Source organism: Rhinolophus ferrumequinum, chromosome 7, assembly GCF_004115265.2.
Source record: "Rhinolophus ferrumequinum isolate MPI-CBG mRhiFer1 chromosome 7, mRhiFer1_v1.p, whole genome shotgun sequence".
Classification (NCBI taxonomy): Eukaryota; Metazoa; Chordata; class Mammalia; order Chiroptera; family Rhinolophidae; genus Rhinolophus; species Rhinolophus ferrumequinum.
This window is the reverse complement of record NC_046290.1, coordinates 41,100,206-41,243,036: the sequence shown is the minus strand read 5'-3', so window position 1 is coordinate 41,243,036 and position 142,831 is coordinate 41,100,206. Positions and strand designations below refer to the sequence as shown.

General features: G+C 38.8%; 1 protein-coding gene across 3 annotated transcripts; it reads right to left on the bottom strand.

Annotated features, from left to right (window-relative positions):
- Window positions 1-46,788: 46,788 nt before the first annotated feature.
- RGS7BP (regulator of G protein signaling 7 binding protein) lies at window positions 46,789-140,492 on the bottom strand. 3 transcript variants are annotated; one of them, XM_033110765.1, is made up of 6 exons: window positions 139,668-139,867; window positions 138,591-138,757; window positions 80,404-80,534; window positions 65,048-65,195; window positions 61,912-61,982; window positions 46,789-47,043 (listed from the first exon to the last, which is right to left on the bottom strand). In XM_033110765.1, exons 1-6 carry the CDS (start codon window positions 139,830-139,832, stop codon window positions 46,991-46,993), a joined length of 735 nt encoding a protein of 244 aa, XP_032966656.1. In that variant the 5' UTR covers window positions 139,833-139,867; the 3' UTR covers window positions 46,789-46,990. The 3 variants fall into 3 exon arrangements, with proteins under 3 accessions (XP_032966656.1, XP_032966655.1, XP_032966657.1); XM_033110764.1 differs by lacking the exon at window positions 46,789-47,043 and adding an exon at window positions 50,283-53,443 and having other exon boundaries at window positions 139,668-140,492; XM_033110766.1 differs by lacking the exon at window positions 46,789-47,043 and having other exon boundaries at window positions 61,908-61,980.
- Window positions 140,493-142,831: the final 2,339 nt, after the last annotated feature.

Below are 142,831 nucleotides of genomic sequence, written 5' to 3'. Positions count from 1 at the left end.
TGGTCCCGAATCACCCAGTCTCTAGGTCTCTGCTGCCAGGCAGGAGCTGTTCTGGCAGGGAGGGAGAGTGGGGCTGGGCCAACACCAAAAGAGAGCCATACATTCCATCTTTTATTTTCTTGTATCTTGCTGGTTCTCTACAAAGGTTGTACTCCCCTTCAGGGGATAGTCAGGGAACATTTGGGAAATAAGCGGACAACTTTGATTGCCATGATAATTGAGTACCCAACTGGCAAAGAGGGACGTGGTCAGGGATGCCAGACATCCTGACATCCTGCAACAGGTACAGAAAGAAGAAGAACTGGCTGTGATTTTGAAATGTTCCACAGGACATTCATGTAGATGAAAAACCAATTTATAATTATCTGTGCCTAGCACCTGTTCCTGTGACACAAATAAACACAACGTATTTCTTGAGTTTTCCAGGAATGTAACTACCATGTAAATTGAGGGAAAATTACTCTTTGTTTTCTCTGGCACTTTACCAAGAGTTTTTCACTCTTTCAGAAAATGATGTACCAATGGTAACGCTGTTTGAAATTTTGCATTGGAGTTGCCGATACCACCTGCCATCTGTGTTGGCCTGCGTTTGTACTGTCACTCCACAGTGATTTATAGCTAGTTGCATGCACGGTATTGTTGTAAATGTTATAGCTTTGGGGACAGTTGTGCTGTGGCATTTATAAATGGAAATACATATTTTATTGTAGATTATATTCCATTTATTTCTTCTTTACATTACAATAAAGTCATTATTTATAATTAGTGTACTAGTTGGCTGGGCTGTCATAACAAAGTACCACAGACTGGGAGGCTTAAACAAGAGAGATTTATTTTCTCACAATTATGGGAGCTAGAAGTCTGAGATCAAGATGTGAGCTCTTGAGGTTGTTTTTTTTCTGAGGGCCTTGAAGGAAGAATCTGTTTCAGGCCTCTCTTCTTGGCTTATAGTTGGCTGTCTCCTCCCTGTGCCTTCACACTCTCTTCCCTCCCTAAGTGCTTGTGTCCAAATTTCCTCTTCTTGTAAGGACAAGTCATAATGGATCAGGGCCCACCAATATGCCCTCATTTCACTAAATGACCTCTTTAAAGATCCTATCTCCAAATACAGCCACATTCTGAGGTACTGGGTGTTAGGGCTTCATTGTGTGAATTTGAGGGGGTACAATTCATCCCATATGATTCGGTATGTAGACCCATCATATTATATATAAATTTTATTTCAAGATAGTAAAAGAAGAATTATAGAAATACTTCTTATAAAATGGGGGAACATTGAGTCTGATAGCTTTGAGAACTACTGACATAACTTCTCAGTAGGACAATGGCAAATGGTGTGTCTCACAGGTGAGTGAGTGACGCTTCTTTCTTCTAATCACCAGCACAACAGGCTTCACCATGAGCTGGCACAATAGAATTAATGGAGAGAGGTTAGGAACAAGAATATCTGGCTATTGGATAAAAGCAAGATAAGGATTCAAACGAAGCTGATTCGACTGGAGAAATAATGAAGAGGCTAGATGAGTACTTAGCTCAAAAGCCTTCAATAGATCCTTATTTCCAAACCTTCTATAATCAGTGCCACTCCACTTTTCCAACCTTATTGGTCTCGCTCACGTGTAGCACGCTTCCTCCTGCCCCAGAAACATCTTTATGTTATGTTTCTCTATCCACGAAATACCACGACTTTCTTCTTTCTCTCCACATCTCTGCGAGTTTTCAAAGTCCAGCTGCAGGATGTTCCCACCTTGTAGCTCCCTGCAAATTCCCTGCAACTGATCAAATTGAGCAATTACTACCTAGGTAGAGGAGAACCTGAAAAGATATACCTGAAGAGACCATGAGGAAACAGGGGTCATAGGAAAGCTGAAATTGTGGCTTACAAGTTATAAGGCAGCAGAATATATACATAAACATATGGAAGACCAAAGGAGTGAAAAGATTTGTTGGCAATAAAAAGAGGTTAGATGCAGAGAGGAGAGTTACTGTGTGAACATAATGGTGGCAGTGGGCAGGGTGTCGGTGAGCTCTTGCTCCTGAAAGAGTTAATAACAAACCCTGTTGCTAGAGTTATGCTGTATCCCTCAGGTAGCAGTCTCTAGGAGAACTGGATATTCCTGGGTTCCTATGAATGCCCCATGGTTGGGATGGAAATTCTCCTTAATATGTTCCACACAACAGCTGTTATTTACTCTTTGAGAACACACAAGTAAGGTCAAAGAACCTCTAGATGCACCTCCCTCCGCAATTTCCAAACCACATCATGCCTATAATGGATATTTGTTGCTGCCTCCCTGTATCCATTCTTTCCTTCCTCCTTTCTAAGGTTATGCATGTATTAGTTTCTCCACACAACCCCTGAGCTTCAAAGGTGGTTGACCCTACCCGAGCACCAGGGACAGGCCCTGACTGACTGGCTGCAATCATTAGTTCAAGGATTGAACATAAGCCCTAAGCATGTCGAATCAGGGTGAGTTTCAAATTCTTGCTTGAAAGCTAGGAAAGCTGCCAGTCACCTCCTGGCTGTGGAGGAAAGCACAGGCCTCGATGCAGCTGGCAATCTGCCATCCTGGAACCATGATGGGAGTCTGCCTTGGGATGAATTGGACACTGCAGCTGGCAGGACTGAGGGGTAGAAAGAAACTGGGTCCTTTTCCCACATTAAGTCCCTGGATCAGCCAACCCTAGCAGGCTTTTGTTACAGGAGCCCATTCGTCACTTCTGTTGTTTAAACCTGTTTGAGTTGGGTTTTCTGTTACAACTGAAAGTTTCCTACCACGTTTTCCTGAAAATAAGACCGGGTCTTATAATAATTTTTCCTCCAAAAGACGTGTTAGGGCTTATGTTCAGGGGATGTCATCCTGAAAAATCATGCGAGGACTTATTTTCCGGTTAGGTTTTATTTTCGGGGAAACACGGTAAGAAACACTGTGCCCCTCCTGAAGAAGCTGCAAGATAAACTTAGAATTCAGAACCCAATGAAGAAAGAAGTGTCAGGTTTCATCCAAGACGGGCAGGTACCTGGTGAACATTCTGACCCATGAATAAGTTGAACGGGCTCCTGGCTCACAGCCAGTGGACGTGGCTGATTTACATCCTCTCGTGGGGGAAGAGCATCACCATATCAAGATGTTCAAAGAGTTTGTGCCCTCACACGAGAACATGACTGAACAGAGAGAGTTAGGGGACCCAGCCAGTGAGTTTGAAGACAAATAGCACTTCATCGGGATAACGAATGTGCCATCGAAAGCACGGCACACGGTGTAACACTCATGACTTGAACTGAGAAGAGCTTTTCCCAGCTCCAGGAGCCTCAGTCTTCCTTTTGTCCCTGAGGTGGGGCAGAAGTGAAACAAGGTTACTCTACCATAACACAAGCCAGCGACTGATTTCCGGCCTTCTTCTTTCCCTGGCACCTGAGGGATGTGGGGAGAGGAAAAAGAGTCTCTTCTTCATTTGAGGAGGCAGTTTGATTAGAGTTTCATTTTTCACTATGTTATTTTCTAATTTTTAAAAGGTTTTCTCTGAATGCGCTAACCTGCACTTAATCGTGATTAACCTACTTTTAATCGTCACTGTTCAAGCTGCCCTCCCCCCTCTAAAGAAACAGGCTCTGATTCATTTAGCATTTCCTATGAATCAGGTACTGTTATAAAGAGTAAGTCATCCTTGCTCCTTCTCCCAGATTAAAGTGAAACTTGTTTGTGTTCCTGGGGTCTGGTGTAAGCATGGCAGAGGCACTGTCCTAATCGAGGGTGTTAAGTATGATGAGAATGGGTGGTCCTGGCGCAGCTGGGTCCCAGAGAGCGGCAGAAGTGCGGTAGCCTAATACATCTAGATCTTTAGCTTTGGTCGATTGAAACAGTAGCAAAAATTAACAGTCAGTTTACCAAGATTCTGTTCGATACATATGACTGGAGAAACTAGTCTAAACCAGTATTTCCTCAGAGTCTGCTTTGTCTCTGCTAGATTACGTAGGCCTGGGGATCAAGGATGGGGATGGGCTCTGCTGGTCTGAAAGTTTGGATATCTTGGGGAGGAATGCTCCTACCAGGAAAAACGATCTGGATTTCTCTCCATTGGGGCCTGAGGCTGTCTCTTGGCCATCTCAGATTCTTCTTTCCTCCTAGGGAAAATTCTTTCCTTGTTCTACTCCTGTCCATATTCTTTGGACGTAATTTCAAGTACTGCTACCGATATTCAAATGTCTGTAGGCATCTCACAGGTCAAGTCTAAGCTGAGCCAAGCACTGGCTATGGCAACAGCAGTGACGCAACGGCTTTGTGGAGGTGACATGGGTGTGCTGCGGAACAGAGGATCATTGGAGCAGCACAGGTGGCCTTAGAAGCCTCCAAAGCTTTTGGGGGCAGTAGAGACCTCTGAGTTGATGAAGGAGAAGAGGGCTTCTTTGAAAAAATTAGCTACCTCTTGAATTCACCTATCAATAAATGCAGGTAACTGGGAGATGGAAAGTGACTGGAAGTGCTGAAATAGTGGGTGGAGCTGAAGCAAAGAAAGGCTTTTAATTACCATTCATACAACATCATTTTACTACGAGAATGGTGCAACCTGGAAAAACACAGGCTGAGTAATTTTCAAGCCTGGAACGCTTTTAATGACTACCACCTTGGAGAGGGAAAAGATAAACAATTTTTTTTACCATACCTATATAAAGTTTTATGGTAGAATTGTCTAGAAAAAATATTGTTACTAAGTTCCATGATTGATATATTTTATAAATTTTTGAAAATTTGGTCACCTTTTCCAATATTTTACCAGGAAAAAAACCCAAGAATGCTTAGATTTTTAATTTAGAAAAATCAAATGTTTAAGCATGTAATATATCCCTTATGTTAGTTATATTATGGCAATATTATTATATTATTATGACTGATACAAACTTACCTTATAACACTGGTGAAAATCATTTCTTAAAATCAAATGAAATCTGAGGCAAACCCCAGTCTAACTAGAGGGAAATTTAATCTCAGTTATATTTTAGGAAGTCTTTTCCTCCTCTCCTGGCAATGCAAATGTCTGGAGAGATTATGCAATTTCAAATAATTTGTGAGTACCAAGAGTGGGCTGGTGGGAACACTGTGCCCTAGGTACAGGCAACAGAATATGCATTTTTGCAGGTAATTAAGAACAATAATAATGCTGGTGAAAACGTTGCTCTGCTTTGTATTATCACCACGCACTGGCCATTTTAAACAGTGATAAACATTCCATTGTGAAAAGAAATTGGGGGTGATAAATTTTAAACAATTTCTGTGCATTTTAATAATATTTATGTAGACTTACAAGTTAGCACTTTTTATTATTTATCCTTCAGTAAATATTTTATTCTACATGGACTTCAATTAGAAGAACCTTCAGTTATGTAGTTCTTCCCGGCTCTGCCATCAGTTATATGCATTTATCTAGGTACACATTTCTAAATATAAGGAGTCATTTGCACGAATCGCCGTGTGCTACACATTCCTGCATTTAAACAGTAGATTCAATTCAAAAGAAGTAAATATAGTATACTCATCGTACAGATGAAGCAATAGAACTTCAGTCACTTCAATTCTCCCATCCTATATGTCAACTTGGAATGTTTATTCGTGTTTAAAATTTAAAACAGTGAATCAGAGTGCAAATGGCAGAGCATCATATTTTTGTTTGATAAGTGCCTTTTAATCCCTACATGAAATATTCTGTTGAGTGTGCACAATAACTTTTAAATTGAAAATTTATATTTTATAGTGTTAACTCTTTTGAAACTAAGAAATGAATCAAGAAAATAGTCTTTATTATGTGATTAATTCTTTTAAAAATTTGGCTGATGGAGGTAAGGGTGTCCTAAAAATGATCAGCGCCTGGTGTCAAATGTGCTAGTTATGCCCCTGCCCTGGTGTTCAGTCCATTGTGGGTGCCACTGCTCTGGCAGTAGGGTCTGTTTAAAGGTGACAGGTCTACCCACCACAGTCATGGGACAGTTGCTGTGGCTCCTGGGTGTTCCTGTCCTGTCCATCAATAAAATAGCCACTTGCTGCCTTGCTGTTGGGAACGTGGGGGCCATCAGGAACTGCCATCTACTCCTTATTCCAGTGTTGGGTCAGGCCACTCCCCTTTCTTTCCATCCTTAGTACCCTACCCTTTCTGGACTCTTCTGCTTGTTGCTTAGGTTTTTGAAAACAAAATTCTCATAACCCAGCCCTGATGCAGAGATGCACAACTGTCCTTTTTGTGTGTGTCATTAGAAGGAGATAGGGTAGGATGGGAACAGGGAATGTGGAGTAATACATCTCATCGTTCTGTCGTGAGAACTGTAGAAAAAAGAAAGTTAAATTTTCTCTTTGGTCATCTTGCCACTTTTGTGAAGTGTACCACAGAAGTACATTTAAAAAGCAATTCTTGTGAGTACTATCAATTTAGAGGAGTAAAACCGACTGCATTTGTAGTACTCGTAAATCATACAAGCTTAGAAATATTAAATTCCATTTGAGTCACTGAGTTTGTTAATTATAGTTTGGCTTTATATTTGTGGGACATGGCAGTGTTCTTCACTGATTATATTATTGTTCTGTAGTCTTGATAGTATAATGTGTTATTGCATATAATGTGGCTAATGGTGTTTCTTGGAAGTGGCAGAAAGATCACATTTTTGTAAGATAGAATTCATCAATTAAACCATGCATTTTTAACTGAGCACTCAGTTGTACATAATGTTATGCAAGGTGCTTCACTCACCCTACAGATTGCTGGGATTCTGTCTCAGGATGCTCTCTTCTCCTCAACACTGCCCTCTGTTTTCCTTTACAACACTGCAGCTACTCAACTAACGGTTAGCTTTTCTTATGTGCATGTAGAACACAAGTTACTAATCCTCAGAAATTATCCATGGAGATTCTGTGAGGTCTCCTACACTTGACAAGAGAAGAAAATCTCCCTCTAATGGTCGGACTGGGAGCCATGGGTGGATACTCCAAACAGCCAAAGTATGTCCTCAGGCTCTGACTCTAGATTTGTGCCCAATTAACCATCACAACCAAATTATTTCCCTAGACTATACCACCCATTCCTGAACCATCGTCTGGTTGCCTCTGCAACCTCTGCGTGATCTGCTGTATAGCACATAATAAACTCTCATGAAACGTTAGTTCTCTTCCTCTGTCTTTCCTTTTCCCTGTCACTGAATACATGAACAAATGAAATCTTTCTTGGGGCATGCCAGTTTTCTCTGTTTCATGGCCACATGGCAAAACATGCTGACATCTACACCCTCAAGTTTGCATTTTACATGCAGGAATACTTAGAGTACCTCAATTCTGCCAATCTTCAAATTCCTGGGAGGGTGAAAGGTCCATCATTTGTCTAATCTATTCGCTTCAGACAGAGTGACTGAATTACCCTAGTGGCCCCAGGCTGGGATGACAAGGCTATGCATAGGGATGGAGAGTAAGGAAGAATTTCTTCAAAGGAGGTTCTGGCAGAAATTCCCATAGGTTTTTTTTCCCACTCCTTATCTCTCTCTTCCTCAGTCTTGATCCTGTCCCAGGTTTGTCCTGTCCCAGATTTGATACAGCAAGTCTCCTGTCACCATCCTGCGTCGTGTTTGTTCACTGTCTCTCTACTTTACCAATGACATTGACGGCTCAGGCATGAGAATTCTCAAAAGGTAGTGTTTTCTCAACCTCCCGTTCTCCACCAGCTCTCCCCACTCCTCAGCTTCTGTAGCACTAAGGAGGTCAATTTGCTTCTTACCCTTCCATTCCTACTCCCACTGTAGTTAACTCTGTGTATTCCAACAGTGTATTTCTGGTTCCACTTACCCTTGTTAGAAACTAATCAAGTTCCCTTTTCAACTGCTGGAGCTCAGGGGCTTGATTTGCAGCTTAAAACCCAAATTCCATTTCTTCACAGAAATAGTTTTGTCAGAGCTGAAATAGTGCTTGAGTGCAGTACCTCTTATCTCTGGTGCATTTTTGTATCACGTAGGCTTTTTATAGGCTGACATAAGAGCCCAACTACAATTAAACATCAACTCGGAAATGTTTGTTCCTGTAGACTCAATTATTGTCTTAGGAATAGACTTTTCTGGGGAACAAAAACCATTTATAAATTAAAAACCCTTTGATATGTCATATATAGTCTGGACCATGTGCTCTAGCCTATGCCGAAAGCACAGCGTGGGTCTCCATGTTCAGAACAAAGGTTCAAAATAAGGACATCAAAGCAAGGCACAAATATAATAGATAGTAACATCATACCTCAGGGTTTATTAAAGAGACGTAGGCGCTGGAATTTGGGGTGGATGTGGGGAAAGGATTGCAATAGTGAGAGCTGGGGCCTGGTATTAGACCCTTCGAGTCAGGCAGGGCAAAAACTGGTGTGGGACTCAGGAAGGAGCTGGGCAACGGTCATGGTCAGTCACGGACCTGGGAGAACGTAGGAAGCCCCCAACAGGTGTCTGGCTCAGTGGTATTGAAGTTGGGGCAGGTGATGATAGCTAGAAGGTATAGTTGTCATTATCATGGCATCTATTCCAGAATGGGGTTAAGACTGGGAACCCAAGCAGAATCTTGAGAATGAAATGGGATCTCCAACTGGAAACAATGAGAAACTTGGTCCTTCGAACTAAAATGTATCAGGAGGGGAAAGGAGAACATATAGGGGGGAAGAGATGCTTTCTGGGCACAAAGGCCCATTATCAGAATGAGGCATTAGGGGAGAGAATGGTGATGAGCAAACTAGGGCCCCAGAGAGAGCCCAGATGCAAGTGCTGAGTCTCCGCATTCTGGGCCCATCCTGTACCTGCACATTAAACTGGTCCCCGGAGGACAAAGAATGATTGACAGGTCTTCTTTATTCTTAGTACACTGCCAAGACCCAAGTACAAGGCATTTTGCTTGCCTTTCTGTTGCCTAGCAACAGCCACCTCCTTGATTATCAGAGTTGTCATAGTTTTTCTGTAGCTATCTACTCTGAAACTGGGTACATGGGGTCTACAAGGAAGAAAGCAAAGGCCTGCTTATTCAACCAAATACAAGCTCCCTTAAAAGTACCAGCAAGTGTTCTCAGTACAAGCTCAGATTGGGAGCAGCAAGGCTGCTTCCACACTAACCCCAAATATGGAGCAGGAGAAAGGGAGAGGGAAGAAGGGAATCCTAATGATTCTATCAATCCCAGAATTATCAGAAATGGAATGAGGCAGAAAAATAAATAAAATATCAGATAAAGGTATTTTAAGTATATGTTTTAAATGTATATGAAAATACAATTTCTTCATCATTCTCTTTCTAGTATGAAGATTATTTAATTCTGTCAAACACTGAGAAAAGCATATACCTTGCCATTCCAAAAGGCTAAAACTTCCCAGATTAAAATGGTCACAAATGGTTCTTAAGAATTGCAGACATTAAATGTTACCATTTTCAACTATTGGGAAATTCTGTTCTCTGCAAGATAGAACAAGGACCAAGCTCATCAATTAGATACCATAGTGCCACAGACTGGTTTGAAAGTCAGGAGTGGAGATCTGGGGGTGGTAGAAGAGGGAAAAGGGGATCAAAAATAAAAATAATAATAATAATGATAAAATAAAAAAGAGGAGAGATCTAAGGTTCTATTCCCACTGGAAAGATCATCAGATGGAAAACATTCTACCTCCAGTGTTCAAGTTTGAATCTGGAGGTACCATGCTTAGGAAAAGAACAATGAGTTGAAAGAGTCTCTGTGTTTGTCCATTAAAGTCTTTAAACCATGTATTTATCAGTCTTAGACCATTGGAAAATATGCCTATGCATTTTTCTTATTTTAAATCAGGGATGTAGACTCTTTTATCGTTAGATATCGTGGAGGCTCCCACTCAAATCAATATTCTCAAGCAAGTAAAAAAATTGTACATAGTTCTTTTGCTCTTTGTGGGCTTTTAAAAAATGATTTTTGTTTAAACAGAGAATTTTTTTTACAATTTCACTCATCATTTATTTATTCAGTGAGGTATACCTAAAAAGAGAAATCTTCCAGGTCATTCTATGGCTAGTGCTGGTAAAAGTTGTAGCAGGGGAGAGGGGACTGGAGGAGAGAAAGGGAGGGGAAGGAAAGGAAGGCAAAAAAAGTGGAAGGGGGTGAGAAACTGGAGTGAAAGGGGCAGAGGTAACCTGGCTCCCACATTCTGTAGGCGATCAAGACCACAGGTATATGTCTGAGAAAATTATTATTATTACTACCCTTGGAAGTTTTTATTTCCTTCTTGTAGTAGAAATTAATGCCTGATTTCTTTTTTAAACATCAAAGTTTGTATTTTCAAGAAATTACTAAGATTTTCCCACCTGAGGGATAATGTCTGTATGTAACCAGTTTACTTAAAAATATTAGAAAGGTTGGTCAATTTACATAACAATCAGCCCAAAAGTTTTTGCTCTCTCCCTTTAAAAATTGTAATTCAGAAAACAAATCAAGCAATGCCAACTAAAATACTATACCTGGAATTTCTTCTTTTAAAGTCATTTTTCTTCTTCATCATCAAAGTAATGCATGTGGATGGGTAAAAATTCCAATGGTACTAAAAGGCTTATCATAAAAAACAGTAGTCCTTTAATGAGTTTCCTTCCTATCTGCCCCCTCCCCCACCCTAATACAATCTCAATTTCTGAAGGCAGTAACTTACAATTGACTTAGCTATTAATTTTGATACTTTTCCTCGTCTTTTAAAATAGCATATTTTCTATTTATTGATTTATCCATTTTGGACATTAGCTGTTGATTTACTTTATGGCATAGATGATTTAGCTTTTTTCAAATATATTCCTTCATTCCCTCTTCCCTTCCCAATATAGTCATATCTACCTATTTAGTCTGCTTTGACACTGTAATAATCATATTATATAGTAATTAATAATAATTATAATTGTTCACTACTGAGGTAAATCATCTAATATGCTTCCTTTCTTGTACAATGTTTTATTGAAGTTCTTTTGTTCTTCACTGTACATCTCTTTCATTTTCCACAAGTGCCAGGTGTGTGTGTGTGTGTGTGTGTGTGTGTGTGTGTGTGATACTGGCTGCTGCCATTTGGGGTAGTGGATTGGGTGAAGGAGGCTGCATGTCCCACCATCCAGTGTGCTTAATTACCCTGGTTTTAGATCCATGCTCCTCCTCCAGGTGGGGTGTACTTGAGTCCTGTGTCAGGCTCCTGAGTACCTATGCCTCCAAAGAGTGGCTGTGGTCTGAGGGGAGAGTGTTTTCATCATTTCTGGTTGGTAACCCCTCTGCAAACCTTAGGTTATAGCTTCTTCTTTAGCTTCTTTTCCAACCCTCAATGCACTTTCCATCAAAATGTTTCATGGGGAGTCCTACATAAGGATCATGAATGAAAAATGCAATCCAATGCCATTGAAATATGTGCTTTAAATGGGTGAATTGTATGGTATGTGAATTATATCTCCATAAAGCTGTAAAAAAATGATTCTTACATCAAAACACTGTGCAAAACAAGTGAGCACTACTTTTCTAATAAAATAAAATGGGTCGGTCTACATGTGTTTATAAAATAATTTTAATTTGCTTTTAATATTGGAGATGAAAAATAAAACAGTAAAAAGGCTACAGAGAACAATCAAATTGATTATCAATAAATAAAATAATGTAAATACTAGAAACTCAAATTTAAACTTACTTCTTAATATATAAAATATATGAAAGTCTGAGATATAATATGAACATATACAGCAATGAAAATCAGTTTCTATAAATGTTTCATTTTTCTATAGAAGTCACTGTCATAGGAATAATTCTCAAAGAAATTAAAGATCCAAACAAATAATACACCCCAAAATAGAAAAACATAAAAGTCAACTTCTATAATGAATGGTGTTTGTAACATACATACACACTGTAAATAAAAAACACTGCCACACTTACATTCCTGATTTAATAAACTGTGACTTTAAATAATTATAGAAAATACATTGTAATAATAAAACATGCATATAAAAATGTAATAAGAAATGAAATCTTGGATGCGGTATAATGAAAATTATAAGCATGGTTTGAAAAAAGTCCATCTCTCATAAATATACGATTCAAATAAAGTTTAGAAAAGTCTTCTATTTCATCCTACAAATAAAACCAGAAAATCAGTGACAGGGACTTTGCTTTTTAATTCTCAAAAACATTAATAAGGAGAACAGAAAGTTCCAAAAAGATAAATAGCTAAAGGATATTAAACTACGAGGAACTCATACATCTTAATGGACAAAACCACAGGATTTCATATATGAAATGATAATCTCAATGTGTATGCATTAAGGAGTTATTTATTGTTAGACTAATTGTAAATAATGACAATAGAAATGGTCAGTCTTACAATTTTAAGAATAGGCCGATGGAAACTTCTATTTTCTCATCTTGGGTCTTTCAGAGAGAATAGCTCTATCCCCTCCCATATCCTTAAGCATATCATCTTGATGCAAGGCAGATCAGGTTCCCCAACCTGATGATAAAGAGCTATATCAGTTTCTTGTGACTGCTGTAACAAATTACCACAAATTGGGCATCTTAATTCATAAAATTCTCTCATAACGTGCTGAATTCAAGGTGTCAGCAGACCAAATATTAGAGTAAGAGATGCCCCTAGTGTTCTTATCATTTAGAAAATTGTAAGGGTTTTAGGAGTTCTGTGCTAGGAACTGGGGCAGAGACCCATATATACCTTTTCTATTATTTCACATATACCAAAATAAATTTCAAGTCTAAAGGCATTTTGCTGGAAGAATTCCCTCTTCTTCTGAGGAAGTCAGTCTTTTTCTATTAAGGCTTCATTCAACTAATTGGGTGAGGCCCTCTCACATTACGGAAGGTAACATGTTTTACTCCAAGTTAGCTGATTTGAATGTTGATCTCATCTAAAAAATACCTTCACAGAACATCTAGAATAGTGTTTGGCCAAATATCCGGGTACTGTAGTCTAGCTAAATTGACAGCTAAAATTAACCATCACAGTGATCTTTCCTTTAGAACGCCCCGGTGGGTTGGCTGAGGTTGTTGAATCTGCACTGCAATCCAAGTCTTCCTCACAGTTCTGATTCTTCCCCCCTTTCCTTTCACAGACATCTGATCAGAATCGTGGTTCAAAAACTCTTCCTGCCCATTCCTGCTTCCTTCTCCTGTATTTTCCCAAGGTGGTGTTGCCCTGTCCCTCCCCCACCTGTTTTCCTGTTACACTCCTAACTCTGCCTCCCTGTGCTACCTGAAGGACTTACACACCATCAGGAAGGAATTTGGGAATAAACACTTGCAGGCCTCTTTTTTTCTTTTTTTTTTTTTAAGCCCTCCCTCCCACTATTGGCTCCTGCCTGTGGGAGAAAGTTGATGACGCGATTGATCAGCTCTGACATTGACTGGAGGTCAGCTCTGACATTTTTTACTAGAGGGTAAGGTCATTATTATATGCCACAGATTGGTGCTTAGGGATGACACTTTTCTGTGTGTTCTATTTTCTGGATCCATGCCACTGGCAATTAGGAGGATCAAGGCGTGTTTCCCTTGTGAGAAGTTGGGGTGAAGCCTGGCTGTTCTTTCTGTTTGCTCTCCTCCCACTTGCATCCTGGCTCCAGCCTAATGCCCCAGTCACAGGCCAGGGAGCCTGGTTGGGGTGGGGAGACCTGCTGGGGAGTGGCTTTTCTTCTCACTGTTGTGGCAATGTCCTAATTTTGGCTTTGTGAGGAACGGAAGGATAAAACAGCAAAGACAACAATGGGGGGAGAGGAAGAGAGAGGCCTCACAGAGGCCCCTTTACAAAGCCACATACCTCGCTTCAGTTACCGGAATGATCTGTTAAGTTAAGAGGGGCTTACCCAGCCATTAAATATTTTAAAAATGCTTTTGCAATCACATTTTTTCATATTTGACTATTTATATTACAAGGATTTTCCCTCAGTGAGAATACTGATGAAATATTTTGAACTCTTAATAATACTGAGAAAGTTACTCTGTCGGTCATTTAACATTTTTATGTTGAGCACCACACCTGGCACTGGCAATACAAAGTTGAATGAGATACAGCCTTTATCCTTAAGAAGTTCTTGGTCTCGTGAGGAGAAAGCCATGTCAGCAAACACTAGCAATACTCTAATAGAGACATATATACCATGGGGCTGGGGGTTCTAGCTCTACCTGGGTGGTAGAAGGTGGATGAGTGAGTGTCCGAGAGAAGATATCCCTTAGGTTGGACTTAGAAAAAGGAGTAGGAGTCTACAAGGTAAATGGGGGTGAGGGAAAGCATCCCAGGCGAAGGGAACTCTTTCCCTGGAGTGGAGTCTGGCAGATATTGGAAAGTAACTTCGTAAAAGGGACAAGGTAATCAAGTACCTCACAAGTCATCTAATATGGCAGCCTTTTTCTTTTCTTTCTTTCTTTCTTTTTTTTTTTTTTTTTTTTTCTTTTACAGAAACTGGTTGGTAGCAATGCTATATACAATTTAAGGATCTATCGTACGAGTATATTTAACTTACAGACCTTGTGTAGGAATTACATCCTCCATTGCTTTTACTGGTCGTCTGATTGTCGAGAACATTATTAACTTTTTTTGTTTTTTAAGGAAAACTTCTTTCTTACTAGAATGACTTCCACCCAAGGCAATTCCAATAAGAATTTACCAGTAGGTAAAGGAATGAGAGTAGCATGAACGAGGGAAAGAGTTATCAGAGGCTAATTGAATGAACTTCATAGCATACACGATTTCAGAACAGAAAGCAAACACACTAAGACCTCAGGTACATACTATAATGTTGAGTACTATTTAGAAAAAAGTCTCATATTCATTGTTCAACTTTTATAGTTTACGTGAGGATCCTGAGGAGTATGTTTCTAAAAAGAAAAAACGATTACTATCGAGCATGCCACAGCAATTTACCCTGTCAGTCTCTGACCTTCAGCTCCTTCATTCATTCTTTCATTTCTTCATTCAACAAGCATTTATCAAACACTAACAATGGGCCACTCACAGCCTGTAGCCCAAGATAGGAGAGGGAGAAATAAAGGAATGAATGAGGAAAAATGAAGAGGGCTAGGTCTTCTACTTGTACAAGTGAGTGAACCTGAAGTAATATGGAGGTCCACAGACAATCTGGTCCTTGGCTTACTGGCCTCTTCCATTTCTTCTTTGCATGGGTCTCTTATGCACGGAGCCTGATCATTTTTTAGGAACAATGCTTGAACTATGTGATTAAAGCTGTAGAAGTTTCTAGTATGAGTTCATCTAAACTAAAGCAAAACCATAGGATCGCTTCTACTGCCTGCTCCCATATATTTGGAACCATTTACCCTTTAAAACACTTTCATCCAAACTTGTATACAGTATTTTTTTATGATTACTAAATAAGTTAACTACTGAAGTATTTTGCTGGGACATATACAAAAAGAGACAAACTTCAGGCAATATTCTATTAACATGGTGACTGTGGATAATTGGTTCTGGCCTTGAAACATGTTTTCCAAGACAGATGGGCCCTGTGACGTGTAAACGCAAAGTGTCTCTAAAAATTTCTGATGAAGAGTTTGGTTGTTAGATAAGTGATAACTACAACCCTAAAAAACTCAACTGAATAGTAATACATACAAATTTGCAAACTTAAAAATGACTCCTACAGATCTGGAGCTCTTATGTACCCAATTTCAGGAGAATGTAAGGAACTTTAAATAAATAGAAATGAATTTAAATGAAAGTTCATAGGTGATACATTCTAGCTAAACTGTCAGAATGTGTGCAATTTTCTTAATGCTGATTGTGGTATCATAATCACCTTGCTAATAATGATCATCGTTCTCTTATCCCGTGTGAAACAGCTACTGGTACTTCATTCCATTATCACAAAACAAAATCTATTCCAGGAACCGTGGAGTAGAATGATAGCATTCTTTGTAATTTAACTTAGGTACACTTAGATATTTGGTTTTCTTTTTTCCTTAGGTTCAAATATCACTTTTTAATAATAGCATTTATCTTGATAAATCAGAGAATTCCCCACAAGGCTAACCAATTTAAGTATTCATGTTTTCATGTGGTATACTAGTTATTTATTACTGCATAACAAATGATCTCAAAGAAGTCTTAGTCGCTTAAGCAACGAACATTTATTGGGTCACTGTTTCTGTGGTCAGAATCTGGGTGCAGCATTAACTGAGCGTCTCTGCCTCGGGATCTCTGGAAAGGTTGCATTCAAGGTCTCATGTATGATTACAGTCATCGTGAGGCTCTCCCATGGCTTCCAAGGTACCTCACACAGCTCCTGGCAGGCGTTATTGGCTGTTGGATGAACACACTAGTTCTTTGTCACTTCTGCCTCTCACAACATGGCAACTTGCTTTCCCCAGACGTTTTGTGACTTAATCTCAGAAGTGATATCCCATGGCTTTTGCGATCTTTCATTTTTTAGAAAGGAGTCTGTGAGATCCAAGTAATAAGAAAATATACATATTGCTCTCTGCTCCCAGTGCCTGGCACACAGTGCCTAAAACCTGATAGGTCGGCCGGTAGAGGAACGCACGTGGTCAGGCAAGTTAAGAAAGTTCTTATTGTAAGAGACAAAAGTTTATCGGACTGAGCAAAGACCGCTACTGTCCAGGCTGCATGTTTAAAGGAGCCTTACGGCCTTGAAGGAGGGGGTGAGGAGGCTTTTCTAGGGGCTGTGCTGACAGGGTAGCATTGTTTGAACAGAAAATGTTGACTGCCTGCAAGCCAGTAGCTGTTTTGTGGCATCTTCTGTTATCGCAAGTTCGGCTCTGTCTGCAGGTGCAGGCCAACAGATATTTTGTTGTTTTCTTGCAGACATGGCTCTGTCTGGTCAAGGTCAAGGTCTCTGAGACCTAACATTCGGAGACCTAACGTTAAGTCAAGGTCTCTAACATTCAGAGACCTAACAAAACTCTTGCAATTTCCTAATATTTGGTGTTGGACCCTAGTTCCTGACACAGAGCTCCTAGATCCCTTGGGATTTCCTGGTTATAGGCACATCTTTTGTTCTAATGAGGCAATTCTGGGTGGGCTAACTGGATGGTCAGGACGGGGACTGGTCACCAGATTAGAAGTTTAGAACTTTCCACCCTTTCCTTTATCCTCTGGGAAGGGGAGAGGGACTGGAGTCTGAGTTAATGATCAATTATGCCTAGATGATGAAGCCTCCATAAAAATCCCCAAAATATAGGGTTCAGAGGGCTTCCAGGTTGGTGAACACATGGTGGTGCTGGGAGAAAGGTGTGTGCCTGGAGAGAGCATGGAAGTTCCTCACCCTTTCCCATACACCTTGCCCTATGTATCTCTTCATCTATCTGTTCATCTGTATCCTTCAGTATATTCTTTATAATAGATCAGCAAATGTGTTTCCCTGATTTCTGGGAGCCATTCTAGTAAATTATCAAACCCAAGGAGAGGTTGTGGGAACCCCAATTTATTGCTGATTGGTCAAAAGTACAGATGACAGCCTGGGATTTGCCATCGCCATCTGAAGTGGGGTCCGTTAAAGGATTGAGCTTTTGACTTGTGGGATCTGCACTAACTCCAGATAGATAGTGTCAGAATTTGATTGAATTATAGGACACCCAACTGGTGTTGCATAGAACTGTGTGATGTGTGGAAAACCGCACATCTGATATCAGAAGTACTGTAGGTGTGTGAGTAAAGAAACACACAGGAGTATTTTTCCTAGAGTCATCAGGCCCAGTCCACACTCAAGGAGAAGGAATTACACAGGGTGTAAATACCTGGAGGCAGGGATTACTGGGGACATTTTAGAGGCTGCCTACCATACGTGGTAAAGTAAGGCAGCTTTACTATTTCATGTTTTCAAATGGTAAGATAAGACTGCACAATATCATGATTGTGATAATGGTTTTTAAAATTGGGTTTTATGTTCCAACAATACTGATAAACATTTCTGCCCTAACCCCGGGGACACAGGGTGCTAGGTTTTTAGAGACATGGCATGGTGGGTCTTCCTTTTTTTCACATTTGACCTCCCCTCCCTACCCTGTCACGTTTATATGTTGCCACCTCACTCACTTTAGGCTTGGCCATGTGACTTGCTCTGACCAGTGGGACATGAGGTGAAGGAGCACCGCCAGTTCTGAACAGAAGCTTTAAGAGGTATTATGTGTTCCTACTCTCCCTCTTGTATGCCTGCCTGCCAGAATGAAAAACACAGAACGAGAGACAAAGACAAAGACCTCATCCAGAGTCAGGCCTAAGCCAGCTGAGCCACAATCGACCTGCCAACTTGAAAGTAAGAAATAGATATTCATTGTTGTAAGTTTCAAGGTTTTGGGGGTATATTGTTGCTGCAGCAAAAGCTGACTGATGCAAATGGGGACAGCAGTGATAGAGCAAAGTTCCCAAAGAGTATCTACTTCTGTCAGTGTTCTGTTTCCAAATCCCACTGAGACTGATTGACGCCCAGTCCCGTAGGAAGTTGTATTGGAGGATTCTGTGTTTCAAGAGCACTTAGTCCCCAATGCCTGCTGTATGACTTTGGAAAAAGTCTCAGTACCATCAGTAAAGTTTTTAGCAAAATAGGATTTTTTTTAAAAAACCATTCATGTCAAGCTATTGTGTTTTAAAACTTAGGAAGTGTTCAGCTTTCTAAAATTTCAGATATCATATTCTACCTCTGTCAAAAACTTTTCAGTTTATTTTACTTTATGATCGAGATGGCTGCCATTGAATCCAAATGGTGAAAAAGGAAACTTCTAAAATGAAATAGTGTGGTATTATTAACTCAGCAGGATAGCTGTTTAGATGGTTCTGCAATTGTGCTAGACCCCTGAACACAGACGAAAAATCCTGAAAGGGAATTGGTAAACAACATGTTGCCTTTAAGTATCTCTCGGAACAGTGATGTACATCAAGCAATTATATTTCTTATCTGGAGAAGAAACATTGAACAACGTAGGAGACACTCATTATAGAGGTTAATTTTTAAAAATTGTTTCATTTATTTATTTTTTAATCCTTTGCCTGCATATTCAAAGAAAAGCCAAGTATTTAAAAATTATTTAAAATACTACCAGGATCAGAAATCATCTTAAGTATAGCATTTGGGTTATTCAGGTATATCTTGTGTGTGTGTGTGTGTGTGTGTGTGTGTGTGTGTGTGTGTGTGTTCTAAATCTGCATATCTGGAGTGATTGCTCGTTCTTGCAAAATTCATTTATTGGTAGCTCAGCTTTCTGTTGTGTGACATAATAGTCTAATTGCTATATGATATGTAATTTAGAGACAGAAAAGGTGACATAATAGTCTAATTGCTATATGATATGTAATTTAGAGACAGAAAAGGTGAAATGTTCAAAGTTACATTAGAAAAAAAATTCAAATAGTTAATTAAAACCTGTGGTTAGCTTGTCAATGAATTAGTGTAATGGAGATCAATTTCCACATAATTTTCTATGTTCATGATGCTTTGTGAATCACCCCTCCTAATTCAATTATTCCTCTGTAAACTGTTTTCTTTAATTTTAGTATAAAGAGAATAATTTGAATCAAATACAATTAATTTAATCTTCCAGTCCTTTCCCTGCCCCTCCCCTGTCCTTTTCATTCTCTTTCTGTCTCACTGTTGTTGTCTAGTTACAACCTAGTTCCTACTGCACAGACTCCTACCCAGTCTTCGTGTTCCAGGCATGTTTCCCTTCAGCTCATCTAGTTCCCTAGTGAGGTACCTCCCTCACCCCAAGAACTTGAAAATGAAGGAATGTGAACAAGGCATGAGTAAGAGCAGAGACAGACACATGAGTTAAAAGCAGCACTGCTCCAAAACCTGTAGGAAATCTCTCCTCTGGAACCTCTTGGAATGAACGACCATATCCAAACATAATTAACATATTTATTGAACACATAAAAATAACCTAATTAGGATATTAATAAACATATCCCAAGAAAGAGTGTGGGGAACCAGACTGCGCGAAATTGACCAGGCTAGTTTTCTCTGGAGGCCTCATAGGCATCACGGAGGTTCCAGAGGCTACTGCAGAAGAGACCTCTCTTCCAAGGTCTTTGATTGGACCAGTCCGCAGGGTTAGCTCTGGGGAGCTCTTAGAAACTACCACTGTCAGACCAGTGCCCGGGCTCCACCCACAGCGATTCTGATTCAGTTCACCTGCGGTGGTGCCCAGCTTTGGTGGTTTTGAAGAGCTTTATTAAGATATGTTTGACATATAAAAATGGTATGTATTTAAAGTGTACAACTTGATGTTTTGATATATGTACACATTGTGAAAAGATCACCGCAATTGAGCTAATTAGCATATCCACAACCTCTACATAGTTGCCATTCATTGTGTGTGTGGGAGGGGTGAGGGGGTGGCGTTGTATCTTTTAAATGCTCTTCGGGAGATTATAATCCAGGCTTGAAAACCTCCGGTAGATGCTCAATTCCAATTTTAAGGCAGGCTTCGCAGGCTACCTGGGTTCATGTCTGCCATTAGCCCTAAGCCAGCTAATAATTCATCCTGATCCCTGTTTATTAAGCCATGCCCTGATTGCCGGGAGTTCAGCTATAGGAAGAGTTCACACTCATCAAGCAAACTAATCTTCAAGTGCTTGCACATTGTGAAAGAGCTTCTTGTAATGATTTTCCATGCCGCTCGTGGAAAGAATGAATGTGTTCAGTATTAACATGAGAATTTCCAGTTCGTATGACAGTTATATTTCTCACAGTAAATAAGCAAATTGGAATTCCTGTGTTCATTCTAGCCTCCTGTGGCATTTAATTATCATGGTTTTATCTTTCATCCCTCAGTGCAAACAGGGTCCTCGCCTGGGGCCTTCAAAGTAAAAAGGTGAGATTTAGCAGGCTTTGCTTACAGACCCTGGTCCCCTTTCACCTGCTCCCAGTGTCTACGCCCTGCAGCTAGCTACATTAATTCTCTCTGAGCTGCAGTTTGGGGCATGTTACAATTCTGCTTAAAAATCTTCCAGGACATTCCCCCACTGTTTTCTGGTCCCAATCTACTTTTCTTCTCTCAGTGTTTTCCTTGAGAACCCAACCCTATGCTCCAGGCAAATTGAATCATATAAATTTCACCTTTTCCTGCCTGTTAATTTTAAGCTTATTTTAAGTTCCTTCATTTGGCACACTCTCACTTCCACCCCTACCCATCCTTAACCATCTTACCTGTTTAATTCAATCTACTTTTAAATGTGATCTCAATCATGTGGCCTCCCCCCATCACCCTATAAATAAGCAAAGTATTCCTTCTGGACATGCCTTTATCATACCATCCCAACATGTGTTCTCAGTCTAGAACTCTCTCCTTGCCCTTTCCACCAGCTAGTTTCCCTTCATATTTTACTCAGGTCTGAATTTCAATCTTTTCCTTAGGGAGGCTTTTTCTCACTCCTAGGCCTCAATGAAATTCTCAAGATATATTGCCATAATGCTCTCTGCTCCTCTCTTACACCAATCATCACCTTGCAATTACTTGCTCAGTCTGTGATCGCTGCTGGTCTGTGAGTTCTGTGAACATAAGGACAAGTGTAGTTTATTCATTGCGGAATATTAAGCATTTAGCACAGTGCCTGGCCCATAATAGATGCTAAATATATATTTGCCATATGGATGTTGAATGAATTTGATTTCAATTCAACAAATTTTACTAAGTACTTACAACATTCCACATGGTTTTCTATGTACTTTAGGTGTATCAGTGAGTAAAGAAGATAAAGATCCCTTCCCTCATGGAGTTCAGATCCTGGCAAGGAGAAACAGACAACAGACATGTTAAATATGGAAATTATATGATATGTTAGAAAGTGATAAGTCTATGGAAAAATGATAAGGTAAAGTAAACTAAAAAGTAAAGTATGAATAAAAATGTGGGTATGCAATTTGCAGCATCAAATGAGATGGAGGGCAGGTTGGGTCCCATTGCAATTGTGGCGTTTGAGCAATTGAAGGAGCTGAGGGAAGTCATGATACAGACATCTAGGGGGAAGACTGTTTCAGGAGAGATGGCCAGTGAAAGGGCCCTGAGAATCCCTGGTGTGTTGGGGGAAATAGCAGGAGGCAGTGTGTCTGGAACAAATGAACAAGGAGTAGGAGAGGAGCTCATTGGGAATCCTTATGGCCATTTTAAAGGCTTTAGCTTTTATGCTGAGTGAAAAGGGAAGATATGGTGGGGTTTTGAACACCATTTGACTGATCTGATTTACATTTGACAAGAATTACTCTGGCAGCTAGATTAGTAATAGACTCCAGGGAGGAGGGCAAAGGTTGAAGTGGAGATCATTTCAAAGGGAAGAGAACTTGACAGGACCAGGTTGCTTGGACCAGAGTAGTAGCTTTGTAGATGATGAGAAATGATCAAATTTTGGAATTTTTTTTTTTAAAAAGGTAGAGCCAACAGGATTTTCTGCCAGTTTGCATACTAGATGTAAGAGAAAGAGAAGAAACACAGATGACTCCAAGGTTTTTAGCCTGAGCAAATGGAAGGATAGATTTGCCATAATCTGAGAATGGGAAAGATGTAGGTTAAGTAGGTTTTGGGGGGCTGGAGGGTGGAGATCAGGATTTTAGTTTGGAACAGGTTGAATATAAGATGTTTAGTAGACATTCAAGTGGGGGTGTCAAGAACCTAGTTGGATATATGAATTTCAAGGTCAGAAAGGATGTCTAGGTTGGAGATACAAATTTGAAAGTCATCAGCAAGAAGGTGGTATTTAGGCTCATAAGCCTAGAAGAGATCATTGAGGGGGTGAATGTAGACAGAGAAGAGAAGAGGACCAACAACCAAGTTCTGGGACACACTAACATAAAGACATCTAAGAGAAGTGGATGAACTAACAAAGGATTCAAAAAGAGGCAGGAGAGAGGGAAGATGAAAACCAAGAGAGTGTTCTAGAAGCCAAGGGAAGACAATATTTCAGGAAGAATGAGGAATTGTGATAAATGCTGCTAATAAGTCAGATAAAGACTGAGAACTCACCATTACATTTAGCATTTGGTCATTGGTGACTTTTATGAAAGCACTTTTGGAGGATTGATGGGGTAAGTACCTTTTTAGAGTGGATTTAAGAGAAAATGGGAGGAGAGGAATTCAAGATGAATGAATGCATGTCCTTTATCTCATTCTACCTTCTGTTAACATCATTATGTCTTCATCTTATCTCCTCTTCTAAATTATAAGCTTCTTGAAGACAGGAAGAAGCTGTCTGACAACGGCATCGCTGCGATGGAAGCTGGCCAGTGTCAGCATACAGCAGGCACGCAATAAATGTTGGTTGACTGACTGGCTAAATAAACATTAAGGGTGAAATTATCCTTATTTCTTACATTCCTTATCCTTTTTTGTCTTCTCCTGTTCTCTTTATAATTCTTCCTTCCCTCCCCCAGACAGATGCCTGGTGCTACTTTCTGACTGCCCCAGCTTTTCCCATCCTCCCTTTACCCCTCACCTGCTTCACAATTTACCCACATTAAATTTATTCCTTCAGAAACAGGATAGCTAATCTAATCCGAGAAGTCCAATTTGGGAACCTAGCATTTCTTAGTTGATTTTAATGGGTAAAATCTATGTAAGAAATGTATTCTAATGCTGGATAGTAAAGGTCAGTAGGAGCCAGATCTCACAATACAAAGAAGAAAAAGAAAGAGAAGCTGAAATATGGAAGTGTGGTTTTTTTCCTTCATTTAATCTGAATTATACACATTCAACAGGAATATTAATCAGCTTTTACTAATGGAATAAAACAGGCCAAAATAAATCAAAGTACCACAGAGCTGTTCATAATGGCCTTCTCATGGCATGAGCTTTTAAAGTTGTAAAATAGAATTAAATTTTTCAAGTGAAGCATGGACTTATCTGTCTAATGATTTAATGTACTTTCTTCAAATTAGTCACTGTAATGGGTTGATTTTAGGCTGTTATATAGTCTTTAGTTAATTCTGGAGTATAAAATTTGGATTACTGGATTTCATTCATTCATTTATTTTAGGGATACTTACATATGTTAGCTATTGTGGTTTTTAACAACAACAATTAAAAAATACATTTAAAGCAAAAGCCAGATAATATCACTTTAAAAATTAGCAGCCACTGTTCCTCATTAGGGTTGATAGGCTAAAACTAACCATGAGTTTCCTCGTTCCTTTTCTAACCTCTCCTTTGCAATTATGAAATGTCATTCAACTATCAGCCTCAAACATTTATACAAATATTTTGAATAATTGAATCCTCAATAGATAGGAGCTATGTGCTATTGAAAATGAAAACATTAAGGTACAAAGAAGGAATCAGACTTAATTCAAATTATTTGACAACCAATGTGAAAATGAGCTCGAGCAACAGAACTATCCAGGTGTGAAGTCTGAAAGCGGCTTGATAAATACTTTCCACCAGGTTGAAGGTAAGAACTGTATAAATTCAATAAACCAAATTATTTCCAGAGGGGGAAAGCACACAGGAAGGGTAATGAGTATGTTTCTGCCACCTAGGTATCTTATTTTTCCAGGCAATTAGCAAAAAGCGTCCACATGAGTTTTCCTTGGTTTAGAAAGACTGCCTAAAGCCAAGTTCAGCATCTGGGGTGAAGACAGGGCTCAGTAAGGTGAAAGGATCTGAGTGTGATCTGTAAAAGATAAAGGTCGTCAAAGAATAAAAGTGTATATTTTATAAATTCATTAAAATTTTAATCAAAGGAAAACAGAAAACAATGAAAAAGTGATTCATAGCTACTGAGTGTGTTCAGGAAATAAAAGGATTATCAGCTCAGCAAAGTGTAACAGTCATGGTTCAATTTATCCCTGAAACTCCATGTGGTCTAGGCTAGGCTGCACCAGCTGTAGCAATTCAAGCTTGCTTTTGTATTAGGCAATTTTGCAATAAGATAAAAGAATTAAAATCGGCTAGCCTTTTCCATTTCTCTTTCCAGCCCTTCCCCCCAACAATCAAGCTATCAGAACAACAAAATAAAACCAAAACAGTCTCTCAGAACATTTTATGAGTTTCTTCTCTATCATTATTCTATTTTGGATGAGCAATCTTTTTTGACAACAGTGTATTTATCTTCTTTGCAATGCCTGGATTCATGGTTTTCTGCCATCTATTGTAGTAAAATTTTAGCTGGATAAAAGGTAAAAAGAAAGTCCATTTTGAAAGTTAATTTGTAATTTTTGCATTTTAAACTATTTTTTTCTCACCCCACAAATCCATTTCATATGGATTTAAGAGATTGACTAGTAAAACACTAAAGTTCAGAAATTAGAATAAAGTATAATTTAACAGCTATGAAAATTGCAGAGATATTTTTGTAATTATAAGCTTAGAAACAGTATATAAAATAGTAAAGAAAATTTTGACAGTTTTGAGTGCATACAAACAATATTTTTGCAAAAAAACAAAAAAAACAAAAAGGAATTACAGTTTTTATTTCATAGAGAACACTTGGAGAGAATCCCATCTCTGTGATATCATCAGATCTATTATTGCTTTTATTATACCATAAAGACCTTTTATAATATACTTTAAAAAATCCTCAATGTTAGTCAAAATAAATCATAATAAATCATAAACCAAAATAAATCATAGAAGATGGAATAAATGAGAAAAGAACACTATCTTAAAGCCTTTAAAAGGTAAATGAGCAAATGCCATGAATAGTCAAATTCTCATGAGAAGAAATTCATGGACTCAATAAACATATTGTAAAAACTTTCAACTTCATTTTTAAACAAAGAAATGCAAACCAATCAATGAGATATATTCACCCCCACTGTGAACTAGAAAAATTATAAGTATACACATTGCTTGTGAGGGTACAAAATAGTGGGCACTATGGTACAGTCTAATGGCTGTATAAATTACTTCAATATTTTTAGACCCTATGTTGGGTCCAAAATATTGGATCCACTACAGATCAAGAGCTATAAATATGTCTAAGTTTCTGCTTCCTGCCAAGATGGCAGACTAGCCTGGGATGCAAGCTCCTACCCGCAAAAGCAACTCTGGAGTAACTGTAGAAGTGCGAGGGAGGCATGGATTCCAGGAACCAATACCACCGCCAATAATAATAATAATTGAAAACTCCACTGAGGATCCTTGTCTCAGACAATTATTACACTGAGAGTTGTAAAATGTTGATTTCCTCCTTCTATCATTTCATCAACATTTATTAGCTGCATTCTTTTGTAAAGAAGAACTTTCCTTCTTTCTTTTAAGTGTAACTATGGACTTTTGGAGGGTATAATGAGTTGTCATTATTATTCTTTTTAATGCTCAAATTGTTCCCAATTTAACCTATGAAAATCCCTATAAATCAGCTCCTATGTCCCTTTGACATGACCCAATTAGTTTTCAAGCATCTTTTTTTTTTTTTTTGTGAGACAATATGTCCCAGACTGATCTTCATCTTTCCCTGTCCCTGACCTGGAATCAGCCATTTTCCAAGACGGGCTATTCATTTTAGTGGGAAATGATACTTAGAAACTCATCTGGGAAGAGATGAATCTTTAATGATGAAATTTCAGGCTTTGCTATCGGTATTTTTGCAAGGGGACTTCAGAAGTAGTCACGTCCTTCTGAAATCTCCTGTCACACTGTGTATAACATTGTTCCTCCAAAACATAAGGCTGACCTGTGAGCCAGGAGCTTCAGGAAGGTGGATGAGACTGAGTAGGAGTGATTAGAGAAGAACCTACTATCTTAATTTCAACCTCAATGCCCTCAAACAAAAATGACTTTAGGAAAAAAATATGGGCTTCCCTCCCCTGCCTTGACTTTTCTACCTCATCTGGGTCATTGAAATAGAGAAACATAGTCCAAAGGTGAAACTTCTTCTGGATGTCTTCTTTATTTCCTGACATACTCTGCGCATAGAATTCACTCATTCTAAGGTGTATTGAGTAATAGGCTTATTTGTTCAAGGCCTTATTATTAGTCTCCAGGTCTTAGGCTACACCAGCATAAACTTTCCTCTGGTCTTAACAGGAAAATGTGGAGTACCCAGTTACAGAATGTGAATGTGTGTTGTTTGAGTAAATTCTGTGTAACATCAATACCAATGTATCTCTCATACCCAATCTAATTTTTTAGTGCAAACTTTCTTGCTATAGCCATGCTGAGTGGACATTCAGTGATCCTGTCCAAAGTTCATTGGTCTAGACATAGTCACCTCACTCAGATTCTTTTTCTCAAGGATTTGAACCAAGAGACCTAGAGGGAGGTTTCAGTCATTAGTGGTCTAGTGTGGAGTTGGGCTGATGGCTCTGTATAAGGTGAGGAAGTTAAAAAAGATGATTAAGAGGCCATGACAATTGGACTAGACTGTAGAGAATCAGGGATGAAGGAGACCACATCATCACTAAGACACAGAGAGCTTCTGATTCCAGCCCTCTGTGTCATTGTCTGTCCTTGGAGTGTCTAAAGTTTCTGTGTCCCTGAAATTAACTTCTTTCTTTAGTAGAATTAGTTTGATTGTTCTTTGCAACTGACAAATAAATATTGGCTTTAATACTATACTACATAATTGTGCACATCCTTTTTTCCCTTCTTTTTTGTTATAGGGAACAATTGTGCTCTGGGTTATTTTTATCTGTAGTTGTCAGATGAATAGGACATTGTCAAATATTTTCTTAGGAAAAAAACTGCTATATAAAATATTAAGTGAATACATCTGCTTCTTTTGCAAGAGCAATCAAATGTTTGTGAATCTGTGCCTCTCCAGCTAAGATTTGAATCAATCAATCTATTGTCCCTTGAACAACATGGGTTTGAATGGCTTGGGTCCGAATATAGGTGGATTTTTTTTCCTCTTGTAGATAGATGCCCTATGAGTAAACTTATGGTATCAATAAATACAGTACAGTACTGTAAATGTATTTTCTCTTATGATTTTCTTAATAACATTTTCTTCTCTCTAGTGTACTTTATTGTAAGAATACAGTACATAATGCATATAACATACAAATATATGTTAATTGATTGTTTATGTTACTGGTAAGGCTTCCAATCAATTGTAGACTATTGGTAATTAAATTTTTGTAGAGTCAAAAGTTATACGTAGGATTTCAACTATGCTGGGGTTGGTGCCTCTGACCCCCATGATGTTCAAGGGTCAACCAATCAGAAGGCAGCAATGCCTTGATCTTCTGTAAGTCTTTCACATGTCCAGTCATGCGATCAATCAGACTTTGGTAATTCACTGTAGTGGTGCCTATTATAGAACCAATCAATAGTCATGGGAATGTAAATGTTTATGATTAGTGAGTCATAATAAAATAAAAATATGAAATATAATAAAAATATGAGGGGGGGAGAAATTTTGAATTGAATTAGAGAAGAATAAAAGGCAACATAAAGTGAAAGGCAGAACGCAGTTTGGTGTATGTGTAATCTTCTTCTGGGTCTGGCCAACTCCAGAGCTGCCTCAGTTGGCTCCAGGCCTGGGCGTTACGACAGTAAGTTCTGCTGTGAGGTGTCGCTCCTTGTAGTAGATGCTGTTGTTGCCGCAGCCCCCGGCCCCTTCATCAGCCTGGTGCAAACATCCCCCAGCTGCTTTACATGTTAGTCAGCAGTAGCTCACAGACATACCTTTCTGTGAGAACAGAAACAGCCCGGGCCAACAAGAAATAGCTCACCTGGAAACGCTTTACACCTTCCCCTCAAGGACGGCCCACAGTCAATGTCTGACTGATATGTGGGTGCAACTGCCTGGGCCCTTGTTTCCAGTTAGAATAACTCTGTGGTGTTATTCTTGCTCCAGAATTCCCAATAGGATCAGGCTAGGGCTAGACTGAATGCACATCTTTACCTGGCTTTTCCCCAGGGCTTAAGTGAACGCACAACTTTACCTGGCTTTTCCCCAGATCCCATCCTGCTTTCCACGTTCCTCTACACGTTTCCGTAGGGCATTCTCTCAATGAAACACTTGCACAGTCATTTCCACCTCAGTTCTATTTCTAGGGACTCCAACTTAAGAAAGTCATCTAACGTTTAACCTGACTAAGCAAAGATGGTCTTCCACTTTGCTACTGCGTATAGATTAGCTAGGGCGTCCATGGAGGGATAACTGTCCAGGCTGATCCTTTCGTACTCAGTTACAGGCATACCTCATTTCATTGCACTTCACCGATGTTGCATTTTTTTTACGAACTGAAGGCAAGACCCTCCACCAACATAAAGATCATGACTTCCTCTGTTGCAATACTTGCTTTATTGCCATGGTCTGTAACCAAACCCACACTCTCTCTGAGGTCTGCCTGTATAGTTCTCCTTTGTCAGAATTCTTCTCCATCTCATCCTATATATTTACAATTTAGCACCTGGTGCCAGAATTGTCTTCAGAGTTTTCTTAGCATCTTTGTTTAGGAAAATGCCTTGATGAGCTATTTGAAGGTGGAAGGAGAGACCCTGAGGGCATGTTTTTAAAGAAGGTGATAAAATAAAAAGATAGATAAAATGGTCTGCATAATAATAAATACAGATTTTTATGCTGTGATGAATCTAGAAGTGTAGAGAATTCAGAGAGGAGAGAGATTTGGCAATAAGATGAAAGAAGAAAGAAAATTCCTAATAGTGGAGTAGCCAAAGACATTTAAGACTGAGGATATCTAATATGCAATTGTAAGTTGTATTGTTATGAAGTAAACTCCCTATATTCCTGAGTCTTCAGTATAAATTTAATTTGTTAGAACAGCCTTGTGGGCTGGTGATGGGAAAATAAAAAGTCAGTGCAGTGAAAATGCCAGCCCCATAGTCACCCTTTTGCTGACACTTAAAGTTGTTAGTGACATGCTTTCTTGGGGATAATAGGTCAAGTGTCCTGGGGACACTAACGAGACAGAGAGAAGCAGTTGTGGCATGAAACTGACTCAGAACAGGTATCTTCCGTATTCCTCCTTATTCACTCCTGAAGGAGTGACAAATCCTCCTTATTCCCCAAAACTAGGAGAAAACGACAGAAGAAGGGAGAGAAGAGCTGGAATCTGGAGTGCTCTCTCTCTCTCTCTCTCTCTCTCACTCTCACACACACACACACACACACACACACACACACACAAAATTGGAACCTAGCTATTGCAAACTCATAGTCTTTAGTGAAATTCTGGCAAAGTGAAACACAAAGAATTTAAATTTATGACATGGTTACATAACCGTTATTTTTCTCCACCCCCTCCCCCACTCCACTCCATCCCCAGAATAGATAACATCTGAGACTATTAGTGCTGTCCTTGAGAAGATTAAGTGCTTTTAGAAAGTGTACCCTGGAATAAACAAAACACAAGCACAAGCTGGGAACTAAAAATCATTTTCTAAGAGGAAAGAGTACCTTTCCTTTCTTCCTCCTCTATGTCCCACTGATTTTTTTCATGTCCTATTTCAAATACCCACTTTCATTAAGTGTCTTTTGACCTGTTCCCAATCAATGATGTCTTCCTGCTTTGAGCCCTCTGTAACTTACAGTTGGAAGAGTTCTTAAGTTAATATTAAATTTTGCTGTGTTTCATAGTGTTATATCCAATCAGGACTCATCTTGGGAAATACATCTTAAGACAGAAGCATTTACTGTGTAAAATGTCAAGAGTTTTACTGGCCACATGGAATTCTTCCCATCAAGAAAGCCAATCATGTGCCAGGCCAAGCCTATTTCAGAGAAAGGATTTCACAATGACTTTATAAACTCCAAAAATGCAAGAACAACAGTGAATACTTGTATAGCATGTCCTGTGTGCAAATTCTTTATGCATATTAACTCACCTAAATTTCACTGTGATCCTATAAGTACTGCTCTTATTTTAGGTAAGATAACTGCAAAACAGAGACGCTACATAGCTTCTCTAAGGAAGTAGCAGAGCCAAGATTGAACCCAAGCTGTCTGCCCTTAAACTGGTAAGTCATACTGCCTGTTGTATAATTTTAAAAATCCTGGTCTACAAATTCCATTCTCCCCACAACAAAGCACCATAACCACTCACATGACAAAGCTGAGGAAGGTAGACAAAAGGGAATAAGATCAGGAAATTGATATTCTTTTCCCGTCTTGGGAAATCTCTGATCCTGTAAATCCTTGAGTTCTTCGTATTTGCTGCTCTTTAACAACAACAGAAATATGATTCATAAATACTAAAGGATCTAGGTATTTGCTATACATCTTGTTGCCCCACATCAACCCTCAAAAGTCATAAATGTATATAAGAAAGTTCTGGAGTGAGTCTGAGGTCCAGAAATGTATATATTAAGGTAATTATTCTAGCCTAGTTATGACAAAAGATAAGGGAGCTATATGCCCACTCATTCACTCTCCTTTGAAGTGCTCCTTTGGTGATAAATGGGGACCAGAGCAAATTTGAAAGCTGTTTTCCCTCTCTGAGTTAACCAATTATTCTATTTTAATATATTATCTCTCTATGATGAATAAAATTGATCTGTATGTAGAATATATAATTATTTGTCTGTCTCTCATTTTCCTTTTGTACTGGATTGAACAACTGAAAGGCAAGACTGAATCTTCGCATGCCTTGTATTGCCTTGCACAAGGCTTTATACACTAAAAATCCATTGAATTGGACTAAGTATGTTAGGTATGTGTTGAACCTGTCAAGGTTTGAGCAGAAATAAGAGAGGATTCAAAAAGAAAAAGAATCAAATGAAAAATAGAAGAAATTTAAAGAAAGGACTATTTACAAAGGTGTGGGTTAATTTAAGGGAAGGTGGTAAAGCATGTAAGGGCCAGAAAAAGCCAGAAGCTGTCACGCTGAAAGGACCAAGAGAGGGTGTGGCTACTGGAATCTGGCGAGAGCTGAAGCTGTTGGAGAAAAGCTGCCTAGCAAGAGCTGTGAACTTGAGGGGGGCACACAGCCACTACCAAACTGTGACTTTGCAGAGAGAGAGAGAGGATGCGAGAACCAGATGGTGGAGCAAATACCTGGACCTCTTTCTTTTCCCATAACCAGATCTCCTGGAAGGGCCTCTTAACGTCTGAGCCAATTGGAAGCCAACAGACAGAGTGATACCGCTCAAGAGTAATCTGGAAGGGCAAAGGGAGAATATGAAGCAGATGTACGAGTATATTGCAAGGTTCATTCATTCATTCATTCAACACCTATTGATTACTTAGTATGTGAAAAGCACTGGACTCACTAATGTGAAGGAAATATGAAAATGGCACAATTCCTATGGGAAGTGGTTACTTAGATTTCGGAAATGATTCATAATGGATTGCAGCAAAAAAGCATTTACTTATTTTTTTTAAGTGCAAAGGGCCAGGTGGGGTGAAGAGTCAGGGCAGAGGAGCAGAGGGGTCACAGCTACAGGGCTGGGACTGCCACCACTCCATTACCTCCCTCTCTCCCTCTGTTGCTCAGAGCCCCCACAAGCGCAGACCAAGCTGTGAATCTCTTAAGTGTTCCCAATAGTATCTGAAAATGGTTAAAATGGGCTTGAAATGGAAAGTGACAATTTACTCTTCTGTCCTCCTTCTTAGAGGAAAAGTCTGTTTTATTCTAGTGATCCTCTCCATAGCTCTAAAAATATGCTTAAATATGAAAATTTGAGGATCAACTGTAGACATTATTAACTTACTTCAGAAAAATAGCCCCAGAGAAAATACCTCCAATGGTTCCCATGGTCCACCCAATGACCCTCACGGGAGGTCACCAGCTGAGAAGCTCCACCAGGGCTGTGGAGCCGCCATTCAGCTCCTCAACTTCTTACACATAATAACAAATTTAATTTAATTTTTTTCAAAGTAATACACGAATGGTTTCTAGAATCCATTCATATTGCACAGCTTATAATGAAAACAAAAAATTAGACCCTGTTCTCTATCCTATTCCATTTTACAGAGGTATTATTTTCAAATCTTTTAGCTCTTTCTTCTGGTATTTATCTCTATATTGCTAAATACATAGTGGTAACATTTTGACTTACATGTACATCAAAAATATTCATGGTAGTGATATGGATCAAATCATGCTTATAAAATCTTTAATCTCTGCTTTATTGTTTTAGTCTTTATTTCTCCACATCTCTGGATGAGGTTCCCAAGTGAAAATTCAATACCTTATAGATTAACTGATTGCAATAGGGCATAAAGAATGTATCTTAATGCCCTTAAGATAAGAATGTATCTTAAATACCCCCAGGTATTTAATAGATATATTCTTGAGATATGCATAACTACATTAACAAATGGATTTTAAGTTCATTTAAAGAAACTTTAAAAAACTTACAAAAGATAGACCTATGTATGAGCTCTTTGTCAAAAATTATTTTGTTTTTAAATCCCTGTTCATTAGTATTATATGTCTTATTCAGTCTACCTCAATGTCATATTCATTCTAACGTACCCTTATATTCAGTTTATGACCTATTGTGACATGAAGATAATTTCTTTCTCTATTTTATTTTCTTGCATTTTGTAAGGTTTTTCCCTATTAAGTGAATTACTGGGTTTTTTTCTCAATGATCTCATTTGGGTCCTAAATTTATTTTTCCCCCAGAAATGTCTATATGTGCTAGATGCGTATGCTTTGTTCAACAAATTTGTAAGAAGATTATTATGTTCCAAAGTTGTTTTTCAAAGAATCAATTCAATTCCATTTCTGAATACCATCTTGCCCTGTCATAAAAATCTTTCTGAAAGCATTCTTTCTACTAAATAATTTGATATAGTGTCCATTTGAAGTATATGAACAAGCAAAATTATTTCTAAATCAGAGCAAAGTGTTAACTTATGGCCGAAAATGCCATTCAATTCCGTAAGCCTTTATTAGAGGGGACCTGGATGTCCTCATCACAGCGCACGGCGCTGGAATATCAGATACAACACCTCAGTTCAAGAAGTTGATGGTGTCTGAAGTGACACATACACGAAGGAAGTAAAATATGAGTAGTATGACGTTTGAGAGCCAAAATGAGTGATGCAGGCAAGCAGTTATTATGTCTTCAAAGAATGGAGAGGTCAGCGTGGGTTGAGGTAGTTGATGGAAGGTTTTATGCTGTTGTTGAGATCAGAGAGCCTTGAAAAAGAGGGAATTGAACAGGGAGTAGGCAGGGTAGGATAATGGAGAACAGGAGACACTGCTGGGGCAGAAGTGACCTGTGGTCTCTGAGAGATACTGAAGACACTGACTTGTTTGTGTTGAGTCGGAGCAGAGAGAACTAGGAGCAATCGGGCAGGAGAGCTTTCCTTCCACATTGTGGAATGTGACATTGGGATGATTATTATTGTAAGAATATCTTACTACAGATTTGTTAGGGACTCTCAAGTCTCTACTTACGCAAAGTAGACCTTAGAAAAAAATGTTGCATAACATGCACCAACAAAGTTTAGCCATGAGAAAGAATTCTGTGTGGTGTGAAACTACAAAGTGGTTTGAAGTGGGGAAGATTATCTCAAAGTAAGATTATCTCAAAGTAAGCACAATGCATGCAAGTTCCTGCGGAGAAAGCATGATATTCTTTCTCTGGATTGTCTTGGTTTCAGTGCGGGTTACTTCAGGGTTATTTTTATCAGTCAACCTCTCCACCCTCCGCCCCCACCCCATTTTTCTCCTTTCCTCTTTTGCATTCTGATTATGCCTGGAAGGATTCTGGAAAGGCTAGAACTGTATTTGGAGAGCCGCTCACACCAGATTTGTGACCAGTCATGCACAGTTCTTGAGATTTTGTGTTTATGCCAAAATGCTGAAGCCGCAGGTGCTAATATGGAAAGAATATAAATGTATCTTAAAGTGTTTACAACTAGCGCAAACTTTAAGTTGCTAAGACTATATAAAGTCAAAATAAACATCATGTAAGTGGGGATTTTTTCTGTTTTCTTAACAGCAGGCTGAAACTGATCAATTCACTGAACAGCAGTTTATCAAAAGATAGTTTGCCCCAATAAATTAAAAAAAATTTTTTTAAAAATGTTTATAAATTGTAATAAATTTAGAAAATGCTTATATTAAAAAAAAGAGTTCAAATAAGTAGGAAACCCTTGATACATGCAAATGTGTTACAAAATATATTTAATTCTTAGCATAACATTTGATTAAAGTACTTTCCAAAATATTTCTTTGTAATTAATATCTGTTTTTATTCAAATAGACAATTTGCAGATTAGTAAAATTATTTCAGAAACCATTAAAAAAAAAGATAGTTTGTTAAAAAACCAATTTACTGAGTACTAGTTCCCAAAATCATAATTTCTGGACTAGCAATTAGCTGACTAATTCATTAAAAGACCTATTTGCTGAATTATCAATACAATGAAAACTTCATTCCATTAACTACTACAGCAGAATGCCATATTTACTCATTCCATCCACAAAAGTGCAAAGAAAATGTGGCTATTTTAATTTTCAACGATTAATCATCCTTATCAGCACTCCTCCCACCCCCAAACTCCTACCCTACTTGTTAGTGTTGGCCAGGGGAACTTAAATTAAGGATTTATCATTATATTCTGATTTTAAATGTCTCATTTTAGTCTATGCCTTTTCAGTAAATGTTTATTCTTTCACAGTTTTTCACTCTCCACTTTGTCCCTGACAAAGATGGCTTCTGGGGTTATGGCCCTACGTGTTCTTGTGGCAATGGCAGTGGGGGAGGGGAGAGTGCTCTGACCTGTGAGTAAATCCTTGTGCTTCTGTGGAAAGAATGTCACCTGTGCATCTTGCCCCTGATCCAACTCTGGCTCCTGTTGCTGAAGTCTGCTAAGGTTCCTGGAGAACTTGTGATCCAGTTTCTTTCAAAGTAGTCTAGCCAGACCCACCTCAGGTGTTGGTGATGCTGCATATTCCTCCTAACAAGCGGGGGGACTCCTAGGGGGATTCACAGAACTGTGAATGCTATTTGGTTCTCATCCTGGGTCATGGTCCTGGAGACATGGCTCTCACTGACCCCCATAAAGCTTACCAACTGGCAACATCCATGGGCCACCTGAAAGCTACTAGCAACTGCCCATACCACCAGCAGCTGGCAGATTTGGCAGCTTGGCAAGACTATGCAATCTCATAACCCTTCCAATTTTACTCTAAAGCAGCCACCTCAAGTTTTAAAGGGCTGCTCATATAGTTGTGTGGCACTGTGTGACATGAGGGTCCTTAGGTATCCCCGTGATCTCTGATTCTCTCTTCTCAGCCTATCTTCTCTGTGACATCCGTCCAGAATTTATAAATCAGACAGCAAACATCTCAAGTTTTGCTTTCTCTACTTCTGTCCTCTTCCCTTCTCCATAATCTCCTGGAGCCTGAAAGGGTCAAAATCACTACTTCTTCCTGGCTTGCTAGAACTTCCTTTCCATCATATCCTTCTTTCTGAGGGAGATTTCCCACTCCCTTCCTCCTTTCTTTGGGGGCTATCATGGCTTCCTGCCTAAGAACTTAATTTATTGGGGAGAAGAAAGAAAGCTTTAACTCCTGAGAGACTGGACTTGGTTTTTGTGTTCCCAGGGGCATGTTAATCTTCCACCGTTTAAGGGGTAATGAAAGACTGACCATTTGTGTATCACATGTTGGGGGTGTGAGTAGAAAAAACGGAAGGGATTAAGAAGTACAAATTGGTTGTTGCACAGTAGTCATGGGGATGTAGGGTATAGGATATGGAATATAGTCAATAATATTGTAATAACTATGGTGTCAGATGGGTACTAGTTTTGTTGGGGTGAAAGATAGGAGCGGGTTTGGGGGCAGGGTGAAAAAGGAGAAGGGATTAAGAAGTACAAATTGGTAGTTAGAAAACAGTCATGGGGATGTAAAGTAAAGCATAGGGAATATAGTCAATGAGATGATAATAACTGCATAGTGCCAGGTGGGTACTAGACTAGTCAGGGGGATCACTTCTTAAATTATACAAATGTCTAATCACTATGTTGTACACCTGAAATTAATTGAAAATAATATTGAATGTCAACTGTAATTGAAAAATTTTTTTTAAAAGGGAGGGATAGGTGAAGGGGAATAACAGGTCCAAATTTCCAGGTATAAAACAAATAAGTCATGGGGATGTAACATACAGCATGGGGAATATAATCAATAATATTGTGATAGCATAGTAAGTTGTCAGATGGTTGCTGGACTTACCATGGTGGTCACTTTTTAAGGTACATGAATGTTGAATAACTGGTGCACCCCTGAAACTAATATTGTATGTAAAGTGTATTTTTAATAAAAAAATTTTAAAAATATATTTGAAGTACAGTGGAACACAAAGTGTTATTGTACTGCCATCTTTGGGACATACTTTGAACTGCACCCTTGTGTATTTAAATAAATAGTTTTTCAAAAGCAGCGTAGTTACGTTTTAAATGTATATGCAGCAGTGATTGTGGTCACCGGTGCAGAGCCTGAAGGCTTTTTAGCTATTAGATCAATCATAAGGAAGTGAATCAGCAATGACTAACACCTGTCACAGAGCTATGACTAGGATAAAGCTGGTCTCCCGAAATGATTAGTTGTTAAAGTTGGAAGGAACATTAGAAGTCAGTCCTTGCAAATGGCTTCCTGACTGCTGCCCCTGAGCTCAACTTGGGGATTTAGCAACAGAAAGAGTAGATGATTTCAGTTCGGCGAGGTGTCCAGAAAGAGGGAATAGGCAAATCTCTGGCACAAGGGAGAGACAACAGACATCCATGCTCTATATGTGTGTATCGTCTATGTAACTATATACAAATGAATGAATTCACGAATGAATGAAACTCTTGTGTCAGGTCCTATTCCTTTCTGACTCTATCTGGGTTGAGGGTGGAAATCAGAATCAGCCTTAGAGTCTCTCATTATAGGAATATGAGTGGGGGCACGAGGGGAACTATGTGGGAGTGATGGGAATTTTTTTTTTATCTTGATCTAGTGGTGATCACATATTGGTCGTATAAATAGGCAAAGTTGTCAAGCAGTACACATTAAGGTTTGTATATTTTTACTTCATGTAAATTGTGGCTCAATAAGATACTGTTAAAATTTCCTTTCCTCTCCCTCAACCTTTCCACCAATTAGAATTCTATTTGGGTTTACTAGCTGCTTTTTTAAAATAACATTCTGGTGGGATAACAGTAGGGGTTAGATCAGCCTGGAGTGTCTTACTTTAGGAAGCAGGAAGGAGGTAGGAAATTTCCAAAGACAACTTGCCTCTACCCTGTAACTTTACTCAGGAGTCAAGTAGTTCCAACTGTTTCAAATGTCAAGAAAGAACATCTCCACCTACTTCTTGCCTGCACCCGGATGGATGGAGCTGTTGAAAAAAGTCAGCTGTGCTAATTTAGTCTCACATTACCTTTATCACCACAAATCTCAAGTCGGCTCTCTGCAAAGCCTTACAATCCTATTATATTTCACGAGTAGATTTGTTTTCCTACTTCCTAAAATTATTTCATACCCTAACCCTCTCTCTCTTTAAACTACCCAGACTTCTCAGCTCAGGCTTTGCTTTGTATTTCACTGAGAAAATAGAAGCAATCAGAGGAAAACTGTCTCACCATCCAGCCACCAATGCAATCAAATTACCTGTATTTGTACTCTCTCTCTTTGCTCCTGTCTCAATGCACCAGTGATTATCAAAGAGAGCTATATGTAGAATTTTAAAAATCCCACTCCTACAGATTCTGAATTATTTAATCTGGTGTGAGACACCTTCTTTCTTTTTAATTCTCAAGGGATTCTAATATGTGGGTGGAATTTAGAACCAAGAATTTAGAATGTCTGAGCTCCTATAAGTGGGCAACTCCTGTGCTTATAAAGTGGATCTGTCTTTCATCTCTTCAAAACCTCTTTCCTTCCCCTTTTTCCTACAGGATGAGTTTGTCTTTCTCTGCTAGAGAAGTCCCATCAGCATACAAATATGTCTGATACCTTCTGTCTTAGTAACAGCTGCTCCTTGGACTCCACCTTTTCCTCTTGCTGCCACCCATACAGCAAAACTCAGTAGGCTGTCTCCATTCTATAACCTTCAGTTTTTTTCATTAGTCTACTTTCGTCTCTATCATTCAACATTGAAAGCATCACCATCCTACACGTTGGCAAGGCCAATGATTTAATTTTCAGCTATGTCTTATTCTAATTTTCAGCAACATTTGGCACAATTGATGTTTCTTGAGCACCCTTTCACAAGGTGCTGGATCCCTCAGTCTTACATGGATCCTCCAACACCCGTCACTGTCATCTTCTTTCTTCCTTGCTGGTGCTTTTCCTCAGACTTCTTTGCTAGCTCCTCTTATCCCAGCTGCTGTTCCTGGCTCAGTCCCTGTACCTGAGCTTCAGCCATACCATTTCCCAGGGTCATCTCATCCAGTCCCATACGTGGGTGGCCCATACATATGTGTCTTGAACTCTTACCTCTTTCCTAAGAGTTGGCTCATACTCAATTGCCTCTTCAGCATCTCAACTTGGGTATCAAATAGACACACAAATTCTTTTTTAGCTACAACCACCCCAATCTGCAAAAACCCAGGCTCCTACATCTCAGTGAATGGCATCTGAGTTACCTAGACCCAAAATTTTAGCAGCATCCTCTATTGCTTTTTCCCTCATTGCATATCCAATTCATAAGCAAATTTAGATATTTTCAGAGTACCACCACTTATTCCCCATCTCCCGCTGTCATCAGCCTGATCCATGCCACCATTATCTCTGACCTCAGCTATTTTAATACTCTCGTAATTTGTCGCTGTTGCCACTCTTGCCCTATAGTCTTTTTTCACACAGCAGCCAATGAATCTTTAATATGTAAATCAGATCATTTTACTACTAAGCTCAACCACCCCCCCCCCCCCAATCCCAGGGCTTCCCATAAGACTCAGAATCATTCCACACTCCTTAACGTGACCTACGAAGTCTCAGGCAGCCTCCCATTCTGATCGTTCTCCCTTTCATTCACTCTGCTACAGCCACGTGGATTTATATCTATTCTTCAAAAGGCCAATCTTGTCATCAGACCTTAGAGTCATTACTCCTGTTTATCCCTCTGCCTGGAAAGTTCTTGCTGAAGATCTTTGCATGTCTGGATTTTTCACATGGTTCTGAACTCTGCCTCATCGTCATCTCCGCAAGGAAATCTTCCCTAATGCACAATGTGAGGACAGAGGGAGAGGATTTTTTTATGCTGTTCACGGCTGCATGGCCTAAAGCCCGACAAAGGAAGCTCTTGGTAAATATTCGGTGAAGGAATGAATGTTTTGTGCTGCCTTCAGCATGAGACCCTCAGTGTTCTGTATCAACTATAAGATATAGGCCATAAGGTCACTGTATATCTGTAGGAAACAGATGGTTGATTTGAAGAGAGTTGAATCAAAAGGACTTATAAAGTATGGATGGGATATAGGAAAACGACAAGAGGTAGTGTGGCACCCCAGGGCTGGTACCAGTGGGATGTTGTTGCCAGCACTGTAGAGAAGAATAAGAGAGCTGCTGGGAAAGGCTCATCTGCCAGGAGCCGAGACATTCAGGCCCACCTGCTGCTACATAGCAGGTGGAGCTAAGGTTGGAACCCAGAACTTTTGACTTACACTTGAGTGCTGTCTATTATAACATGCTACTTTTCTTAGGGGGTCGTGTCTGTGGGTTATGACAAGCCATCCTCAAGATTATATTTTGTAAAACAATGTAGGGAATGACTGCCTATTACTCATGAGCACTGTGTAGATGGTACAAGGAAATGAAAAGGTAAAGTCTCCTAGGGACTGAGAAATGAAGTTGCCCTCTAAGAATTAAATTATAGTATTAACTCATAATAAATTACAGCACAGAATGCCATGTCACTTTATGGAGGCAGAATTGTTCTCAGGTCTGCCAGACTCAATTATGACTCAATTGAAGGTATTAGCATTTATGAAGGAGGATGTATCAGCCACAGTGAGGTTGGCCATCTTTCTATGCTGAAGAAAACGAGTCCCAGCACTCAGGGTTGGTGGAGCCCAGGGACACCTGTCCTGGAGAAAGCATGCCTGAACCTACTCCTGAAATATTCTTTTCTCTGGATATGGGTAGACCAGGCTGTTTCAGCCTGATGTTTTCAGACGTTCAAGTTACAACTAACATTTCGTACTCTGATGCTATGCTCACAAGATAAATATCTGATTATAATTTTGTTTTCCATGAAGTATGATTACAGGCAGAGAACGATTTTACCAGAAAACATAAGTATCTATTAACATTGGCAATTCCATTTCTCATTACAAATTAATCAATTGGCATTCTGGTTTATGCATCAATTTTTGTGAACTTAACGTGATTCTTAGTGTGTTAGGGGGATTCTCTGGAGACTCTGCTGACAAATCAGGTTTTGAAGTTGTAAGACTGAGACTTAGAACCCCAGATTGAGGTAAATTCAGCAAAGAAACGAGTGACTTTTTAGAAGATTTTCTAAAGTTATACATATTGGGTGTAATATACCTACAGTAAAATACATTCTTTTTTTTAGTGAATATTCCTGAATTTTGATAAACCATAATCAGTCATGTAACTACCACAATCAGGATATAGCATATTTCCCTAGTCCCCCAAAGTCCCCTCATACCCTTAATAAGTCAGTTGCTTCCTCCCCGTCCCCCCACCAGTTTCCAGCAGCAGTGACCTTTTATTTGTCCTTATAATTTTGCCTTCTCCAGAATGTCATATAAATAGAATCATTCAGTATGTAGCCATTTGAATCTGGCTTCTTTCACTTTGCATAATGTATTTGAGATTCATCTGTTGCTGCATATATCAGTCTTTTTTTTTTTTTAATTATAAGACGCATTCAATTGTATGGATGCATGACGGTTTGTTATTTACCAGTTGATGGATATTTGAGTTATTGCCAGTTTTTGACAACTATAGAATAGAGACACTATAAGCATTCACATATGAGCTACTGAGTGGACCTGTGTTTACTTCTCTTGGGTAACTACTTCAGAATGGGATGATGAGGGGGTAAGTATATGGTTTAGCTTGAGAAGGAACTGCCACACTGTTCTCCAAAATGGCATGGAGTTCCAAGTATTTCGTATCCTGGGAGTTGTTTCTCCCCCTATCTCCTACGAGGTGTGTAGTGTTGTTTTTGTGGTTTTATTTGCATTTTCCCAATGACGAATGATTATGATATTGAGCATTTCTTTTTGTATGTTTATTAGCTATGTGTATATCTTCTTAGATCAAGTGTTTCTTTTATTTTTGCCTGCCTTTTTATGGGATTGTTTTCTTTTTGAATTTCAAGAGTTCTCTATATATTCTGGTTATCCACTTTTCATCAAATATGTATTTTACAAATTTTCTTCCAGTCTATTACTTGATTTTTATTTTTTTCAGTTTTTCAAAGAGCAGAGGTTTTTAATGTTGATGAAGTCCAATGTAGCAATGTTTGTTCCATAGTTTGTGCTTTCTGTGTCGTATCTAAGAAATCTTTGCCTAACCCAAATATTTTCTTTTATTTTTTTCTAAAAGTTTTAGATTTTACAGTTTTAGATTTTGCACTTGAGTTTCAAATTTCGAGTGAATTTTTGAGTATAGTGAAAGATATGGGTCAAAGTTCATTTTTTCGGAATATAAATGGCCAATTGTTCCAGCACCAGTTGGTGAAGACTATACCTTCGTCATTGCATTGTCTTGCATCAATTGACTCCGTGTGTGTGTGTGTGTCATTGTAAGAGTGGCAGAATTTCATAACAGGTTGAATTCTTAACACCAGAGATCTGGAAAGGGAACTTCTGAGTATTTTCACATGAGCGTACTGAATCCATAGATTGTCCTGAATCCTTTGGGCCTGCAGACATTCTACCCTGTGGGGGATAGAGTCCTCATCCGCACTTTGGAAGATAATATAGACACCTCAAATGAGATAGGGGCCTTATGAGAACATGCTAGTCTTCGTCGAGGTCTGCCTCCATTTAGTTTTCCGGCTAAAAATCAATCACTAGGGTCAGATGTACAATTGGTCAAGTGCTGGGCTTAGGAAGGGAGGTGAAGGATTATACACCAAAGGAGCTGACTCACGTGTACCAGCAGAAACTAGGAGAGCATGCCTACGAATGGATCCAAAGGCTACTGGATCAAGGGGTGACAGAATATAAAAGATGGATATGAAGACACTCTTCCATAAGACATTGTTTCAAACTTTGGTAAGGGCCCTGGAAGATGATTTTAATATGGTACTTGGAAGCTTAAAAAAATGATGGTTCATATTAAATAAAGTTGAGATGCCAGAACTCCCATGGAGAGTACAGAGGAAGAGATTTGCTAGAATGGATCCACTATGAGACTAGTAAACCCACTAGCTGACTCTGTTCCTGGGGAGAACCCAGAGGACACTTTATTTTTCCAGGGCAATAAGGGATGTACTAATGAGGAGAACAGCAGCATCGATAAAGAGCTGGGTGGTGTCCATCCTCTATAGGCCAGGGCTCATTGTAGACGCTATTATTGTATTGGGCTCCCAGTGGCAATGGGGATGATAGGGTCCTGGATTAGGAAAGGCCAGGAGAGAGCAACCTAACCATCAGAGGCAGGCTGGGCATAATTAGTGTAAAGGGTGGCAAGATGAGAGTGGAGCAGGAGAGGCTGACCTGCAGGGATATGGCTAATAATGGTATCGCTGATGGTATCGCTGGGGATAAGACAAGAGGGTAGGGGATTACTTAATACACAGATTTTGAAGAGATCCAGAATGGATGAACATAAGGCTGACATCAGGTCCCTCAAAGGAAAGTGACAATTTCTTATCCAGTTTCCACACTTGAGATGGTTATCTGAACATGAACTTGTTTACTGAAGGAGAAGCTGCATGGACATTAAGCTGGTCCCTGCGAGACTAAAACGTTTATACAGGAGTGAGTCCTCTAGTCCTTCCCCAGAGGGCCCTATGGCCATTTACCTAGGTAACCAAACAATGGGGAGAGGAGAATATCTAGATCTTTCTAGGGCTTTAGATATAGGATCTGAATTGACACTGACACCCAGGGACCCAACATCTCTTAGGGGTAGAACAAACAGAGAGGTCATAAATGGAGCCCTGGCCCATGTCTGCCTCACAGCAGGTCAGCTGTGGGACCCACATGGACCCACTTGGTAATCATTCCTCTAGTTCCCAAACATACGATTTTATGGACCTACTTAGCAACGGGCAGTGCCATCACATTGATTGCTTAACATGTAAAGGAGGAGATGTTGGAGGAGGACAGGCTACGTGGAAGTCCCTGAAATTTTCTTCCATCCTCACCAAGTCAGTTAATCAAAAACGTTATTACAAACCAAGGATAATGAAAGCCATTCAGAGGTGGTGGTTCTTATTACATACCCCATTTAATTCACCAGTTTGGCTCCTTCAGAAACTGGATGGATCGTGGCAGATGAAGTACACTGCCAGAAACTTATCCAAGAAGCCCCAATAATAGCTGCTGTGCTGAATGTGCTATTTTTACCAGAACAGATTAATACAGCCTCAGGTATGTGTCATAAGACTTCACCATAGTTCCAAAGATCTCTACGAGTAATTGTGCTTTATTAGACAGAAAAAAGATACAAGAAGTTTGAAGAGGATAAGGTTCTAGAGACGTTGTGGGTCCCTAATAACAGTTGCTACTTTTAGCTTCCTGGCAACAAATTCACTATCCTTAACTGTCCCCAGCAGATGTTTTACATGAGGCAGGTGGAGAGGAAGTCCCTAAAAGTGCGGTACGAGTTTTAGCCACCAGCAAGTGCCTGGGCACTATTACAAATTATGCCAGATTGTTACAGGCTTTTATCTAACAATGAGAACATAGAGAATGGAACTCTATGTACTCATCGTATAATATTATTATTTAGCAGCTGTGTACCTGGGGTATAGCCCAACTCCATGTCCTCAGATAACCTTTTGGAACCGGCCTTCTCTATCTCTAGTAGACCTCACACGTCTACAGCACTGTATGTTCTCATTGTATAATATGTGTTCTAATCATTGAGTGGTTGGGTGCCTGGGGTTTAGCATAACTCCATGTCCTCATATGACCTTTTGGGACTAAGCTTCTCTGTCCCTAGAAGACCTCACCATGCGTCACAACAGCACAGGCAGATCCTGTTGGCCTGAGCATTCTTTCTAGGGGACATCACACTTGTGCACTATGTAAATGACATCATGTTACCTGTAGTGAGGACTCTGCATGCCTTGGTAAGACACACCGACTCCAGAGGATGGGAGATACATCTTACAAAGATTAAGAGACCTGCTACATCAATGAAGTTTTTAGGACTCCCGTGGTCTGCCTCCTTCTTATAGGGATCCACTGAGGAATTTATGCTTCCTATCTAGGGGTCTAGAATCTGTGTGTCTGGAGGTCCTGGGTCATAGAGCAAAGAAAATAAGATCACCAGGAAACTTTAAGCTACCACTGCTATCTGGTCACTTTAGGTTCCTTATGCCAGAAATCTAGTAGGCAAATAAAAGAGGTACCATACTGAGAGAGGTTGTTGGGCCTGATCATCACGAGGAGGGAGAGCTACTGCAACATAACGAGGGCACAGAGGAGAATGTTTGGCACTCAGATGACCCACTGGGGCACCCCTAATTATGCTCATGCCCAGGTTTAACTGTAAATGGGCAAATACGGCAACCACAATCTACTAAAGGTATGATAACCAGGGTCTCAGACCACTCAGGGGTGAGGGTCTGGGTCATTGTACCAGTCAACTCAGAAGTGCCAGACTAGGATGGAGGGAATCTAGAATGGGTGGTAGAGAAGGGAAATGCCAAGTGTCAGCTATATAGTCTTGGGACCAGCTCCCTAAGTGGAGGCTGTGGCTTGTCCCAGGGTCCCTCTTTTTGTATATGTGAATTGTAATAACAGAATCCAGAAGAAGCTATACCTGGCTGGAGTAAATCAATGTGAGAAGCAAGTGGATCTGAGCATTGCTGGGAGTGAACTGCAGTAGGTGCTGTGGTGCTTGGCCAGATTTCTTTTACTGAGCCATAGCATCCATCTCTCAGCTGCTGTGAATGTTGGCTGCTAATGGCAGTGTGCATTCTTTCACACCTAGCTTCCGTTCATTCAACATTATTATGGTTTTATTCTTTCATCTGGTTGTATGTAGCCGTAATGGAGTTCATTTCTTTTTACTGCTCTATAGTATTCAATTTTATCAATAAAACACAATTTTCCATTCTTCTGTTGCTAGATCTTTGAACTGTTGATGGGTTTTGGCTATTACAAATAATTCCACTATGGATATTCTTTTACCTGTCTTTGAATACACACACATACCATATTTCCCTGAAAATAAGACCTAGCTGGACAATCAGGTCTAGTGTGTCTTTTGGAGCAAAAATTAATATAAGACCCGGTATTATAGTATGTCATATTATATCGACCCGGTCTTATTTTACTATAATATATTTTAGTAAATATTTTACTTATTTTTGCTCCAAAAGACGCATTAGAGCTGATTGTCCAGCTAGGTCTTATTTTCAGGGAAACATGGTACATTTTGGTTGGGTCTCCATCGAGCAGTGAAACTACACATATATTCTACAATAGTGTTAAACAGTTTTCAAAAGTGGTTTGCGTCCTGTAAATACTAACGCACAACTCTGTGTGTATGAAGATATTCTTCTTCTGTATTATCTTCTGGAAGATTTATTGTTTCACCATTTACATTAAGGTCAATAATCATCTTGGAATGAAGTAAAGGTGAAGTTGAATTTTTTTCCATATGCAAATCAATTGACCACTTGGTTTAAAAACACTATTTATTTAAAAGATTTTCCTTTTTCCACTGTTCTGTAACACAGTATCAAGCAACATTTAATTTATGTGATTTTTCTCATAAAAGAGCTTCGGTACTAGGAAAGTAATTGGACAGTTAGTTCATTGAACCTTTTGCGTGTTGATATTATTTTCTCCATTTTACTCGGAGGAACTTGAGGCTTACAGAAGTGAGTTAATTTAGTGAACAAGTTTTTCTATACAAAGATTCATGTTATTAATTCCTTTAATAAGATAGAAGTTAGTTGATTAATTAATTAGTTACGCTGATGACAGTATGGAGATAGGTGATCCAGGTCTGCTAAGGCATGTCTGTCATCTTCATGCTGGGTCCGAGACAGTTGTTTCAGCTCCCACCCTCATGCTCTTGCAGCCTAGTGAGAAGAGAGGAAAAGCATGGAAATTCATGCCCCTTATTTTAGGGGTGATACCTGAAAATTGCACGATTCCACTCATATCCTATTGGTTAACATTCAGTTATATAGCCTCGGATCAAGGGAGTCTGGGAAATGGAGTCTTTAGGTGGCCAGTGTCTTGCAGAAATTTGAGATCTCTGTTTCTAAAGGAATAAAAAGAGGGAATGGATATTGGAACTGTGAGCCATAGCTGTGTACTTGGTTGCAGAAGATCTGAGATTTCGACAACATCTGTACAACTCCAAGCTATACGGCACAGCCTTTGACAACTAGCTGGAACTCAAAGTTCTCCTTTTGAAAAACTTCTTGGGATAGATACATTCCTGTCAGATTTAATTTCTAGATGTTTCTCTAGACATGTATATAGTTTCCTTTTACTAGACAATAAAATTATTTAACTCAATGTGTTTTGTTGTTATAACTCTCAGAAAAATGAGCTAAATGTTGAGAACTTGTTAAGTATCGAGTCAAAAAGTTTCCAAATCCTGTTTTAATCCTTCTTCCACTGACTTCACTTTCACTTTTCTTTCTTACCTTTTTCCTTCCCTTCCTCCCTCTTTTCCTGACCTCCTTCATCCCTCTCTCTTTCCTCTTCACCCCTCTTTCTCTCTCAATCAATCAAATCTCTCTCCCTCCCTTTTCTTCTCCTTTCCCTCTTCCACTCCCTCCCCCTCCGCCTCTCCCTCCGCCTCTCCTTCGACCTCTCCCTCTCTCCTTTTTAAAAGTTATGGCACCCTGCTGTTTCCTCTCCCTATCTCCACTGTCTGCAGTGACAGGAATAAGTCAAGGGTGTGAGGGGCGGGGGATGGGGAGGATGAGGGCAAGTGGTGAGTCACAATGTCTCTCACTTTTTCATTATTTTTTTAACTTTTATTATTAGTTTTTATTACACAAGTAATACATATTCATTGTAGAAAAATTAGAAAACACACAAAAGCAAAAAGAAAAAAATAATCACCCATAATCCCACTACCCATAAATTACTACTATTAACATTTAATGTATGTCCTTCTAGCTTTCTTATGCATATATATACATACAGAGATATATTTATATATAATTTTCTTTTTTACAAATATTGTGTCATACTATACATACTGTTTTATAACGTGTTTTTTTATTTAATATATATTGTGAACATTGCTGTTTATTCCCTGAAAAATTATACAGATACTACATGCTCATTGTGGAAAATTCAGAAATTACAGATATGCAAAAAAAATATATAATTGTTTCAAATCTCACCTCCCAGAGATAAATGCTGTTAACATTTTAGCAAATATCCTTTCAGACCTTTTAATGCACACATGTATATGTATATTTTAAAAATGGAATTACACTATTGATTTCTTCTGTAAATTTTTTTTCAGTTGACAGTATAGCTTATTCATTTCCATAAATATACAGATGGTGCTTACTCTTAAGTGGTACACAGTATTCCATTGAAAGGTTATGCCATGTTTAACCAACCATATACTGTAGACTTATTTGCATTTTTCCAATCTTTCCAAATAATGCTGCTATAAGCATCATTTCTTGCATATATTTTTGAATAACAAATGAACATATCTTAGTTTGTTTTTTCTGATCTTTTTAAGGAGAATCTCCCCAAAGTGTAATTACTTGGCATATACATAAAATATATTGCCAAAATATTTTCCAGAAGGATTGACTCAGTTTACACTCTTGTTGATTCTGGAAGAGAATATTCATTTCCACACTTCCTTCTGTTCCTGGGCACTTTACTTCTTTATACCATTTGCTTTTCTGATACATAAAAAGGAATATATTGTAATAATTTGCATTTTTGATTGCTAGCATATAGAAATATTTTCATATTTATTATTAGTGCACTATTTAAATTTATGGTACATGTTAGTTTGTGTCCTTGGCTCAATTTTCTACTTGAAAGTTTGATTCTTTTTGAGTCATAAAATGTCATTCATGAATTCATTATTCGCCCATTCAATAAATATTTTTTCAGTATTTGCTTTGTGTCTAGCACTGTGTTAGGTGTTGAGGACATAACAGTAAGCAAAATAGACATGGTTGCTGCCTTCTTGAACTTCCAGTTTAGTGGATGTAGACAATTCACTAAGCAATAATGAAAACAGTGCAGTAAAAAAAGAAAATAATGAAATGGGAATATTTGGCTGGGCAGGGGGTTGCAGATCATAGAAACTTCACCAAGTAGTGGAGTTTAAGCTCTTGATATATATTAGAGGTCTATACTTTTGTCGCATGTATTTCAAATTTTGCTTTCTCTTAATTTGGTTTATTCTGACTGTGTTGGAGTTTTGCAGTTTTAATTGGTCAAATCCATCCATCTTTTCCTTTGTGGCTTCTTCCTTTAGGGTCATGCTTAGAAAGGCTTTTTTTCCCCTACATTAACATTACATAAATATTCATTAATATTGTCAGCTGGTCCTTTGATATGTTGATTTGTGTGCCTTAACATTTAAATCTTTACTGCACCTAGAATTGATTTTGATGGAAGTTATGAGGCATAGATCCAATATTTTCCCCAACAAATGGCTAATCCATTATCCCAATATAACTTGCTTAATCATCCAAACTTTCCTCATGGATTTGAAATGTCACCTTTATGATGTACTCAGATCTTCTATGTTTTGGGATTTATTTCTGAACTTTATATTTAATTCTCATGATTTATTTTGGGCCAATAGCATCACTGCTTTTCTTTTTTCTATCTATAGTTACCTGATAGTTGAGCGTTTTGCATTTGGTGATGTTTTAGAACACAGATGATAGACATTGCTTAGGTCTGTGTGATGGGAAGTTAGTCTAGATGATACCTTTAGTCATTTAAATTCTGAGACTTTCAGAGTCTTAAATTCCAAATGGGATTATTGTTAATCTGGTTTGTTTGTTTGCTGCCTAAAATAAATTAGATACTTGGAAACTCTGTATTTGTTGTCCCCTCTCACTCTAAAGCTCAGCTTTCAGTAGGTGGCAGTATTGCCAAACAGTAAGTATCCCAATGTTACAAGAAGCACCAAGGAACACAATGATCTGGCAGGATTTTATAATTTCCCCCAAGAGCTTTCATTAGAGGAGACATCAGGGCTGTGCTACTTCTAACGTCTTCTTTGTACCCTTGAACAATGGCACAACCAGATGGGTGCAGTGAATCTGTTCCTAGATGTGTGCACAACATTAGTTGTCAGATGTTTTTAAAGCGACACCTTGGCCTTGTGGGCATTTCTTTACAAACCTTACCCTAAAGTGCCTCTGGGCCCCACCACTGACTGATTTAAAGCCTGGAAATGTGGTTTTAAACAAAGTAATTGTGGTGGGAGTCAGGTGACTTTTATTTTCTTTATACTTGGTAGTATTTTTCAGATTTCCCACAAAGAACATGTATTGTCTCTGTAATCTGGAAAAAAAAAATCAACATGGGGTATTAAAAATATGGTGGTAACATGGATGATTGTGTGCCAGAAAAAGTTCACATCCTTTTCTCTTTCAAGCATGTGAGTACATGCAACAAAATGGGTTCAGTGTCTCTCCTTACCCCTAGAGATTAGCTCAGTGTTATTGCTAATCTAAAAGCAAAGTACTAGCAGAAAGCTGAGACAGTAGAACTCTTATCTCATGGAACTACACCTGAGAAAGTCCTTTGGTAGGTGAGAGGAGAGTAGCATCAACAGTGGCCTAATGGGAGATACTAAATTACCTACTGCAACTATGAGTCAGTGTAGGTTATCAAGACTTTGAGCACTAAATTTAATTTTAGGACCTACTAGTGAAAAAAAAGTCCATAAATCTTGGAGTGTGTCTACGGGAACTACAAAACTGATCAAAGGCTGGGAAACAGGCACTATGAATAAAAGATAAAGTGGCTGAATTTATTTATTTAGATATGGAAAGTCTAGTTGGGGAATTAGACAAATTCCCATCTCCACGAAATGCTGCTATAGTCCTCCCAAACATGGAGGTGAGACCTGAATTTATTAACAGTCTTCAATTGTACAAAGGACAATTGCACAGAAGGTAAGTGTCACTTTCAACGTTGAGACTAAGGCTAGAGTGAGCACAAATTAACCAAGCAGAAGTGATTTAGGCCAGGCATTTAGAAAAAAGTGCTGAACACCACGGTTAAACTTATCAGTTACTAACTCTGCGTGGATTAGTAGGAACTAGAATGAAGCTGTGGGTTTAATATGGTATGACAATGGGAGAGGGCAGAGACAGAACGCGCCAAATTGGGCTACCTCACAATTTCTAAAACAATGGACCTCAAGGTAATTAACCTCAGAAGATGAAAATGAACCGCATTCAGGAAAGGATATTAATCTTTAATCAAGCCTGATTTATGAAAATCAGGTAATCTGGCGTGGTTACCTGCTTTGCAGGGGAATATATACCCATGGAGTCTTTAAATAGCATATTCCCACAATGTTTTACAAGTATGTGACTTTGAAAATTGTGATTTTTCTCATATAATTTTGGAGGGTCCTTCTTTATATGAAGCCAGACAGACCTATAATAATCACACACCAATTACCAGTTGGAACACAACTTTGGACTCTAAGAATCAGGCCAACAACCAGCTGGTATGATCTAAATAGAGACCTGCATAGCCTTTTGAAATCTCTTCCAACCATTCAATCCTTTCACTTTCAGTCAAAAAAGATAGAAGGCAATTCAAAGGATAGTTTCCACAATGTCAGATATTAGTTTGAACTATATGAAATTGCTCATTTTTAGGTCAAAACGGGCAAATATCAGCAATTTCATAAAATTCAACCTAATACTATAATTATTCCAGTAATATGTCTGTACCTGTCTTCCTCTTCACTAAAGCTAAAGGCTTTAATATATTTAGTTTTCAGGTCAAAATATTGGTGGACATATAAACACCTGTGCACATAAGTACAGAGAAATTATAGGGTTGGGATTAAAGATACATCTTGGATAAGTCACTTATAGGCATCTAGCTCATCATTTTAAGAAACACTAGTGCCTCTTGTCAGACTTTAGAATTTTTCAGACAATGGAAAACAAGAAAAGTCCAAAGGCCTGATCTCTCAACCCATGGGGAATTCTGTCTGGGAAACGGGCCAAAGTAAGAACAGGGGGAAATACAACAAAATTTGTACCATGTTACAAGTTTAGTGGAGGAAGATCACAACGAAGCTGTGAGCAGAAAAAGAAAGCCTGGAAAACAAAGCACGTGGCTTCCTCCTTTCTAAAATATAGTATTGCTTCATGTGTCCTGCTTTCAAGATTCTAAGCATAAGATAAGACACCAAGTACACATTGGAAAAGTCATATCTGCATAGTCATCTAAAATGAGACAAGCTTAGCTTAACTAAAACGATTTTATTAACAATGTAAAATGTTAGATATTTTAACGATCTGAGCTAATTCCAGCATGCCCTAAAAGAGTTAACACTATGCTGATGTGCAGACATCATGCTTCAGATTTCAATCAGAACAAAATGTGATAATATTCAATGTTACATTTGAGGGTAATTGTATATGTTACTACACCATTTCCTAACTGGATTACTTCATTCTCCAAGAAGCTGAAAAAGACACCATTGGATCAAAAGGAAATTAGTTGCCTGTATGCGTTGTATGAAGGTTTTAGGATTATTGTGTATTTACAAAATTTAAATACTTTTCATATATGGTTTTTGTGCATTACAAATTAAGATATTTTTTCTGTTGAAGCTCTTAGATTCTGACAGAATGGAAGACTAAATGTAAATGAAAGCAGAGAAAGCAATAGTGAGGTGGTATGTTTGATTATAATATTATTTCTAATGATATTGATATATTGGATTTTTAACAGTTTTTCAGTTTTAAATAGATTTCTATGTTTAAAGACTTCTTCCATATATGATCAATTGTTAACATGAGATCAGCAAGAGCTATAGATATACTATTATACATGAAATAATGTTTTTCTGTATAATACATTAAAAAAACCTTTAAGTAATTTAAAAATCATAATTCTTACATCTGTCATGGTATGGTTTGAAGCAGACATGCACAATGTCAGATTTAAAAATCCTTTTAAAAACAGCCTGCTTTTTGATTCTGTGGTTTTTTTTTCCTTGACAGCAGCTACTTTCAAATGTAAAATCATTTAAAAGGGCAGGGGAGGCGGATAAAAGTAATGAAGAAGCATAGAAAACCTAGTCAAAACCAGTAACTGTGGTTCCGCTGTCTGGAGGTCCTTGGCTTCTGTGATTTTTTTTCAGGTCTCCCCAGTGGTGGGTTCCAGGTGAAATTGTCTAGCTTGAGACGAGACAACATAGCCCAAAGAACCTTCTCTTCCGTCTTCTAACCAAGGGGTAGGAAGTTAAATTTAGAAGGCTGCTGTCATCTGTGATGGGACAAAGTACATATGAGTAAAATACAGACAAAACCTTCTTTTTATGAATTGGCTTTAAAAATCCACCATCTTTTGAATCAAGGTTTCTTAACATCACCACTATTGATATTCTGGACCAGATAATTCTTTGTTGTGGGGGGCTATCCTGAACATTGTAGGATGTTTAGCAGCATCCCTGGCCTCTACTCACTAGATGCCAGTAGCACCCCCACCCCCACCAGTTGTGACAGCTAAAAACGTCCCCAGATATGAACAAATATTCCCTACAGGAGGGGCAAACAGCCCATAGCTGAGAAGCACTGTTTAGGATTAAAGTTTAACTGTGTAGAGGTAATCTATCAGTGGGGAGAAGTATAGCTTCTTAGAAAGAGCCCACGCTTTGGAGTAAGGTTGGCTTCTTTCCTAAACTTGCCTCTGCTGTTTTGCTTGTGACTTTGCTCTGTGACTTTGAATAAAAGTCACAGAAAATTGTCACTTTGAAAATTGACTTGCTCTGTGACTTTGAACACATAATTTAAGCTTACTAAGCTTCAGTTTTCCCATCTGTAAAATAGGGTTTAATAATAGATGAGGATTAAATGAAATAATCAATGAGAAACATTTAGCTTGGGTAGATACCTTGCTTGGTGCCTAGCATAGAGGAAGCACTCAGTAAACACAGCTGTTATTAACTATTTCCCTTTATGTAGGGCCATTGCCTTATTTCATTCGCTTACTCCATTCACTTACTTCATGCCTCAGGAAGACGTTTCCACTACTTCTTGTTGAGTCTTTCCCTAGTGCTTTCTATAGATTTCTGTAACAAGGGCATCCAGAGAAAATTGCCAGCTGTGGAACTCTGATGTTTTGATCTGAAAATTTTAGCATGATGACAAGTAGAGGAAGAAATAAGCCCGTAAACCAAATGTGGTTTAATGAGGTGGGTTTTTAGGAAATAGTACAGTCCAAAGAAAGGGTGAGTAGAAATACTGTGTTGGAGCAGAACTGGCCAGTGTGGGTCCCAGAGGCTAGAGAAGGACAACAAGGAAATAGCCTGGAATCTGCCAACTAGGGCAGTACTAGGACATAGTCAGACTGGACCTAGGGGCAACCACATGGCTAGTTGGTGTTGGCAACGGTTATGGATCTAAACTCTGCCAGGACTAGTTGCACTGCCCTTCCAGACCAGAGCTAAGGGGCTCTCTCCTTTCCTCATCCTAACCTGGAGCAGACGGGACCTTGAGAAAGAGCCCAGAATCAGGAGTTAGATGAAGACATGGACAAAGTGAAGAATGTATCCCACCTCAATAAAACTGGTTTGTAGATCAGGGTTGTTTTTTGTTGATCACTGAGCCTAGACATTCAGAAACTGTCAAGGACAGCAATGCGTCCTCGTTTTCTGGTCCTCTTACATAAATTGTGTCCAGCAAGTGCCCAAGCTTTTCCTCCCCTTCCCCAAAGGTTCTCAGGTGTCATACTTTTAAATAAATTAGCATCACCCACCAAGGTGACAGTGTTCCTTGGCGTGGAATACTACTTTGTATATTTAGATGGAACTGGAGTAGTAAATAGGAGATGGGGATGAAAATGGGCGCCCCAGCGGGGCACATCAAATTAATAAAAAACAATCCACTCTCCCAGTCCCCACAGGTTAAAATCCTCTCTTAAGATTCATATTCTGCTAGCATGCGGGCAGTGGGGAGAAGATTCTCTTTGTCCTTTACATAGTGAAATATAATTCATTATGATCTGGATGTCAACATTTTGAGAGCTAAAAATAGGACATCTCTCTTTCATAGTTAAACTTGCCCCAAATAGTTAAGACATTGAAAGCAATCTCAGATATTATATATAAGCCTGATTTCTCAGAATAATCTCTCAGAGATGAATCATGATATATTTGGAACAGAAAGATAACCTACTTTCTCACCATTTTAGGACTCTTACTTCTTTAACTACCAAATGAGCAATGAACTTAACCTAACTAGACATGGCAAAGACATAGGAGATTCTGAAGGGTAAAGTGTTTTACTTTTCAGTATCTCTTTGCGTACTGACTATACTTCCTGAAACTCAAGTTCATCTGGAATTCAATGCTCCCTTGGAACAGAATCAACCAAACTATGAAGATATTTATAGGGACGAAAAATCTTTGTATGTCTAGTTCTTTAAGACTTAGCAGATCTATTTCCTGAATTCCCATATATCTTTCCCTTTCTCCAAACATTTAAGAGATTTGGGGAGTGACCTAACTGGTATTTATAAATTATAAGAAGCAGTTCTGGTTTCCATTATATGAGGAAATGTCCACTATAATGTTATATTTACAAAGAAAGTGGGCGTGTGTGTGCTGTGATATCTGTCTGCTGTGGTGGTATGTTTGTTCCCATTCTCTCTTTTTTTATGTATTAAAAGCACACAGGTATTATAGACAGATATGAGATTTGTATCAAGACTGACCCTTGTATCTGTGCATTCATTACAGTGAATTAGAAACCTTTTGTACTATTGAAATTCTCCCCATTCAGTCTTCTTTTGTGTATACACGCACACACATAAGCATATATAGCACTCAAAAGCGAATCGGAATTGTTAGGATTGATAAGAAAGTGCCAGGATGTTAAGCAAAGAGCAGGCTGCCTATTAAGGACGGCTGCTGGTTTGGGGCATCTTTGTAGAGTATTTATGACAACTTTGCCCAGCTCAGAGCTTGTCACATCATCACCTAAGGCTGAGGTGACACAAAAGCTCAAAAGTTCTTGGCAGAAAGTCAGAGCAGCTTTCTACACCATAGGAAGCTGACACCTGCAGTAAATGCTGAAATTCACGGAGCAGTAAGTATGCCTGGAATAGTTTGAAGCGAATTCAACTCCAAGAAAAAATGTCTCTTCACATTGATTGAAATCCTGTCTCTGAAGTAAAGGGTTGCCAAAGGAATATGAGGTAAACGGACTGTTTCCCCACTCATTCTAAACTTTCTGGGCTAATTCACCTGACATTGTTGGGAAATTTTTGATTTTTATTGCGAATGTTTGAGACTTTTGTAGCATTTTTTTCTCCAAAGTACATAGTCTCAGACGACTGTGACTTTGGACAGTTTTAAATGTGAAAATAAAAAGTGAGAAAGGGAAAGGAAGGAAGGGAAGCATAGGAAAAAGTGAGAGAAAAGAAGAGTAGGAAATTCAGTCATCAGTAAGTTCAAACCTCGGTCATTCAGTGTTTCATCCTTGGATACTTCTAAAGCTAGGGACACCAGAGTCCCCTAAGGCACAATAACACAATGTGTCTATTGCTCAAATTTCTTTTGCTAATAAAAGGTGTCTTACTTAAGTGACATGCTAAAAAACAGAAGGACATAAAAATGAGTTTTCAAATAACAAACTGAGTGTTTGAATTTAAAGCTAAGCTCTTAGGTAAAGTCAAGAGAAGTACTTGTATTAGAACTGCAGTTGGCAAGTTTCCATTCCCCAAAAAAAAAGAGACCTTCAGCGAACCCAGTGGTTCTCAAACACAAGACGCATCGGTATCATCTGAGGGCTTGTTCAAGCACAGATCGCTGGCTTCTCCTCTAGAGGCAGCAGGTCTGTGGTGTGGCCAGAGAATTTGCATTTCTTACAAGTTCCCAGACCTGCTGATGCTATTGGTTCCTAAAGGACACTTTGAGAACCACTGCATTAACCGAAGACCTGGTTGGTTCTGGCTATGGGGGTCCAGATGGCAGTGGATCAGGAGTATGAGTCTGGGGCATTGTCCCCAGACCCAGTTTAGTCTGGAATAGGACTGCCTACAGGAGGGTACCCATTCTAGAACAGATCCAGTTCCTGGCGGATCCACTTTAGGGTGATCCTAATGTATCAACAACCAAATTCTAGGCAAGAATGAAGTGTGCCAACATACCCCACAGCATACATTAAGTTGGAATTTTAGAAAAGGTGAAACAGTCTTTCGGGTTTAATTTGTTTCTGCCATTTTTTGCTTGATTACAACATGCATTTGGAAGATGCTTGTCCTTCACTTTCCAATCTCCTTTTAGCTTTTGTCAGTAACCTTGCGGGCTCACCACAGGTGGTTCTATTTGTAATCCATTTGACACAGCAAGACTATCATAATTAATGAAGCGCCCTACAGCACTGCGGTGACCCAGAATGTAGGACAGGAGAGGTGCTGAAGCAGTGGATAGACTAGTGGGCTGGGAGCCAGGAGGTCTGGACAGTGTTGGGAGCAAACAAGGGCGGCTCGCTTTTCCTTTGTGCTCCTCGTTGTCTCCAATCTTCAGCTGGAAGGACGGGAAAGGACGTCTACAACGAAGGTATAATCACTAACCATTAAAATTCCTCCTCTTGTCTACCTTTATTTGCCACTGAAAATCAATTTAAAGCAAATACTTGTCAAGTTTTGCTTATGGGAGGAAGGGGGCAAGATCTGATTAAACCTTTAAATGCTAAAATAAATGTGGAACAGTTCCTTTTCGAGCACTAGGATGGAGCTTGGAGAACAGGGGTATCTGAGCATTTCCAGTGTAGGCTCTCCTAGCACTTGCCTGGCAGGATTTTCACATGGTCAGGGTTTGAGGAAGGAAAAAGAGGGACCAGAAGTCATATATTTTCCTCTTTCCCCCCCCCTCTGCTTCAAACACACACATAAATGGAATAAAAAGAGAAAGAAAACAAGAAGCCAGAAAGAAAACAGATGGCTTTCTAGAATGATTTTCATCCGGTTAGTATTGTGTTTTGTCAATTAGGTCCAACAGAAAAGAACTGGAATAAGTTTTTCTACATTTTACCCAATACCATTTCCTGCATATATTAACCTCGCTATACAGTAAACGAATCACCTGGAAAGACGTCAGGCAGGTCCTGGGGAAGTCCTTATGGTCTAGCTTGGTATATATATATAGTCAGACAGAGCAATCTGGCTGGTTTGTTCATTAAAACAGTGCCATGTGCATCTGCTAAAAAATATTCCCAGAGGGACTTAAGAGGCTTGTTCTCCTTCCTTCAGCTCTTCTCAGACCCTGCAGTCCAGACTCACATCCGCCCCTCTCCACAGGTCAGCTCACAGTGACATGATGCTGTGAGTACCCAGTAAACATGTAGAGAGCAGTGGTGTATCTTTACATGCTAAGGTCTCCCATTTCTCTCATAAATCAAGAAACCTGAATTCCCCACAAGACTTCACCTCAATTTAAAAAAAATTATTTTACAATTCTGCTGCATCACTCCCTCCTAAAGAAGTCCTGGCATCTCCTAGCTTTTTCCTTCTCGTTCCCCAAATGGATTCAGGGTTCAGGTCCTTGGGATCATTTATTTCAATGACTACTCCCTTTTCATTCATGTTGTTACTCACAGTATCAATCTTTAATTACTATTATATTTAAAAGGTATTTAAAATCAAATTATTTTTCTGTTTATAAAAGTACTACAACGTTACATAAAAATATTTCTATTATACTTTTTATGATGATAAAAATGTCTTAAGGAAATAAAATGAAATTTCTCTTTTTCCATTAATGCATGGCTCAAACACTGCTGGATGAATTTTCCCTAAATATAGAGGGAACGTTTCAGAGGGCTTGATTTAGAACAGAGGCTATGTGGCATACCCAAAATTCCGACTGCAGCACCCTGGGCAGTCACTCTCCTGGCAGCAGAATGTGAAGTACAGTGAGAGCCCATGAGCTGTTGATGGGGGTTGACTTGCCAAACATCATATTAGGAAACTGAGGATAGCTTCAGACATGAGCCCCAAATCCAAAGTCTCGGGGATCAGTGTTCTGAACCTCAGGCTGAAGATCAACTTTCATGGACTATGCTACCCACAGTTAGCTTCAGAGCAAGTGGTTCAGAGCAGAGATTGTTCTGTTTGATAATGATTTGGACTTTTCCTGAGCTGGGTTGGATGGGCCAGCTGGTAAATAATAGCAACAACAACAACAATAAAGCATGTGTTGAATGTTTGTTCTCTGAATGGTCAGTAGTAGATATATGGCATGGATTGTTTCACTTAATCCTCACAACAATTCTCTGAACTAAGTGATACTATTATCTCTTTTTCAGGAATGAGGAAATGGAAATTTCCAGAAGTTAAACAATTCGTTCCAGAGCATAAAGTTGGTAAGTTGCAGAGCCAGCATTCAATTGCAAAGCTAGCCTTAATCTAAAGTCCCTGGTCCCAACCCATGCTTATTTCTAGTAACAAACTTTCATGCTGGGGTCACATATAGTAAAACACTGCTTTCTTAAAACATGACAGGTCTCCAAGACGCTACACCCATGGTTCATGCCAGCTAGTCCAGGTCAGCAGGCCCTTCAGGGGGTGTTTCACTGATGCACTGCACCCCCTGCCTCTTATTTTCTGACGTGCTGCCTCCATCCATTCGAATCAGGCCACACCTTGGCATCTTCATCTGGTGTTCTCACTTCCACTTCTCCACCTTCTGCCACGCTGTTCCCTGAGCTGAGAGGCGCTCCATCTTTGCTGCCAAATCCTCTCCATCCTTGCTCAGAAGCAGGCATCACCCTGCTCCCCCATCCTCAGGCTTTGCTCAGTGGAAACAAAGGACTTTCTTTCTTGCTTCTAAAAACCTTTTTCCCACCCTCTGTGTACCACTCTCTGAAACTGATGCTTCACTTAAGGCTGCTCCGGCCACCTATGCTTAGTAAAAGTGCTTATTTTTAGTCCTTGGTACATAGTTTCAGACCCTGGGGCTGCAAAGTTGGGTCCAGATTTAACGAACATTTATTGTTCATGGTCCAGGAATCACTCTCGGTATTGGAGATACAATAGTTAACAGAAGCTTCGAGGCCCCTTCCCCAAAGAACTTACATTCTATGTAAGAGAAAGGGGAGAATATCCCCATTCTCTTTCTGTGTTAGGATGTATATCCCTATAGGATAGCTCTGGAGAGAGCCTGCCTGGGCTCACATCCAGCCTTTCTACTTACTGTCTGTGTGACCTTAGCCAAGTTAGTTAACCTCTCTGTGCCTCAGTTTCCTGTAAATTGGGAAACATTAATAGCAATTCTCTCAAAGGTGTTATTAGAATTAAATAAGTTAATAATCTACAGTATTAAGAATAGTGGCTGTGATATTGTGATTTATATAAGAAATAGATATTTGATCTTCCTCTTCCAGGTACAGACCTCCTAAAACTCTTGAAATTTCCTAAGTGACCAGAGCCCAAAAGGAGTCTTTTTTTATGTTACTGAGGCAACTTTTAGAAAACACCTAAGGATGGGGGCTGGTTGCCGGGAGAACCAGTTGGAGGGTTGGACCCTTCAGTCCTGTCCAGGGAAGGGAGAGGGAAGGGCAGGAGGTTGAGTTCAAGCTCCGACGGCCAATGATTTAATCCATCACGCCTGTGTACCTCCATAAAAATCCAAAAGGCTGGGGTTCCACCAGCTTCAAGGCTGGTGAGCATGGTGAGATTTGGGGAGAGTTGGTACACTTAGAGAGAGGTGTAAACTCTCATCCTTTCCCCATACCTGGCCTATGTATCTCTTCCACCTGGCTGTTCCTGAGTTATGCTTTTTTATAATAAACCAGTGATCTGGTAAGTAACATCTTTCTCTGAGTTCTGTGAGCGGCTCTAGCAAATTAAGGTGACAACTTGGGTTTGCAATTGGTGTTTGAAGTGTGTATGTGTGGGGGCAATCTTCTAGGACAAAGCCCTTAACCTGTGGGATCTGCTTTTATTTCCAGGTCGTGTCAGAATTCAGTTGAATTGTAGGACACCCAGCTGGCATCAGAGACTTGCCTGGGAGTATGGAAACCACGTGGGAATGGGCTGCATAATCACAGTGGCACCCTGTAAGTTCTCAATGTATGTTAATTATTACTATTATTTCTTTAGATAATTAAATGTGTAGATGTCAGGGAACTTCCTTTGGAAGTAGTCTTAAATCTCCTCCACTAGGCTATGAACTCCTTAGAGCAGGCGTGTCAAAACTGCGGCCCGCAATCCTTTGTTAATTGGCCCGCAGCAAATCCCAAAAATATATTTAGTTTACTTAAATAAACCAGGTGAGGCAATACGTACTGCACCTCCAGTGAGTGGCCCGGCTGTTTGTGTATTTTACCGCACATGGCCCTTGGTGAAAAACGTTGAAAAAAGTTTGGACACCCCTGCCTTAGAGGCAAGGACCAAGTCTTCCTTCGTTTTGTTTTTGCCACACCTGGTATAGTGCTTTCCACAGCATGGGCAATAAATCAATGCTCTTGACTGACAGGGCCAGTGGAGAAGGTGTCTGTTTTGAGGTCAGAGTATATCTCGGCTACCCTCAGGCAAAACTTGTTCACCTGAGGGACTCCACTCTCATTAGCACATTTTCTTGAGGAAAGACAAATGTATGCTCAGTGTTTTCTACTGTTTGTGTAAAAAAAAAACACAAAACAAAACTTGCTTTAATTCCTCTAGAAACAAGACCCAAGGTTATCATGTTAAAAACATCCTCTGCCTCAAAAAGCAATGGCAAGACTCACCTTGATTTTTCAGTGGTAAAGGCATAGTTTCCCTGAGTTTGCTTAAAAGGTTTTTCATTTCTCGCATGTCTCTGTAAAATTGATAAAAAGAAAAAATAATCAGCTGTAAATTTTTGAAATGCAATCTCATGCACGCTGTTCTATGAGACAACTAAAGGACAAAAGTTTGTGATTAAATTGCACTAGCTCTAGTTTCCAACACGCAAATATTGAATTTATTTTGCTTGTATAAGAAAAACATCTGAGATAGGTTGGCTCTGGAAGGGAAGAGAGTTACTCTGGCAAACATTTCCATAGGGCGTTCTGCTTACGAGCCCTCATCTCTGTCTTCCGTTGGACCTGGCTGAGATTAGAGAGGAGATTCTGATCATGAAGATAATACTTCAGATTTCCAAGGGGAGGCAAACGGAACACAACTAGAATAACAGAGGGAAGGGTTACCCTGGGCAAAGCTGAGGCTGGGTGATGGTGCTCTAAGGCTTTATGGTCAGACAGCTATTGTGGTTGTGTAGGTTCACTCGCTGTTGTCTAAATTTACCATGATTGGAATTCGGTGCAGCACAAGTATTAAGCATTTATAGGACCAACAGTTATTCAACTGACTTGGGATGATGGGAGAGTATGACAAATTCTAAAACTGTCAGCGCATGAAACAGAGAAACAGAGAGAGAGAGATGGAGAGAGAGGGGCACCTGGAACAGCTGGGCCTTCCTCTAGCCACTGACGTGTATGTGTGCCACTGCACACCTCCAACGTCCTCTCTCATCTCAGAGTATGCATGATCATAAAAACCGCAGAACTATAGAGTAGGACGCCATCTTAGGGGGCTGCTAGTCTGGGGTGGGGGGGCAAGTTGGACTTTTCAAATCCTTGGCACAGTGATTCCCCACATGTTGAGGTGGTCATCCAATGGAATCAGCACTCTTAAAATCCCGGGGGATAGTGGTAGATTTCATTGAAAAGAGCACATACATCGTTCAATTAATTCTAGAATAGGCAAGCAATAGCAAGCACCAAGAGTTTAAGAAACTTTGGGGGTAGGATGATCCTAAATCCGAGGAAAATCTATCTGTGAACAGATTTTTCTTCTGCCATTTGAGGAAAGAGAGTCACCGTTTAAAATTTAGAGGTTTAAAATTCCTCTGTCCATTTCATGAAACACAACTATTCTGTTGAGCATGGTTTGAGGACCACTTGTCTTAGGGAGACCAGAGACCCCATGGGGTCTCCTCCTTAAGTATAGACTAATAGGTGAAAAGGAAGAGTGGATTGGAAAAGGAGGGGGAAGCAGCTGTGGATCGGTAGAAATACACGTGTAACAATGTTCAGACTGCTTTCCCCCAGTTGTGAGGATGTGTCAATGGGGCACTGCATGCTGACAAGGCCCAAAGGGTGTTTCTAAAAGGAGAAGTAGGGAGGGGCGGCGGAGGGAGAAGGAGGACAGAAGTGCAAGGGACACAATCTATAACATTCCCCAGGATAGATGGGATGGTTGGGTTGTGGGAGGCACAAGGTGGGAAAGGGCTAGGACCGCAATATGTGAGATTGAGGCACGGTCTCCTGCAAAGCACGAATTCTCAGCCTTGGCTGCTACAGGCGAGAATTACTTTATGCTGAGGCCCCCCTCCCCCCCCTCCCCCCCCCCCCCCCCGCGCCCCGTGAGAGCCAGATTTGGTTGGTTTACAGTGGGACTCAGTCATCAACGTTTTTCAAAAGCCCTCTTTGCGATTTTAGTGTGCAGCTCAGTTTGAGAGCCACTGATCTCTTCTTAGGGCAGAGACACAGAGGAACTGAGGAAACCACCTTCCCAGACAGGTCTATGTGTCTCCGACTCTGTCATTCCGATCTCCTTGAACCTGAATCCAGGCTTTTAGGCAGAAGTGAAACACTGCCACTCTGTGGGCTATATTCTCCTATTCTGATTGCCAGCCGTAACTTGTTTTCTACAAGCGTACAGGGCCTGGATATAGCTTCTGTGCAAGGTTTCTGAAAAGGAAAAAAGCTTTGCGGATGGATTATGTCCTGACCATGGCAGTCTGGCAGATATTTCTTCCTGGGAATAGAGCAAAGCATTTTCTATTTTATAAATTAAGATAAATCACTCCCTCATCATTTGTCTATAGTTCTATCAAACCGTGCCAAACAGCTTTATTGTTTGAATTGTTGGATTTTCAAGCTTATGCAAAATCCAAGTTTTATTAATAGTACATAATTACCACATGCTTCAATTTTCTATAAACACAGAAATTTGGTAATTAGCTTTAGAATTATATTACAATCTGAAAGTAGAACCACAATGGCTATAAATGCCCTTGTGTGTTACATTTCTAAAAATAAGAAAAATAAAATGTTCATTATCTTGTCAATGACTCAACCCCACACGCACAGAGCACTTGGTGGAACTGCCCAGCGTTCATTCAGCTGCTTTGTGCTGACTCCCGGGGACATTAGCAGCAAAGGACAAGATATTAGTGTGAAGGCCAATAAACAAGGACCTCGTTCTTCTGCCTCATGGAATGGCATTTTTAGCATCTAGATGAGACATGACACTTACTGTATTATCATTGCCCCTTTTCCCCCAAGTGAAATAGAATCATTGTAGAATTTCTTCTTCCCAAGAAACTCCCTCTGATAGTGAGCAACTGTTTGTTAAGACAAATGCATTAACTCGCTTTGACCACTAAGGGGCCATCATCTACATTCCGGGAGAAGAAGAGAAGGGAGTCAGTCCTATGAAAAGCTGTTCAGGAAACTAGACAGAACGCTCCGCCCCTGACTGGCAGCTGCTAAGCAGGCCATTACATGCACCTGAAATCCGAGAATTTACAGCAGGCCTCTTTGCATAATTTGGGTACCTGGCCCAGTGAGAGAGCTGTGATGGTATGTAGATCCAACTTGCTCCCCTTCCAAGGAGGCACATTTTCATTTCCATGGAGACGCAATGGGGTGGAGTGGGTGAGCGCAGGGCTGGGAGTCCGCTCTCGTGCTACTATTCCGCGGCAGGATCTGGACCCGTTCCCTTCCCACAACTCAGTTTCCTGAGAGCTGTTTCTGAGAAAATCTTGACTCCTTGTAGCCCCGAAAAGTATTAAGTGGAGGAGGATTGGCAGTCTATTTAGGGTACCTTCCCACTTACCTTTCAGTGTTCTCAATGTCTGTGGAAACCTGCCAGCAATGTTGCTGAATATCTACGGGGGATGATGCGGAGTCCTCTAGAGCAGGTGTTTCAGCACTCTCTTCAATTTTGCTATCCAAGCTCTTGGTTCCCCCGCCAGGCTCCTTTCCTAAGGGGTGGGGGCGTTGGTAAAGAAAAGGGGATAAGAAATCATAAATGCAAGTTGCATACCCAAGATGTCGTTGCAAAGGTTGGCTATGCTTTGAGTCAAATACTCCATTAACACTAATAACTTTCCAAATACTAAAATAATTTATATATGTATATGTATATATGTGTGTGTATATATGTATACATATATATACACACACATATATACACACACACACACACACTATATATATATATATATATATATAGTGTGTGTGTGTGTGTGTGTGGCATGTTTTCACAACATTCTGGGAAAGATAGCTTGAGGTCAATGCAACCTGAAGATCAAAATAAAAGGAAGGGCCCTGTCTTTGATGGAATATTGGTGCTCTGTTACTCTTTCTTAGTGAGTTTGACCAGGTTAGCTTGGGGTGGGGGATGCAATCTGGGAAACCATGCTGCTTTTGGTCCTCAGGAGCAGGGACAGGTAAGAGGGCCAGGAGCAGGGACTCCAGCAGGAAGAATGGGAGCTCTTGCTGTTCTCTCTGACTCTGACACAGGCTCTCTTGTGGAAAGTGCAGAGACTGGACCTGCCGTCCATTGCTTCTTTTGTGTATCCTTCTATGAGGAAAGAGCCAGGACTCAAGATCTAGCCTTACTCTGCTGAGACCATGAAGTGCCATGTCCTGGGGAGCGGTCCATAGTAATGCACTGCGAACCCACTAAGACTTGTATTTACCAGGACTGATCTCAAGTGAATAAATCAACGTTTTTCTGGCAACAAATCTCCAAAGTTGTTCAGCCATAATTTGTATGAAATTAAATGACGTGGCTCAGGTGTCTTGTGTTAATGTCTTTTTCTGCTTTGAACCTTTGTGCATTCACACTCGGGTATCCTGGTACCAAGGGAATGGCCTGCGAGGCCTGAGAACTAGGGTTTAAACCTACCTTTGTCAGCCATTCATTCACTCACTCATTCAGTCACTCATGTACAAATATTTGTTGAATGTCAGCTAAGTACCAGGTATTGGTCTTGATGCTAGAGATATAGAGATGAAAGACAGACATAGTCTTTGTCTCATGGAGTGTAAAGAGCTGGATAGACGATTTAAAAAATTATACAAATAATACAACGCTGTTATATAAATTATGTAGCCTGGAAAAAAAGGATGGCTATACTGTTTCTTTTACTTGTTCATTCAGTTTTATTTGTATTATGTAGATACAGCTTTAGACTAGGTAAGAAATTGCTACAGCCCATGTCATTGAATATTCATGAGACAGCAATTACACCTGGTTACCTCTTAACTCAGTTTCCCTAATCCTGGTGGGATTGTTTTTGCATGTTTTTTTAGAAACAAAACAAATAAACAGAAAATGAAACAAACTTGTGAAGAGGATGGTTGTTCATAGTAAAATCTAACAGGAAGCTTTCCCCTTTGATTCCTAATCTGAAGGGAATTAGCAAAAATCTCATCCCTGTAATTGCTAACCCATATGGTAGCAACACAAGGAGAAAGAGACAAGCAATTAAGTGGTAATTAACTGTACACCATTCATCAGCCTATAGTAGATACGGACCTCTGAATATTCAGCCAAAGCACAAACACCAGTTTAACTGATGAGAGCTTTTAATCCTTTTGTGTGTATTTTATGCACATTGATCCTGAGTAATGGAATTGCTTTTCTAATATTATGGTATGCTGTTGGGTAGAAATTAATTAAGCACATAATTTAGCATATTACATTTCACAGTTGGAGGGCATTGACCTCTTAAAAGCATTTGTAGTATGCTTCCTGGTAGAGTACAGCAAATGCAGTCCATTTGCTACCCACCTCTGGGCAGGGTCAGCCTTTTGATGGGAGTCTGAGCCAGGGCTTCTGAGATCTGAGAGAGGGACAAAGAGGGGCTCTCCCCAAACAGCCTTCTGCTTTTCAAAATTCAGGAGGATAGGGCCATCTGAAAGCATATGTGGCTCATGTTACACTCCTGTGGGATTGAAATGCCTCGGAGAATGGAGTATGGTAGCAAAACAATTCACTCACAGATGGAATTCTCTGCTCTATGGGCTCTGAGGCCACAGTGGCCCCAGTTCTCTGGTCAGGACTATAGAGCCCAAAGCTTTTATTCCAATGAGAACAGTGGAGGAAACAAGCTGGTGTAATGTTTCTTCTTTGAGTCCTCTCTCTACCTTCTTCACATATACACCGTTTACAAGAAAGGCGTGAAGAGAATCCAATCCACAACCACTTTGTTTATACTTACTGCCTGCAATAACTCTACTTATATAAGACAAATACCATTCTATAACTTTTACAAAGTTAAACAACTATTCATGTATTCCTGAAACATGCCTATGAGCTTGTAATGGCCAGTAATATCCTCATTTTTAGTGACTAGATCTAGCTCTTCTAATGTGGATGAACACAAATGGAAACCTTGGATGTTGGACTTGCAGTTTAGTACTTTCTGTCACTTGACAAAATCTCTGCAGAATTTTGATCATATTGTATCTTCTCTGACTGAAACGTCTTCAAAGACAGAAGAGAGCAATATGAATGTAAAAGGTTTTTCAACCCAGAATATATATGGAGTCAAGATTTCTCTGCAAGTAGATAATTGCTGTCATTTATTGATAACACTTTTGTGCTGGGCATCCCTTCCCACTACAGAATTTATCACTATCAAAAATTATCTAACTAAATGTATTTGTTAAGTGGTTTATGGATGCCCTCCCTAACCCCACCCTCCTCTCCCATCTCCAAACGAGATATGTATAGTCTGTGAGGCTAGGAACTCCATGTTTTCTTCAATTCTAGAAGCCCACTGTGAAGAGCCAAGCCTTATACATAGTAGGATTTCAATAGAAATATAGCATTTAAAAAGTTAATTATACTACGTATGTTGTTGTACAAATTGCTTAGCCATGTTAGTATGGTTAGAGATACTTTCATGTGAGTGCGTGTTGATTGATTTCATGCTTTTAAATGGATCGAGTAGTATTCCGTAGTAAGGAATTTAGTTTGTAATTGTTCCCTTTCTCTACAATATGCCAGTATTATCATTGCCCCTTTCCCCCCAAGTGAAATAGAATCATTGTAGAATGATACTGTATAGGCCAGATCCTTTGAAATAGAAAACTGGACAAAGCGTATGTACTCACAGTTTGTATTTTATATATATTGACACACTGACCTCTAAAACGTTCATGCTAATTTACACTTCACTTTCCCCAACAGTAAATGAAACGACCCATTTCCCCACACCGTTGCCAGAACGTCATCATATTATCAATATTTAATTTTTGTAATCTGATGGAGGAAAATAGATCTTATTGCGGTTATATTTTTAATTTCCTTATTACTATTGAGATAAAATTTATTTTTGTATGTTAATTGGCCACTCATATTTCTCCTTTTTTACACTTCTATCCATATCATTTGCCCATTTAAACAATGGGATTATCTTTCTTGTTGATTTGTAAGGGTTCTTGTTTACAATAAATGATACAATATAATGGATACTGACCATGTTATATATACTGCTTATATCTCTTAACTTATCATATGTCTTAATTTTGTTTATAATGTATGTGTACATAAGTTAGTATTTTTATGATCAAAGCTGCTCATCTTTTTCCTTTATGTCTTTGGCTTTATGTTTTATCTATATTTTCTTCTAATACTTATACAGTTTTAAAATGCTCAGCTTTTAATTCATATGTAATTTATTTTTACTTATGGTATGATGTAGTGATCTAAATTTGTATTCCAAATAAAGAATCAATTGCTCCAAACCCATTTACTGACTTTACTATTGATGTTTCTGCTCTTTCTTATATGTTAAATTCCAGTATAAATGTGGGTCTTTTTCTGGACATACTCTTCTATTTCATATTTATTCATTTGTTTATCTTTATGCTAGCTCCATGACATTTTAATTATCATGGTTTTAGTATATGGTAGGTAAAGTTCTCCTTCATTGTTTTTTAAAATATTTTTTGAATCCACTGTAAGTGAAACTATAAGTTACTACCATCTGGGAGTTGGACCTTTAGTAAGGGATGAATCATTGATGACATTTTCAGTATTGTTTGGGTTTAATGGTTTATTCAAAATTTTTGCTTTTCTTGAGTTAATTTTATTAATTCATGTGCCTAGAAGATCATCCACTACATAACATTTTTAAGAGTATAAAGTTGAATATGGTTTTCTCTTATAATTGTTTCACATATGTTGTATATTTATGACTCTTAATTTCTTTGTATACCATTTATTGGGTTCCATATCTTCCACTTTCTTGGATTCAGTTTTTATTTTGTTGGAGCATATACTTGACTAATTATTTCAGAGGAGATCTGTGCAATGCAAAATTTCTTAGTCTTTATATGATTGAAAATACTTCCCCTGCCCCTCTCTCTCCTTCCCGCCCACCCCCCCCTTCATACTTAAATTTTAATTGGCTGGATATAGAAATCTATGTTTAAGCTAAGTTTCTCTCAGAACTTGGATGATACTGTTTTCTCATCTTCTATGTATATCCAGTGATGCATTATACGATGCATTTATGGCTCTCTGAAAAAATTTTAGGATGTAATCTTTAAATTTTTGAGTTATGAAATGGTTTTTAAATATGTCGAGGTATGTGTTCTTTTTATATTAATCTTTTTGGGCATTTGATTGGCATTTCCAATCAATTTCCTTCCATTTTAATTTTGAAAATTAGCAAACCTACAGAAAATTTGCAAGAATAATACAGTGGGTACCCAAATATTCTAGTTTCACCAATTGTTAATATTTAGCCATATTTTCTTTTCTCTTTCAGTCTCTCTCTCTGTCTTTTTTCTATGTCTTTCTTATATATATGTATGTGTGTGTTTATGTATATGTATATAGGTTTCATATATATTATGTTTCACATAGAAAATTATATATAATATATATTTTTTCATGAACCTTTTAAGAGTGAGTTGCAGACATGAATAACACTTTATTTTTATTACTTCAGCATATATTTCCTAGAGGACAAGGATGTTTTCCTACATAACATCTTAACAATTATCGCACCAAAAAAATTAACTTTGATTAAATAGGATTAAATGCAATTTGATGCAATATTATTATTTAATATACAGTCTATATTCAAATTTCCACAATTATTCCAATAATGCCCTTTATAGTTGTTTTTTAAACTCAACAGATCGAATTAAGGATTATACACTGCATTTAGTTGATCTGTTTATTTTCCTTTTATCTAGGACAGCATCCTCGTCTTTTTTTTTTTTTTGTCTTTCATGTCATTAATATTATTGAAGGAAGAGTCCAAACCAGTTGTTTTATAGAATGTCTTTTAACTTGGATTTGTCTGATTATTTCCACATGTCTAGATTCAGAATAAACATTTTTGGCAAAGATATTATAGATGCGATTTTGTATCCTTCTTAGTACATTGTGTCAGAAAGCACATGAATCAGTTTGTCACACTATTCATGATGTTAGTTAAAAGTATTATTGATTTCTTGGTTAAGGTGGTTTCTGTGAGCTTTTACCATTGTAGATGCAGCCTTTTCCCTTTGTAATTATTAAGTAGACTATGGAGTAATTCACTGATATATTATGGCTTTTTCAATTTAAATCTTTCTTTAGGTTTGGGAATTTTTTTTCTATTGATGATCTGTCTCTCTCTATTATCGCTATTCTTTCAGAATTCCTATTTCATATTGGAGTCTCTGGATCTATCATCTATGTTTCTTAACTATCCCCCATGTTCCATATTTATTTTGGGAGCTGAATTCTGGGAGAATACTTTGATTTGATCTTTTAGTTCACTATTTTAGGCTCTCAGTGTTTCCATTATAATATTAAGAACTGTGAAGGGTCTGAGTGAGATTTTCACTCTACCTGTGAGTTAGCCTGCCACAGACAGTTTCATGGGTACTGGAAACAGACGTGAGACTTGAGGTCAGAGACAAAGACAGTTTATTACTCACACAATAGCACTAGCCGAAGTATCAGTGTTGGTTTCTTGAGTCCCACAAGGAGACACAAAAAGGGCCAGATAATACCTGTAAACACAGGGGGCTGTGTGACAGGAGAGGAATCTTGAGCTCAGGGATCCTGAATCTTTTATGAGCAAGTCTGCTTTTTTCTCCAGAGGGAAATATTTCCATTATACTGAATAGTAAGCATGCCTTGCTCTGGAGGGAGATACTGTCTCTATTTTCCAAGGCATTTACTAAATAAACATCCTTGAAAAAATAGTGTAAAACAAAGGGCAGTCAGTGCCTTGCTTTGACAGACATGCAGAAATGCACGAGAATGAAGGAGAATTGTCTTCCAACAGTAATCCTTCTATTGAGTTTTTATTTGGTTGATAACATTTTTATTTACAACAAACCGGGCTGCTTCCTTTTTGTTGTAGACAATTATTATTTTATGGGTATGAGAGACTCATAAGTCTCTTTGAGACTATTGATTACATATATTTAAAATTCTTCATCCGTTTCCACTTTAAAATTTGTTCTTCAAGTATTCGTTGTTTTTTTTTGTTGCATTTAGCATCTCCCTGTCAGGGTGTTGGGTTTTCCTAAAAAATCTAGTCTTTCCTGGATATGTATCTATTCAGATTTGTCTTTGAGGACCTCTGTTTGCCTGTCATTCTGATTACAGTATCCTCTTTCTGGTTATTGTGGAGAAGGGGTAGGATGTTTGGCTGGACAATGTGTGTTTAAAGCTTGTCTTCTGGGTGCTTCTCATCTCTAGTGATAAGAGAACTGGGCATTCGGCCTATTTCGGGAGCCTGATGCCTGCTCTGAGTTTTCTGTTTAAAGCTCCTACTCCAATGAGATTTACTGAATAGCTTATCCTGGAAAAAACAGTGGAGTCATGTGCTTACTTTCTGTTTCTTCTACAGCTGTCCTTCTAGGGACTCGGAGTTATTTCACACTCTGCTCTGCTTTGCTGCCCAGTCCTGACACACACAGCAGACGTCCTCTTGGGGCACGCAGTGATGCTCTGTGTTGCTCAGTGTGGGGCAGCGCAGCTTTTCCTTGATACAATTTCAAACACTAATCTCCCTGACAACAGTTCCAAGTTCTTGTGATTTGTATTTGTTGATTCCAAGTTTGAAGTAGCTCTGGAATTGATTTCATTTTTGCAGTAATTTTCTCCTGTATGAATTTCTTTTGTTTCTTCTTGAGTTTCTTATCAGCTATGGTTTCCTCTATTTATATCCACCAATCCAATCCCAATTACTTTCTAGCTTTGAAAAATTCCTCAAAAGTTCTGGTCACTCTTCGTGTTTTTCAGGGGCATGGGAGATTGTTCTGTGTTTGCCAATCTCTATTTTCTTTTTCTCTTACAAGTAGGAGGAGCAATGTAACAGAGTTATGGCCAATGGATTCTAAGCAGGAGTGATGTATGCCTCTTACAGATTGGCTCCTAAAAATCCTCCCATATGAGGATTTTAATGCTTTCTTTCCTCCCCTTGACCATTGAATGGGTGTGGAGAATAAAAAGAGCAACATTGCCCACCCCACTCCTGCTCTGGCATTGGAGTGTGACATGGATAAGTAATGAACTCTTATTGTTTTAATCCTTTGAGATTTGGTGTTGTTTCATGCAGCAAATATCTTATATCCTGACAAATATAAGAAATAATATGGATTTATTTTTTTCATTATATATTTCCCCTCATTATTTCAATGGATTCTCAGTAGGAGGGAAAATACTATATGCATGAATTTAGACCAACATTTCTAGACAAGATTTTCCTCCAAGTATACTCCCTCTCTTTTGACAACCCATAGAGAATGAAAGCAATTCACTCACTTGTTCAATAATTATTAATTGAAACTCTACTCTGCTCCAGACACTGTGCTAAATGCTGAGGGTACAACGGTGAATACATCTAGAGAGTGATCAAATCTAGAGAGGCAACAGATAAGAAACCAGGCAACTATCCCTCAATATATACGTGCTATAATCTGTGCCATGGAAATGCTCGGGGGACACACTGGGTGGGCAACAACCAGCCTGGGAAGGCCAGGAAAAGCTTTCTATAGGAAGTCCCACCTAAGTTACAAGCCACAGAAAGCACAGAGGTAGACCAGGTGAACGAGATGGGGGTGGGGCGGGGTAATGTGGGTAAACTGTTCCAGGCAGAGGGCGCAACTGGAAAGAACTTGCAAGTTAAGGTTCTTTCAAGTAGTTCAAGGTGCCTTGAGTGTGGTCAGGCAGAGTATGGGGTGGAGGGCAGGGGAGGTGGGCATTGCTGGTGACAGATGAGGTTGCAGAGATTAGAGGGTCAGTTCATAGATTCTTCTGAACCACATTAAGGAGTCGGCAGAGGAGTACCCCACAAATGTAGACAGTGGCCAGTTGGAGTTCTGCATCCTCAGCTTCCCCACTTTGACCAGTTGTCCTTAGAATCAAGCACCTGTTGTCTAACATCAGGTGGGCTCTTAGGAAAGGGGTCAACCTGCTTCCAAATGGTATCTTCAAGTCAGTTTTATTTCGTCCAAGAAAGTGAATATGCATTTAAAGTCGTTTCACTTCTTATTCTGAAATGAAAATCTCTGTCCCCTGAAAAATCAATTTCAGTCCTCAGTGAACAAATATCGGCTCAGAGAGGGGATGGAGGTGGGGGAGAAGGAGAGCCTTTAGAGCACCTTGAAATAACACTAAGCTGGCTTCATCACTGTTTAGCACTAAGACAGCCAAAAGTTGGCCGCTTTCCTCAGGGCCTTGTAAAGCTTTCTGCTTCCAGTTCCTTTGGGATTTCCATGTATTTTTAGCCTGTTTATGGATAATAGAATAGGCATGTTTGAGGAAATGTTAAGGGAAACCACCCATGAAGCACATACCAGTTTGGAAGCCTGGTTATTCTTATATTCGTGAGAAAAGGTCAGTTGTTTAGGAGGAATATAAACACATCTGACTGTGGGGCAGCCTTCAGAGCACCGCAAAGCACCCTCAGCCTGAGAAATCCTAGGCAGTGACCCCAGAAGATGGGGCTGGGGTCATTTAGAGTGGAGATCTTTTGCCACACTTCACTCTAGAGACCAACTTTCCTTCTCTTGATCACTTATTTTTCCCACCCTCTTTCTTTTTCCCACTTCCATTCCTTCTTGCTTTCTTGCTGGTCTTCAGTCTCCCAGTGACAAAGGGAATGCTGTCATACACAGTGTCTCTTTGGAGGCCCTGAGTTTGGCCTCTAGTGTCCAGCAAAGTCAGTTTTATACATTTGCATAAGTTTCCCCAGGAATCAAAACAAAACAAACCAATCTTCTCTGAGGCAATAACATATCTCTGCACTATCATTTCCTTGATGGCAGGGGCAAATTTCCTATGTCCTTTATATTCCCGACATATTATATCTGCTCTGATACTACACCCAGGGAAGCTTTCAGGACAATTTTCATATTGACTGTGAACAACAAAATAAACACAGGTTACATGAGATGCATGGAAGCTTATCCAAGTAGTTATTCTCACTCTCATGCATTTTCATAACTGATAGGTACTTTTTAATTCCATGCACTGTGAAACAAACGGGAAATATAAGCTGTTTGTTAAGTAATCGCTTTTATTCTCTTGCATGTCTAAAAAGCATGTAATTTAAATAGAAATAAGTTACACTAATTCAGTTGTTTATCTATATTAAGAAGTACTTTCAAATGCTTTTCTATACCATGGAAAGAAGTTATTCACAGTGCCATAAAACACATAGTGGAAAATAATAATTATATACAGAGCTCCATTCTTGCCCATATACGGGGAAGTAAACATTTTCCAATTTGGAAAAGACACAGAGCTTCCCTTCGCTCCCACTTCCCTAAATCCTACTCTGGGCTCCCTATGGCACAAAACTTCCATCACTGCTCCCAAAGTTGCAGCCATCTTGGTGGCTCCACGTTGGGGAGGAGAAAGCAGATGCAGGGGCACCCTTGTAGCACAGGAAAAGAGCAGGCAACGGAAGACACATTTAGAAAGGAGGCTCTTACTGTGCCATTTCCGGCCTCTATTGTAAAGCAGAACAATCTGCAAGTGGTATTTACTGTACAATTAATTCATTTCAACTTTCTTGTAACGGGTATCTAGGGCTAAATCATGCTCCTTTTGTATCACATGAATACTGCTTTTTTTTTTTTTCACTAAATATAATCATTTCTTAGTAAGAATTAAACTTCTTTACCCCAAGCAAAATGTTTTATAAATCATTAAATGATCTATGGAGTTAACTTTCCCTCCCATCTTAAAAGTAACTCTCTGAACTTAGTGCTATTTTGGTAAGAAGTTAAATACAATGGACTTTAGCCATTAAACATGGTATTTTGAGGTATGCGCACTAATCATTAAATAAGCCAAATCTGTGGATAAAATTTAATCAATCATGACACTCTTCTTCATTTCTCCATTTGATATGTTTTCTTGCCCTTCTCCAATGTAGCTTAATGAGAAATGGTCTGGTAGAGAGGAACAATCACAAACTTTGCACCGGGAGAAGTGTGTTGTGTGACTTTAGGCAAGTTACCTCTTTTAGCCGTGGGGTCTTCATCTATAAAATGGGAGAAATGATGCTGAAGGAAAAATGAAATACCATGTAAAAAGTACCTGACAAATAGAAGGTATACATTCAGTGGAAGCTACTATCATTGCTATTATTCTGCTCCTCAGCTGACATCTGCTTTGACAAAAAACGATAAATATGGTGTCCTCCTAACTGGCATACGAAGACACGAAGATAGAGTAATAATAGATGGTTTCAGATCCCCCTTAGATTCCAGAAGTTGGTCTCATTTACATTCCTCAAGCAGCATAAGTTTGTTATGGTCTTGGGTCCTTTACATTAGATACCAATGTTTATGAGGTTGTTTCAAATCTCGCATTACAAACTAGCTCCTCAGAGTTTTGCCCATCTCTGATAAAGTCGCCACCCAGTCACTTTCTACTACATCACCTATTCTAATTATTGACATTGCACTTGTTAGTATTTTGGGTTTCTGAACCTTTGATTTTTTGAAACTATTTCTCTGCACGTGACTGTATCCTCCACAGGAACAGGGATCTCTTCACCCCTGATCACTGTTGCCTCCCAGCACCTGGTACAGTGCCTTACATATGATAAGTGCTCAGTAAGTATTTGTTCAAAGAATGAATGCATGTTTCCACTCAGAATTGGAATCATAGTCTATTTTAAGATTTATTCTGCTTCATTTCTTCTAACCTACTGCTCTATTTTAGTATCAACTGCCTCATTACATTGGAAAAGAAAGTCTTGTGGCTTTATTCCATTTCTGTCTGTATGTTCCTTGTTTCTTTTATTAGTGTGGGTCATTTCCTTTTCTTAATGTGATGCTGAAAACACTGGAGTCTTTACTGCTCGTATTCTCTTCTTTGTCTTGAGTTCATCCTGTATTTTGCTGGATAGCAGTTCATTAATTTCTCATTAGAGTATCTTGAGCTCTCAGCTCCCACTAGATTTTTTTTTTAATTTATTTTTAATTTATTGGGGTGACAATTGTTAGTAAAATTACATAGATTTCAGGTGTGCAATTCTGTATCACATCATCCATAAATCACACTGTGTGTTCACCACCCAGAGTCAGCTCCCCTTCCATCACCATACATTTGATCCCCCTCACCCTCATCCCCCACCCCCCAACGCCTTTACCTTCTGGTAACCACCAAATTACGTTCCCCAGATTAATTTTCAAGCCCGTGGCCATCCTATGGTCACCGATTGCCCTCCAATCCCCTCACCCTCCCCCCCACCCCCCACCCCTCCCGCCCATCTAGCAACCCTCAGTTTTTTGAATTAAGATTTTCCAACTTTTAACATTTTTCTTTCCCTTTTATGATTACATTTCCTCTGCATATTTTTATCTCTGTATTTTTCATAGTGGTACATTTCAGGAGAAGAACACCTTATTTCTGGAGGAGGGTGGGAAAATGGTATACCTGCAAAAGGCCTGGGGATAATTAATTTTGCTGTAAGCTATGGCAGAAAGGCGGAGCAGAGTCAGAGAGGGCCACTGACAAGTGAGGTCAGATGAGAACAAAGGTGGAAAGAGAAAGGTCAAATGTGAAGGGAAGTTGCTCTGGAGTGTTCCATCATCTGTGCTCCTTTCAGAATGGGAATGTTGCCAAAACTGATTGAGTGGGGAGAGAATGTGAGAGAGAAGAAAGCCATGGCCACAACAGCAGGATCATTCAATTCTCTTAGAAACCTGGCTCCACTTTCTGCCAACAGAATGAATGAAACCTGCAGTCTCATTTCCTCTGGTGGCAGGAAACAGGCATTAATGGTCAATGTGATATATGGACTCAGTTATGGGAAAAGATTTCCTACCAACCTAACTGTGAATAAGTGAGAGCAACTATTTTTCACTGTAAACATAGGAATTAAACTTTGTCAAGCGATGGTAAAATCTACAACTTAAAGTGTTAGAATATGCAACTATAAAATGTCTAAAATTATACCCATTTGTCATCTTCTTGAAACAAACACAGTTTTTCAAAACCACACCCTGCATGGGATAACCCAATAGCCTTTATAAAATGTGGATTTTACCTCACATTTTGGTAATTTAATTTTGTTGGCCATGAAAAAGAAGGAAATCATTTTAGTACTCTTCTTCTTCTTCTTCTTCTTTATTATTATTATTATTTTTTTTTGCAATACCACGATATTGTAAAGTATAAAAGATTTCCAAGTACTGGTTTGTACCAATCAAACTTATGAGACAGCAAACATTCAGAAGCATTGTACATGGAATAAGCATGAAGATCCACTGAAGATATTAAGGACTAGGGATAATAATAATTTGCTTGAATGGCAGAGAAGGACAATCTTCATTACGAAATTCAGGCTCACTGAAGGAGCTTTCAAATGATTTGAGGCTTATTTTTCCCAGAAAGAAATCATACCTTTTGTCCCTACAGTGACCTTGTGTACCCTTTTTCTCCAAAGAGGAAACTCATGACTACTCAATGCAACAGTAAAGCTAAATGTGACATATGATAATTTCTGGACTTCTGGTGGTAGCCAGGGAAATGATTAGAAATAAAAATAAATTAAAAGTACAGATACCTTGTGAAACAATTTGGTTTCAGTATCTAATCTGAAAGAAAAATTGACCAGAGACTCTCATACACAGCCAACCTTAATGACGCGATTATAATTCCTTTCCTTTTCTTGATGGAAAAGAAATAGTAAAGAAGAGGGGAATGGCCAACCTGTAACACTCACACAGAGTGAGAAGAAATGCGCTAATCTAAAGGTTATCAAAACATCAGTTTTTATCATAGCATTAAAGGAAACATACCAGAAAGAGATTCTAAGCAGAAAGACATTTTTAGTGTTACAGGCTAGAACGGGCGTCACTAATTCCCCTAAGACTCTGAGGACTATTTGAATTTCTTTTTGTTCTTTTCTTCCTTCCTTCCTTCCTTCCTTCCTTCCTTCCTTCCTTCCTTCCTTCCTTCCTTCCTTCCTTCTTTCCTTCCTTCCTTCCTTCTTTCTTCCCTACCTTCTTTCTTTCCTTCCTTCCTTTTTTCTTTCCTCCCTTCCTCCCTCCTTCCCTTCCTTTCTAAAGGAAGCTGGAAGCCAGGAGGATAAATCTGTAGTAACATAGGTTAGACTTGATGGTGGCCTAGAAGTCGAAATGGGTAAAAAGATTCAAGAGATATTTAGAAGCTAATAGTCAACATGAATTATAAATTATTAAATTTGGGGTTTAGGGTAGTAGAAATCAAGGATGACTAGTAGCATATAGTAGTTGGCTGATAAATATGTGTTAAATAAATGAATGAAAAAAATAAAGGTTTATAACGTGGACACTGGATGAGTGGTGGTACACTGATTATGCAACATAGCATAATCTTGTTTTTCATCCTGCTGTGTGCAGACGTATGTGTATACACAAGATTTGATTTTTACAAGTACTTTATCATGTCATTTCGCTCCCCCCACACAAAATTGCATGCTCATCTGATTTCAAATCTCTATTTTAACTGTTTCTGAAATATCTTTGTTTTTTTTAAATTAAAGTTCATTGGGGTGACAAGTGTTAGTTCTGTTCCTTTCCTTACCTGAACCCTATCTTCACAACCCAGCTCAAGTCCTACACTTTCTACAAGATTTCCCCTGAGTATTAGAGTGTATTGACCTTTCCTATCTCTGAATTTAAAATCATAGGCAAATATCACATTCTATCTACCCCCAGTTTTCCTGAGCTCAAGCATAAAATGTTTGCATTCAGGAGGTTCCCAATAAATTATTGTTCAATGAATTAAAGAAAGTATAGTTGAATCCTTCAGTAATGGAAACTTTTGGCTTCCTCTCAGCATCCACTCCATTGCACCCTCATCCATCATGGGTGGGTTGACCCGCTCCTAGTTCCAGAAATGGGCCTTGATTGTCTAAACCGGTCAGTATAATTCTATCCCTCTGTCTATAGTGATTGGTTCAAGTGTACACCCATGATCTGACCTGGTCCAATCAGAATGAAGCTCATCATGTTTGCTATAGTGGGGAGAAGTTTTGTCTTTTTATGGATCCCGTGGTATGCAGATATGATGACTGGAACTGACGCAATGAGTTTGCTAATGTGGGGGAAGGCAGCCTGATGATAAAGCCAACACCCAGGAGAAGCCAGAGCATCACTGAGAATGGGAGTTAATAGTCTGATTAGACCATGCTGAAGCCACTGCCAATGCTGGAGGCTTCAGCCATTTCAGCCAATATACTCCCTTTATAGTTTAAGCCTGGTAATGAGATTTTCTGTTATTAATATGTCTCCCTATTGTTTGTTGAGTTTCCCGTATTTTTAAATCTTTGGAATACAATATGTAATTTGTCTTCTTGCATGCTAATTTATTTAGGGAAATAGCAGCAATCTTGGATAGCATTTACTAGCCTAGTAAGATCATTATATATATTTTGATGTCTGTGCTGATTCTAACCAGCCTTGTTCACAAGTGGTAATATAAGAAATTGAGAACTGTTTCTACCACAATTTCTGTTCAAAGAGATCAGTGTTCTTATGCACTTAGTACTGATATTGACTTATTTTATTAATTTATATCAAACATTTCCTGAAAATTTACATCCATTCTAATTGTGTGTAGATAGACATGTAGTGCATATAGGTACTTTGCAAAAGATGAGAATTTGTTTCACATTCCTCAGTGTTTAAGGCAATATATTAAATGTAGATAGATACCTTTTCGATGAAACTGAAGAGACCCCAGCAGGCATATGGATTTTAGCATCTCTGTTGTGTACATTTCTAAGCAGCACTGCAGCTGGATATAAAGCCGACAGATTTCTGGATGGATTTCACCATCTTCCGGGCTGCAACAGAATGAAAGAAAAAAGCTGTGAACATTCTCAGGATTTCATTCATCAGCCATTTACCTTAGCTCTGAGGGGAAAAATGCTCAATAAATCTTCTTTAAAGCTTTGAGTCTTCCTACTTTCAATACAGGACTTCCTGCTTTCAAACCAATGACCAATGTCATAGTTCTTACATAAGTGTCTTTCTGACTAACTGCTTTTATTTTTTTTTTTTCCCCCTCTTCAGCAGCAGATTTCTGCTGGGAGCTTAAAATCACAAATGTTTTAAGTAATTAAAAATATCAGACATTTTCAATGTAAATGTTGGAACAAATTCCAAAATATATTTAAACCGTAAAAATATTCTTGCTTGCAAAAGAGATTAAAAACTCTTATTTGCAGAGAAACTAATAAAGAGCTCTTCAATCACAGTTATAAGATTGCGCTTTAATATTAAGACCCTAGCATAATATGATTAGAGAGCCAAAAGACAAATTATTTTTATGAAGGACTTTTGTCTCAGTCTGAAGAATAGTTCTTTATTGTTTGCTATGGTTAATTTATGAGAGGCCAAATGTTTTTAATGAAAAAATAAAAATTTTATGAGAAAAGTGATAAGATTCTAATAATTATGCTTAATAATCTAAAGCTAAATAAACACTAAACTTATGTTTCACATTTTTTTCTGAAGTCCTCAAACCTTTCTATGAACTACGACGATAAAATGTAAATGTGAACATACTAAAACATGCAGTGATCACTTTTCTTTTCTGGTTAAGAAGAAAGGAGTTACTTGTCCATAAAACTCTTCTACATGCAACTAAATTAGCATGTGTTGAAAAAAGCAAACTAAACAAAAGGGATAAAGTTTAGAGATAGATTAGAAATGGAAGAAGCCTAAAAATGAACCTTTGTCAGTTGTCCTAATGTGTCATCTTTACTTCTATTCTCATTCATTTAAAATGCAATGAAATCTGATTAAATAATGCAGTGTTTGGATTTGATTCCTTTGTAAAGTGGGCCAGTGGCAAAATGTCAGAGGTAATTATCAGGAAAAAAATTGGGTAAAAATTATTTAAGTTCTGGAATCACAGTAAAAACAATTTGTATTTACACAGCACTTTACAATGACAGTTTTCATTTTCAGTACTTATTTAGTAGATGAGCAGTTTGTCTAACTGTGGCTTATATAACACCAGAAAATGCAAAATTCTTTGTCTCAATACCGGTGATGACTGCACAACCATTCTGTCTTTCCTGTGTCAGAAAGAACAAAGTGACTCAAAAGAGCTTACATGCAAAATGTGGCTTTACCTGAAAAATAAAAGACTACATTATTTTCTCATTGTGTCTCACAGATCCAGCCCTAGGCCAGCATTGGAAGCTATGGCAAAAGCCCTGGACTTTCTTTCTGAGCTTCTCCCACAGGTGCCTTCCACACTTAAGCTGTCCTCCTGATACCTGGAATTCCTCCACATCCCTACACCCAACCCCACTCTGTCCAGCTACACACACACAACATCTCACTATTTCATATCATTTTAGACTTTCAAAATGTCTCTGACTGTGTCCCATCTTCTCATTGCCCTGCTAGACTCTGAAGGGATAATGGGCATTGATGGTTTGTGTAATAAAAAGTTATCCTGGGCTATTACCTGCTAATACATTGATTTTGATAGAAAAATCTGAAGGTTATAAGGTTACGTCTTATTCCAAAGATAGGCTGGAAGGAAAATATTTTAAGGCAGGCAGGTCTTTTCTGTGCTGCTTCATCATTCCAACCCTAGCTGCCTATTTTCACCTACGCATGACATTGGCCCTGGAGGCTCATATGCAGACTGAAAAAAAAAAGAAAAAACAAAAACCTAAAATGAATCTGTTGTATGTATATTTGATGAGTAGGGCAGTTAGGCAGTACATTATCATCCCAAGCCATGAAGTATTCTTATTTTCAAAAGTACAAAATATGTGCCTTGTGGCTTAATTCCAAAAATATGCAAACCTCCTATACAGATGACATTTTATGTAATTTAAAGAAATGGCTACCATATTAACATATCTTTAGAGTCAGTATATTGTGTTTATTATTTTATAGCTAGATAGAGAAAGATAAAGCAATGTATTAAGTGCTTCTTTAAAAAGGTAAGTCAAAATAGAGATTAAAATGCCTAATTCATAACATTGCCTTCGGTGCGATCTCCCTAATGCCTCTGTAATCAATGGAGATTCTAGTAACTGTGGAACCATTTTGCCCTTTCTAAATGTTATGGGAAGGAATTAAATAGGACCTCCAGAAAGACAATCTGCCAAACAAAAATTAATTGATGCTAAAACTTCATTACAAATTTTCTGCTTAAAAAATTGATACATATACTTGGAGATTATTCTTTTATACCTGGGAAAATTGAAGTATAGGGAAAGAAAGGAACTAGTTAAAGAGCTAGGGCTAAGTTATCTTTCATGTCAGTATTTCACGATGCCTTGATCAGGTTACAATAACCTCAAGACTTATAAATTCTCTCCCACTTTAAAGCACTAAGCTGTATTACAGCTATTAATTACTAAAAGTTCATTAAAAGGCAAATTGTCAAATGGGTTATAACATGTCTAATGTTATAAGCAGTGGACTGATATACATTTCTGAGAAGCATTAAGAGTAGGTTATTTCCATAACAAATGACCAAGAGTGAGCACGGAGGAGATTGGAGGAAAAGCCAAGAAAACAGCAATTTAAAAGCTGAAAATTCCTAGGGATAAATTATAAAGCCTAAGGAAACATTTACATTAAAATAAAATTAGGCCTATGGACTTCCTCCAGGAACTGGAAGCAACTTAACTTGGAGGTAACTTGAACACGTATTACTTATGCTTAGTCTAAAATGATTCCCTCTTCTTCATCAAAGTTTAGGTCTATGAGACTCACCCCTGAGGTGATGCTCACTCAATTTCGTCAAAGAAATTTTATGAGTTAGTGACTAGATTTTGATTATTTATTTATTTATCTATTACGTGTGCTTCAAGAGCTAACCTGATCATTTTGATTATTTTGAAAGCCTTAGTATTGGTAGCAAAACACCCATAAAATGAACCAACAATAGCTCAGCCATTTAAAGCTCAAGTTGAATGCAAAAACATTTAAAATAATTGCCAAATTATGAATCTTTCAATCAACTCTTTAAGGACAAAAATTAGGATTTAATGTCTTAATCATATGGCTTAAGAAACCTGAATTGGTATAGTAATAGGGGTACGTGAATACAGATATTGCCTAAGTTGTCCCTTAAGGATGGAAATGCTTTCTGTTGTGGATATTCTTATTTTGTAAATCAAAAACGAATACGATGAACATCCATCAGAATGGCTAAAATTAAAAAGACTGACCACGCCAAATGATGATATGAGCAACAGGGACTCTCAGGAATTGTTGGTGGGGATAAAAATGGTACAATTCCTTTGAAAATCGTTTTGGAACTTTCTTATAAAACTCAACAGACACCTACCCGATGACCTGGCAGTTTCATTTCTAGTTATTTACCCAAGAGAAATGAAAATATTCACAACAATATTTCTATAAAAGTGTTCATAGTAGTTTTATTAGAATAACCACAAAATGGAAACAGGTCAGATATCTGTCAGGAGGAAAGAGGATAAAGCAATTTGTATATACCTGCAACAGAATAATACTGAACAACAAAAAAGGAGTAAACTCATATACAAAACAACACAGATAGATCTCAAAAGTAATGTCTTGAGCAAGAAAATCCTTAACACAAAAGAGTAAACACTGTCTGACACAATTTCTATGAAGTTCTAAAACAGATAAAACTAATTGATAGTGACAAATATTAGAATAGTGACTGGGAAGGAATTGACTGAGAATGGTCAAGAAGGGAGGAAACTTTCTACGGTAAGGGTAATACTCTGTATCCAGATAGAGCTTTGAGTTACATGGGCGTAGACATTTGGCAAAACTTACTGAATGATACACTTAAGATCTGTGCATTTGATTGTATGTAAATTACACCTAACAAAGAAAACCATAAGAAAATATTGAACTCTAGTTAAGGATATGCACGCTGAATGGTTTAGGGGTAAAGTTTACTGATGTCTGCAACTTCAGAAAAATAATGTGGATTGCTGGTTGGATAGAAGGATGAACAGACAGGTAGCTATGAGGTAAAGGAAGTATAAATAAAACATTAATTGTAGAAGATAGGTGATGGGCATTTCCGTGATGTTCAAGGATTTACATTTCCCCCAAATAATTATATGGTATAGATTGAATAAAACAACTGAGAATGTTTATAACTAGTAAGGTCAAGTTCAGAAGTGAACAACATATTGGGGATTTTGGTTACGGAATGCCTTGGCCCTGAGTCGTATCTGTTCTTTTGCCAAGTTTGCCAGACTTTGGTGTTCTGTGCAACTGCTAATAGCTTTTAGAAACCAGCAAAATGTTTGTCGTTTTGAAAGTCTGTCCCTCATGTAACGGTGTATATATTTAGTTGAAGGCAGCAAGATACAATAAAAGGAAAATGGGTTCTGGAGTCAGAAAACTCAGCTCTATATATAGACTTTGCTGCTTAGAATTGTGATCTTAGGAAAACCACTTAACTTCTCTGGAACTCAGTATCCTCAGCGGTGAAGCATGGATAACAACTCTTTGTGACTGAAGTATCTCAAGGTTGTTGCAAAGATCAAATGAGATCATGTGTGGGAAAACAAGTAAAAACTGTGAAGGACTGTTAGAGGTTGGCTGCAATCCATCGTAACACATCAAAATTGTGTTTACTTAGCCTTACACTTGCCGTAGAATCTTTAGATTTAAAAATTATCTGCTATTCTATAACATTTTTTTATTTGATTACAGCTCCTAAATGTGGACTTGGTTAAATAAACATGCCATTAGGCTGAGAAAAATAGGTGTGACCCCAGAGACAACCGTTAGGAATTTCACAGACTTTAGTGATGACATAAACACTTGGGGTTTGTCAGCGAGCAGAGATAGAAACCAGAACTCCTGTTGCAGCAAATGTATGCAAGTTTTTTTTCCCCCAACCGATTCTGTTGGTGGCTCTTAAGCCACATGACAAGGATTCAGGAAGTCAAATGGGATGAGGAAAGGGGATAATGTCATTTGCTTTATTTTTCAGAGCAAGTAACTAGGGAGCAAAGGAATTAAATGATTTACTCCAGGATTATGATCTCCAGGACATCTCTTCTAATACCTCCAGTGGTTTCCTCTCAGATGGATTACATTTACAAAGATACACCATTATTCTGTGCCAAATTCAGTGACAGCTTCAGAGTCCAGTCTTCGTATGGTTTCCTTGAAGAAGAATTCTCAAGGCAGCCCCATGAGTGTTCATGACCAACAGAGGACAGGGAGGACACAAATGTGTGTGTGTGTGTGTGTGTGTGTGTGTGTGTGTGTGTGTATGCACGCGTGCACCTGTGTGTATGTGACCCAGTTACTATTTTAGTTTTCAAATTCTTAAAGGTAATTACAGGGTCTATCTAAGTTCGTAAACACAGAGCAGATGCCAGGTACCTGCTAAATGACTACACTATTTTATACCAAAATAAGCACTGCAATAAAAAGAGAATCCCACTTAATGAGAAGAAATAGAAGCAAGACATTTTTCAAGGTACCTGTAGGTAGAATAGTTGAGTTTCCCTGTTGTCCCCATTTTTCTCATAATCTTCTTCTGGTGAGTTTTGACAAACTTGTGAATTAGGTGGAAACCTCCTGTATTTAATTTACAGAGAGTCATAGCAAGTTTGGCTCTCCAGGAGCCTTTAAAGAAGTAATTGCAGTAATTCCCCTAACTTCACAGCATGTCGTGTTATGGGAACATATGGCTTGGTGACTTCCTCACCACTGAACATCATTGGGGATCAAACTCTGCCCTGGAGCTATCCGGGCTCAGTCAGAAAGTAATCGACTTTTAACAACAAAGTGAAACCTGAGGTGTAACTGAATTATCTTTTGGTGGGAAAGTAACTGGGCCAAGCCCTGTTACGATTTAGCCCTGTTACGATTTAGCCCTGTTACGACTTAGGGCTGTATTACGGCATACATCTCCCTGTGTCTTCTGTTTTGCCTTCTGGCAGGACAGTTGACATTTCCCCATGACACAGTTGGGAGAGTTGATAAATAATGGGTAGAATTACTGACACCTTATTCATGTTTTTTTTCCATTTAAAAAGTAAAATCTATATTTAAAAAAATTTAAACACTTAAAAAAATCAATAACAATCAGTTTCCTGACATTATGATACTTATAATAAAATAAGACTAAAAATATTACTATTGAATTGTATATCATCTTTTATTTATCTTAAAAGTTACTGTTGATTTATGGATGATGTGATACAGAATTGCACACCTGAAATCTATGTAATTCTACTAACAATTGTCACCCCAATAAATTAAAAATAAATTAAAAAAAAAGAAAAAAAAAAAGAAAAAGTGCAAAAAAAAAAAAAGTTACTGTTTACGGCATTACTGGGGAGCACTGGGAAACATTGGTGACTTGTGGCTATTCTGAGGCGTCTTTCTGGGAATTTCTCAGGGCATTAGAGGTTGAAAGAGTTAATGGGCTGCACATCCTAACTTCTCTATCTTGATACTTAGAACTCTGCTTATCAATCAGGAGAAAACTAACATTTACATACAGGGCACTATTTCTTCAATCTCCCAAGTAAAGTATCTCTCTTATTCTGTTTTGGCCTCTTCCCTCATTCTTCTATCCTTTTTGGCTTGAGAGCCTCTGGGCCTTTCCATTTTTCCCTCTGATTCTCTCAGTGTTTTTCCCTTTATGGTTTTCTGTTGGGAGTCATAAGTGATCTGCAAACAGCTCATTAGATTCTGGTCTACCAGGAGCTGTGATTCTCATAGCTAGCAGAGAAAGGCCTGTGGCTGATGGAGTCTGAGTCTTGGATTCTTGAATCTCCACTGGGATGACAATCGGCACCGTGGGTTACACGGCTGGAATGCAGCCCTTTCCCACTTACTGTAACCAGGATCAGTCTATGTTCATACATATGAGAAGCATATATCTGTTTCCACATTGTAATCTGGAAAATAGTTTTTGCATCTAAAATCAAGATTTTCAACCTCTGATACTTACTATCTGTACCTGATACCAATGATCTTTAACGGTCAATTATCATTCAATACACTGGAAAGAATTCAGCTTGTTCATTTTCATTATATTTAAAGTCTGGGTTATTAATTGCAGCATGAAGTTCATTCCTGCTTTTATCCATTGGGATTGTAGGGCTCAATACATTGAGCTGTTGGTTTATCTAAATGCTATTTAGCTCTTCATTTTTAATTACGTTATTAAGTTTGGTGATACTGTATTTCTCTTTAGCTAAAGCTATATAGGCTTCATCAATATTGCCAAAACAATGACAGTTTTAAAGCAACTTCAGATAAGTGGGATGACAAAATTAAACTCAGTCAATTAACCCCAACGAGAGTTTTTGATAAACAAAAGAATTTTCCACATCTTGTTTAACTGCCACAGCACAAAATGTTGATCGATACTTTAAAAATTAATTATAACACTGTAGTTGTATAGTTATAGAATAGCTAATTGTCAAATCCAAGGCCAATGGCCTTCTCTGACATGTGAGAGTCTGTTCATCTAGAGCAATGATCTGAGAGGTGAGAAAAGATTATGAAAATCCAAAATATGGCCGACACAGGCTTTTTTTTAGGCTCAAAAAGTGTTTAAGCAGACAAGTTCTTTGAGGAAGGTTAGGAATAAGGTAGAAAAATGGCATCTGTTTGTCATATTAATAACAACAGCAAATGCATACAGCTTCTTTGTGTCACAGCTTCTGTGCTGCTAGTTTATTCTCTGGTATATTCTTTGGTTTATATGAAGGATTTAGAGAAGAGTTATAACTTTTCTAGCATTTTGCAGTTTATTTTTCAGCTTTAGACTCCTAACCAACACTAGAGGTTCTTTAAATATTATATTTAATAGGATTCCGTAGTGTTACTCTGTCTTTCTATTGACATGCAATGATAATTTGTATTTTTGCATAACTCAGAAGATGACACTTCATGCCAATATGGAAATGTGCATTTCTAAACAGATGTCAGAGCTATTTTCTACAAAAAGGCAAAAGCTTTATGCAAACAGAACAAACCAGTGTCTAGAGACATAGAAAATATCATATTCCACCACGAGTTTTTTTCCACTGGATTATAAAGTCCTTGAGGCCAGAAGGTTTATCTTATTTATCTCTATAACCAGCAACACTTAATGGATCGTCTGGTACATAGTAGATTCTCAATAAAATGGTTCCCCAAGGTGGCTTAAAACAATAGTGACTATGTGATGTGAGAAGTCGGAAGGCTTGGGATGCAGTCGCCTATTCCATTTCACCATTAGAGATGTGTTTCTTAAAAGTTTCTTTATTGCAGCCCCCCACCCCCGTTTTTTTCTTTAGGTGAAACATATTAACTGACATTTTATGCAGATAAGTGAAAAGAGGAAAGTACCAGAGGTAGCCATTATTAAAGTTTGGTAAATCTCCTTCCAGATAAATATTCCCAAGAGCAGGAAGTTTTAGCCATTGTTTTTGTTTCCCAAACACTTAGCATAGTGTCTGGCTCATTGGAGTCTCTCAATCCACGTTTGTTGAAATGAGCAGCACTGAGCATTCAAGTATGAGTCTGAATGATACATGTACTGTTCTCAAAGGGGCAAGGCTGGTACTTCAGAGTGTTCAAGTCAGTGAAGGGAAGCAATGGAATCTGACCGCAGGAGGAGGAGAGTCCCAATTTCCTGCAGTAGTTCACATTTTCCAGAAAAAGGAAAAAATATTAACATAAAGGCCACATCCCACTTTCTACAATGAAGCGTAAGTGGTCTAGTGTCAAATATTTCTGGGTTTACAGTATCTTGTTTTCATGACTTATAACCTATGACCTTGGGCAAATTTCTGAACCTCTTGGTGCCTCAAGTACAGAACTAGAATAGTAATACATACTTCATAGCATTAGTGAAAAGCTGTAAGGGAAATAATGTATGGGAACTATATGGTCATAACAAGCACAAATGAATTGGGGAAGTGTTCCCGGGAGGCGATGTGCACGTAGTGTCTAGACATGCTTACACCTTTGCTACAGCCTTGCTTCCTGCTCAATTACTAATTCAAATAATATTTATTGATTTCCTGCTATTTACAACCTGGAAGAGAAAACAAAGGAAAGTTTTACTTTTTCTGGAGTTCCTTTCTAAGAGTTCATGGAAACTCCCATTATTATCCTATTGTTTTGTTTGATGATAACAGATTATCATCAACAGATTTGATGATAACATTGTTATCACGGCTCCTCTAAGATAAATTAGTTTTTCTTAACAGTGATAAAAATCTTGCCATCTTTTTTTCCTTCCTTGATGTGGTATTTTACTGCCATCAAATTTTCAACTAACTGGCTCCACCCTGGAGATCTACATATAATTTTTTTTCTTTCTTAATAATGAGGTATAATGTACCATTAGGTGAAACAAAATGAAAGGACTCTGCACCTTTGCCAATAGTTAGCTCAAGAACAGAAATAGCTCTTCCAGGCAGACAGACATATGGGCAGGAGGAGATAATGATTAACAAATGTGTAGGTCAGTCTCTCCAATAGAGGCATTACTTTTGATTTCAAAATAGCATAAATTATGTAAGATGATGAGCCCTTAGCCGGGGGGGAAAAAATTAATGAACTTACTGACAAAGTACTTAAGGGTAGAAACATGCTGTACTATTTCTTGGCATTTGATTCAGCATTAGCAAAATGCAATATAACTAACGTTTACTGGGAGTTTACCATGTGCCAGAAACCATGCTAAGCACTTACATCTCATTTAATTCTCACAATGAGTCTACGAGGTAGTTACTGTCCTTATGCTTAATTTACAGATTGAAGGAAATGAGGCTTAAGAGAGGTTAGGGAACTCGCTCCAAGTCACGCCAAATAGTAAAGAGAATTATAAGACGCAAACCTAAATTTATGCTTTTAATTGCTCCATAATGTTACCAGAACTGAGTGCTCAGGAATTGAACTATATTGATATGTTTCTTTATTCATTCCATGTACAGTTACTGAGGGCATATTTTATGCAAACTATTATGCTAGGAATGAAATAATCATTTTTAAACTTTTTCGTTGTGGAGTCCCTAGATTATTATGGCTTAAAATTCAGCTCTACTTCATAGTACCTCCATTTTTCCATTTATAATAACTTTACAATGATAATTTCCTCTTGCCTATGAGGAAATGCATAAAACAAAGGGAGCATAAATGTGTAACACAGGAGGCGTACCAGGCTCGTACAAGCTGGTGTATGTGGAGTAGGGGGGGAAATTGCCATTCAACCTCCCAGGGATCCCTCCATCCAAGCAGAGCAGTGAGAATGAAAAAAAGGCATGGTATGGAGTGGGCATAGAATCCTCTTTCTAGCTGTCAGTCCCTTTTTCTGGTGCACAAAAATGAGTGCACTGAGGAGTAAAGGGGAAGGCGCCATTGGTGCTGTTCATAGGCCATTATGATTCTGTCTTTTGCCCGAGGAGAGGAAAAAGCATCCAGGATGCAGTGCAGAGGCCTCTGTTTACCACTTTACTGGGAATGTGAGAGTTGCCTGCACAAATGGAAGAACAAACACTATAAATTATTTGCAAAGCATTTTATAAGTGAACAGTGAGATAAATATATTAATGCAAATATGACATTGTTGATGGCTAATGGCTTGGTTGGGTTTAGAGCACAAGAGTTTTTAAGTGTTATACTTAGACAAGTAGGCTTCAAACTTTGTATGTCATGCATCCCTAGCAATAAAAAATTAAACATGCACTCCTAATACACAACATGTGTTTGTTGATAAATTTTTCTTATACAATGATATTAACATGCTGAGTATATTAAAAATTTACAAAAGTAGAAAGTAGAAAAGGAGACTATAAAATATAAAGTTATTATTTTTTGGATCATCTTGCACATCATGTTGAAGCCTACAGGCTTGGATTGGAGGTTCTCAAACTTGAAGGTGCATTCAAATCGCTTAAAAGGTATGTTAAACCACATAATGTTGGGCTCTGTCCCTAGACTTTCCAATTCAGTGAGTGTAGGCTGGGACCTGATCATTTGATTTTTAAGTTGCCAGCTGATGTAGGAATCACTTTGAGAAGCAATGGGTTAGCTTTTTACAGCCATATCCCTTAGGGAAGGCATCTAGCCTCCAAAGGGAAGAAGCAACAATGTTGGCACGCCAGTGGTAAGGCTGATTGATTTTAAAGCAGATGACCCTATGGAGTATCCCCAATCATAACACAAGGCCACAGAGCTAATTCCATTAAGGAAAAGAGTAGCTTCAGTAAATATCCAAGTACATTCCAGTCACATAGAGAGAAAAATGTTGTCAGATGACATTCAGGATACACATTAGGGAAATCTTAGTAAGTAGATCCAAACCCACACGTTAGCTCAAACTTAAGCAGATGGAAGAGACCATGGGAGGCTCCAGGACCACAGTGATCTGGCATCCCACATGACAGGCACCCCCAAGAAGCCAAACAGTTGCTTGGCACATTCTTCTGAGAAGCCTCCTGGAGGGTGTGCATTCAAGTTGCAAATCCTATTTGGTTTGCACTCCAGGTTTTACTGGGTAAGATTTCGTCCTCATTTTAAAAACATCTTGTTTTAAAAGTTTTGCTTCGTTTTGGCCTTCTTTCATTTCCTGTCCTTGAACTTATAATTGCAACACTCTTAATGTGAACTGACATCTTATTGCAAATCAAAGGAAATGCAACAATACTTACTTTACAAATTAGGACATGTTAACAAATAGCCTCAAATGGTGAGACGACTGGAAAGTGGTACTATTCTGAGTAAGGACAAGAATGATAAATTCAGAGGCTCTCTGCCTTCTGCTCTGAACAAATTATCTACAGGGGCGCTCACTGGGAAGTAAGTGGGAAAGGCAGAGAATGCACCAAGACACACTACAGCTCACAGTACTAAATTTCTAGAGATTCATGGCAGATACCCAGTGCTCCTACAGCTGACGAAAACTGCTCCAAGGACGTGCGGCTGCAGCATCACTGGGGCCTGCAAGTCTCAGCGGAAAAACTATAAACAGCTCTTGTATGTCTGTTAAAGGTAAAGGTCCTGGTTGTGCTCTCTGACCTGCTGCAGAAGCAGCTTGCACCAGGGGTGGGAGTCATTGTTCAGCATAATGTAACAGGGAAATTGGAAAAGTTGATCGAGGCAGGAAATGAAAAAATAATAGAAAGAAGCCTGGCAAGGGAAAGGACTGATGGGGGACAAATCTGCCTGGGGATGTTGGAAACTTAACTACATTTCACGAGAGGAAGGTTACACATGCTGGCTGCTAATGCTGCAGTGAAACATAGATCCTGTCCATTCTTTCCCAAGGATTTAGGTGGGCAGGAATTAATTTCTATTTAATTTTTGTACTATCATTTCTGTCTGGTTTTTGTTATTGTTTTAAACGATGCGGTTCCACATTGTAGACAATGTCATTTATTTTCCCAGTTGACTGCTTAGATGAGTGTGTGCTTAAGTTACACTTCCCAGCATGAATGTGTGATGTCTCCACGAGATATACACACAAACGCATTTCCATCTACTGTGAATTATGAAACGCAGTTTCCCCTGCAATTTAAACATGTCGTCTAATTAAAGATACAAATCTTGAAATGTTTTTCTTTTCTCACCACTCTATCTTTGCTTTTACACACACACACACACACACACACACACACACACACGCATACGCATACACGTCACAGATTATTTTTTTTAGGTCAAGCACACAGTGTTCTACCAGAAAGGAATAATGCCAAATAAAAATAATAGCAAGGATAAAGAAAAATAATCACTCAGTCTACATGGAGCCAAGAGAAGATTTAGAAAACAAAGAGTAAGAAGCTTTAGAGCAATTTTCCCAAACATCAAGCAATTTTATATTTGTTCGCTCTTTGAAAATGAGAAAATAGTATTATGACAATATTAAAATTATTTTTAGATGAAAAGTAAATTACCCCCAAATTCCACATCTTAATGTATCTAAGTTAACTTTTGTGACAGAATTTTCCAAACTTTGATCGTCTGGATATTTACATTGACTCAGTTAAAATCACTGTAGGCCAATTTTGTGTTCTTCTTCTTTTTAAACTTAGCACTCTATCATAAACATTTCACCATTTTAAATGACTGCAGCATGGTAATGTGGAAAAAAACAGAGTAGGAAACTCACAGAAAAGAAAATAAGAAAGTATAATAAATACATGAAAAAATACTCAACCTCATTAGTAATCAGGGAAATGCAAATTTAATCAGCGAGATATAGCTTTTTCATATTCACTAGATTAGAAAAGACTGAAAATACCAAGTGTTTCGGAGGAGCTGGAGCCATGTACGAATGGGAGGGAGAATCGACACAACCGTAGAAGAACACTGTGAAGCATCAAGTACAGGGAAGTGTGTATGTTCACCCGCCATCGGTTCTCCTCCAGTGTTTGTCCTAGAGGAGCATTGCTCAACAGAACTTCCTACAATGAGGGGAGCAGTCTTCTCTGCTAAGCAGTGTGGTAACCACTAGCTGCATGTATCTTTTGAGCGCTTGAAATAGGCTAATGTGACTTAGGAGCTGAATTTTTAATATTAATTATGTCAATGTAAATGTCTATGCCTCTAGCAGTATATAAGTATACCAACATCACCACAGAATTGCCAGGACTGGATGTAATCATTTCTTTGACATTTTGTGAATTTGCAGTGTGTAAAATTCTATATATTGTCGTCTTACCAGGTGGTTTTCAAATTATTAACAGAGTTGAATATTTTGTCTCCTGTTTGCTTCTTCCAATTGTGTGTCTATCCCCTTTGTCCATTTTTAGCTAAAGTCTTTGCTATAAATTCCAGGCAGTATTTTTCTTTTTTTTTTTTCTAGCAATAGTTACTACCATTTTGATATATTCCTCAATTTCTTTCTAATTTGTATCTCTTACAACTTCAGTACAATATTTCCCATTGTATTTTTCAATTAGCATTAAAATATTTCTGTATTTTCACTGATAGTTTCTCTTTTGAAGGTTAAAACAACTTTAGTTCAGATTAACAGGTACAAGTAAGTAAAAACTAAACTATTAAAACAAGAGAAAGATGCAAACACTGAATTGCATTGAGTAAAACAGACAAATATGTTTGTACAAAGGATGAAGAACTCATTTGCTTATAAGAGAACCACCAACTAAAGTGAATTATTTACTGAGTGCCTATTACCTGCTACATATTTTATTCCATTGTTATCTGCCCTCAATTTTTGTTGTGGAGAAAACTGATTTCAGTTTATTTGTAGTTCCTCTGTAGGTAATGTCTTTTCTATCTGGATGCTTTTAAGATCTTTCTTTTTCCATGATATCCTGTGATATCATTCCATTCTCTCTATTTTCCTGGTCTGAAACACTTATTAGAAATATGTTGGACCTTCTCATTCTAGTCTTCACATCTTCTTAACCCCTTTTTCAAATTTTCTATACTTTTCTCTTTTGCATTCTTAGCATTTTCCTCAGATTTATCTTTCAGTTTACTTTTTTTTTTTTCTGGCTGTGTGTAATCTATTCATTAAGTTTGAATGATTATGCTTTCTCATTGCTGGAATTTCTTTGAATTCTTCTCCAAGTATGCTTGGTCTTTTTACATATTCTCTTTTGTCTCGTGTTTTAAATTCTTCTTTTGCATTTTTAATAATTTAAGACACACTTACTCTAACTTGTGATTAGTTAATGCTATTAACTAGAGCTCTTGGAGACTTAAATCCTACTGTTTATTTTGCATGCACATGCTTGCTTACTGTTGCTAGGCTCTTTCCTTATATATTTTACAACTTAAGCTTGAGATCTCCGATTCAGGGGACTTTATCTGTAGATTCCTGAGAAGTATTGCTTTTGATCTACAATGTCCATGTAAAGCATGGTTATAATTTCTTAGAAGGCTGAGTCAAGCAAACATCCTAGTTATCTCCTTGTGCTGGTGGCGCATTTTCCCTGGTCTACCTCTTCCCTAAATATGTAGCCCTTTGAGTGTCTCGGTTAGTAACAATCCCAACAGGAAAGAAAGGGATGAATCAAAGAGCATTTATTTACATAGGGACTGATTACAATGGTAGGGATAGCAAATGGGAACCAACAGGAATTTGAGGCTGACCATGTGATACTGTCACCACTCCTAGGCAATAAGTGATGGAAGAAGAGAGAAGTTGTTGGGATCTTAAAGGAGAAAGAGTTGTACTGTTGTAGTGCAGGCCTCCTTGGGTAGAACAGTGACTGGCAGTTATCAGACACAGCCAGTTCAAAGGGACCTCATATGGAAGGAAACAGGAGAATGAATACCTTGACCTCACTCTTCCCCATCCCTCCAAATTTTGGCCAGGGGTTCCCATTGACGAAGCCCACCCAGAAGCTAGAGGACAAGGGAGCCTGGTGATATAGGGTGGAGAAGGGCAGCGTGGATCTGGACGGACAATGAGCAGACATGACTTTATGTGAGTATTTATTTCTACATCAGTTATACATTTAGAAGAGTGATTATCATATTTTATATAACTTATCTCTCTTGTATGTTTTTTAGAGTTATCTAACTCAGTGCAGTGCCAGAAATGGAAAACACAAGACTCTGATGTGGATATTATTAACATTCTAAAGATAAAGAAACTGAGGCTGGGTTGCTTTCCCAGGGATCGCAGAGCTATTAAACCTGGGGTTCGAATGCTGACTCTAAAGTCCAGGATCTGTGCTGTGGTGGCTGACATTTTACAAGGAAGGAAAGGAGGGAGGGAGCAAGGAAAGAAGGAAGGAAGGAAGGCAGGAAGGAAGGAAGGAAGGAAGGAAAGAAGGAAGGAAGGAAGGAAGGAAGGAGAGTGAATCTATAAGATTAACTGTAAAGCTCAAAAAAGGAAAGATAGGCTAAAAAAAACAAGAATATCAGAGAATCATTAATATAAGAACTAAACTTACTTAAAGTATTATAAGTTGCAGGTATGAATTGACAACGACATTGGAAGCCATCATTAAGGAAGAAAAAACGTAAGTCCTAATCATTTATTTTCCTTTGGACAATATAAGATTATGAGATAAAATATCCTGATTTCAGATTATATGACCATTTACAACTGTGCCATGACCATATGACTTCAAAACAGAATCAAATGCCTCCAAATAGAATAAATGGTCAACAGACATCATGGAAGGACAAAAAGGAAAACTTAAAAGTCCAGAAAACTCCCAATTTCAATTCAGACCCAGGTGATGTAGAGCACAGAGAAGAAATTCTGATTCCAGATCATGTTGAATCAGGTCATATAGCTGCTTCACATGAGAAAAAAATTAAAAATGAAGCTGAGTTAGGTATATCAGGTCACTTATGTCCCAAAACTTTGGTTTTGCAAAAGCAAAGGAAAATTCTGCTTTGTTGAGAAATTAGTGCAAAAACAAAAACAAAGAAATAAGAAATCCCTAGAACGTAGTAGCATACATCATATTTGAAAGGCTAAATAATTTTTTAAAATGTCAGAAGTAGCTAATATAGTCTAAAAACTGGATAAATTTTGGAAAGCTATTTAGAAAATATCACTGACTTTGGAAGAAATAATCAGAATTGGTAGAAGAAAAAGGAGTAATAAATGAAAACCAAGAATTTCCCTAATGCGTACATTTTAAAATATCATTTTGGGAACTGTTATTTAGGGGGTAAATTTCTCTAGACTATTTCAGCTTAGACCACATTATCAACACTTTGTGATCACCAAAGGGCATATTTTATTGAGCGTTAGAGGTAATTCACTTTAGAATATATCTTGAAAATGAGGAAAATGAATTCTGTAGATAAGAGATGAAGAGATGCTTTAATTTTTCCAAAAATATTTGACAAAGGTGCATATTCTAATTCCAATCAATGAGGAAAGATCAAGTTTGTACAGTATCAAATATGGAGTTGGTAAGCTAAGCTGGCACTGTTTTGTGTACACAAGTAAACTTAATATGAGGGTATTGTTTTAACAAATATATTTTTAAAAGAAAAGATATGTGAACCAGATGATACCTAATTAGAACAATGGAAAAATTTTCTTAAAATTTAAAAAGTAAAAGATTTTAGATTAACTATAAAGGATAGTAGACTAATATGTAATGGACTAATTGATTCACTGTTAATAACTGCTTAACACATAATGAAAAGAAAGAAAGATGCAGTATTGCAACAAAGTACAGCAGAAATATATGGTATGGTGCTGACTTAAAAAAGATCAGAAGCTGCATGGAAAAATCCCTTTTGGTCTTATTAGCCAAGTGCTGATCTGATATACTTTTTCTGAATACTTGATATTTAAAAATGAATAGAAGCACACACTGCGGTTCTGAGACAGACTGACTCTCACAAAACTCCTTGAGACACAGTATGCTTCTGTAGTGAGTAATCTTTGTCTATTTTAATACTGTGTTGGCAGAGGGGGCACATTCTTGAACGAGGGTGACACATAAATGGAAAACCCAATACAGAGACGAGGTGGTAATGACTGGGGTTCCAATGAAATAAAATACCAGTTTAGTGAGCATTCAATTTGGGAAATTGCTGCTGTAATTTTATTCTGAGTTGATGGCTTTAGAAAATAACGATTTCATAGGTGTAGGCCACTTCATTTTTAATATATTTAAAAGTACATTTGTTTTATAAAATGACGAATGTTCTGTGTTATGAACTGAATGTTTGTGTCCCCTCAAAATTCATATCTTGAGGCCCTAACCCCCAATGTGATGGTTCTTGAAGATGGGTCCTTTGGGAGATAATTAGGGTTAGGAGAGGTCATGAGGACAGGGCCCTCTGATGAGATAGTGCCCTTATAAGAAGCGTCACTGGAGAGGTCTCTCTCTCTCTCTCTCTCTCTCTCTCTCTCCCTCCTCCACCACCCCACCAGGTAATGACACAGTGAGAAGGGGGCCATACGCGAGCCAGGAAAAGGGTCCTCACCAGAACCCAACCATACTGGCACCGGTAATCCTGGACTTCCAGCCTCCAGAACTGAGAAGAAAAATTTCTGTTGTTTCAGCACCCTTTCTATGGTATTTTGTTATGGCAGCCAGGGCATAATTAAAAAGGGAAGACTATGTTCTTCAAAGGTGTCGATAAAGATAAAGAAGAGTCTGTAGAAATATCCCAGATTAAGGGAAGCTAAAGAGACATGACAACTAAATGCAACCTGACCTAAAGGGGAGCCCATATTGGAAAGGGGGAAAAAAATGCTGTAAATGACAGTATTAGGTCAACTGACAAATATGGAATATGGAAAGATTAGATGATTATTGATTTGGTATATATGTATGATTTTGGTGACCGTACTATGTTTATAGAAGACAGTATCTCTATTCTTAGGAAATACACACTGAAATGCTTAGGTGTAAAGGGCCACTTACCCTTGAATGATTCACACACATAAAAAATCATATATTTAATGATACTTATATATTAAATGATAAAGCAAATAGGATAAAATATTTACAATATTTACAATTACTTACAATATATATGCAGGTATTCTTTAACTTTATTCCTGCAACATTTTGTAAGTCTAAAATTATAAAAATTATTTTGTTTTGAAGTTCACTTAAAAAGCAATATTCACGTTTTATTAAAGGTGGTTTTAATAAACAATATAACGGTGCTGGTTCCATGAGTCAATCCCTAAAAATAACAAATCAGTCACAACTGCTTTTCTTAGCATGATGAACTATATAGACAACTGCTTAAAAAGCAACTCCTTAGGGTCCATGGAGAAAGTCCGGGACCCTGGTTCCCCCACTAACCACCACTCCCCTCTGACTGAAGGAAAGGAGCCAGTTCACCACGGTGACCTCCTCTTGTTTAACTGTAACAGATCAGACTTATTTCAAATGCCTTCATAGGGTTTTGTGGAGATAATATGTGGGAAAGTATTTCATATTCCCCAATATAGATTTAAAATGGAGAGAAATGTAGCAGGAGCTATACTCGAGTTGGTTCTGAACACTTTTCTGTGAGGCAAACTCTTCTCAAAAGAAAAGCTACCTAACAGATCCCTAACAGATCACTCTCTTTAAAGATAACATTTCTCCATAATAAGGAATTAATAAATGCTCATCATAGAATCTTTGGAAAATAGAATAAGGAAAACAAAACAAAACAAAACACCCAGAATCCCGCATAGTAATAATTTACTTCCATTGTATTTTTCAGATATTTTCCTTAGTAAATATATAATATAGAAAATCCACAAGTTTAGAATGAATGGGATCATATAAATAGTATTTTGTAACATGATTTTATTTATTTATTTCTATTACTTTTATTTATTTAAGTGTGTTTTTCCAGGACCCATTAGCTCCAAGTCAAGTAGTTTGTAACATGCTTTTAGAATAATCCTACCTTGTGAACACTTTTCCATGTTAGTTTACCTACAAAATTCAATTTTAAGGAAAAATTATCCACAAATTCTTGCAAAACACATGTTTATTTCCTTAGGATAAATCATTACAATTGGAATTTCTGAATCAAAAGTGGGAAATTTTTTTACAGGTTTACTGAGGTATAATTGATAAAATTATACATATTTAAGGTGTACAATGTGATGTTTTGATATACGTGTACATTTGTGAAATGATTACTACATCAAGCTAATTAACATATCTATCACCTCACATAGTTACCATTTTTGTGTGTGTAGTGGGAATACTTAAGTCTTACTCTCAGCAAATTTCAAGTATACAATACAGTATTCTTAAATATAGTCATCACACTGTTCATTAGATCTTCAGAACTTATTTATCCTACGTAACTTAAACGTTGTACTTTTGACCAATATCTCCCCTTTCCCTTACTCTCCATCCCTTGATAACTACCATTCTGGTCTCTCCTTTATGAATTTGAATTTTTTTTAATTTCACATACTCATATAAGTGAGATCATGCAATATTTGTTTTTCTGTGTCTGGCTTATTTTATTTAGCATAATAATGTCACAAATGGCAAGATTTCTTTCCTTCTTAATGCTGAATAGTATGCCATTATATGTATATATACCACATTTCCTTTATCTGTTCATCCATTCATGGACAGTTAGGTTGTTTCCATATCTTGGCTATTGTAAATGATGCTATAGTGAAATGGGAGTCCAGATATCTCTTCAAGATACTGATTTCATTTCTTTTGGTTATATACCCAGAAGTGTAATTGCTTGATCATATGGTAGTTCTATTTTCAATTTTTTGAGAAACCTCCATACTGTGTTCCATAATTGCTATACCAGTTACCATTCCCACCAACAGTGTATAAAGTCCTCCCCTTTTCACATCCTTGTCAACACTTGTTATCTTTTGTCTTTTTAATAAGAGCAGTCCTAACAGGTGTGAGGTAATATCTCAAGTGCTTTTGATTTGCATTTCCCTGATGACTAATGATGTTGAGACATTTCTCAATAGAATGCATACAAATGGCCAACAGGTATATGAAAGGTGGGAATATTTTTAAGGCTTTTGATAACTTGTTGCTAAATAATCCTCCATCAAGTTTAAACTAATTTATGTCATCTACCAGCCATTTTTTGAGAATATGTAGATTTCAGAACTTTTTCAATCTTTGGCAATCTAATTTGCATTTCTTTGATTACTACAAGCTAGGAAAATTTGCCATATGTTTTTTGATTATTTTATTTCTTCTTTCATGATTTAGAATTTCATCTCCTTTGCTTATTTTATGCATGAAGCGTTTGTCTTTTTTTATTAATTTGTAAGAGTTTTCAAGGGAAGTTATCAACTTCTGAAACATTTACTGAAAATATTTTTCTTAATATGCTTATCTTTCAATTGCAAATAAATAACTACAGAAATTAAGTGACAAATACATTAATTATATAATTAATGCATAAAACATTCTTACTATGATCTGTTTTCAAATGTTCTCTATGGTCCCTAAGTATGGTTTAAAAATTTTTACAACCAGGAATTAATTAAGGCTCATACAAGTTTAAGTCTTTTTCATCTCTCTTTCATCTAGAACAGTCACTTGCCTTTTTCCCCCCATGAAATTAACTTTTTTGAAGAGACCAGGTCAGTTGTCCAATAAAATACGTTTCTCATTCTGAATTGATTTGTTTCTCTGTGGTGTTATTTTTCTTGCGTACAGAAATTTTTAATTTTTATATAGTCAGATGTGTCAGACATTTTATTTATGGTTACTGGCTTTGGTGTCGTTTTCAGAAAGGCCTTTCCCAACTCAATTATATAAACGTGTATCGCTATTATTTTCTTTTATCACTTCAGATTTACAGTTAATTCTGTAAAGTGTATGGTAAAATGTGTGAACAGATTTCTAAGTAGATATACCATGGCACTTGTGAGAATTAAGTAAATTATTAGGTGGTTATGTTGACCACCAACTTTGTGTGTAATATTATCATGAATAAATATGTATTTAATGTAACAACAAATCATTCAGATAACATTATTTGAATGTCATAGATTTATTATCAGGTTTCAAATATTGCATCAAACAGAAACTGCATCAAAGAGAGGGAAAGATTGTCAGTCAAATTTCAAAATAATCAGTATTCAATTTTATGCCAATAGCTGACTCTATTTTATTATTTCCCCCCAAAACACTCACTAGCATTCTTCAAAATAGTGGGAGTCTATAATTCTGATCACTAGGAATGATGATTTTAAATATAGTTCATTAAAATGAAAATGAGAAGAAGAAACAGCCATTATCTCACTACTTATACAAAATGTAAATTGGACTAATTGTAACAAGGAAGAATTTTCATCATCATATAAGCCACCCGATTCTTACTAGGACATTGATGGTAATATTTCCTAAATCTTCATAATTAGGAGTGAGATTCTTTCTGACAGGATTTTCCTGATCATTATGTTATAATTTAGCTAACTTTAAAGGAAAATTAAATTACCCATTTCTTATGAAACATCTGAATTCCATTTACATGTTTTTAATGTTAGATTTGGTTTACTGAAGGGCAGTAGCCAATAATGGAAAATGCTTAAGATAGAAGAAGGCTTTGAAATTTTTTTAAGTACCAACTGAGAAGTTGTGGCTTATATAATCTCAGAAAGTATGACTTTCAAAATGTCTGCTCACCAGGAAGCTAAAATTAATAAGGAAGACAATACTAAGCATTTGTGAGAAGAATTTCCATACACTGATATTGGGAGTGTAATTGGTACTACCCCTTTAAAAAAAACAAACTGTGGCTATATTTTCTATTTACTCAAGATAAAAATACACCTATCTTATGACCCAGCATTTTACTCCTAGGTATTAACCCAAAAGAATTGAAAACCTATGTTCACCAAAAAAATCATAAACAAGAATATTTGTAGTAGCTTTATTTATAATAGCGCCAAATTGGAAACAACTCAAAGTCACTCCATAGGGAAATAGATAAATCATAGTACATTAAGAAGATTGCTCCATGCAAACACATGGATGAAACTCACAGATATACTTTATGAATTCATTTCAATGAAGTTTAAGAACTGGCAAAACTAATCTATGGTAATAGAAATCAGAATGGTGGTTATTTACCTCTTGCGTTGATGTCGAGTGGTAAGAGGCATGTGGGGACATTTTGGGGTACAAGAAGTGTTCTACATCTTGATCTGGGTGGTGTTTATACAGGTGTACACACATGTAGGGATTAAATGAACTGTACACTTAAGATTAGTACATGAACTCGCTGTGCTCTATTTACTACCTCATAGGGGAAGAAAATTCTGCTATTGATTGTTTTAACTGTATGAAGGCGAGAATAAATATATTCAAGTTTCTCCCATCATAAAAAAGAAACCTGATCCTGTGTCCCCTCCCATACTTGCCTATATCTGTCCTTTCTTTTATAGACAAAGTTCTTTCAAAGATTTCTGTAGTCACGATATTTCTAATGTCCCAATCTTGCTCCAAACACTGTCCTCTTTCCTAACCTAATAGTCCGTTCCAAGGTCTCTAACATTCTCGCTACCAAACTTAATGGACAATTTTCCATTATTTCATGACCTCTCTGGAGCATTCCACACTCCTGACTTCTCCCTCCTCCTCGAAAGACTCTCTTCTTTGTTTCTGTGATGCTGCCTTTTGCGGTTTTACTCTTACCTCTTAGGGGCTGCGTCTTTGTCTCCTGTGCTGGCTCCTTTATCTCTGTCTATTCTAAATGTTGGGGTGCCTTGGGGCTCTGCTTGGCACTCTTCATCTCACATTACACCTCTCCCACCCATCACATCCATTCCCGTTACTCCCATTAATACTTGTAACATTTACTTCCAGCCCAGACCACTTTACTGGAAATCCAGATCCATTTCTACAACAGCCTATTGTGCACTTCCATTTTGATTTCCCACAGGTACCCCAAATCAATATTATCATCTTCCCCCAAATCTTTTCCTCTTGTATTCCCTATCTCAACGAATGGCACCCCCATTCACTCAGATGACCAAGCCAGAACTTTATGCGTTATCCTTAATTTAGTCCCCTCTTTCTTTCCTCGGGTGCAATTAACCTCTTTGATTCTAGTTTCTGAATTAGGCTCAATCCCTTCTGCTTTCCATTCTCACTACACTAACAATGTTCAGGGTAACATCACTGCCCACATAAATTACACCAACATCCTCCTAAGTCTTGACCCCTTCCAACTCATTCTTCACAGTATAGCCAGAGTAAACTTTCTAAAAGGTACATTTGATCATATTATTCCTTTGTTTAAAACTCTTCAGTGGCTCCCCATTGTCCTCAGGATAAAAGCCAACAGCTGAATATGGCTTACAACGTGGTTCTGGATTACCCCTGCAACCTAATCTCTCTCTTGCGCTTATCGAGTCCTGCACTATATAGCCTTACATCAAAACCTCTTTCAGTTCTAAAATACATATGCCATGATTTTGGGCATCCCAGAGCCTTGGCACGTGTTCTTCCTCTGGTTGTCACACATTTCTCAACTCCTTTGTCCTCTCCAACTCCTAGACATTCTTCAAGTCTCATCTTATTTATCAACATCACTTTCTTTGGGAAATTCTCCCTAAAATCCCTAATCAGCTTTAAATACTATCCCTGTGAGGTACCAGTATACCTATACCTAACCCTAGAATGACGTTTCATACTGAATTACCATGGACTGTTGGCTTCTCTCTGTTTCCCACTGTAGTGTGAGCTTGATAAATGTAGGGACTGTGTCTTATTCATTTTTCTTTTTGGTCCCGGTGCCTAATACAGTGTCTGACACATTGGCTCGAAATTTGTTAAATGAAGAACAAACCCACTATTTCTAAAGTACTATATATTAAACATCATTCGTATACTTATATGTATAATTGTGCTCTTAACAGGAAGTACTGAATCAGGGCTGTCTATTTTTTTTTTTTAATAGCATTTCTGAAAAGGGAACCCTAGGCAAAAGTTTTTCCTTTTTTTTTTGTCTCTCTTTTTAAATACATACAGTACACCTGTTGAACAGAACTACCAGGACCTTACTTGGGCCACAGAAACTAGAACTCGGGACTTAAAGTTATTAATTGAAGATAATGGCTTAAAGGTCTCTGCACTCCCACCCTCTTTTTTTTGTTGTTGTTTACAGAGAGGATGGAGTAGACATCCTTTGCGTGTGCTCCACATACCCTCCTTGATTGTCTGAGCAGATTCCCCCTGGGAACAACTCCTCTCCCTGCTCCACTCATGTACCTTCTACAAATCTGTCATTTTCTTTCATGACCCTGCTTCCCTAGCCACAGGTGGTTGGTTAGAGAGGACACCGGACCTGAGCTGTATCATCATGGTACCCACCCTTTGCGGCCAACCAATTAGTCTACAGATGGGAGCAAATCTGTTCCTTCTCTGGGATTTTTTGTTTCTGTTATTGTTTTTTACTTTTCTCTCCAGGTGGAAGCTGCTGGTCTCGAGTGAGAGGGGATGAATTGTCACAGAGATGACAGACAGAGACTCCTCCTAGTGTTTAAGTTCTGGATTTAGTTATTCCTGAAAGCCACCCAAAGACCTATCCTTCCCATATCTGGTTTCAGAACTTTCATGGAGTTCTTGTGCCAATTAGTTCTCTTTTTAGGCCTAAGCTAGTTCCATGTTAGTTTCTGTCACTTGCTACCCGAAAGACTCTTGTCTTATTTAGAGTGAAATGCTCAAATTCTGTTTCTGTCTTGGCTGACATTACCCTAAGAAGGCTATGAAAAATCCGATAATCTGGTTAATAACCACTGCACAAACTATAGATAATATGGTTGTGTTCTACCAGCAGAGGTCTTCCCTAGCATAAGCCTCGTGTATATGTCCACAGATTGACTCCACCCTATTTCTTGTTCAGAGGGAAATTGTTTGTGAAATACTTTTTGTTATTATCGTATTTATGGCTCTAAAATGATGATGATTTTCAATGCATTTGTTTTTTCTGATGTATATTGACTCTCCTCAGTAGTCTAGTACTTTTATACTAATGCTTCCTTATGCAGAGTTAAGACATGGAGAGTCATTGCTTAATTTAGAAAGCTAAATGTGTTTTGAGTATTCACACTGCAGTAGACTTTCTATATTTAAGACACACACTATTGAACGAATTACACATTTTCCTGCATATATCATGTGTGCTTTAAGTATTTTCCATTTAACTATTATGAAATATCAATGTCGTATCATTTATAAAATGAGGAAATACCTCCTGATTTGGATCAAAAGACCAGAAATATGATATCAGTGAGGCGACTTCCACATGGAAGAAAACACCTGGAATGAGGTACGGGAGTTCTCCCCCAGCGTCATCATCACAGAGTTGTATGAGGCCAAATGGGCTGATGCATGAACAAGAGACGAGCATCATGTGCTTAGTGACTTTTCATTTATTTATTCATTCTTGTGTGAAACTGTGGTGCCATAAAATGCTGATGAATTTTAGACATAGAGATCAGATTGTTTAATTCATGGTGCTGAAGGGAATATGTAAAATGAATATAAAAGAAATAATGTATGTTTCCTTTATTGGTAAATTGAGTGATGCCCACATAGGAACTAAAGAGTTACTAGCAGGCCTGAGACTCCCTCCCTCCCTCGGAGGGTAAAATGACCTCAACCAGAGCTCCTTATAAACATGCTAATGGTGTTTATAGGTGGAAAGGTACCAGAGAGTCCCTATCTAAAATAACACTTTTTGGCAACATAGACCTGGTCTGTCTAGACTGTGTATTGTAAATAAACCTTTTATTTATGGGATTGATGGGGTATGGCTTGCTAGAGATCGGAAAGTACTCATGTAAACATTTTTTATCTAACTCAAGGAGTATAAAACTGGAAATCCCAAAACCAAAATGACTTTTTTTTTTTTTTTTGAGAACAACATGTTCACATAAATTGTTCAGAACTCGGCTGTTAACATAAAATCAAAACATACCCTAATGCAGGGCAAAGGGACAGTTGTTGGGAAGCTGTGTGTGATGGCCTCAGGCTTCTCTGAAAGGAGTGATTCGTCTATGTTGGGTTCTATGCCAGTATCCTTGTATTGTTAGTAAAGCTTGGTGTTGGATAAGATATGATACTCATGAGTCTACTTTGACCTTTCAACTCTTTGATTCACACACCGCGTATATATAAGAAATAAGAAGCTGATAAAGGTGGCATTTCAGAATAGAGAGGATGGATTATTTCTAAAAATACTGTTGTGAAAATTGGTAAATATTTAGGATAAATGGATTCCTTTCTTAGGTTATATACTATAACAACAACACAAATAAATAAATAAAAAGGAGGGAAAAATCATAAAAAACTAGAATAAAATAGAAAATATATGAAAATATTTCTGATTTTGACTTAGGGAAGCTCTCTCTAAGCAAGAACAAAAAACCAAAAAACAAGAAACAAAAATTGAACTAGTAGAGAAAGGATTGCTAGACAAAGAACAAATTGAAGACATATATTTGCACTACATTTGACAAAGGTGGATTTAATATATAGAAGTTAAAAAATGAATGAAAAAGTTAATACCACTATAGGAAAAAGGCAAAGGTAATGAATAAGTAATTGCCAAAAGCAGAAATTTTGATTTATGTCAATGAACGTAAGTACAACTACATTACTAATCGAGAAAACTCAAAATAAATGAAGAAAAAAAAAGATACTATTTTCTGTATATTACATTGGCCCTTAAGAATAATGTTACTACCCTGTGATGATGACCAGGACCCTGGAACACAGTTGCTGTTATGAACACTACCTGTGGGAAGTAAATGTGGTCCTCATAGAAGCAAGAACGTTACCTCACGCCTCTCGGCTGCACCTTTGGGACCCACCCAAGTGTTTGTACCAATGCTGCATTCTCCAAGGCTTGCGGGCATGGTGGGGCCACTAGAACCAGGCCACTTCTGCCCGTTGCAGGACTCCTCTAACAGGTAATCCTTGCTGGGCGGCGGTGGGGCGGGTAGGGGGGAACTCCTCAATGGCCTGGCTGTAGGGGCACTTTGAAGCTCTGCTTACCCATTCCTCTTTTTTCCCTCTTCTTTCACAGATGTCAGTCCCACTGAATGCTCTCCCTTGTTATTCCTGCTCCCTCTTCCCTTACTCCTTTACAAATGTTTTCCCAATAAATATCTTTCATTTCTAATATCATCTTAGTGTCTGTTTCCTAGAGTACCCAAACTAAAGAAAATCAATTAGTATAATCTCTCTGGAAGTCATATAGTAATATGCTTTGACCCACATTTCACTTCTAGAAGTTGATACCAAGGAAATAAAGAGATATATTTATAAAATTTTATATAGGATTATTTAACATTTATAATAAATATAAAAATATGTTGAAATATTTAAAAAAATCCAAATATAAAAAAATGATAATAAACTAATGGTAACGGATTTGATACATTATCATATCCTATGAAATAAAATAGTATACACGGAAAGTTAATGAAAAAAGATTTACAAGTGGTATACATTTAGACAAAAGAACAAAGTATATAGTCAAGGATATAATTTTAATTTTCTTTGTGCTTTTTTCCCTGTAATTTCTAAATTTTCTATAATAAACACATTATCTTATGGCAAAAATCCATGCTATTTAACTTACACTTATATATGCATTTTTAAAACAAGTAGGAAAAATATCAAAATATAATTAGTGGTTATTCTTTGAGTAATGATATTATGAATATTCTTTACTCTCCTGAATGTTTCAAATTTTATAAACTTAAAAGTAATCTTCATTAAAATTAGATTTTACTAATTTTTAGAAACAATGCAAATCAACATAAGATGGTGCTTGAACAATTAGACATTTGTATTCAAAAATATGAACTCAGCCTATGCATCATACTTTATATAAAAATTAGCTCAAAATGGATCACAGAGCCAAATATAAAACATAAAAGTATAAAACTTTACAAAGAAAACAGCAGAAAATCCTTGTTGTCTTGGATGAGACAAAGAGGTCGTAAATGAGACACCAAAAGCGTGATTTGTAAATGATAATTAATAAATTGGAGTTCATGAAAAAAATTTTAAATTGTTCTGTGAAAGACACTGTTAAGAAATTGAAAATGCAATCTTAGACTGGAAACAGTATTTGCAAATCATATATCTGACGAAGTACCCATATTCAGAATATATATAGAACTCAAAATTCAACACAGATAAAGCAACCCCCCAAAAAATAAGCAAAAGAATTAAATAGAGAGTTCACCAAAGAAGATATATGGATGACACATAAACATTCAAAAGTGTTCAACATCATTGGTCATTAGGAAATTCAAATAAAAAACATGATGAGATACCCCTATGTACTTTTAGAACGGCTAAAGCAAACAAACACAAGCTCACAATACTAAGTGCTGGCAAGGATGCAGAGAAATTTTAATTCCTATTCATTGCTGATTGGAATGGTACATCAGCTTGGCAGTTTCTTATAAAGTTAAATACATGATTGCTATATGACCAAGAAATTCCACTCCTAGGTATTTACCCTAAATAAATACAAATTTATGTTCACACAAAAACCTGTATGTGTATGCTTGAAGTAGTGTTATTCATAATCACCCAAACTGGAAACAACACAAATGTCCTTCATTTGGAGGGTGGATAAACAAATTGCACAATGGAATATCTGTACCATGGATGCTACTGAATAATAAAAAGGAATGAACATTCAACAACATGGATGAATCTCAAGTAGAATCTCAGATGAGTGAAAGATGTGAAAGAAGCCACATTTAAAAGGCTACATGCTGTATGATCCCATTTATGTGGCATTTTGACAAAAGCCAAGGGGGATAAAGAACAAATCTGCGTTTGCCAGGAGCTGGGGATGGGAGGAGGGTGTGACTAAAGGGATAGCATGCGAGAATATTTTGGGGGTGAAGGAATTCTTTTGTATCTTGATGTTGGTGGTGATTAGATAAATCTATGCATTTGTCAAAACTCATAGAAATAGACAAAAAAATGAATTTTACTATATGTAGGTGAAATACATTTTTAAAAGATTAAAAAATAAAAATAAAGTAGGGAGACTCAAAGGGAAAAGTTTAAGAAATATTGATTGCTGAGGCTGAAAAAAAATTATGTTTGATAAGTGCATTCAAAACTGATATATTCATTAAAATTAGCTATATATATGTATATGTGTGTGTGTATATATATATGTGTGTGTATATATATATATATATATATATATATATATATATATATATATATATGGTTTGTGTGGACAAAATAGTGCATATTTATTCGGTTTATCAACTTTAAAAATTCGTAAATCCACAAGAAAACATGTGAAAGCAGAGGGAAAAAGGAGCTTTATATTTAATTGGTTGAGACAGTTATGTCTAAGGCTACGATTTCTCTCTTCCTTTCCTGTCTTCCCCACTCTTCCTACGCGGTTGCCTTCAGGCGAATAACACTGAATGAAGTTTATCTTGTGGTTCTTCGTGTACCACCAGGCTTTGAATACTATGTCAGAAAGCTTAGATAGCATTTTGACTGAAATATTTGTCATACAATCATCTCTTTTATGGATCCTCAATAAAAGTCAGGAGTCTAAGACTAAAATCATATATCTGTGAAGGAATTTCCATCATAATCCAGAGGAAAGCGATGTGTGATGTAGCTTTCTGAAGATCTGACTGATCCAGGGATAGAATTTGAACTCACGGCTAACACATTCCTAGGATATCTCTCTTAAATATAAATAATGTTAGGTAAGCTTCTAGTGAGAAGTAAAGCTCAGAGTCCCAAAAATGAACATCCCTGGCAGATACAGGAGAAACTCTCTTACCCAACCAGTGTCACTGTGATGGGCAACTAACTGGGTGGTTAATTGGTCAGCTATAACTCTATCTTAAACTGTTATTTTAAGCTGACAAATATACACTCATTCACCAGTTTTCTGGTGAAAGTCTTCTCTTTGAGTATAGACCCATTGATTGGGGTTCTCCGTCTGGCAAAACCACACCCATCCTGTATCATTTCCAATTTCCATTTTTAATTTTTTTAAAGTGCAGCAAGAACTTAAAGACACTTGTGATGCACATCAAGTGCAGAGTCCTCCTAGAATTTCATGATTATTGTTCATAGCCTTTTACAGTTATCTTGTTCGCACCTAATTTGATAGCAGTTTTTTTTCTTACCAGCTCACTTTTATGGTCAGTTTCTAAAGTATTCAACTACTTAAGTTTTTAATACTAACAGGTCTCTTTCTGGCCCTTCTCTCTCATCAGATTACCTAATTAGAATTACAGAATAAACACAGATTTGGAAACCAATATAACTGACTCTTGATAAGCATATGAGTACAAGCCAACTGCTGGGGCAGCAGTCCAAGGTTGGTCTTAGTAAGTTTTACAGAGAGAATGGAGACCTTCCTTTACTCCAATGACTCAAGTAACTGAATGTCAGTAAAGAATACTTATAGTGCTTGACATATAGGTTGATTGACAGACTGCATGTTTGCTTGATATACATTTTGTCTTGAAAAGTAAAGCATGTAACATGTATTCCTTAACTGATGAGAAATCAGCCCCTCTCTGCACAAAGGTGAGTTGCAGGAATAAATATAAACAGAATCAAGATTTTCATCCTACAACAACTACTACCACTGCTACTACTAAACATATTTGGACTTTTTGTTGTGAATGTACATGAAAATAAACACCAGAAGAAACACAATCATCCTGATTAAGACAATTTCTTTTTCCCCAGGCTCCCCCCACCTGGGATAGCTGACGTCCACTGGATTCCTCAAATAGTCGCGCAGAACTTCCTATACTTCTTTACTTTCTCACCATGATCACCATCTCTTGCTCCCAACTGAGGTTTGCCCACAGAAATCAGAACAATCTTCCTTTTACTGCTGTGGTCACAGGCTTCTGTCTTCAAACTTGACCTTGCTCCTAGACTATGAGCCACTTTTTGGCTGTTCCTTAATGTTTAATGAGGATATTGCCTACCTGAAGAAACTTCTGGACTCCAGTTCTGAAAGAGTTGCTAAGTAGGGTAAGAGCTGCTAGGTATTTTGACTTTGAGGGTTACAAATTATCCTCCTCTGTAAAGCAGAGACTTAAGTTGACACCACTATAGTAACTCGTTTCAACTTTGACTGTACCCCATGGGGCTTGTCTCGATGGATATCCCAGAGAGCTAAGTCTCTGAAACGTTTTTGTGTTACCCATTTTGAGTCCCAAGATTCTCTCCCAAAGACTAGATTTTGGCCTTTTAAAAACTGATATCAAGCGTTGCACTGACATAACTGGCCAAACACTTTCACTTGCTTCTTGAGGCCACGACGTCAAACGGGCTGGCAGGACCCTTTAATCTCCATGAAGGAGAATGTGTGTATTCTTATCTGCTATGCAAGGAAGGTGAAAATCTAGTTCATCCAAAAGCCATATGAATTTGTTCAAGTTTTAAGTGGAAATGAATAAGACTGTGAGGAAGTCTTATGGTGGGCTATTTAAGATTAAAGCTCTCTGTTAGGTAGCCTTTCCTGTCATTTGTAATCAACTTTTATTTATAGCTTGGGAAGCTCACCATATATTTTGCTCTTTGGTTATCATGATTAGCTGGAAAGGTGAAGCTGGTAGGAAGCAGCTTTCCAGAAGTTATTGCATGGGGTGAGAACAGAACCAGCCCTACCCCAAGCATTCCTTCAAGTTTCTTGAGGCCATTATTCCAACCAGGGGATGGACCGAATATATGACATTCAAACTGGGATCAGGCATCTAATGTGGCCACTTGTGCCCTGACAAGAGAAGTGTGCACATTGTAATGGGTCTGTCTATCCGATGGTCTACATCAGGATAAGGAGTAAGTGCATGCCTCCAGGCACAGCAAAAACTTCTTGGTAGGCTTGTCAATAGCCACTGTCTCCACTTCCTCACCTCCCATTGTCTCTTTAACTTTCTAATCCGAACTTCTGACCCCACTTGTCATGCCAATGTCACGGAAAACCCCTCTCCCACAAAATCCACTGATCCCTCTCTTCTCTTATTTGATAATTCAGCAGCACTTGGCACAACTATCATACCCTCCTTCTTGAAACATTTTTTTCTCTTGACTTCCAAGGCCCACAACCCTAAATCCTTGGTCTCTCCTCAGTCTCCTTTACTCGATCTCTTTTTTCTTCCTAAACTGTAAGAGTATCTTAGTGCTCAGTCCTGCACTGTCTTCTGTTTTCTATCGACATAATCTCTCTAAGTGAACTCATCCAGTCCCAAAGTTTTAAATACCATTCCTATGCCAATGACTTCCAGATTTAAATTTACTGCCCTGACCTTTCCTCTGAGCTCCAGACTTGTCCTAATGGATGTTAGCTTCTAATGGATATTAATGGATGCCTAAAGGAATCTCAAAGTTATAATGTCTAAACAGCTTTTGATTTTTGCTTTCTCATCCCCCAAAGAGCGCCTCAGCCAGACCTCCCTGTTTCGTCATGTGGTACTACTATCCAGTCAGTTGCTCAGGCCAAAAATGAAGGACTCATTTTTGATTCTTCCCTTTCCCTCATTCCCCCCACCTCACCCCCTCCAACCCTCAATCCATCTGGAAGTCCTTCTGGCCTTATCTCTAAAACAATACCTCTTAAAATAAGTGACTATCACCCGAGCAACTGATTTCTCTCTTGCTCTCACACATTTTAAAATCATAAATCTCACCCTCCAATGGCTTTTCACTACATTTTGTATCAAATCGACTTTTCCCTGTGACTTAACAAGGCCCTGCCAGGCTAGCGTCTAAGTCCCTCGGTGACCTTGTCTTGTCCTGTTCTCCCACCCTGTCACCACACTACAGTCTGTCAGGTTGTGGAACTTGCCAAGTTTGTCCCTACCTCAGGGTCTTGGCATTCGCTCCTTCTCCTGCTTGGAATGTTCTGCCTCAGATCATCACATGGCTAGCTCCTTTTACCATTCATGTCTCCAGTGAAACATCGCCCCCTCGGAGACTTACTTGGTCACCTAATCTAAAGACTTTCCTGGCCAGCGGCCCTTTCCCTGCTCCTGGATGTGACACACTTGCTGTCACATTATCCTTTTATATTACATTGTACATATACCATTTTTGTAATTATCTTGTTTATTTGCTTTCTTATTTATCATATGTTTTCTAGCAGATTTAAATTCCTTGAGAGCACATCATGTGTGCTTTATTTCCTGGGGCACGCCCTGCTGCTTGGTAGACAGTAGGTGCTTAATAAATGTGTCGAAAGAGTAACTGTTGCTCAAAAGTAGACATGAGGAAAAAAAGATTAGCGTGACCTCCGCCTTTACCTGTAACACAGTTTTACGTCAATGTGTCTAAATACAAAACAAAAAACGAAGCTTTGAATGTGTATGACATTGTTCTCAAAGTCCGGATCTCTTGTAGGCACTTAAATTTATATCTGGAAGAAAACATATCAGGTGATGATCTTGATGTTTAATTCTTAATCCTGCCACTTTCAAGGGGAGTGGTTTCTCCACTTTGGTTAGCCATTTGAATCACCCGGGGAGCTTGGGTCCCACCCTAAGGGTGCTGATGTAAGTAATGTGGATTATGACCTGAGCATCAAGAGCTGTAAAAGCTTTCCAGGTGATTCTAATATGCAAACACAGTTGAGAACCCCTGTTCTAGGGGATATTTTTGGACCTCATAATATATTTTTGGACCTCATAATATTTTTGGACCTTGCAAAATCCATGAAATCTGGGAAATAGAGCCGTTGCATTAGAACCTAGTATTAGAGGTTTCCACAGCTTCTTATTCATTAATACAACCAGGATGGAAAGGCCTATTTCATCCTGGCCGAGTTTCAGTATTTAGTTTCACATCTAAAGTGGGGAAGGTCTCTCTAAAGCGGGGAAGAAAACAAAAAGGCTGATGACATTTCAGAAGCAATGAGAAGATAAGTGAATGGAGGTGGGGGATGATGATCCATTCAAGAGAAAAGAAACAACAGGGCTCCATGTGGGTTCAATGGAGAACCTGGTATACTTGTCACCTGGACCATAGCAATAGATAGAAGAGTTCTCAGGGAGGGCATCCCGGCGATGATTGGGCAGAAGGGGATATTGACTGGGTACAGCAGCTTTAGGTTAGCAGTGCTTTGGGAAATTAAGGCACAAGGGTGGCAGCCTAGATTTCATTCAGTGTGTGTATGGGATGAAGCTGTGAGGAGAGATCCAGAGATATAAGAGGCAAGAGCAGTACTGAAGGGGGTAGTCTGGAGACATCAGTGATCAGGTTGCAGCATGGGCTGACTTAGCAGTGAATATAGCCCCCTGCTACCCAAATGTACCAGAGCAGAATGGCCTGGCTAGGGAGTGTGAGGGCATGGGGAGCACTAGACTCCAAAGAGAATATCGAATGGGAACTAAGGTAAGAGTGGTCCCCTAGGGACTCAGGAACTTAGAGAAACTTAGAGGTATTTGAACACCTGATGCTTAAAGCAGCTTTAACTTTCTCTGTGAAGTAGGATACTAGATCATCATTAGACATTGTTTTTAAGTGAATTGGCCTTCTAAATACCTAAAGAAGCAAACATTCATGTTCTAACATTTAATCTCTAGAAACAAAAGGTGATTATTTTGACACTTGAAAAGGCATTTATACAATTTCCCCTAAGAGTAGATGCTCTTTATAAAGCCCATTCTGTTTCTCTACACTTTGCAGATTAAGCCTCGTGTTGTAGGCAGCTCTTTCTGTTCTGGTTTACGAAAACAGACAGTGAGCTGATACAACTCAGGTACAGCTTCAGGAAAAGAGGATATTACAACAGATTGTGGTGGTGCTTGCACTGTCTAGAAAAAGATTTAAACAATGATAACATTAAGTCAGTGTTGAGCTCTTCTCACATATGGCTCCAGCTCAGTTGTTATCACCTAAATTAGACTGATTTTAGTATTAACGTGTCTTTGGTGAGCTCCCTCCTATTTTTCTGAAAGAGTAAGCATGCCAAAAGATTTATGAAACAAAATCTTGCAAGACCTGAGATTCTCTCTAAAAACAGTACCTACTGATAAGGAATTTTTATTCTTTAGTTGGGTGTGTATGTGTATAGCAAAAAAGAGTAAAAAAGATCTAGCAGGTAGGAAACTATAGAATACAGAAGGAGGTGAATTTTGAAGATGATGAAAAATTTTAACACGTCTGAACATATTTGTCTCTCTGCTACTCCAGTGTTATTAATAAAGGGGTTCTATAAATTACCTAAATCCCCTATGTGGTTTGAAAAATTAGATCATCTCTAATTCCTTCATTGCAGTACACACACACACACACACACACACACAAACACACTCGAAACGACACATGCAAGATGCAAGCCCACCACATACATGCACAATCAATATTTTTTTTGAGGAATTATGAGTTTTTATCTTTGTATTGCCAGAACCAGGTACTGAGAATCTTAGTGCTCAGCACATTTGAAAGTGCATATTAACTGTAGGCTGAGTGAACCAACAAACAAGGAGTGTGTTTTCAGATGCTGGCTTAGAGCAGCTCTGACCCTATTGCATGGGGCAACTTCCTCATGGGTCTGGAGCTGGATTAGAAAGCTAATGAGAGAGAGCGTAATCCCAAAGACCCGCAAACAAACTCCCCAGGTACAGATGTTGTTTTTTTTCTCAATGTGAAAATTGACTTGCCGTCTCCAATGACTTGGAGCGATGAACCACAGGTTTTGTTTTTTTTTTTAAGTTGAAAGATATTCTTTTTATAGTAGCTTGTAATTTTCCTTAGAAACCTTCTTATGAGATTTTCTAAAACTGTAAGAAAAAAGAGATATATTTTTTTTAAAACTAGTGTTGTTTTGCAGGACACATTTGTCATTTCTTTGGCCATCCAACATTTAACCCTTCTTCCTATTGGAACAGTCCCCATTATCAGTGGTACTGAGGGGTCACAGTGTCCTGCTGAGAAGGTGAAATGAGGAGAGCCTCTCTCCCCTATCTGCAGCCAGGATGCTGCACGTGACACATTGGGCATTCCTACCAAGGCTTGAAGCTACGGTGTGTGTCGTAAGAGGAAGGGATGGTTAGCACTCATTTGGGGCAGCAGTGTCCGTCAGGCATTGGCTAAGGCAACGTCTTGGCTAGCCCGTTTCTACGATGTAGTCTGCGCAGCCTCCTTGGTACATGTCCATTTTCCAAGCCCTTCTTCCAGCCTCCCCATTTGATTGTATGACCCTCCCACCCCATAACCTTCCAATGAATCATCCTATTTGCTTAAGGTATCTAGAGCACGCTACTCTTGCTTGCAAAACAAAACCAAAACCACCTCATTGATACATCTTCTCAATTACTGATCAATAACAGAGTTAAGCCTATTCCTGGCAGTTATGAATCAAATGAAGGAAAGTGCAAAAAGTTAAATTATCTAAGAAATTTCAGTGAAAGTCTAGTGGACTTTGAATCAAGTACTGACTCTACCACTTATTGACTGCATGACCTTGGGCAAGTAACTTAATCTCTACGAGCCTCTATTTTCTTACCTATAGCACAAGAATAAAAACACCCCACAGGTATGTTCTAAAAACAATGTGAGATTATTTTGATCCTGAAAGCAGTTTTAAATCTTAGAGCTATTTTTGTCATTCCAGGCCAACAAAACCTTCTGTATAATCTCATTTTGCACATACTCCACACCTGTTATGTATTTCCTAGCTACTTTTTTGGATATAGCCTGAGAGGTGGCTTCAAATTCTAGTTTTAAAAAGAACCTCACTAATTCCGATAGCAGTAAAGCTTAAACCATGTTGAAAAGATGAGTAGATTACTTCCTTGTTCCTCCATTCCAAAGCTAAGTTTCTATTTGACCCAACTTGTTTCATTCTCCGACAGACAGATACTCACCGGGAGCAGAGCTCAAACCACAGCTCCCTTGCTTATTGATCACCAGATCCTTCGAGGCTGCTATCGGAACTCTGGCTAAAATTAGTGGTGAAAACATGATTTCCCACTTTCCTGATGCTAATTAGGGTAGAATTGAAGCCTCTTTAGTGGAGATAAGTGGAAGTTTTCTGGTCATGTGACGCAGGCACAGCTAAAGGAAGGTTGTGAAAGTTGAGGCAGAGATGAGAGAAAAGGAGGTGGAGTAAGGCTGGCACAGTGTGGGTTATAGTCTGAAATCAGAATCTCTGAGGGAGGGAACCAGGCACTACTATTATTTTAAAGCTACCCAGGTGATTCCTTTGGGCATCACAAGTTTGGGAAACACTTGTCAATGTTGTTTTTATGCCCTATTTATTTCAATAAAATTTGTGAACTGAAACCATCAAGGTCAAAGTTTCTTTTCCCCCATTTCTCTACCTAGTCCTGGTTCTCTTGAACCTTGAACGTGACAACAAAAGTCAAGATACATTCGTTATATTATATGCACACACTATGTTGCTTTGAAAATATTTCCTAAGGCCTAATCATTTTCATAACAGAAAAATACTTGCCTTACATTCAAAGTCATTTTCTAGTGTAACTGCCTTTATCAGTGGCTAATCATTTCTCGGAGGCATTCTTTCTGAAATGAAATATTCTATTTGTGGTGTCAAATCACAGAGGGAGTGAACACTTGAAGTAATACTCTTTTTTTTTTAGGACTGAAATGGTGAAAAAAATACATTTTCTAATCAAAATAATAATCTTCCAAACTATTTGTATCATCCCCATCCCAAACTGTTAAAGCTATAAGGTTGTACAATTTTCTTTTTCTGGATTACAATGAAAATCTTATCAATATTGTAGGGTTTTTTTTTTTTTTTTTTTTTTTGGTTAAGGAATACTGGAACAGGTGTAATAATAATAGTTGCATATATTTTACACTTATTATGTGCTTGGTGTTTGCTTAGTGCTTTACACATCGCATTATTTGATTCTCAGCAACACAGAAAGGTTAATACTACTATTATTCTCCTCACTTTTTTCAGGGGTGGAAATGGAGGCTTGCTGGGGATGAGAACACTCTGAGGTCACACATTTGGTAAGTAGCTAAGTTATTTCTTTTAGAAGCATGAGTGAATGAACAGAAATTGAGTGAGTACTTGTGTGCCTAAATGTGGGCTAAGTCCTTTTACTTATGTCTCTCATTTTATCTTCGTAACCACCAACTCACCAGGTAAAAATAGGATAGAATGATCTAGGGAAGAAAAATAAATCAAAAACCTTCTCTCCTGGCTCTCTGTCCTCCTGACTTTCTCACTCTTGCTTCCTCTCTAATTATTCTCTCCAAATAAAATGGGGGCAGCCCCGTCAGGACCCAGAACAAATACTACAGGAGAAATGCTTTCACTCATTTTTTTTTTCCCTCTAGATTGCTAGTTCCAAATCAGAAACATGAACAAATCTAAGACTAGTACATTTCTGTAGGCAACCTAGAAGATAAAGCATCAAGTTTTTGCAGATAGTTACCTAAGAAATATGAGCACTAGAACTCTACATATACAAGTATAATTATTTTTGAGATTTTCTAGAACTGTATTCAAAACCGGTAATCAAGGTTTTACATGTGTGAATAGAAATTTTCCCTTAATATTTAGTACAGACTCTTTAGTGATACGGAGAATATAGAAAACACAGATATGTACAAAGAAGAAAATGAAAGTCACTTATCCAGAAAGAAAAACTGTAAAGATTTTGGTGTACATCCTTGCAATTATATCTAGCTGTATAATTTTCACTTTGTTTCAAAAATGGGGTCATACTATAAAACTATTTTAGAATCTGTTTTTTCACTTGATGTCATTTGAAATGTGTGCATAGTATTTTAGCACCTGGGTATATTGTTATTTGTTTAATACTCTATTGGATATTTAAAGCATTTCTCATTTTGCATCGTTGCAAATGATGCTGTGATGTACATACATATTTTTGCAGCTTAAAGGAAACTTAGATAAGACATGAAAACTATAGTCCAGAGTAGTCAAGGGAATTGATCAAAATACTCAGTTGAAAGCTTGGCTGAAATTCTAAACTGCTCGCCTCCAAGTCTTCTTGCCTCCAAGTCTTCAATCCCTATTGCAGGTTCTTAAATCAACTGCAGAGGTTTAAAAAAAACATCATGTCTGGACCTCCCCACAGCCATTCTGATTTAATTGATCTGAGGTGGAGCCTGGGTATAGGATTTTCAAAAGCTCTTCTTGGGGGGTTAAGTGTGCCGCAGGGTTAGGACCACCGCTCTGTCCCATGGGGCTTCTGGAATCAAGATCACACAGGGAGGTGTCCTGGGATCCTATCACCATTCACTTCTGCAAGTTAAAGGCAGAGCTTCCTTGGAACATCCCACAATTCTCTTTCTTGAGCTGCCAGCATCTAAATATGTTACTCTGGTGACTTAATCAATTTTTTTGTGGGGTATTTTGTCTTGCAAGTTGAAAGGGAAGTGCTTATTCTTGTAACTGCTTAGGTTACAAGAATGTTTGCTATAGAGTACAGAAGGGCTGGGGGCAAATGAGGAGCTGCAGCTTGAGGGAAATCTGTGTCTTGGGCTTTTCACCACCTGGACTCACAGCTATACAGCCCTTTAGCATTAGCCTTCAGCTCTCAGAGGTTCTGAGTCCCCACCTGCTTGGTGGCACCCAGGCTCCCCGGGCATTTCCAAGAACCTCAGGGTGGTATATCTGCAAAATACTGGTAGGTTTCTAAACAGTCCCTTAGCTGCTCACTGTCATAGTAGCTGCCCTGAGCCTCTGCAGCCTCAGGCCCCAACTGTCCCACTGAGGTGCCAATTGGATGAGAACTTGACCATCACTGTCAGTGCCCCTTCCTGGCTGCAGTAGAGCTGGAAATTGTACCCTGAGGCAGAGGAAAGTGGAGCTTATCCACCATCCTGCAGGTCAGAGGCTGAGAGTTAAAAAAAGACTGCTTGTTGTGTCTCCATTTATTTGGAGAAGCATCTGGAAGCAGTTAATTGGACTGCAAAGCTCTAGCATTCAGTGATCCAGCTTTCAGTTCATACCCCCAGCTTCCATCCCAGGGCCTGGGTTGGGAAGAATTCGGGGGCCATGTTAAACCCAGAATACCATGCTTACAAATTATAGTGACGTGGCAGATTCCTTCTTCCTTATGGCGGATTTGCTCCTGGGAACTCCCTGCTGTCTCTGTTATGATCTAGATTCCTCAGATCTGCACAATACATCAGAGCACCAACCAAAGGTAAAGGAGGGAGTACAAATGGAAGGGATACGTGCTCATTTACAAGCAATAAAGAATGTGCATGGTGTCAGCTCTGATTATCCAGAAATTCCTTAATAATGGGGGATGATGGAGAGTGGTATCCCATGGGCCAGTGGACAGGGCCACGGACTGGAAAGCAACAGACCTGGCTTCTCATTCCACCTCTGTCCTTCTCAGGCTACGTGGCCAAAAGCAAAACACTTCACCTTTTAGAACTCCAGTTTCCTCATGTATAAAATAGGGAAAATAATTCCTGTCTCAAAGAGGTGGTGAAAGATTAAATGACATGTTTGTGAAAGCACTTTGTATCCCGTAAACCTCTAGTTATCCATAGTGATAGCGAGGTCTGTTTACTCAGCAAAAGGTAAATATACCTCTTAGGTGCCTCTAAGGCTCCAAGAAGTCAAGGAATAGTAGATAGCACCCACTTTAGCTCTATAGTTATAGGCCAAAAGAACCTCTGAAATGGTAGGGAGCAAGTAGGGTCTCACCCAGGAAGGAATATGGGGCCCCAGTAGCTGTAGTTCTAATTGTTGGAGGGAGGGGTAAACAGTGGAAAGTGCAAGAGAAGAATGGCTGATCAACTGGACTACATCAAATCTTGAGTCTGGAATATGGACACATTGAGTATTGGAAAGGAATTTCTTTCCTTAGGTTCAATTCCAGACATGCTTAACATGTGCGTAGCCCTAATTAACTAACAATTCAAAGCCAAAATATATTCTCCCTTTTTAAAATATATTTGGTGAGTGTTTGTTTCTTCTCTTCTCTTCTCTTCTCTCTCTCTCTCTCTCTCTCTTTTTCTTTCTTTCTTACTTTCTTTTTTTTTTTAATGAGGTAACAGGTATTGACAAATTTTAACACTCCACTATGTGCCATTCGGAAAGCAACAATTAAGAAGGTAATACAGGTTATAGTTATTAATACAAATGCAAAATGATGAGACATCCTGGCATTTCTCCAACAATCTGCATCTAACAATCTGCAAATATTCAGAGCAAGCAAGCAGGTAGTAATAAACAGAGGTAGACACTAATGGCTGAGGGACACTTCTGGTTGGCAAATTTTTTCTATTGTCCAACATTTAAACATCGTGATATTTCACATACAAACATGAATTTATGAATCCTCAAGAAAAATAAGCCACAAATACAGCACATTTGGCCCACATCTCCACATGAGAATCAGCAGTCAGGGAAGCCTGGGTGGCAGCTGTCTATTTCAGAGCCATGTGCTCTCCCCCTCGTTACCGCCCCACCTGGTCTGCTTTCACTTTATCACATCACCTATCTGAGCCCCTGATGGACCTGAATTTGCAGACCTTGAATCATACACTGCCTCATCACTGACCCTATGACTGTATGTCCCCTTTATTTTCCCTTCGATCTCATTCCTTTACCAACTCCTTAATCAGCATAGTTCCCAGAGAACAAATTAGTTCGTCCTTCCCCATTTTCTTTCTTCTTTTCCAGCTGAATCATTCTTCTTTCCTGCCTCTTTCCCCCTCACATCCCACAGAATTTCCTTCTCAGAAGTTGGATAATGCCTTTGTAATGCTGAAGCATGAAGCAAGACTTTCCTGGAGTGAACTGTGATGACTTTTCTTTTGTGAAGATTACACCTAAATAGATATCTGAACTCGCTTCACATTTTCACATCAGATTTACACTGGTGCCTGTACAATAACCTAATACTAAAATTTAGAGAATAATTTAAAGCCACACTCAGTCTGAACAGACGTGGTAGCTTAAAACGTATTTCATCCTCAGAAAACAAAAAGATTGAATCTATGAATATAAAACAGTTAAAAGTCTTGTTTCATGGAAGGAACATTTGCTGAGTGGTTTTGCATTATGGTGTGTGCTGTGGCCTAAAATAATCTGAGCAGTCTCCTCATTATTCAGCGATGGTATAGTACTCAAACAGATGCAGCCATTCGAGCTCAAACTTCAGATAGTAAGAAAACATGACTTCACAGGGTGAAAAATATTCCTGAGAGTCACCCAGTTTGGAAGATACAGCAATCTCCTTTAATTCCTGTGGTTCCCCAGGCAGTTACTCCCAGGTGAGGGGTGAATGATTTCTGGATTCCTGACTGTGTCCTGACTGGTAGGGGCTTCTTCAACTCTCCCCGCTGGCTGTGCAGATAGAGAAAGCTTCTCAAGTGTCCACAGGTGGTTGCCCCATAGGTATACTCAGAGAATTATGAATTCTAGGGCTTTCAGCCATCTGTGTGGTCAAGGGAGCTGACCGAGTATGATGACTAATTTTATATATCAGTTTGACTGGGCTATAGGATGCCCAGATATCTGGTTAAACATTTGAGTGTGTCTGGAAGGATGCTAGTTTCTGGAAGAAATTAGCATTTGAATTAGTCGACTGAATAAAGCAGATGACCCTCCCCAGTGCAGGTGGGCATCTTCCAATCCTTTCGGGCTTGAATAGAACAAAAAGGTGAAGTAAGGTAGGATTCACCCCTTCTTGCCTGCCAGTGTGAGCTGGGGCATCAGTCGCCTTCTGCCCTAGGATTGAGACTTACACCAGGGGCTCTCCAGACCTTTCGAATCTGATTAAACTATCCCACAGCTTACCTTGGTCTCCAGCACATCCCTCCCTAATGGTTCTGTTTCTCTATAGAGCCCTAATACACCAGTTTGAGAAGGACTTTCTACTCATCTCTCAGTGGGGTGAGTATTTCTCTTCCATGGAGGACAGGTGTACTTATCCAATACATTCCCAAATCACAACCACAGATTCTGACTATTTATATTTGCCTCAATGAGTCATTTGGGGGTGAAAATTCTGTAGTGGTCCTCACAGAGAAGGTCTTTCTATACCAGCACTATTTTTGAGTAGGACCCAGATGAGGATTATTGTGAAACCAAAACAGATTTTAACAAAAGTTAATAAAGTGCTAATAAGAACAGGAACAAGAATCTTAAGGTGATTTATCCTTGACTCACTTTTCCATTACTCATTTCTTACTCTACCTGCTTCTTCTTATAGCAGAATAGGACAGACGGAGTGCAATACTTTTTTTTTCTTTAATCATCCCCCTTTGTATAGAAATAACGACACAAAACTCAAAATGTTTGAGATGTATAATTCAAGAAACATGAAGTGCTTACTTATTATATACCAGGGATAATTTTAGGAATTAATTTATATTTTCTATCTAATATTTTCCTACATCAGAAATATTTTGGTGCAGGAGAAGGGGAATGATTTATTCTTTAATTCTAAAACAATTAGGAATTTCCACAGCAATGGAATGATAGGAATATGACACTGAAAGATGAAACATCAGAAACTATTTGTTTACTGTTACTATCTGAGAGAGGAATAAAAATCATCTTTATGTAATTCCTCAGCTCAGAGATGGCAAGAATGGAAATAAGAAATCTAAACCAAATGGGAATGCTTCAAAATTAGACTCACTAAGGGAATCAGAGCCTGAAGCTCTCATAAGCCATCATTCTGGCCCAAACTGGAAATCCCATGAGGGGGGCAATTTCAGTGATTACTATTATGATTTTAAACTCCATTTGCTGGAGGAAGAAGAGTTCTTATGGATTTATTGACAAGGGATTTGGGTATTTTAAGCCATAGTGTTTTGAGATTGGTCTAGTAATCTCTTCCCAGTCTCATTTCCTATGAGGCATTCCTGTGTTTCCACGTAACCTTAATGTAACTTTCTTCAGTGTTCCCATAACCCCAGTGGAAGCTGTCTTCCCTTTGAGCCTCTTCAGCACTTGGTACGATTGCTCACCCTTATCTCCAATTTCTCTTTTCACCCCTGTACTCCTGGGGTGTCCTGGGGTGGCACTGGACAGCGAATATCACTGTGTTAATGGGGTGTCCCACTCCTCCTCAAATGTCCTCCACTGGGAACAAGTGGGTCACTTCTTGAAACTCAGAATTCAGCCTACCCAAACCTGGGTCAGAGTCTGATCTGATGTGATCATTTCTAGTACTCACACGGGCAAACAAACAAGAAGGAAGGTGACCAAGGATGGAGTCATTTGAATAAACATAGTATGGAGGAAGAAAGACCGAAAAATTGGGGGCACGGAGAGAAGTGCTGAGGCCTCAAGAATGCAGAGCCAACAGCAGTTCACATTCTCCTGGCAGCTTCAGTAAGGCCATAATTTTTGTTATTTTTTCCTTCATAACTGTTTTCTTCTTCTTACTAGAGGAACAAATCTTAAAAACACTCAGATCAGCTGTGTGCTTGCTGAAGAGGTCCTTGTCCTGAAGTATGTCCAGGGGAGGAGAGAGACTCTGAGTGAAAATAATAGCTGGAGGCAGTGGAAGGGAAAGAAAGCAGGTGGGCGAATCCTGGGGCGTCTCCAAGAAAGAAAAGGGCTCTCTGGGAGAACAGCTCAGCATAGTGTCAAGAATAAAGACGTTGGACTCAGAGAGGCCAGAGCTCATACCCCAGCTCCACTAAATATCTTGACTAAATATGTCTACTTTCTGAATGAAAGTTTACTATACAGTGGAGATTTAAAAAAAAAAAAAAATCTAGCATTCTGGGTGCTCTGGAAAGCTTCCAGGCATGTCTCATCAAGCATCCAGAGATAGCCCTGTATCCTCATTTGCTTTAGGTGGGATCACCATCTTGGAACCATAAGGGAAAAGTCAAAGGAATCACAAGAACAATAGTGCTGCCATGCTTAAACTGGTGAAATAATCCCAGTTCCCACCTACTTACATAATTGGCTCTGTGAGACTACTGTAGGCTAGTCTCTGTTACTTGCAGGTAAATGCTTTTTTTTTTTTTTTTTTTGTAAATACTTCTTAGCAAACATGTCAAACTTTAACAGCATTATCTCCCTGGGTTCTAAGTAAATATTTCAGGTGAACTCATTTTATCATGAAGTAGTATGTGCAAAGGGTACAACATATAAGTTGGTTCTCCGCACATTTCAACTGTTATTTCTGTTTCCCCTTGGTTCAAGATAAATAGTTTCCCCTAAGTTTTATTCAGTGTAGGAGGCCCAAGGCCACACAAATATAAAAGGAAGAACATTGCTGCTTGCTCTTCAAAGCTCAGTCCAAGTGGCAGCGTGCCTTTTATGAAGTCTTCTTTCCTGGCTACACCCACTCAAGCAGAGCTGATTTTTGCCTCCTTTGTGCCTGTACAATATTATCTACATATTTCTATCACAGAATTGATCACACTGTTTTGCAATGATTTGATGACATATCTACCCCTACACAGATGCTGGCTGACATGCTACTTAAGGGCAAGCATTGTGTTTTAGTTAGCTTTATACTTCCAAAGCCTAGCACAGTGTCTGGCCCATAGTAGGGGTTCAATGTTTAATGTGTAAATGAACAAACAAAGCAACAAGAATATTGGCAGGAAGAATAGATAGATGCTGAGGGATCTCCTTGCACTTCTCTCTCCCCATTCCAGCACCCTTTTCCTCACTTCTGCCATCCAACTGCTCTGTCCTTCCTGTTTCCCGAGTCATGCTAAGTAAGGACACCTCGGGAAGCAGCGCTTTGGCTTACAGATTGGGGCATTTTTGTTCTCACTAGACAGCTAGTATGGAGAGAGATGTATGTAAATCAGATCATAAAACTTGTAGCCAGGAAAGCCACATGACACGATCCTGGCCAACTAGATGTTCATGGAAGTAGCTGTGTGAGAAAGTTCTTTAAATAGGGTCACAGTTAATTGGTTTATGTCTTTGCTTTTTGTTCTCTGCCTTTCCTATTTGCCTGGAACATGGACACAATTTCTCGAACTGAAGTAGCAATCTGGGCACCTTGAGGAAAAGGCCTAGAAGTCTACAGAAATCTCAGTCCTGATGTACTTGAATCATGAACCAATGCTTGTTATCCCTACCCTTGGGTTTTTAATTATGTGAGAAATAATAACTCTTATGTGTTTAATTAACTCACTGAAATCTGGCCTATGTTACTTGCAGATGAAGATAATTCCAAACAGATAACCTTGTCTTCTTTCTTTTCCCCAGACATGCCAAGGTTGGTTTGTCTGAGGACCTTTTACACTTGCCATTCCCTCTGCCTGAAATGCTTTCCTCTCAGATCATGACATGACTGGACCCTTCTCAAAGTCAGATATCATGTTAGAATATTACCTTCTCAGAGGGGCCTTTCTGAATACCCTTTCTGAAAATAACTACCCACACTGCACCCATCATTCTTTAATAATATCATCCTGTTTTATTTTCTTCACTGCATTTATCACCATCTGAAATGTCCTCTCTTTTGATTGTTTCTTTTTGTCTTAGTCCATTTGAGTGCTATAAAAACTACCATGAACTAGGTGATTTAGGGTCACAGTTAATTGGTTTATGTCTTTGCTTTTTGTTCTCTGCCTTTCCTATTTGCCTGGAACATGGACACAATTTCTCAAACTGAAGTAGCAATCTTGGCATCTTGGGGAAAAGGCCTAGAACTCTATGGAAATCTCAGTCCTGATGTACTTGAATCATGAATCAATTGAAAAAAAAATCTACCCAAGGTTGAGTGGGACTCTCTTTTTTAAAAACATTAAACTTCCTTTAATAAATTAAAGAAAAAATTTCATCAAGAAGTGAAAATCTAATGAGCTGTATTAGGAATAAAATGTAGGGAGGCAGGGTTTACTGGATATGGGAATAAGCTGCAAGCTGATCTATGATCAAGATTATAATGAGATCGGTAAGAGACGAATTTGAAACTCATTGCCTTATATAAATAATGTTATATGTAGTAGTTAGGTCATAAGTGGTATTTAATCCATAATTCCATAAATTGTGAATAAATCTATTCAACATAGATGACAATATTTCCTGTCGGGAAATATATTCATTTCCAATGAATGTGACCAATACAGCTGAAATGTATTGGTCACAGTTCTAGAGTCTGGAAAATCTAAGATTAAGGCACCAGCGTGGTTGTGTTTGGTGAGGGTTCTCTTCCTGGTTCATAGCTGGCACCTTCTTGCTGCACCGTCACATGGTGGAAGGGGCTAGGGCTCTCTCTGAAGCCTCCTTTATGAGGGCCCTAATCCCACTCATGAGGGCTCTGCCCTCAGGATCTATTCACCTCCCAAACATGCCACCTCCCAATACCAGCACATGAGGCATGACAATTTCTACATGTGAATTGGGCAGGGACACACATATTCAGACCAGAGCACTTCTTAATCACCCCCCACCATAAATGCAAGGACTTTTGTCTATTTTGTGTAGAACGGTTATATCTGCAGCACCAAAAAGAGCATGTGGCATATGGTGGGTGCTCTGTGAATAGTTTCCCAGAAAGGGAGACAACTTCCAGGGTTGGAAATGAATATATTTCCCGATAGGAAATGTTGTCATCTATGTTGAATACATTTATTCATAATTTATGGAATTACGGATTAAATGCCACTTATGACCTAACTACTACATATAACAGTATTTATATGAGGCAATGAGTTTCAAATTCGTTTCCTAACGATCTCATTATAATCTTGATCATAGATCAGCTTGCAGCTTATTCCCATATCCAGTAAACCCTGCCTCCCTACCTTTTATTCTTAATACAGCTCATTAGATTTTCACTTCTTGATGAAATTTTTTCTTTACTTCATTAAAGGAAGTTTAATGTTTTAAAAAAGAGAGTCCCACTCAACCTTGGGTAGATTTTTTTTTAATTGATTTCTTGAGTGCCACTACTTATACTCCCTGCAAGCCTTATCCCATTTCACATCCTGCCCTGTGAAAATTATATCTGAGCCCTTTCAAAGGCACCTTGCCTAACCTACTGCCCTCCGAAGGGGTTCCTGAACTGCTTATCTTTTCCACGAGTCCATGTAAAAGCAGTTAAATCTTCTTCTTCTATTTGGGACCCTGCCCTCTGTTCTGGTTTTCAGTGTGAGGAGCATGGGGGACTATGAGGAGACTGCAAGTAAGACCTTGACCTTCAGGAGAGTAAATGACTTCTTTAATAGCTAAAGAGCCCTTTACATATAGAAACCATTGATGTAGCCTGATAGGATAGAGCCATCCTGTCACACACACTTAAGGAGTAAAAAGCAGACCAAGTTGAGTCAGTAAAGAATGTACAAGTTAAATGCTGGAAGATACGTCCAGGAATACAAGTTGGGGGCTGTGACAAGGATCTGTAGTTGTTTCTTGGGATCCATTCTTTCTCTTTTCCTTAGTAATAAAGTCATCGTTTAATTTAAGGTGGAATGACACAGAATGCATTGCCCATCTCCCTGTAGTTAGGTGCGACCTTACAATGCAACTCAGGAAGAAGTTTTGTTTCAGACTGATTAACGAGAGCTGACACCAGCGGGGAGGTGTGGCCTTTTGCCCTTCATCCTTCTTCTAGTTTGGAACATGTACTGACAGGTGGAGCTCCTATAGTATCTTGTATCATAAAGTGAGGTTGAGGATGGAACCCATACAGTAAGAATGGGCGACACAAGGATGATTTCAGGGAACCCCCATACGACTTCTGAATTGCCCATTCTAGGGCTGCTTTTCTGTGAGAGAATAAACCCTGGTGTCTTTAAGCAATTGCTATTTTGAATTTTTTGTTAAATGTAGCCAAATATAGTCCATTTTGATACAGATACTCACTTGGGGAGCTTTAAAAATAATAGCCCAATGCCCAGGCTGCATCCCAGACCATTTAAATCAGAAGCTCTAGGGACGGAATTCAGGCATCAGCAATTTTTTTTTAAGCTTCCCTAGTGATTCCAGTGTGCTGAGAATCGCTGCTTCAGGCCTCAAATTTAGCATGTCCAAGAATCTCCTGGGGGATGGGGCTTGTTAAAATATTGGATTTCCAGGCCTCACTCCCCAGAGATTTTGGTTCTTGAGAGCTGAGGGTACCTCAGGTGATTTTTAGACAAGCAATTCAGGGATCACATTTGAAGAAACACCACTTTAGACATTGCGGAATCTTTGGAAGTTTTAAAGCAAACAAGTGATGAGATCAGAGGAGAATTTTAGGATTTGTCTGGATCTAATTAATAAATTGAAAAGAAGAGGTGAGAGATTGATGGCGAAGAGACCAACTGGGAGGGGCTACAGTAGTTGACGGCCTGAGGGGACGGAACTAGGAGAATGGCCAGAGAAATGGGGGCAAAAGAGGGAGCGAGAATAGACACTGAAAAAGATAAGACACTACAGGACTCGGTAACTGACAGAATTGGGGCGGAGGAAGACTTCAAGATACTTATTCTTAGTGACTGAAGACTATACTAGAGGTTTGAACTTTTGGGTTAGTATGTATTTCTCCCTTGAACTCCAACTACACCTAAATCAGTGTAGGTGATTAGTTTACTATATGTCTACAGCTGCAAATGTTAAGTTGTTTTTGCTAACCTAAGGATGTCTAGAGTTTCCCATTAGATGGAAAACCTTTATTTGTTAAATCAGCTCTTCTATGTATAGGCTCAGACACTTTATCCTCACAAGAGTCTGTTTCACAAATTTTAGTATTTGTTTACATACATGTAACATATGTATTTAGACAAGCAATTAAATGTTTTTCAAGAGTTCTTCAGTATTTTTTGTACAACAGGAAATAAATGAACTGACTGGTGGTATAGTTACTGCTCTGGAGCTGTTTTATGTAGATATTTTTTTTGGCTGAGGCACAACTAAACTTTTAAGGGCTAAAAGTTGAAAGAATGGTTTTAAAAGATAGTTTCAATGTAAAATGGTTATTTAACAATTCGGTATAAAGCCACCAAGCAGAAAGAGAGTAGGGTGATATTTTATCAAGGAACTTCAATTAAACATAACTACTTTATGAGTAATTCTAAAATACACACTGCCTTCCCGATTCGTTGTAATAATGAACACCTTGCCTCGAAATAGATCTTAGGTGTGTTCTTTAAGTCCTCCATTGTTTAAAAACCAGCATATTGGCTTTACAGTTACAACCCAGAAAAAATAACAGTCAAGTGTAATAAAATTTCATAAAATGTAATCTAATTTTTCAATTCTTACTAAAATCTGTGTCAAGACACAGTTTCTTTTAAGAACAGATTTTAAAATACCAAGTAAACTTAATGAACAAACAAGACACACGTATCCTCACTGAGCTTGCCATTCAAGGTGCAAGCATGAATGAAACGCAACCTTGCTTTCCTGTATAAAAATCCATGAATTTTCCTAAAGTTTGTTTTAGAATCCAATTTTCTCTCTAATTTGAAAATCTATTAAGAAGGTTCTAACAAGGTGAAAGTCATTAGGTCTGTTCAAAACAAAATGGCTAAATTTCAATAAGCACTGGGAGAGCACTTGTCCTGATTCCATCATGTTTCATTTTGTTGCCAATAATAACACTCTTCTTTAATCTGGTGTGAGTCAGTACTTTGTCATTTGCTCGAGAGTATGCTTATGGTCCTTAAGCAACAGTACCAGCACCACGGAGGAACCACCACCTGCTCCCCCGCACACCCGAGAAAGTGAATGCCCTACCTGTGGAGTAGGTGCCTCTTTGGCTTCCCCCCATATTCTCTTCTGCAATTGGATGTTTGTTCCCCTTTCAGATACTAGCAATTAAATTGGCGAGAGCAAAGTGCTAACCATATTGGGGATTCAGTACTTTTATGAACACATCCATTTCATACAGAAAACATTCTATTCCATGGTCACAGCCCCACCCCTACTATGAGCTACAGTTTGGCAAACGATAAAACACTGGGCACTGGGAAGTTTTTGTGCCAAAGTGTTGAAATAGTGTGTAATAATTCTTGGCAAAACTCCATTTCCACTGGGCAAAACAACCCCAAGTGTGCACTTGACTGCACATGGGTCAAGGAAATTTGCTATGGGTTGCATTATGTCTACTCCTACCCCCCCAAATTTATATGTTGAAATCTTAACCCCTACTACTTCAGAATGTGACCTTATTTGGAAATAGGTCATTGCAGGTATAATTAGTCAAGTTAACATGAGATCAAACTCGAGTAGGGTGGGCCCCTAATCCAGTATATGACTGGTGTCCTGATAAAAAGGGAACATTTGGACACACCCATACACATACATGGGGAGAGGGACATGTGAAGATGAAGGCAGAGGTGCTTCAAAAAGCCAAGGATAGCCAGCAATCCACCAGAAGCTAGAGGAGAGGAACAGATTCTTCCTCACAGCCCTCAGAAGGAACCAACCCTGCCTACACCTTGATCTTCCACTTCTAGCCTCCAGAACTGCGGGCCAAGAAATTTCTGTTGTTTAAGCCACCCAGTTTATGATACTTTGTTACTGTAGTCCTAGCAAACTAATACTGAATTGTTCTCCCATCATTATCTCTGATGGATAGCATATTGTTTTGGTGCAGCTATGACTCACCTTTCCCTATTTGACCAGTGAGAGTTAAAAATTTAAAAGCAAAAACACCTACAATAGGAAAGGAAAATAAAGGACAGAGTGAGTTGCTTGTCATGTCTGCCAACCAGACCTCTTTTACTAACACTTAAGACCTCCTCCAGCATGTGGATCAAAGAAAGCTGAAAGAGCTGCCTCCATAGTCACCAACCACTTCTTCCGTTCTCTGCCACCGGACGTAATTGCTGCTGTCTCAGCCCAAGTGTTGAAAGGGAGCATTACTGATTAAGCTGCAGGTCTCTCTTCTCCCTCTCTCGCTCCTCTCAACTACCTAGTAAACAAAATAGGGAACGGACAAGAGCCAGCTAGAAGTGAGACTAGAAAAAATAGAGCAGAAAAGTAAAATAGGAATCAAACAAAACTAAAACAGCCCTCCCCCCCGCCCCCTGCCAATAAATACAATAGAACGAAAAAAGAACATGAGGAGAGATGGAATGGAGAAAAGGAGAGAAACATAGGCATGTTGGTCAGGAAAATAATTGCTGGAGGAAGAAACCTGAAATCTGTGGGTATGGATCTCTAGGATATTCGTTATGTTGTTCCAGAGAGCCGTTAGGAAATTAAGATTCTTCTTGTGATCATAGTATGTTCACAGCTTGACAAATTATTTCTGGAATTCAATCTTTAAACTTCTCCATAGTGCGTGTGTTTTCATAGCTCAATTTTGTAAGCAAAGTGTATATGATTCTACATGAATTAACAGAATGTTGGATCGATAAAGCCACAAGACTCAGAAAGCATTCAAATTCAACCCACTCATTGAGATGTACAGAGACTATAGCGCACTCGGTCAATGTCACAGAGCCTATACCAGAACTAGGCCAAAAGATTTCATAAATAGTATACGATTTATGAAGAGTCTAGGCTGATTTATACAAAGATAGTATTTCTCAGCTTAACTACTTTTGAATCCTCACATCTCCATATTGTTTTTAAGGTATTAAAGAAGAGGTCTTTTGATAGCCATCTGGGAAACTTCAACCTGGAAAATTCATCAGAACATAATGGAAGAAATGAAGGTAAGCATTTATTCCAGCCAAAATATTTTATTTATTTTAGTCAAAATATTTATTTGAAAAATATTTGATGAATAAATATATTTTTATGTAAGTGTATCTTGACCACCTGAATTTTAAATCTTATTAATAATTATACTAAGATTAATTTGAACTTAATAATACACTTACTGTTTGGTAGGCTGTCTTTTAAGTCCTTAGTGGATGTTAACTTAATTCTCACAAAATATATAATTATGTCCCATTGTTTATTAACCAAAGAAACTGAGGCAACAAAAGACAGTATCTTTGTCCAAGGTCACACAGTTTGTGAATGGCAAGGCTGAGATTTGAACACTGGCAGTTTAGCTCCAAAGTCTATGTGCTAAAACACTACCATGTCATTCTGAGAAGCAATTTGCATATCAATACATATGTATCCCTAGTAAGTGGTCAAGCCAGGATTTTATCCTAATTGATTTAGGGTCAAAGCTCTTTCCCATCACAATATACACTGCCTCTTACATTATCATACTTAAACTTCACTTTCACTCTTGCCAGCAGCCACTAACAGAAGGTAGTGCTGTGAAGAGCCAGTGCAACAGACACTCCAGAAGCACAGAAAAAGAAATCCTAACTACCAGCTCACCACCATAGCATAAACTCTTGGGGTTTATTGGAGGATATTGGCTCCTTTGTGTCACCCCTAGTTTGTGTGCTGTGCTCTCCTCTCTTCATTCTCAGGAGCTGGTGTGGTTGATGGAATAGGCAATAGACCAGGGATTGAGAGACCTGGGTTCTAGGCTTAGAGGAGGCTCGGACTGGCAGAGTGCCATGATAGGCTGGTCATCACATACGTGGCTCCCCGAAGTCTCTCAACTACATAAGTGAGCATGACACTTAGTTTACAGGTGAGCAAACTGAGATTCAGAGAGTTAAGTATAATTCCATCGAGGTCACAAAAGACAATATTCAGTCCAGGTCAGCCTGACTGCAAAATCTTCATGTATACTTGACCAGGTTGCCTCTAAAGTCACTTAAATCCTCTGAATCTCAGACTCCTCAAATATAACAGAAAGTAATTGTCCTAAATCAATACTCTCTGTGCCATGGAGCCTTAAGGATTCTTTGAAGTTGTCTCAGAAGTGATTTTGGGAAGGAAATCCAAGGAGACAAGGCCCAGACACACACACACACACACACACACACAGAAACACACACACGCATCCCTCAAAACAGAGCAGTGCCATTTTGACAGTCATGTATCTTGCTTTCCACGTTTAGATTGATGGGGATTCTGCTGCTAAAACAAGTTTGGGGACCACTCTAAAGTGATCTTTTAGGCTCCTCTTAGCTTTAATACCTAGAGAGGATCAGCGTTGTAAAGTTACAATAATTGTGGTAAATGAGGCCAGTCACAGGAGACTTCACAGTCACCTGGCTGGCTCAGTCCAGAAAACAGCAGATGACTTTGAAAGAAAAGGATGTGCCCGAACTTCTGTTGACCTAAACTTAATTTGAGAAAGTGTTTCGATTGTGTGTGTGAAGATGGCCATCTTACCGATAGCCAGTTAGTGACAAACACAGTCTGAGTTTTCTTCTTTATTGGTCACCAGTCCTTGAGGGTTTCAATTGGTCAGGAACAAAAGGGATGGAGCATTTGCAGTTTGTTCAATTCTAATGCATTTTGTTTTTCTTCCTGTTTATCTTGCCTCATTCTCTTTTTACCCTCTGGACTTTGAACCCTGTCTCCCTCCTCAGGCCCCAAAGCCAGGTATTAGGCAGCAAAGGAGTGATCTGTGTAGGTAAGAAATGAGTGAATTCCCCCCCACCCCCCACCCCCACCCCGCCACCTGTATTCCTACACAGAGTAAACACTGGAGCTTAGATGCTAGTTATCAGGCAGGCATTTTGATGAATGCATGGACAGCCAAGTTTTATTTTTCTCCATCCGTTAAAACTCATATCCCTTTCACTAAAAGCGACATATGTAGAAAAGAACAAATACTACAAAAGCAAGTGTTACAGTGATTTAAAAAAAAGCACTTATCGAGGTATACTTTACATACCATAAAATTCACATACATTAAGTGTGCAATTTAATAATTTTTAGTAAACATATAGTTGCACAACCATCGCAATTCAATTTTGGAACATTTCCATCACCCCAAAAAGACCCCGCAAGCTCATTTGCAGTCATTCCCTGTTCCCACCCCTAGTTCTAGGCAACTGACTGATCTACTTTCTCTTTCTTATAGATTTGCTTCCTCTAAGTATTTCATATATGAAATGGAATCACGTAATATGTGGTATTTTGCGACTGGCTTCTTTCATTTAGCATATTTTTTGAGGTTCATCTATATGTAGGCATGTCTTAGTACTCCATTCCTTTTTACATTAATACATTTTTAAATGGCAGCATTATATAGAGGAAAGATTTCAGAAGCATGCAAATGTAGGCTGAAGCAGAGTTATGCCACTTCTTAGGTGTGTGACTTTGGGCAAGTTTCTTAACTTCTCTGAGACCCATTTGTAGGCTAGAGATAATCAGTCCTTCCCTCAGGAGAATTTTCTGTGAATGAGGGGATTGTGCAAGCAAATAATGGGCTCTCAAGAAAACCAGTCGTTCTACATATTACCCAGTCTTTACTTTATTTACTGCTGCTTTAAATTTTAAAAGGAACCAGTGGAAGTGAGATCCCACATAACTAGCACTATCAGGAACGGAATTCCACCAAGGGGAATTACATCCTTCATTAATGAACCCCAGAAGGTGAAGAACAAAAGCGATTTCCTTCAGTTATATTGCTGTCATTTTTTTTAAGAAAGAAAGTTAAACTGTATTTAATTATTATTTTAAGGAGGAAAATGTTGTAAATTCTATCCTAGAACACTTTATAGAGTTGGCTTTCCCTTTGCAAGGCTCTAAGAACAACATATTTTCCCACGAACACTGATAAAACTGCCCCTGATAAATAACATCAGCCCTCAGATAACATGTTAGCAAGGAGTGAAGGGCTCCAAACCCCAGAGTAAATAAAATCCACCTTAAATCCTCATAACTCAACTTAGTTTCAGGTCTTTGTTTCCTGAACGTTTAGAAGAACCTGAATTTCACAAGTGTAGCAAACAGACTAAATTGAACTCCTTGTTCATGTCTCCCGTCCACCTTCTCTGATTAGAACCTGTCATCAAGTTTAGTTCCAACTTAAACGAATCCTGGCTATAACCCACAGTACGCTCTTGGACACCAGGTTTACAAAGATGCTGTTCCTTAGCCCTGAGCATAAAAGTATCTGTTGTAAACCTGCTTTTCCTTCTGAATCATTGTTTCTCTATCGTTTTTAATCCATCATTATTCCACTTTTGTTTGATTGTTTTTTTCTCCCTTCTTGTCTGGGATGTATCACAGCTGTATTTCTTCCCCCAATTCCTGAAGAAACACGCTTAATTCCTCTCCGCCTCCTAGATTCACTCTCAGATTCACTCCTATTAAGTACAGCATAACAGTTAAAACAAAAAAGGATAAGGCTTCTCAATTTTTCCACTCAAATAACATTTTTTTTGTCTCTCACTTCAAGGAGATTAGCATAGGGTATCTATTTTCATGATATAAAATGCCCGTTGTCAAATGTAAAGTAGTTATTGAGAGAGGCAACATATGGCTTTCAGATCTTTTTACTCCAATAATAGTCAATGTACATATTATTGACATAAGAGATGGCTAAGAGTGATTCTTTCAAATAGGTAAATTAGTTTTAATTTCTACAAGTGATGATTCTGCAGCACTATCAAGTGAGTTTGACTAACTTGTACTTCTGTGGTGATAAAGCCATATTCACACAGATAAAGAGATAAAGGCTATAATGTATTTATATAAAAATTCCTGTTTCCTTTTTGGATGTATTTATTGGAAAATAGGAACTATGAACAAAATCCATGATTAACTGTTTTTCCAATATAGAGAGATCAGGAAAAGGTGGATGGAGTCCCAGGAGAGAAGTTTTCATTCACTGTATTATCACCTAAAATAAGTTTGGGAATCCATAAATGCAGTAAAAATAATTGAGGGTGTGATTCATAAACAGCTTAGATTTAGTTAAATTAGTGAATTTCCCCAATCTTTAAAAAGTTTTCTTATGCCAAAACTTTCCTTTCAGATGTAATGCACAGCATGACAACCATAGTTAATAATATTGTGTTACATATTTGAAAGTTGCTAAGAGAGTAAATATTAAGAGTTCTCATCACAAGAAAAACAATTAACTACGTATGGTGATGGATGTTAACTAGACTTACTGTGGTGATCATTTTGCAGTATATACAAATATCAATTCATTATTTATCAACTCATTATTTATATACCTGAAACTAATATAATGTTACATGTCAACTATATCCCTCCCCTCAAAAAAAAAGCACTAGAAATTACAAACAACAAGAAAAACAACTTCCCTTTCGTACACTATAGTGAAGAGAGTAATTTATATCCAAGACTTTATTTTAGGGTTTTATTTTAAATGGTATTGTAGGAATTTATCTCATGATATAAATAGTTCAGTAAATCTGGGATTTACCAAAGATTTTTCTCTACTGCACAGGCCTTTTGTGCACTAGATGTTTAGCAGCAGATGACAAAGTAATCTTGAGGCATGATGATATAACTTCTGTTTGATGCCCAAACATTCTACAAAATATCTTAAGCTTCCAATTCCAATTTGTGTCCATCCTATTAAAAGTTAATTAAAAAAAAAATCACTGACCAAAATCTTCAATATATGGAAAGAGTTATACTACCTTTGATTCTGGTTTGGCCTATAGTTTGTTTATAGCTCTCTAGAGAATTCTGACTTCATGGTGATTGGTTAAAACACCGTATTTACAGAGTTCATCTCTGAGGCCTTGGCCACCACAAATAGCTGTCAGCATACATACATCCTGTATATAAATTACCAAATAATGCCAAGAGTCTCCTACCCTGAGATGGCAGCAAGTTTTTGGTGTGCCTGACGGGCCATTTCACAGCCTTTGGTTCTTGTCTTGTGCATTTCCGCCCGGAGTGAGGGGCAGCTGACCGAGACATCCCCAATAGAAATGACCAATTCTCGGTACAGGGCCACTTGCGTGTTGAACTCCTGGACGAGCTAGAAAAGAAGCGAATTTCTTTCACGAAACACTTATCAGAAAATTTCCTATTTTGGTGTACATAAACAGGGGCTTGCACGAACACTTTACCCCCCCTCCCCTGCCAATTTCCAGCTAGAAAGCTTACAAATAGTTTAAAGATTAAGGAACAAAGATGGTAAATTCTCTTTGTCCAAGGCAAGTGTTTATTTTTCATCGATCAATCTGATCATGGAAGCTCTATTTCCAGACCTATTCGCCCCACCCATTCAGACTCAGTTTCTGAAGAGCAAGAAAGAGCATATTTGGATGGTTACCATTGCCACTCCCAGGTCACTAGAGAGCGATTCTGGGACCTCAACCATAGACTGCTCCCCTCTATTACAGCTAGGATATGGATTTGAAGTTGCATGAGGATAAAGGCCAAACGTAGGTTGTAATAGGCAAACCATTCACTTCTTGTGGGGCCACTTCACTGCTCAGTCTCCAAAGCCTGATGGAAAGACCGACCACAGCCTCTGCACTGGAACCTTCGTCCTCTCCGCAGCGCCCCGTGCGCTCTGTTTGGGTTTGTTTGCTACTGTCTCCCCACAGAGCAGCAACCCCACATCCCGTTCCCTTCCCACCCTGGTGAGCAAGCCAGTTCACAGTGTCTTTCGCATCCTCCATTCTCGGAGGGGATAGAGGCACGACCTATAGCCGCTGACCCCAAGACCCTTGCCATGGCACTTCTCTGCGGGGTCATTACGATCGGAGTGTCACCCTGAATCTCAGGGACAGCAGATTTAAAAATAGTGCATGTGCACATGATTGGCATGGAGGAGCTAAGGGTGGGGGAGTGGCTGGCACTCAAGCAAAAGATTAACATAAACGATTCCCCCCACTTCCTCTCCAGAAAAAAAAAAAAAAAGAGGTGCAGTTTTCACCTACCATCTTGCAGTCGTCCAGGGCTCGCTGGGTTTTGTGGGCGCTCTCGGAGCCGCTGCCCCTGCGTTCCCACTCCCCGCTCTGCAGCTGGGGCTTGCTGATCTGAAAGATCGAGGAGCGGGTGGGTCGGCTGGGGCGCTTTTTGCGCCCATTCGGTGCAGAACTCATGCATACACATCCACCAAGTCCAAGCCGCTGGTGCAGTGCGCCCCGGCGCGGGCGGCCCGTTTGTTGCCCTTCGCGCCGCCGCCAAGCAGCCGGAGCGAGGACCCAAGGCGAGGCACTCACAGGGTTGGGGCTGTCTGCACGGGTGGGTAGTCTTCAGCTTGAAGGAGATCCGGAAAAGCGCTGGCTGTGCCGTGCAGCATTGCTTCAACTAGCAGTGAGGAAGGGGCTCGGTCAAGTTCTGCTCAGTGGCATTGCTGGCCCTGTCCCGGGAGCTGGGCGCTGGCGTGGGTTCGCACCGTCTTCCCCTCGACATGGATTGCAAGGCTGGGTGAGAAGGAACGCGCCACCCGGCGGCTCCGAGTTTCCATTCAGATGGGGGAGCAGCTTTCAAAGGCTGTGCTGCAAGATGGGGGGGGGGGCGGGGGGGGACAAGGGGGTGGTGAGTGTCGCTCTTGCTTCAGCGTCTTCCTGCAGTAGCTCTGGGTTTGTCTTCCCCCGCCCTCCCCCGTTGCCAGGCCTGAAAGGGCTGGCAGTCCCCGAAGCAGGCAATTGGCCCTAATCAGCTGCCTTGATCCCGCGTCTCTATGGGCTCGTCTGTTTGAGGATCCCAGATGAATCTGTGGTGGGACTGGCAGACGCAGGGAATCGGTCCCGCTGACGTTGTTCGTGGCTCTGCACATTGATAGGACCGGAATACTAATGTGATCCATCCATACAACCCCCTTCCCCTCCACGGTTTATGCACTTATCCAATCAAATCCCTGGGAACATCAATTGCAATATTACTTCATCTGCTCTATTATTAGAAACGAAAAGTGTCATCAGAGTGGAGCACATTGTCACATGCTGGGATCTAAACAGGGATTTCTAATCAACCAGTGTGGACTCGAGGCCCTCATATCTGAGACTGCCTGGGGCCACAGATTTTCGAAGCCCAAACCTAGGAAGGAGTGAGGTTTTTGCTTCAAAAGGATCTCTTGGTAACGAAAGAAGAAAGCTTTGTTTCTCTGAGGTTTTGTTGAGGTTGTGTTTTTGCTTTTTGTCTTTGTTCAGTGTATGTGAGGAAGGGGACAGGAAGCTAGTGGGACAGAATGCACAGAGGCCATCCGTCAAATTGGTCCTCATTTCATTCCGTTTTAATTAGTAAAGTTCTTGGTCTTGAATTCCAGCATCTCAAGATCTCCAACTCTGAGAGTTTCCCAATAGAGACTTGAACAAGTAAGAGCCAGCAGACCTCCCTTTCCACTCAAAATTACCCTCTTCTCTTTTATGGGACATCAGTGACCCAGAGGACAATAGAGGTGGCCCCACAAGGTGAAAAGGAAGCCTGCATGAAAGTGGGTGGGAGTGAGTTCCTGGACCACTTAAGTCTACCCTTTCCACTTACAGCCTAAGATTCCTGTGAGAGGAAGAGAGGTGGAGTGGATATTCAATTCTAACACTGAGAATACTTGTTCCCATGAATGATTTATTAGGAGGGGACAGATAAAGAGGTCTGCCACAGGAGAACTAATTATGTGTTGAAAAGCCTAATGAAGGACAAATCAGAGGTTTCTGGTTAGTCTCGTTAAGGGCTCATGGAGGGTCCTGAGGGACAGCCAGATCTGCGCAGGGAGGCTAACACTCTAGGGAGGGTGTCTTTGGAGTTTCTTTTACAAGCCTGGTAAACCAAGGGTGCTGTGGTATAATAAGAAAGACATTTGGTCTTTGTCCCCAGTTCTTGGCACAGAACTCCTAAAACCCTTGGAATTCCCTGAATGATAAGGGCGGTAAGTCCCTTGTCACCAGAAAGACCAAGCCTTGGTTAGAGGCCTGGATCTTTCAGCCCAAACCTCCAACTTCTGGGGAGGTGAGAGGGTCTGGAGATTGATTTAATCATGAAAAACCATAATGAAATCTCCACAAAAACTCCCAATAGTTGGGGTTCAGGAATCTTCTGGGTTGAAGACATGGAGTAGCTGAGAGGGTGGCATGGCCAGAGAGGGCGTGGAGGCTGGGTATTCCCCTTCCCATATCTTGCCCTATGCATCTCTTCCATTTGGCTATTCCTGAGCTGTACTCTTTAGAATAAACAGCTAAGGGAAGCACTTTCCCTAGTTCTGTGAGTCATTCTAGCAATTATCAAATCTGAGGGGGAGGGGGTTTGTGAGAACCCCTCCATTTTTGTAGCCAAGTCGGATAGAAGTGAGGGTAGCCTAGGGAGTTGACACTTGTAATTGATCTGGGAAGTAAAGGCAGTCTTGCGGGATTGAGCCCTTAAACTTGTGGGGTCTGCAGACACTAATTCTGGGGACTTAGTGTCAGAATTGAATTGAATTATAGAACGCCTAGTTAGTGTTGGAGAGTTAGGGAAGTAGTGTTGAAAAATACAGCATGAATTTGGTTGAGGAGGAAAAAAGAAAACTAACAGGTCTATATCAAGTGGGACGCTCAGCTGCGTTTGCATAGTACCTCACCAAAGATTTGAGAGTCAGTTTTCTCTAACAAAGAGTTGGGGAGGGAGACATCGGCCCCCACCCCAGACCTTGGTGTGCTGCTGTTCTCCAGGTGTTTAGATGGTCCAGAGACTAGGGTGAGGGGCTCGTTGGTTGGCTGAATCTGTCCAAATATAGGAAGATAAAAGTGGTTGACTCCTAGCCAATTCTCTGACTGTTCCTGTTTCCCTCAGCCTCAATTTCCTTTCTACTTCATGTATGTACAGAGGAGAGGTTGAGGAAAACATCAGGTGATTTGGTGGGATTTTCTAGGATTTAGTGAGTGGTTGGGATGCTGAGGACAAAGGCACAGGGGAGCTAAGGGGCTTTAAGGAAGGATGAGTAATACTCGTTTGTAAATTATTTATGTCCTGTGATGTAAATCCCATTGTTACCACTAACTACCTCTTACCCCACCCCCTACCCCACCAAACTGAAAGTCTGCTCTAGCCCGAGGTTGGTGGTACTTTGGGGAAATAAAGGAAAAAGGGTTGCATTTTATATGTGTGTGGATATAGGATAGAG

Excerpts from the sequence above, each read along its gene's own strand:
- RGS7BP (XM_033110764.1), bottom strand. The coding sequence starts at position 139,832 with ATGAGTTCTGCACCGAATGGGCGCAAAAAGCGCCCCAGCCGACCCACC. Across the intron at positions 138,758-139,667 it reads CCCTGGACGACTGCAAGATG|CTCGTCCAGGAGTTCAACAC; the intron begins GTAGGTGAAAAC and ends CTTCTTTTCTAG. Across the intron at positions 80,535-138,590 it reads AAACTTGCTGCCATCTCAGG|CCCGGAAGATGGTGAAATCC; the intron begins GTAGGAGACTCT and ends ATTCTGTTGCAG.